At 42.5% G+C, this 144179-nt stretch overlaps 7 protein-coding genes, 1 long non-coding RNA gene and 1 other non-coding gene across 10 annotated transcripts; 4 read left to right on the top strand and 5 right to left on the bottom strand.

The window, feature by feature from the left end:
- The first annotated feature begins 75033 nt into the window (after positions 1 to 75033).
- LOC147855639 (cullin-3A-like) lies at positions 75034 to 79560 on the top strand. Of its 2 annotated transcripts, none has more exons than XM_087330188.1 (2): positions 75034 to 75229; positions 76717 to 79560. In XM_087330188.1, exons 1-2 carry the CDS (start codon positions 75069 to 75071, stop codon positions 78758 to 78760), a joined length of 2205 nt encoding a protein of 734 aa, XP_087186314.1. In that variant the 5' UTR covers positions 75034 to 75068; the 3' UTR covers positions 78761 to 79560. The 2 variants fall into 2 exon arrangements, with proteins under 2 accessions (XP_087186314.1, XP_087186313.1); XM_087330187.1 differs by lacking the exon at positions 75034 to 75229 and having other exon boundaries at positions 76693 to 78768; positions 78911 to 79560.
- Positions 79561 to 82369: 2809 nt separating this feature from the next.
- LOC147855638 (putative glycosyltransferase At5g03795) lies at positions 82370 to 84343 on the bottom strand. The gene is made up of 3 exons (XM_087330371.1): positions 84117 to 84343; positions 83288 to 83636; positions 82370 to 83166 (listed from the first exon to the last, which is right to left on the bottom strand). Exons 1-3 carry the CDS (start codon positions 84200 to 84202, stop codon positions 82483 to 82485), a joined length of 1119 nt encoding a protein of 372 aa, XP_087186497.1. The 5' UTR covers positions 84203 to 84343; the 3' UTR covers positions 82370 to 82482.
- A 2934-nt stretch (positions 84344 to 87277) lies between these two features.
- LOC147855637 (putative E3 ubiquitin-protein ligase LUL2) lies at positions 87278 to 89708 on the bottom strand. The gene is made up of 3 exons (XM_087330676.1): positions 88855 to 89708; positions 87736 to 88264; positions 87278 to 87617 (listed from the first exon to the last, which is right to left on the bottom strand). The coding sequence occupies exons 1-3, from the start codon at positions 89481 to 89483 to the stop codon at positions 87471 to 87473; spliced, it is 1305 nt and encodes a 434-aa protein (XP_087186802.1). The 5' UTR covers positions 89484 to 89708; the 3' UTR covers positions 87278 to 87470.
- Positions 89709 to 93329: 3621 nt separating this feature from the next.
- Positions 93330 to 93403, bottom strand: TRNAT-AGU (transfer RNA threonine (anticodon AGU)). Its single transcript has one exon. It is a non-coding gene; the product is annotated as a tRNA-Thr (tRNA).
- Positions 93404 to 95636: 2233 nt separating this feature from the next.
- On the top strand, positions 95637 to 97376 carry LOC147855635 (peroxidase 19-like). The gene is made up of 4 exons (XM_087330469.1): positions 95637 to 95851; positions 96118 to 96309; positions 96516 to 96681; positions 96792 to 97376. Exons 1-4 carry the CDS (start codon positions 95639 to 95641, stop codon positions 97187 to 97189), a joined length of 969 nt encoding a protein of 322 aa, XP_087186595.1. The 5' UTR covers positions 95637 to 95638; the 3' UTR covers positions 97190 to 97376.
- A 3429-nt stretch (positions 97377 to 100805) lies between these two features.
- On the bottom strand, positions 100806 to 102605 carry LOC147855634 (peroxidase P7-like). The gene is made up of 4 exons (XM_087330570.1): positions 102393 to 102605; positions 102013 to 102204; positions 101654 to 101819; positions 100806 to 101443 (listed from the first exon to the last, which is right to left on the bottom strand). The coding sequence occupies exons 1-4, from the start codon at positions 102603 to 102605 to the stop codon at positions 101046 to 101048; spliced, it is 969 nt and encodes a 322-aa protein (XP_087186696.1). The 3' UTR covers positions 100806 to 101045.
- An 11135-nt stretch (positions 102606 to 113740) lies between these two features.
- Positions 113741 to 117396, top strand: LOC147855633 (uncharacterized). The gene is made up of 7 exons (XM_087330013.1): positions 113741 to 113983; positions 114556 to 114627; positions 114782 to 114855; positions 115884 to 116016; positions 116131 to 116217; positions 116810 to 116899; positions 116995 to 117396. The coding sequence occupies exons 1-7, from the start codon at positions 113768 to 113770 to the stop codon at positions 117106 to 117108; spliced, it is 786 nt and encodes a 261-aa protein (XP_087186139.1). The 5' UTR covers positions 113741 to 113767; the 3' UTR covers positions 117109 to 117396.
- A 12250-nt stretch (positions 117397 to 129646) lies between these two features.
- On the top strand, positions 129647 to 132729 carry LOC147855632 (transcription factor TGA2.2-like). Its single transcript, XM_087330245.1, has 8 exons — positions 129647 to 129782; positions 130296 to 130373; positions 130577 to 130636; positions 130742 to 130819; positions 131060 to 131117; positions 131216 to 131487; positions 131861 to 132097; positions 132308 to 132729. Exons 1-8 carry the CDS (start codon positions 129684 to 129686, stop codon positions 132452 to 132454), a joined length of 1029 nt encoding a protein of 342 aa, XP_087186371.1. The 5' UTR covers positions 129647 to 129683; the 3' UTR covers positions 132455 to 132729.
- LOC147855631 (uncharacterized) lies at positions 132372 to 132901 on the bottom strand. Its single transcript, XR_015530801.1, has 2 exons — positions 132851 to 132901; positions 132372 to 132789 (listed from the first exon to the last, which is right to left on the bottom strand). It is a non-coding gene; the product is annotated as an uncharacterized LOC147855631 (long non-coding RNA).
- Between the last annotated feature and the right edge of the window lie 11278 nt (positions 132902 to 144179).

The following is a 144179-nucleotide window of genomic DNA, read 5'->3' as shown; positions in this document are numbered from 1 at the left end:
TGTTCTTGGCCTAGAAGTCTGTGCATGCCTTAAGTCCTTTTAATAGCGTTGCTATCTTCTCTCTTTTCTTTCTTTTCTTTTTTTCATAACGGTTACATACAATATTCTTTTTACACTATACTACAAATGGAGCCGGGCCATACTTACTCCGCGAATTTCCCGGCTTTGACCTGTGCGGCGGGGAACGGGTTAGGTGGCGTAGGTCCCATATAAGGTTTAAGGTGAAACCCATTCACTTTTTGTTGTAACACTTCCCCGGCCAACGTGCCAAGTTGAAATGTACCTTGTTCCGCTCCCACAGTCCAGTACGGGCCTGTCTAGTGGAATCTTAATTTTCCTGGCATATGCCCCATGCGTGTTTGGAAAACTAATACCACTTTCCCAACTATAAAACCTTTTTCCCGCGCATGCCGGTGTCGGTCCACGAATGCTTTGCGCCTCCCTTGTTCCTGGTCCAATATGGCCATACTGCGTAACCGTGTTTCTGTTGGGAGACAGGTCCCTCCGGATGGGAAGGGAGAAGAACAGTGCCGAAGAACCAACTCGGCCGAGGCCGAATCAGTATGAACCGGATAGGGAGTACCCGACTGCGGAGAGCCGGATGGTGTAGGCTCGGTATGAACCGGATAGGGAGTACCGGACTGCTGAGAGCCGGATGGTGTAGGCCCGGTATGAACCGGATGGGGAGTACCCGACTGCGGAGAGCCGGATGGTGTAGGCCCGGTATGAACCGGATGGGGAGTACCCGACTGCGGAGAGCCGGATGGTGTAGGCCTGGTATGAACCGGATGGGGAGTACCCGACTGCGGAGAGCCGGATGGTGCAGGCCCGGTATGAACCGGAGGCTGCCCATCGAGGCTACATTTGTAATATCCGAAAAGTCATATTAGTATAAATATGACTTAGGGCAAACCTTTTTTGTGTGTGGTTGTTTTTGTTGTTGTAATTCTTCCTTGTTGGTGCAAGAAGAATAGAGAGCGCGCAACTGTACAGAGAGAGAGAGAGAGAGAGACGAGGTCGTTGCCTCTGTTGTAACCGCCGCCTGTGGCAAAGATCTGTGAGCACGAGGTCGTTGCCTCAGTGAACTCACTGTTGTATATTTCTACATAGTGACAGTTTGTAGCCTGTGGGCTGCCGTGGTTTTTCCCCTATTTTGGGGCTTTCCACGTAAACCTCCTGTGTACCATTTCTCCCCTTTGTGTCGCGTTTCATTACCTGTTTTTCTGTGTATGAAAAGAATCTCGGTTGTGGCCGAGTGTCGGACATAAGGAACGTCGAATTTTCAACAGTTTCGCCTAGCTCCAACAGTTGTTGTAGCCGTATTTGCTCAAATTTACCCTCTGGTAGCCAGGCTCATACTTGAATCTGCAGACTGGGTACCTGGAATTCGACTAGCATCACGGCCTCTAGCCCAAATGCTAGCCTGAAAGGCGTTGATTGTATGATGGTCTTATAGCTGGTACAGTATGCCCATAATGCGCTGTGCAATTTGGTATCCCAATCCGTTCTGTTCTCATTGACTATCTTTTTGAGGATAGTTTGTAGGGTTTTGTTCGTGGATTCTGCCAAGCCATTTGCCTGTGGGTAATACGGCATACTGTTTTTGTGAACCACAGCGTAATATTGGGTCAGTTCACTAATGACCGTATTCGCTCAATAGGGCACCTGAAACGACACCAGATGTGTTCATAAAGGAATTTCACCATGACTGCCGCGGTATTCTCGCGTAGTGGTTTCGCTTCTACCCACTTGGTACAGTAATCCGTGGTCACCGGGATATACTTATTGCCTGTTCGAGTGGTCGCCGGGGTAAAGGGTCCCACAAAATCTTGCCCCCACTTCTGGAAAGGATTTAGTGGTAACACTGGTTGGTGTGGCATTCTCACGACTTCCGTGGGCTGGCCCAATCGTTGACATAAATCGCACTGTTTGCAATATTCATAAGCATCCTTTTGCGTAGTCGGCCACCAAAGTCCCACTTGCCAGATTTTCCAGGCCGTAACATCGCTCGCGTAATGTCCTCCCGTCGTACCACAGTGGGCTTCGCGTAAAACCATGGCCTTCTCATCCTGCCGTATTCCATGCCTCCAGATGTCGTCATTGCCTTTGTGGTATAGGATGTCCTCTACTAAACAGAAATTTTGACTCCGTACGACCAACCGTTTTTTCTCGTTCGTCCATAATTGGGGTGGTGGTAACCCCGTGGTATGGAAGTAGGTCATTTCCATCAGCCACCGATCTGGAAAAGTCTTTTCCGTTCGTTCCGCTAGAGTGGCTACACGCAGAATGTCTACATCCGGAAAGTCGTCGTCATCCGTTTGCGTCGTTTCTCCATTATCAAGTCTGCTCAAGAAATCTGCCACCATGTGTTGCGTACCCAGTCGATGATGAATTTCAAAGTCGAATTCTTGAAGCAACAGCATCCATCTAGCCAATTTCCTCGTCAACGCTTGTTTCCCTACCAAATATAGCAATGTCGAATGATCCACGTGAAACGTGAATTTCCGCCCTAGCAGATTGTTAGGAAACAGGTCCCTCCGGATGGGAAGTGAGAAGAACAGTGTTGATGAGCAAACTCGGCCGAGGTTGAAACCAGATGTGGAGTACTCGGCAACGGAAGACCCGGTGAGAACCGGATGAGGAGTACCCGGCAACGGAAGACCCGGTGAGAACCGGATGAGGAGTACCCGGCAATGGAAGACCCGGTGAGAACCGGATGAGGAGTACCCGGAAACGGAAGACCCGGTGAGAACCGGACGATGAGTTCCCAGCAAGCGTCGGATGATGCATGCCCGGTGAGGAGTGCTCACCGGATGAAGGGACATATTCATAAATATGTTTCTGAGAGTCCATCAGGGCTATATTTGTAAATAGCCAAAAAGTCATTCTAGTATAAATATGACTTAGGGCAAACTTTGTGAAATAAGGTTGTCATTGTCGTTGTCGCGATTGTGAGAGAGCAACCGTGTACAGAGAGAGAGAGTGAGAGTGAGCTTGAGATATAGAGAGGTTGTTGCCTCTGTTGTAACCGCCGCATGTGGCGAAGATCGTGAGCACGAGGTCGTTGCCTCCATGAGCTCACTGTTGTAATCATTGTGATATAGTGATAGTTTGGAGTCTGTGGACTCCCGTGGTTTTTCCTTCTCAGGGTTTTCCATGTTAATATCGTGTGTATTCTCTTTTTTTTCTTTTCTGTTTGTGCACTTACCTCCATTATTCATTTCTTCTGTGTTCAACTGTACAAAGTGATTCACTCTTCGGTTGTTGCCGGAGACTATTCCGCGTATTCCTCGACAAAGTGGTATCAAAGAAAAATGACATAGCGACACAGAAAATGGACGAATCGTTGGGAGACATGTTCAAGCTTACCGGCTCCAACTATTCTGTGTGGAAGTCGAAGATGAGGGACATGCTCTTGGTTAAAGATCTTTGGTTGCCGGTTCAGTTCGGGGACAAGAGACCGGACAAAATCGACGCCACGATATGGAAGGTGATGCACATGAAGACAATGGCATACATATGGTGCTTCATCGACATGAGCCTATAAAACAACTTCAATGAAGAGAGCAAGGCTCATGAGCTCTGGGAGAAGATCAGCATTATGTTTCAGAACAAAAATGTTGTTAACCAGGTTTCGGTATTCCGGAGGCTAGTAAGCCTCCGGTACCAAGATGGCTCCAGCATGGCGGAGCACATGAATGCCTTCCAGGGGCTGATACACCAGGCAACATCATTGGAAGTACCTCTCGCTGATGAGGTACTAGCGCTACTCTTGCTTGGTTCCCTCCCGGATAGCTGGGAGACGTTGGTTGTCACTTTGGGCAATGTCGGGCCGGAAGGGAAACGGTTATCCCTAGCACAAGTGAAGTCGAGCTTGCTAGATGAGGAGGCGTGTCAGAAAGATAAGGATACGAGCTCCGACTCCAAAGCGCTCCTTACCGAATTGGAACGCGGAAGACAAAGGAACCGTAGTCCCCAGAACCGGGAGAAGTCGGGGACACGGTCAAAGTCAAGGGGGAGGCCTACCTGCTTCTATTGCGGCAAGCCGGGACACTTCCAGAAGAACTGTCAGCACTTCCGAAAAGACAAGGAAACCGATGGTACCAATTCGAAGTAGACACCGGACCGAAACGGTAAAGACTAGAGGGGGCCGGACCGGAAGGGAATGACGGAAATCGCGGCAAGTGAAGAAGAGTTGATGCTCATCACCGAGGAGAGTGAGCTAAACCTTGCCGGCGACGAGATGACCTGGGTGGTCGACTCCGGAGCGTCGTTCCACCTTACCCTGGACCGGAAATACTTCTCATCCTAGACAGTCGGTGATCACGGCTGTGTCCGGATGGGGAATGAAGGTACATGCTGAATTGTCGGCATAGGAGACGTGTGGTTGACAACACCAACCGGATGCAAGTTGCTGCTAAAGGATGTCCGACACGTTCCGGAGGTTCGTCTGAACCTGATATCAGCCGGTCGGCTAGATGATGAAGGCTACACGGGTAGCATCCGGAACGGTGTTATGAAGTTCAGCAAAGGGAGCCTGATTGTGGCTCGGGCCCGGAAGGTAAACATGTTGTACCTGATGAATGCCCGGTTATGCCCGGAAGAAGTGAACGTAGCATCCGACACTACCGGTGAGTTGTGGCACAGGAGGCTGTGTCACATGAGCGAGAAGGGGATGAAGAAACTTGCAGACGACAACCTTATTCCAATGAAGAACGTGCACTTGGAGAAGTGCACTGATTTTCTGGCCGGTAAACAAAACCGGACCTCCTTCCGATCGAGGCCACCGATGAGAGGTAATGCACCACTGGAGTTGGTGCATACTGATGTATGTCAAGTGGACACGAAGTCACATGCCGAATCGCAGTACTTCGTGACGTTCATAGATGATCACAGCTGGAAGCTGTGGGCCACACCGTTGAAGACGAAGGATCAGGTGTTATCCGTCTTCAAAGAGCTCCACCCGAGAGTGGAAAAAGAAACCGGCTGGAAGTTGAAGGCGGTTCAAGCAGATAACGGAGGTGAATACCGGGGGCAGTTCGAGGAGTATTGTCGCTCGAAGGGAATCCGGCTCGAATTTACTATGCCTAAGATGACGGAACTAAACGGGCTGGCCGAGAGGATGAACCGGACCATAATGGAAAGGGTCCGGAGTATGCTGGCGCATGCAAAACTACCCAAGAAGTTTTGGGTTGAGGCACTGTCGACGGCGACATATGTGATAAACAGATCACCATCAGTACCCTTGGACGGAGACACACCACAGAGAGTCTGGACCGGTAAGGAAGTGTCCTACCGGCATCAGAAGGTATTCGGGTGTCTTGCGTATGTGCATGTAGCTAAGGACCGGAGAGGAAAACTAGATCCGAAGACCCGGCCATGCATATTCCTCGGTTACGGCGACGATGAGTTCGGCTACCGAGTGTGAGACCTGGTCAACAAGAAGGTATTCCGGAGTCGAGATATTATCTTCATGGAGGACAAGACGCTCGTCGACTGGGAGTCGAAGAAAAAGATAATGAACTCTGAGTCGACTAGTAAGGATCGATTCTACGATGAGCAGACCTAATCGGCAAGAGACCGGTTAGCACTCGAGGAACCAGCCGGTTACGGTGAGGATACCGAACCGGCAGAAGAAGAAGTAGAGGAAGTTGTAACCGGAACCGGCCAAGACCCCGAATCGGATTCGGATGAAGAGCAAATGGAGGAGCCGGTTACCGAAGCCCAAAGACGGAGATATCCTCTCAGAGAGAGAAGGCCCCCCCGGAGATTTCCAAATGTAGAGCATGTGCTGCTAACCGATGAGGGGGAGCCAGAAAGCTTTGAAGAAGCGAAGGATGACACCCACAACCAAAAATGGTTAAGTACCATGCAAGATGAGATGGATTCCCTGCATGAGAACCATGCGTACGAATTGGTGGAGTTGCCGAAAGGAAAGCGGGCACTCCGAAACAAGTGGGTGTACAAGTTGAAACCGGGAGATGTCGGCAACCCCCCGAGATACAAAGCCAAGATCGTGGTGAAGGGGTTCCAGCAAAAGAAGGGTGCGGACTTCGACGAGATATTTGCCCCGGTAGTAAAGATGACCTCCATCCGGACGGTGCTAAGTATAGCGGCAAGCATGGACCTCGAGGTAGAGCAACTTGACGTGAAGACGACATTCCTTCACAGTGACCTCGAAGAGGAGATCTACATGCAGCAACCAGAAGGATTCATGGAGAAAGGGAAGGAGCTATTGGTTTGCCAGTTGAAGAAGAGCCTATACAGATTGAAGCAGGCTCCCCGACAATGGTACCGGAAGTTCGACTCCTTCATGACCGATCAAGGGTACCACAAGACGCAGGCGGATCATTGTGTGTTTGTGAAGAAGTTCGAAGGAGGCGACTTCTTGATAATCCTTCTGTACGTGGACAACATGTTGATTGTCGGACGGGACCAAGCCAAAATACGGATGCTGAAGAAGGCTCTCAACCGGACCTTCTCAATGAAAGACTTGGGTTCGGCAAGAGAGATGTTGGGGATGCATATTATCTGGAACCGGTCAATGAAGCAATTTTGGCTGTGACAGGAGAAGTACGTAACAAAGGTGCGACATGTCAGATGCGAAACCGGTCGGATCGACACTTCCGGCAAACTGCAGGTTATCTGGACGAAAGCAGAGAAGGCGGATATGATGAAGGTTCCATATGCCTCTGCCGTCGGGAGCTTAATGTACGCAATGGTGTGTACCCGACCGGATATAGGATACGCAGTCGGAGTGGTGAGCTGGTTTATGAGCAATCCCGAAAAGGAGCACTGGAACGCAGTCAAATGGATACTCCGGTACTTAAAGGGCACTTCGAACATGTGTCTCTGATTCGGCCCCGGTAAACCTCAACTAGACGGTTTTACCGATTCGGACATGTTGGCTGATGTGGATACCAGCCGATCTACATCCCGGTATGTAATGACATATGCAGGGGGAGCTGTTTCGTTGCAGTCGAGGCTGTAGAAGACGGTTGCGTTGTCAACCACGGAGGCGGAGTACATGGCGGTTGTGGAAGCCGGCAAGGAAATATTATGGATGAAGGACTTCATCGGAGAGCTCGGTATCCGGCAAGATAAATATCGGCTCTATTGCGACAGTCAAAGTGTCATCCACCTTGCTAAGAATGCGGCCTACCATTCCCGGACGAAGCATATCCAACGTAGGTATCACTGGATCCGAGAAAGAGTAGATGACCAGGAGTTCGCGTTGACAAAGATCCACACGGTCGAGAACAGGTCAGATATGCTCACCAAAGTACTGACACCTGACAAGCTGGATGCATGTCGGAAGCAAGTCGGACTAGTAAGACATCCCATGCCGGAGTGAAGGGGGAGTTTGTTAGGAAACGGGTCCCTTCGGATGGGAAGTGAGAAGAACAGTGTTGATGAGCAAACTCGGCAACAGAAGACCCGGTGAGAACCGGATGAGGAGTACCCGGAAACGGAAGACCCGGTGAGGAGTGCTCACCGGATGAAGGGACATATTCGTAAATATGTTTTTGAGAGTCCATCGGAGCTACATTTGTGAATAGCCGAAAAGTCATTCTAGTATAAATATGACTTAGGGCAAACTTAGTGAAATAAGGTTGTCATTGTCGTTGTCGCGATTGTGAGAGAGCAACCGTGTATAGAGAGAGAGAGTGAGAGTGAGCTCGAGATATAGAGAGCTCGTTGCCTCTGTTGTAACCACCGCTTGTGGCGAAGATCGTGAGTACGAGGTCATTGCCTCCATGAGCTCACTGTTGTAATCATTTTGATATAGTGATAGTTTGGAGTCTGTGGAATCGCGTGGTTTTTCCCTCTCAGGGTTTTCCATGTTAATATCCTGTGTATTCTCTTTTTTTTCTTTTCTGTTTGTGCACTTACCTCCATTCTTCATTTATTCTGTGTTCGACTGTACAAGGTGATTCACTCCTCGGTTGTTGCCGGAGACTATTCCGCGTATTCCTCGACACAGATAATGCCGAAACTTAATAATGTTGTAGATCATACCCAACACCTCAGGTTCCTTTGTGGAATAGTTACACCTCAGCCGTTGATAATTTCTGACTAGCGTTGTCGTGACGATTTTTGGCTACGGTGTGAAACCGAGTGAGACGAATAAACCAAGGATGTGCAACATTGCACATACACTTAGCAAATAAGCCTAAGGCCTAGTGGCACTTGAGTTCATATAGAGGGGTGCAAGCAAGGTTTGAACCTTGCACCTCTAAGATACAAGATGTTTGCCTTACCACTAGGACAACTATCATATAGTGTAGATTTTATTTATTTCCTTTTCATATACAAATTATAGACGAAACAACCATAGAAAACCATGTGCACAAAACCATGGTTCTAAACCCATGGTTTCTGCATGACATAAGCAAAACCGTGTGCACAAAACCATGGTTTTAGCCCATGGTTTTGTGCATGTCACAAGCATCGAAAGACCTATAAAAGCCTCTAGTTGGGCTTGTGTAAGGGGGGCTCAATATGTGATATCACCAACACCATTATCATCAATATAATTATATTTGTCTTTATCTTCTTTATATTTTTCTACTTCTCAAGTGTACAATTTTTCTTCTTCTCAAGTGAACAAATTTCATCTAATCTTACATTGATCGTCATCTCTTCGATAATTCTGTGAACATCCTCCCTAGTCCAAGACCCCGATGGTCGCTCGAGTAGCACACGCACATGTGAATCTTCGCGACAACATAGTACACTGGCCGGTACCAATTCGGCTCTGTGGCCTGCATTAGTGCACTAGCTATTGCTATGTCTAAGGCATCTACGAACACGTGGAAAGCCTTCGCCCAACGACGGGTGCCTACGTTAGCATTATCTTTAGCGCATCATACGCCTTCTCTTCCGTTGTCGTCCATTTGAAAGGAGTCTGATGAACGGCGGCATGTAATGACATGGCGAAGTCCGCCAAATAGCGTACCATCGGATTGTGCCATCGTATTTGTCCCAGAAACCGGTTGAGTGCTTTTGCGTTTGTCGGTGTTTTCACGTGAGTAATCACGGAGATTTTGTTCATATCGACCGCTATACCTTCCTTACTGACTATGTGGCTGAGGACAGCCCCGCTGGTAACGCGGAAGGCGCATTTGACGGGATTCAAGCTTAAGCGCGCGGTTCGGCAACGTTCCAGGCAAAGCTATAGATGCATAAAATGGTCGGTTGTTGTCCCATATACCGCAAAATCTTCTAAAAAAACTTGCATGAAGGCCGGAATATATTCCCCAAAAATCTTTGTGATTGTGCATTGAAATGTAGCCGGCGCCGTCTTTTGCCTGAACATCATGACGACTGCAACATAGACTCCCCAGTCCGTGACAAACGCCGTCTTCTCTTGGTCGTCGAGGTGCATATGTAGTAGATTGTACCCATTGAAGCCATCTAAAATGTTGTACATGTCATGCCCTACAACGACGTCCAGTATGTTGTCGGTGAACGGTAAAGGGAATGCGTCGATAATGGTTACGACGTTCAATTTCCGGAAGTCCACGCATACACGTATTTTGCCATTTTTCTTTGGTATGACTACTTTGACTGTGATCCACCATTGTTGGTCCGGCGCTGATGTCCGTAAAATTTGCGGAGATGCTTACTCCAAGTCTGCCCGTTATACGATCCTCCACGACCTAGCGGAACCGTGGGACTAGTTGAAGTACCTTCTCCATGGTTAGCGTTATCTCACAGCCTGCCAGTGCTTGGCATATGGGATCCGGAGATATTACATCTTCCTCCGACAGCTCCACCGTTTTTGCGGACTCCTTCTGCATGCGTTCCGTATTTGCCGCATTTGTTGTCTAACGTATCTCATCTTGCGTGGCCCAATCAAGATTTTTCATTTGATGTCGTGTCATGACTTGCTGCACTTTCGTCGTAATCGTATTGACGGCGGGCCCCTTGCCCTTGCGTAATGGGCATTGCCTGGCATAATGTCCGGGCTGTTGGCAAACAAAACAATGGACGCTAGATTCGCCTTTCTCAGCAATTGGTGGTGTGTGCCGATCCCCAGGTGTGACTTGCTCCTCCCGGTCCTGGTTCGTTCTTTGGAGCGTATGCAATGGTTGTTGTTGGTCCCAGCGCGGTTCCTGGTGCCGGTCCTCGTCTGAACTTTCGTCGTACCGCCGTTGGTCCCGATACTGACGATGTTTCCCGCAAGGCCCATTGAAGCCACCACGTTTGTTCGTCGGACAGTAATTCTCATAGCGTCGGCTCCCTTTATTATTTCTGTGGTTGCCACGGTAGTCTTCATCCTCCAGCTCGTCTTCCTCAGAATCGTTGTTATTCCGGCGATTCCGATAGTGTCGGTCATCGCGTGGGTTCCACTCCATATACTAGGGTCGTTCTTCTTGGCGCCTTTGCTCATTACGGCGAGGGGGCGTTGTGTTTCCACGCTTCGTTTTGTGGGCATGGCTCTGTTCAACATATTGTACTCACACTGCTCGACCGTGTGTGCTTCGAGTGACAGATTGGGCAGTGGATTCGCATGTTCCAGTCGACTGCGGAATGCCCAAACCAAAATTCAAGCAAATCGTGCACTGGATTGCCTGGCGGAAGTGTTGTTCTTCATCCTGAGGTAACGCTTTTCGTAATAAGGACATGGAAAACCTTTCTTCTTCTTCGTCCAGCTCGAGTTGTAGCACTCATTCTATGACCATGTCGTCCGTTTCACCTTTCACACTACTATTGTTGAGCGTTGTCCGTATCAGTCCTTGTAGAGCTGCTAGGAATGTCTCCCGAGCCTCATCCTCCGTCAGGCCCCGTTCTAATTTCCATCGGAGATTTTGGAAGCGTAAACTGAAATCCGCTACAGTGTCGGCCGGCAACTGTTTAATTGTATAAAACTTCCCGAGGATTTCGCGTTACGACACCTTCTGATGAAAGAAACACAAAAAGGCCGACCCCGGTTGGTCGAAGGTCTTGATTGCTGGCAGATCCATCTGCAAATGCCAAAACGCCGCTCTCCCATCCAGAGTTAATCCGAACTCTGTCATTTTGGACTTGTGCGCAACTTCCTCGGGAAGGCTCTACGCCATGTGATTTGCATTCCAGACATTTAGGAACAGGCGAATGTGGGTTGCGGTGTCGGTTTCGCCGTTGAAGTGGGGATACGAGAAGGCCATGCTGGCAGTGGCGGCGGCAAGGGGGGCAACCAAGACGACAATAAGGAGATCGAGGAAGAGGAGGCGGCAAGCGTAATCGAGGCTTCCGCGATCGGAGACGGGATAGCCACAGACAACGACGTCTGGATAGAGGTGGCTACGGACATAACGAGCAGCGGTGCCGGGATCTTACACACACCGGCCCTAGAGGCTCCGGCGGTCGGCCCGAGTGCCGCCGTGAGACCTAGAGCGACGGGCGGTGGCGGCGGCAAGGCGGGCAACCGGGATGAGGACGAGGACGAGGAGGTAGCAAGCATAACCGAGGCTTCCGTAACCGGGGACGAGATAGCCACGGACAACGGCGTCCGAACGAAGGTGGCTACAAACATGACATCGGCGAGTGATGGTATCGAGACTTTCTCCCCACCTATTCTAGAGACTTCGGCGGTCGGCCCCGAGAGCCCATGTGAGACCGGAGAGACGGAAGGTGGTGGCGGCAAAGCAGACGATCAAAACGACAACGAGGAAGGTCATCGTGGATGGAGGAGACACCCCTCGACACCGGAGCCGGAGACCATGGCGGTTGCGCTCGAATGCCAACATAAGACCGGAGAGAAGGGCGGTGGCCGTGAGGAGGCGTGGCCCAGAGCGAACACGTAGGAAGATCAGGATGTGAGGCCCGAAACGGGCATGTACAAGAGGACCGACGGAGAGGTTGGGAGTGGCAAAGAGGAGAGAGTTGGGAACCGACCCGACCGGAAGATGAACCGGTCGATAATCCGACACGAACAGAAGACGACGCGGAAGAAGATTGGAGCGGGGTCCGGTCAACCGGTCCCGAACCGAAGAAGAGCCGGCAAGGCCAGATTTGTTCGGACAAAATGTACCGGCTGGTTACGATTACGGAAGGGAGCCGACCAAACCGGAACTCGATCGGCCGAGACCGATCTGGGCGAAGGCTAAGTCGGCATGATTGGAGGTCGAGGTGAACGAGCCACAACACCCGGTGGGAGCCGGTGAGCGCGAGAAGGAGGCCAAGCATGCACGAGGAGTACGACTCAGTGGGAGGCCAAGAGCGAGAGGAGCCCTCCACATCTATCCTTGAGACTTCGGCGGTTGCGGATCAACATAAGACCGGAGAGACGACGGGTGGCGGCAAGGAGTCGGAGACCGGAATGGACGAGGCTACCGGAACGGGTACCCGGTGCATGAAGACGGACGAGCAGGGCCAAGAGGGCCAAACGGAGACGGAAGAGTGTACGACAACGAAGGACGAAGAGACCGACGCGGAGGTCGGGTCTACGGTGGATGAGGCGCATAATACGAAGTATGCACTACGGCGTAAAACGGAGGATGCACTACAGCCGGCGAAGGGCCAAGAAGCAAGCATGCACCCGGAAGAGCGACAACGAGTGACCGGCAACGACGGACAGGTCGAGCCTTTGAGAGGTAAGCACGTGGCAAGAGACGGAGCAGTGAGTTTCCGGGATCGGTGGATGAACGACGAGAGCAAAGGATGGTGCGCGGAGAACAACGGGGTACACACCGGGAAGAGAAGACGCGGCGGCTTCCCGGAGGGCATGCAAGGCCAAGCGGGCCAAGAGGGCGCAAGTCGAGGCGAGGCAGTAACGAGAGCCTCAAGGGACACTGACACAAAGGTTGGGATGACGGTACGCACTACGGCGAGAGAGCATGGCGGGCAAAGGAGAAGCAAGGAACGCGGAATGGGGTCGCCTAAGGGCCAAAGAATGAGCGCATATTCGGCGGACAACATCGGTGCACGGGAAGAGCCTACGGAAGGCAAGCGCAGAGCGGGAAGAGTCGACACAATGAGGTGTTCGGCATGTGGAGACGATAAAACCGAAGGAGCAGCATGCAAAGGGCGGAAACTGGAGTGCGATCGGAGAGATCCGGAGCGCATCCGGAGGACATACGAGGCGGACCAAGAGGGTGTACCTTGGGGCGAAGCGGCAACTTCAGAGGTTGCGGGGGACACCGAAGATGAGAGCACCGACACGGATGTCGGGGAAGCAACGTACCTTTTCGAAAGGGTACACGGTGTCGTGACGTGGTTCGCCTAGAAGCGTAGCGTTGCGTAGACAAAAGATATCGTGAAAGTGAGGAAGGAATCACTGGGATTATGGACGGAAGAGACGAAAGAGTAGAGATAGATAAATAGTGATCAACAAGATATGACAAGATAGGATATAGAATGATATTTGAAGCAATAAAAGAGATTTATAATTATTTGATGAAAGAGTTACAAAAGTGGTTGTACACGTCGTTGAACCTCCGAACTTTGTCTTGCAAGGTAATCGCTCTTCTCTTTCTTGATCGTAGACCACTACAATCTTCACTTCAATATTTTGATGAAGATAAGGCTCGAACCGCCTCCCTCTTGTTGAGAGTTGAACACCACGACCGCCAAGCTAGAGCTCCACCTTTATCTTGAACTTCTTCCTTTCTTTCTCTATTTTATGGTATCTCTTATGTAATATATATTTGATTGATATCTCATCCATATCTCCCTTTGATCTTCTCTTTCACCATTTAAATAGGTGCCCCCATGCATATGATGCATTGGAGGGTACAAGTCATGCATGTAGTGCATGAAATGCATGTGATGCATGATAAACATCTCGCTCATTTGAGCTTTTATGTATGAAACAATATATGCAATAACAATAAACATGAAAACATAATCTTAAAGAGAAAGGGCCTAGCCTAATGGTAGGTGTGTCAACTTTGGTGTATGAGGTTGTGGGTTCGAGTCTCAAAATGCTATTGAATACAACATACAACTTTATTTTTATATCATGAAGCAAATCCTTTATGTAATATAAAGTATATATAAAGTATGCTTTATTTTATATATATTACTAGTATAGAGTAAATGGTAAGATTTGAGAGTCATAGGGTGGGGTTATTGGTTCAAGTCCTCTCTTGTTCATGTAATATAATATATTTATTTATATATATATTATTTTTCTTTATATATATATAATATTATCATATGTGTTGTTAATATTATCTTTATATATAAAACATTATCAAATGTTATTTTCATTACGTATTTATCTTATTGTAGACTTTTAATGTAAAGCTTTCGTACTTCACGACATCCACCCTCTCTAGACCTGCACATCCTCCGGCATGTGCCACTATCTTTCATCTTCATGTTGATCTATTGGAGGAGGTTCAAGCTCAAACCTTTTCTTAAATATTTTTATCCTCTTTCCAGGTACCACGTTTAGGATTAGTGTCCCATCCAATTCACTAAGCTTATAAGTAAAGTTATCATATACTTTTCTTACTATATAAGGCCCAAACCATCTTTCAGCAAACTTGCGGACGGTGCTATGTTGATTATCTAAACTGCTATCATACACGAGCACCCAATCTCCTTCTTCTATTTTCTTAGGTCGAATTCTATGACTTTTATCAAAACGGATTTTATTCTTTAGTCGAGCCTCCTTCAATCGTTGGGCTGCTATTTCTATATCTTCAAGTCGACGCTCTAATTGTTGAATTCGCAAAGCGAGCAATTCTTCTCTGCTCACCTCTTCTCTCCATGGAATAGATATCCATGACATAATTGATTCTTCTATCGGCATGATGGGCTTTTGGCCAAGTATCAATTTAGATGGCATGTATCCTGTTACTGAACTATGAGTTGTTCGATCCGCCCATAGTGCATAAGGTAGCATGCGTGGCCAATCTCTTATTTTGCCTTTACAGCTTTTCACGATTGCCTTAACTATTGGGCTATGTCCTCTTTCAATCTTTCCATTGGACTCTGGATTATACGCAGTTGTAAGTGATAATTTGACCCCTATTCGGCTGAAGAATTCTCTAGCTTCATCAGAGTCGAGTTCTCCTCTATCTGCAATTATTTTACCAACACACCCGTAACGACATATTACATCTTCTAACAAAATTTAGATACAGCTCTAGTTGTTTTTTGTCGTAGTGGTCTTCCTTCTACTTGGTTTGTAAGGTCTTCTCTTGCTAGTACTAAATATCGCATTTGACCTTCCCCAAGTGGCATTGTCACTAGATCGACCATCCATTTATAATGCATTGATGATGAATATGTTGGTTTTAGCTCATCTCGATACCGGATAGTTGAATACCTCTGGCAAACCTCACAAGTTTCCACAAATTTCGTTACATCTTTATACAGATGTGGCCACCAATACTTTTCTTTCAACTTCATAAATGTCGCCCATATGCCTCTATGTCCTGCCCACAAACTATCATGGAATTCATTAATTAATTTTCTCTTAATGTCATCCTTACAAATGACTCGAAGAGGATTTTCGGTTGACCTTTTTGGACGCCTCCATAAATGCCCTTCATGTAAAAAAAACTTGAATGCTCGTCTTCGAAATTCATTTAATTGTTTCTTCGACCATGATGGGTTGGCTTCTTGAGTCTTTAGAAAATTTCCTATTTCGAACCATTGACCTTCATACTCTGTGTCTTTGAACATTATACTTACATTAAACTCATCATGAGGCGTAATAGATTCTTGATGAGCAAATTGATGGCTTGTAGTTGCCCAGTTCTTATATTCAGTTTGCATCACCTTTTCATTTATGAACCTTGCCCTTGACAGCATATCTGCAACTGGGTTGTCTTTTCCCTTTATATGCCGCAATTCTGGGTTCATGGTTCTGATGTATGCAATCCACCGAAGCATTGCAATATCTGGTGTCGTGCAACTTGCTATCATTCCAATGAGTGGCAAACAATCTGTTTGAACCACTACATCTGCTCCGATCAAGTAATCTCTATCTGTTTTTAATGCAATAAACAAACCCCACAATTCTCGTTTAACTTGTGCATAGTTTCTTTGTCTTTCATTTAATATCTTTGCTCCAAATCTGATAGCATATCGATGTTGGTCTTCATCTTCTTGGTTGATAACCCAACCAATCCCGATTGGGCTAGTATCAACTGTTACTATAATTGGTCTTTCACCTTTGTAGTCTGGTTGACGAAGAACTGGTGCTTTCAGTAATGCTTCTTTCAGCTGTTGAACAACTTGTGTGTTCATCAATCCAAATAAACTTCTTTCCTTTTCTTAAAAGTTGGTAGAGAGGATCTGAGACATGTGCAAAGTGTGGTAACCAAATATGATAAAACACACATGCACCCAAAAATCTTCTCACCTCTGTTACCGAGTCGCAAACTTCCTTCATATTTTGTATTGCGTTAATTTTGATCGGTGAAGGCTTCCTCCCATACCACCCACACATATGACCAACTATTAGAACTTCGTTTTGCCCAAAGCAAGACTTTGTTCCTGATAATGTCAAATGTACCTGCTCAAGCTTATTTAAAATACTTTCACAGTCATTAATGTGATCCATCACAAACTTTCTGCAACCATTTCCAACCATAGTCTCATCTTTCTCTCTTTCTAAGCATCCCTTAATAGGAATATCATCTAAAAATGGCATAGTTACCTTTGGGATGTATTCATGTAGAACTTTGTTCATTGCATTCATCATATGAGCAACCGAATTTGTCGCACCTTGAGGTAGAGTGCACATTCGAACCAACCCAATTGGTGTTTTCATTGTTGTGATGTTGTGACTATCAATTGCTAGTTGAAATTGGTCGTATCCTGAATATAGGTCTCCCATAGAGTAAATTGCTCTTCCAGCAAACGCTTCCGCAAATTCATCAACGATCGGTCCAATTCCCACATTTCGGATTGTGACTTTGTTGACTGGTTGTAGATCTTGAATGAATCTTAGAGAACCATCTTTCTTTGGAACTGTGAACCATCTATTGGAGTATGGTGCATTTGAAGGCTCTAAAATCTTCATCTTGACTTTATCCTTCAGCAACTCCAACAATTGAGGTAATCGAGCTCTCGGTACTACAATAGGTTTAAAATTCCAAGGAATATGAGGGATAGTAAATATTACCATTGGCGTCACCACCTTTGGATTTACACAACCAATCTCCTCAGCTTTGAATGCGAACACTTTCCCATGCCTAAAGATCATTTCTTTGAAAGTCACGATCTCTGATTACAGAAGAAATTCACCCCTTCCGATTCTCAAGTTATTTATTGTCTCCGAAGTGAAGTGATGTCCGATCTTCTCTATTGGTCGAAGCATAGGCTCGGTTGCTGCTGCCTCCATCTTCTCTTCACTACCAATAGGTAATGGTATTGTAGCAGGTTTGACCTTTTTATCTATTGTTTTGTATTTTGTATTACATAAAATTTCTACTTCTTCATATTTACAATTATACCTATCAATCTCATAGTACATATCAATTGAGTTTACATGTATCTTTCTAACATTCTCATCATCTTCTTTCAAATACATTTCTAACTCTTCTAAAGTATTTGCAAAAGAAATTTCTTCCATAACACTTTCAATTTGCTCTTCCATTTCAAGTACTGCATTATCCTTCAATGCCTGCTGAAACAGATTAGCATTCTTTTTCAAGTTCCTCTTGCATTCATACATCCTAGTCACACATATAGCACCACTTTCAGAAACATGAAATGACTTATTCATATGTTGTAATGCCCTATATGAGGGTCTTTTAATAATGGGACTATTGCAACCCTCACTCACAACAGTCCTAGTCAAAAACCTGATTATCAAAATCATCACAGTCTTTTGGTATTGAATGATCACGAAGCTCTTGCTTGTTCCTCTCATGATTTGGGCGAACTGTCATAAATTGTACAGTTCGTCGTCCATCTTGGCTACGGATTTTTGCATAGGCAGAACCATTGTCGAGGACTTTGGTCTCCATTCATACCGCTGTAATGTATGGTTGCCCCAGGATTATTGGATAGGTAGATCCTTCCTGCACAAAGAAATGTTGATCTACCTCTATATCACCAATAGTAACCTTTACATTTGGGCATGCACCAAATAAATCTTTCGTGACTGATGTGGCAGCTTTTACTCGCCAACCATGTTGAGTATCAATTGGCCATCTACCTTTCCTGTAAAAATCAGCACTCATTATATTTATTTCAGAACCATGATCAATAAGTGCCATCACGGGGTCTGGAATATTTCCAATCTTCACATGATGCTCAGTAGTGGCTCTTGCCCAACATTTGCGAGAGTAATGGCTTCTTAGATCTCTTGAATTTATCATTGAGGTTGATGCATGTTGAGAGTCAACAATGATATTGTTTGACTCGTTGCTCACCACTTCATATGCCACCTTCGGATTTGTCTCTTTAACCTGCTCATTTACTTGCTTCTTTCTTCGCACAATATCAATTATTTCATCATGAAATTCCTTTTTTGCAATACCTAACACTTCTCTTAGTGTAAATTCTACTCGACTGTCTAGTATTCTTGTTTCTAAAACTTTCTTTAAATCTGTATCCTTTTCAATATCAGACATTAATTTGAATGAAGGACCAGATTTACCTTTTTCAACTTTTGCGTCCATCTCTTTTCTTTTGCTTTCTCTTGTTTCATGCTTTTTGGTTGAGCCAATCTCATCATCCGATCTTTTCCTTTTTTCTTCCACTATCACCTCATGCTCTTGGTGTTCTGCCATCTGAGCATAGACCGTCATAGCATCTACTGGAACATCCCATCCAGTGTTTTTCCTTACAGAATCTCCGGCAACACGAAGGTCTTCCATCTTCATCTTTTGCTTTTGTGTGGTACTTACAACCTTCTCCCAGAATGATGATCGGGATGGCATGTCATCGAGGCGCATTCCTGTCGTTGCTGAGTAGTACATTGCGGAAGCCTTCTTTGCTTCAGCTTCTTCAAATTTAACCTTAACACCACCATCACCAAAGTTCTTTGTAAGTGGACTTCTAGTTTCATTTAAATAAATGTTACCATTTTTCCAATACACCAAGTCTCGATTTCCATGTCTTTATATTCCGCACAATCACGTACACGATGGTCGAGACTATCACACCACATGCATCGAGGTCGAAATGGTTCCCTTGACCTCGAAGTCTGACCATTCTCAAGCTTTGCCACTTTAATTGTTAGATCTTTCATACTTTGAACTAAATCATCAAGCAAAAACTCACTTTTAGTTCCCGTCATTTCTCGTGGTTGATGGACCATTTCGTGTGATGGTTCTCGACGAAGTCTTTGAACTTCGATGTTTTGCTCAAGCCGATTTGTGATTCCCACATGTGGTATTTGTAGCATTGCACCATTCCTTTGCATTCTTTTCATAAATTTATTACAAGCATTTGTTACCTCATTCCAATCTGCAGTTATACCATCCTCAGTATTTGGTACTTCAAGCATGAATTCCAATTCTTTTCTATATCTCTTGTCAACTGCCTGCAAAAATAAAGCAACCTTTTGCCAAGACAAAGAATTTCTTTCTTCTGGCTTTAAGTGTCCATACATCCTATCAAACTCTTTTTTTGTGTCAGCCACAGATAACCCTTTATCTTCTTTTAAGATCCATTCATGAAATGAACGCATAGTAACTCGAGAGAAATCCTCACGAGCATATTCAGACACAAGTGCTTCTTTGAATGCATTCCAATCCAAACTATGCAATGCTTGTATTTCATGAATTCTATCTCTTAATTCCATGTCCACTAATTTATAAAATTTTGCTATCATATTGACATCATTTATACCAGACATTTCCATTTCATCATAATATATATTCACATACTTCGAAATATTTGTGCCATCAAACATACCAATCTTCTCTCGGACTTCTCGTAAGGCATGAAATAATCGATCTTGATTCAACTTTTCAATAAACAACATTACCGGATCCATTGTACTCGTACTTGCGAGTTGATGTTGATCTTTACTTTAGATGTCTCTTCTACTTCCCCGTTTCACGTCGGGTTCACCAAATTGTGTCGTGACGTGGTTCGCCTAGAAGCGTAGCGTTGCGTAGACAAAAGATATCGTGAAAGTGAGGAAGGAATCACTGGGATTATGGACGGAAGAGACGAAAGAGTAGAGATAGATAAATAGTGATCAACAAGACATGACAAGATAGGATATAGAATGATATTTGAAGCAATAAAAGAGATTTATAATTATTTGATGAAAGAGTTACAAAAGTGGTTGTACACGTCGTTGAACCTCCGAACTTTGTCTTGCAAGGTAATCGCTCTTCTCTTTCTTGATCGTAGACCACTACAATCTTCACTTCAATATTTTGATGAAGATAAGGCTCGAACCGCCTCCCTCTTGTTGAGAGTTGAACACCACGACCGCCAAGCTAGAGCTCCACCTTTATCTTGAACTTCTTCCTTTCTTTCTCTATTTTATGGTATCTCTTATGTAATATATATTTGATTGATATCTCATCCATATCTCCCTTTGATCTTCTCTTTCACCATTTAAATAGGTGCCCCCATGCATATGATGCATTGGAGGGTACAAGTCATGCATGTAGTGCATGAAATGCATGTGATGCATGATAAACATCTCGCTCATTTGAGCTTTTATGTATGAAACAATATATGCAATAACAATAAACATGAAAACATAATCTTAAAGAGAAAGGGCCTAGCCTAATGGTAGGTGTGTCAACTTTGGTGTATGAGGTTGTGGGTTCGAGTCTCAAAATGCTATTGAATACAACATACAACTTTATTTTTATATCATGAAGCAAATCCTTTATGTAATATAAAGTATATATAAAGTATGCTTTATTTTATGTATATTACTAGTATAGAGTAAATGGTAAGATTTGAGAGTCATAGGGTGGGGTTATTGGTTCAAGTCCTCTCTTGTTCATGTAATATAATATATTTATCTATATATATATTATTTTTCTTTATATATATATAATATTATCATATGTGTTGTTAATATTATCTTTATATATAAAACATTATCAAATGTTATTTTCATTACGTATTTATCTTATTGTAGACTTTTAATGTAAAGCTTTCGTACTTCACGACAACGGAGTGAAGCGGAGTGCGAGACGTGCAATGTGGCCGCATAAGGGCCAAGCGACGAGCACGAGGATGAGCGACGACGAAGTTCGGCGCGTGACAGTGCTAAGTCGAGGAAGCGGCCGAGGCAAGACATGCGTGGACGAAGAGAACACGGTGCGATATTCGGCAAACAGTCGGGAAGAACGAGGATTCGGTCCAAGGTCGCGCATGGAAAATAGAGGAAGGTAAAGAGAGGTTTGCGAAGACCGGGTCTGGCGGACCGGGCGGAGACAGTGGTTCGACGAACTCCGTCGAGTATGGTGGATCAGATGGAGCCAACGGTTCGAGAGCAAACGACGGATATGGCGGACCGGGAGGCTACGATGGTCCATGTGGGACGGATGGGCTTGCTCGAAGTGGAAGACGAAGTCGGGCAAAGCTGACAAAGACGTTAAGGACTCGGTTGACCGCCATGGCCGACAACCTCTTTCCCCTTCTTGGCACATACCGGTGGATGTGCGGTTTGGTGGGGGTGGATGTCGTGAAGATTTTCGTCCATAGGCGGAAACCGAGGTGGAAAGGGCAAGTCGGTGGTGTGCAACATGTGCACATGTATACTAGGATATGGTATATAGAAAGAGAGGGGAAATTTTTTATCCCACATTGTAAGGTCCCTCCCTCCTTGGGCTATAAAAGGAAGGGAGGGGTCACTTATGAAGGGTTGCCTATTTTGCGTATGAGAGGTATACCACTTAGTCTAGAGTTCTTAACGTTTTAGGGTTAGGGTTTCGTTTAGGGTTTTGTTATTCATCTTCGGTTAGGGTTTTCTCATAGTTGTTTGGTGCGGCCCATGCGGCCACGATTGTTGTAATTATTCGTTTGTTTAATAGAACTTGTTGAGTATCTTGCCTCCGCCGATCTCTCCCTCTATGCCATGGTCTTTTTCTTTCCTCTTCTCCTCTTGAGCTAAGCCTCCATATCATATCTTATTCCTTCTCCTCTACTCCCTAGTCCGAGACCCCCGTGGTCCCGCCCCTTCTACACGCACGCGCGTAACAACGCGACAACGGGATCATGGCGAATGACCTATCGACAGGTCGAACGAGCCTGCGGGAGGCAAACGCGGAGAAGGAACCGGAGCCGACGGTTCGGACCGGCAAGGCCAACGCGCAACCGGAATGCGGATTACGGAAGACCGGTTCCTCACTGGCCGGAATCTCTCACCCTTCTCCGAACTTGGCACGTACCGGTGGACATGCGGTTTGGTGGGGGCAGATGTCATGAAGATTCTGGGCCATAGTGAGAAATCGGGGAATATCGGAAGAATCGGCGGAGTGCACCATGTGCACTTACCCTTGTAAAAACATGTGAATATTAGGAGTTATGTCGGGACAGAGAATCCCATATAAGTCGGGATTTATCCCGCATTGTAATGCATCCCTCTCCTCATTCTATAAAAGGAAGGGATGGTCCCTTGTAGAGGGGTTGCTCATTTTGAGTTAGGAGGGTATACCGTTAGATTTAGGGTTAGGTAGTTTCTTTCTTCTTCTTCTTCTTCTTCTTCTTCTTCTTCTTCTTCGTGTGGGTAGAGAGTTCGTGTCTGTTTAGGGTTTGTTTCTGCTCGGTCTTCTATGCAAGACCCTGCTCGGCGCCACGAGCCCGAGAGCTCCCCCGATCTGCGGCTTGGCAACAGACTGCTGTTGTAACCTAACCTACCTTGGTCCCTAGTAATATACATACTCGTATCTGTTTGTGCATATAGGTGTATTTGGTGGTGTCAGGAGCACAACCCCTTGCTTCCTGTGCATAAAAGTCGGTGTCGCGCGCACACTCTCCCTCTCCTTTGTCTCTCTCTCTCTCTCGTGTTCGGTTGCATCCAGGTCATGTCCGGTGTCGGTTTTCTTGGCATCCCTTTTCTCCCTCGTCTAAGACCCCCGTGGTCCTGCCCCTTCTACACGCACGTGCGTAATAGCGCAATAACGTGCTCTCAAGTCTCTGTAGCACCTTCTCGCAGTCGTTGATGTGGTCTGTGATGAATTTTCGGCATCCGTCTGACCTGACTGATTCGTCTGTATTCCCTATTGGACATCCCTTGATCGGGATGTCGTCCAAGAATGGCATGGTGATGTCCGGGACGCAGTCCCTCAGTACCTTGTTCATCGCATTCAGCATGTGCGCTACCGAGTTGGTCCTTCATTGCGGTAGGGTACACATCCGCACTAGGCCGAGAGGAGTTCGCATCGTCGTGATATCCCTGCTCTCTACGGCTAGTTGGAACTGGTCATACCCCGAATATAGATCACCGATTGAATAGATTGACCTTCCGACGAAGGCCTTTGTGAACTCGTCGATTGTCCGTCTGATACCTGCGTTTCGAATGGTCACCTTGTTGACCAGCTGCAGGTCCTGTATGAAGCGCAGCGTGCTATTCTTTCTTGGCACGGTGAACCACTGATTCGAATACGGGGCAATCAACGGCTCGAGGATGCCCATCTCCACTTTTTGTTTCAGCAGCTCCATCAACTTCAGGACGTGAGCTCTGGGTACCGGAATCGGTTTGAGATTCCACAGCACATGCGACACCGTGAATATCACCATCGGTTCTACGATCGTCGGGTCTACTCACCCGATCTCCTCCGGTGAGAATATGAAGGCCTTCCCGTGCCTTTCAAGCATCCTCCGAAACTGGTCCTCCTCCGTCGGCAGTAGAAAGCCACCCCCACCAACCTTGAGCTCCCGTAGCGTTATGTCAGGGAACCGGTGTCCTATGCCGGCCGGATTCCGCAAACTTGGGTTGGACGCGACCCTTTTCATCCGCTCCTTGTTGTCCTCCGGCAAAGGAGCCGCGACTGGCCTCACCTTCCGATCCACAATCTTGTACCTTGTATCCACGCGAGCCGTTCAGTCTGACTCGACCCTTTCTCCGAAGTCAGCAATGACTTCGTACATCTCCACCGAGCTAACCGGAATCGTCCGGTCTTCACTAAGGCCTTGTTTGAATCAATGTTGGAACGGTACACGGGAAGAGCCTACGGAAGGCGAGCACGGAGCGGAGAGAGTCGGCACGCGGAGGTGTCCAAGACGTGGAGACAATCGAACCGACGGAGGGACATACGCGGCACGCAAGGCGCGGAATCTGGCGTACAACCGAAGTGACCGGGGGCCCAATCAAAGGGCATACATGGTGGACAAAGTCGGAGTGGCCGGGTCGACAACGGCGTCCGGGAGGACCGATTAGGGAGGAAGGTACAAACGTCGGATATGGTGGATCAGATGGAGCCGACAGATCGGGGCTGGAAGGAGCCGGCAAGGCGGTCAAGTTCCAGGACGACAGAGGACCCGGTTGATCACCGTCACCAAAATCTCTCACCTTTTCCCTCTTGGCACATACCGGTGGATGTGCAGTTTGGTGGGGGCGGATGTCATGAAGATTTCCGGCTATGGTGAGAAAATCGGGAGGGACAAATAAAATGGAGATGTGCAACATTGCACATGCACTTGTAAATTTGTGTAATAAGAATAAGTAAACAAAATGTAATGGGAAGGGTAATAATCTAAGGTGCTAAAGGTGCTACACAGAGTTTGTAGAGGCATAAATGTGATGTGCACTTTGTAGAGTACGAGGTGAGTAACGGGCATAGTAGTATGTGTGAGGAGTGGGAGCTAAGGCCCATCAATCCCTCCTCCTAGAATCTACGCAAATATCCCCATTGAATAAAGGGGATATTTAGTCTCTCCTTTTTGTAACGGCTTTCTCTCCTTATGCTATAAAAGGAGAGGAAGGGGCACTATTGAGGGGGTTGCCTATTTTGAGTGAGAGAGGTATACCACTTAGGTCGAGGGTCTCTATGTCGAGAAATCGTTGCGGAATATAAATCACAATAAATAGATTACGCGCTGAAATATGAATTACACTCAAATAACAGAATAGACAAGATAAACAATGGTGCACAGATATTTACGTGGACACCCTAAAACGGGGAAAACCACGGGTGAACAAATTCTTCACTATAGTATAGTAGATATACAATACAGAGATGATTACAACACTCTGACGAGTGTATCAGCTGCACAGGGCTCTTCGTGTCTGTTGTTACACACACAGCTATGGCGCAGCTCACACTCTCTCTCTCTCTCTCTCTCTCTCACAATCTCCTCTTTTGTTCATCACACTCTGCACACAGTTCTGTACATACAAACTTCTGTTCACAATTACACACAGTTAAAGTTTGCCCTAGTTACATATATACTTACGCAACTTTTCTGGCTATTTACATACGTAACCCTCATGGGGAGCACACTTAGACTATTTACGAATATAGTCTCCCGAGTTGGCTATTTACACGATTCCGTTTTCGACCTTGGCCGAGTTCCTCATCAACCCGACTCTTCGACTGTCGGCTTTCCAAATAGTCGGATCTTCCTCCCATTGAAGGGACTCAAATTTCTTGTACCATTGGCGTGGAGCTTCTTTCAGTCTGTACAAGCTTTTCCTCGGTCGACACACCAGATTCTCTTTCTCTTTTTCCTCAAAGCCTTCGGCTTCCTGCATGTAGATTTCTTCCTCTAGCTCCCCGTGCATAAATGTGGTTTTTACATCCAACTGTTCTATCTCCAGATCCATGTTGGCCGCTATGATCAGAATAGTTCATATGGATTTCATCTTCACGATTGGTGCGAATATTTCATCAAAGTCGACACCCTTCCTCTGTTGGAAACCCTTCACCACTATGCGGGCTTTATACCTGGGCTCGTTGTCGACTTCTCCAGTCTTCACCTTGTAGACCCACTTATTCCTTAGTGCTCTCTTACCTTTCGGTAGCTCTACTAGGTCGTAGGTGTAATTCGCGTGCAAGGATTCCATCTTCTCTTGCATCGCGTTCAGTCATTTTTCTCTGCTCTCGTCGGCAATGGCTTCTTCATAGCACTCCGGTTCACCATCATCAGTCAAGAGGATGTATTGATTGGCATATGTAGTTGGTGCCTTCCTTTCTCTGAGTGGGTGCCTTCGTCCACTCGTTGTTGGCTCTATTTTGGATGTCTCTGCCAACTCTTCTCTTTGCTCGGGATTCTGCTCATCAATCGGCATCTCCAGGTTGGAAAGCTCCAACTCATATTCCTCAATTGATTTTAGCAGATCTGCCGACTCCGACTCATAATCTGTCGGTCTTTCCGAGTCAACCGACTCAGATTCGGCTCTATCGGCCAGCTGTCTCCTTACAGCTGCCGGCGATGACACATTTGGCCTTAAGTCGATGGTGGTCGAGGTTAACTGGGGAGTCGGTTCCGACTTCTGTTGCTTCCAGTCTTCAATTGTCTTGTCTTTTAGAAAGACTACATCTTGACTTCTCACTACCTTCTTGTCGACTAGGTCCCATAGCCTGTAGCCGAACTCATCTTCTGAGTATCCCATGAATATGCATGCTTTTGACTTGTTGTCGAGCTTTGACCTCTGATCCTTTGGTACATGCATATACGCCAAACATCCGAACACCCTCAAGTGTTGGTAGGAGACATCCTTCCCTATCCACACTCTCTGTGGGACATTACCCTTTAGAGGTACTGAGGGAGACCTGTTGATCAGATAAACAACTGTGTACAACGCCTTAGCCCAATAGGATTTCGGCAGTTTCGCATGAGAGAGCATGCTCCTTACTCTCTCCATGATCGTTCGATTCATCCTCTCTGCAAGCCCGTTTAATTCTGGGGTCTTTGGCACTGTGTATTCGATTCGAATACCTTGGCACTTGCAGTACTCCTCGAACTGCCCTTTGTACTCGCCTTCGTTGTCGGTTCAGACAACCTTCAGTTTCCGACCCGACTCTCTTACGGTTCTTGCCTAGAACTCCTTGAAAACCGACAGTACTTGATCCTTCGACTTCAATATGAAGGCCCATGTCTTCCGACTATAGTCGTCAATGAACGTTACAAAGTATTGTCCTCCTCGATGCGATGGAGCATCCACATAGCACACATCCGTGTGCACTAGTTCCAGTGTAGCTTCACTTCTCCTCGGTGGTCTCAAGTGGAATGTCGTCTTGTTCTGCTTTCCGGCTAAGCAGTCGACACACTTCTCTAGGTGAACTCCCATGACTTCTGGTAGAAGTTTCTGGTCGGCTAACAGGTGCATTCCCTTATGACTCATGTGGCCTAGCCTCTTATGTCATATTTCCCCTGCCGAGTCGGCTGCCACATTTACTTCCGATTTGCACAGTCGGCCATGCATCATGTACAATGTGCCTTCTTTCTATGCTCGGGCCACTATGAGATTTCCTCGGCAGAACTTCCACTTGCCATTCCGAAAACTACCACTATAGCCTTCGTCATCAAGCCTTCCAGTTGATATCAGATTCAATCTGATATCAGGGACGTGTCGAACATCCTTCAACGTCAGTCGACACCCTGTCGACGTCGTTAAGCATACACTTCCGACTCCGGTTTTCTTGCATTCTCCACTATCACCCATCTTTACATAGCCATGATCCCCGGCTATTTAAGTCGAGAAATACTCTCTCGATGGAGTAATATGGAAAGATGCTCCGGAATCAATCACCCAAGTGCACTCTTCTCTTGCAAGGTTTGCAAGTCTTGTCTGTTCACAGATGAACAGGAGTTCCTCATTGCTCGTAGCAATAGCCGAAGTGTTCTTTTCATTCGGAATTCTCCGGAGTTTGACATTATTTCCTGCAAGCTTATCTTTCTTCATGTGTCGGAAGTCCTTCTGGAAGTGTCCAGGTTTTCCGCAATAGAAGTACACAGGCTTACCTCTGGACTTTGATCTGGTGTGGGATTTGTCCGTTCGCTGCAGACTTCTTCTTCGTCAGTCTCTTCCTCTGTCCCTGTGTTGAGTCAGATTCGACTCCATTTGGGACAGGACTCCTTTGTCTTTCCTCCTTCCCTCCTCGTTTAGGATGCTTGTCTTCACCGTCTGTAAAGACAAGTTCTCTTCTTGACAGGAGGTAGTGAGAGTAACCACCAGGTTCTCCCAGCTTTCCAGTAGTGTGCACATCAGCAAGATGGCCTACATTGCATCATCCAAGGGAAACTTGGTCACAGCAAGTTGATTCACATACCCCATGAATGTGCTGATGTGTTCGACAATGCTCTCACCATCTCTGTATTTCAGCCGTACAATTTTTCTCATTAGCAAGGTTCTGTTTAGCACGTTCTTCCTCTCATATAGACCCGACAGCTTCTGCCCACATCTTGTGGGCATTCGTGTCGTTCGCCACATGCTGAAGGACGCTTACATTGACACATTGTTGGATTGTGGCCACCACCTTCCTATTCAGAAGCTTCCAGTCCGACTCCAATACCCCCCTGGGTATTTCTGCTCTGTCGACTGGCTCGTATAGGTGTTTGACTATGAGAAGGTCTTCCATCTTTATCTTCCAGTCTGCATAGTTTTGTGAGTTCAGAACTTTCATACCTGGGAAACCGCTAACACCTCCTTCCATGCTTGCACCTCAAGCTCTAATACTAGTTTGTTGAGAAATCGTTGCGGAATATAAATCACAATAAACAGATTACATGCTGAAATATGAATCACTCGAATAACAGAATAGACAAGATAAACAATGGTGCACAGAGATTTATGTGGAAACACTAAAACGGGGAAAACCACGGGTGAACAAATTCTTCACTGTAGTATAGTGGATATACAATACAGAGATGATTACAACACTTTGACGAGTGTATCAGCCACACAGGGCTCTTCACGTCTACTGTTACACACACAGCTATGGCGCAACTCACACACACTCTCTCTCTCTCACGCTCTCCTCTTCTATTCATCACACTCTGCACACAGTTCTGTACATACAAACTTCTGTTCATAATTACACACAGTTAAATTTTGCCCTAGTTACATATATACTTACGCAACTTTTCTGGCTATTTACATATGTAGTCCTCATGGGGCGCACACTTAGACTATTTACGAATATAGTCTTCCGAGTTGGCTATTTACACGATTCCGATTTCGGCCTCGGCTGAGTCCCTCATCAACCCGAATCTTCGATTGTCGGCTTTCCGAACAATAGGATCTTCCTCCCACTGGAGGGACATATTCCCAACAGAGCTCACATCCCGAAGCTGATGGAGCTACTAAGGCAGAAGGTGGAGATGGGCAACCTCGAACCGTGTGTAAGGGCCAGTTCACGCACACTACCCACCGATTCCTCCTAGGGACGGTTTTCTCCACGACATCCGCCCGGACCTAACCATGCATCCTCCGGTATGCGCCAGAATAGACTTCTGCTAGAGAAGACCGGCCTGCGATTATCTTTCGCTCTCCGGTTCGCCACCTTCTCCGAACCGGTCATCATCGTCATCCTCAATCCCCGGGTCCGCCTTGTCCTCGTGCCGCTTCTTGAACGCTTTGATACGCTTCCCAGCCACTGGCACAACTATTCTCGTTCCGTCGAGCTCCGCGAGATGGTAGGTGCCGTTGTCATTGGCGCTTGTCACAGCGTAAGGCCCGAACCACCTCCTCGCAAACTTCCGCATTGCCTTGTGCTAGTTGTCAAGGTTGCTGTCGTAGACCAGACCTAGTCGCCTTCCTCGATTTTCTTTGGTCATAGTTGGTGATTCCGGTCGAATCGCCCCCTATTCTTTGTCCTTGTCGCACGCAACTTCGTCGTTGCTTGTTCTACGTCCTCCGGTCTTCGCTCGAGCTATTGGATTTGCGCGGCTAACAGCTCCTCCCGGCTCATCTCATCTCTCCAATCCACCACGGCTCACGATGAGATCATTCGCTCCATCAGCATAATCGGCTTCTGCCCATACATCAGCTCTGCCGGCATGAACCTAGTCACCGAATTGTGCGTAGTTCGGTCCGCCCACAATGCATAGGGTAGGAGCCGCGACCAATTCCCGACTTGGCCTTCGCAGGCCCATACCAATGCCTTTACGATTGGCCCGTGACCGCATTCCACCTTCCCGTTTGCCTGTAGATTGTACGCCGTAGTGAGCGAGAGTTTAACCCCTAACCGTTCAAACAACTCTTTAGCCTCTTGTCACATCCAGTTCTCCACGTCTCCTACGATCTTCCCTACGCACCCGTACCGACACACCACCTCCTCGATTAGGAACCGGCACACTGATGCGGTCGTCTTGTTTGGTAATGCTCGACCCTCCACCTGGTTCGGCAGGTCTTCTCGTGCTAGCACCAGGTATCACATCTGCCCTACCTCCATCGGCATTGTCACCAGATCCACCATCCACTTGAAGTGGACGGTCGACGGGTAAGTCGGGTGCAACTCGTCCCAATGTCGGACTACGGAATGCATCTAATAGCTTTCGCAAGTCGTCACGAACCGATGCACATCATGGTACAGTCCCGGCCACCAGTACTTCTCCTTCAGCTTTTCGAACGTGGCCCATGTCCCCTGATGTCCGGCCTAAGGACTCTCGTGGTACGCCGTCAACAATGCTTCCTGCTCCTCCTTCCTTGCCAACACCCCAAGTGGGACGCCGTCTCACTTCTTTGGGTGCTTCCATATGCTTCCGTCCTGTAGGAAGAATCGTTATGCTTTCTTCCAAATCCGGTTAGCCTCTTCCCTTGTCCACGCTACTCCCAGCGTCATCGTTTTTAGGAACCCACCGATCTGGAGCCACTCCCCATCGTACTTTCTCTCGTCAAACTCGTCCCCAGCCCTCGCCGCTATGCGAGCCGACTCGAAGAAGTCCTCACCAACTCGTCTTCATCGTCGAACCGTTTTCTCTCTCACTCTCTCTGTCTCTCCCGCGTATACTGCGTAAGCTCAAGCTCTCCATTAAACCTGAGTTTTCTTCCTTCTGTTCGGTCTTCACACTTGCTTCCGCACGCTACTTTTTACATGGTATCAGAGCGCGAGGGTTGAGAACCTCTCTGCAGCCGACACAGCTTGACGAAGAAGAACAAGAAGAACGATGGATAGAGGCATGGCGAGCTCGCTTCCAACAGAGAAGCTCGACAGAACCAACTGCGCGTCTTGGTCCTACAAGATGCACCAGTACCTGCTCAAGCACGGCTACTGGAGTTATGTCGAAGGAGCTAATGACGCGGCACCCGAATCGACATACAGAGACTTCCCGTCGTGGGAGCAATCGGCGAGCAGGGTATTATACTGCTTTGCGTCGTGTGTGAGCGAACAGCTATTGAGCTATGTTCGGGATGCAAAGATGCCGAAGGGTGCGTGGGAAAATCTGAAGAAGATTTTCGCCGCGAGCACCACCTCCAGGAAGCTTCAGCTCCGACAGGAGTTGAGCAACCTACGACAACGCGACATGTCGGTGGCAGACTATACCTCGAAGATCAAGGATATCTGCGACTCCCTCGCCTCCATAGAGGTGAACATCGAGGAGAGCGAGATGGTCCAGATCTGTCTCGGAGGTTTGGCGTCGAAGTTCGGAGCGTTCCGAACGGTTGTGCGTACCCGGGAGAATACGTTGTCCTTTTTCGACTTACAGTCAATGCTCCTGGTAGAGGAGAACCACACGGGTGCGTCTACAAGCACGCACACCGACAACATAATGTTGTACACAGAGGGAGATAGGCCCCGTGGACGTGGAGGACGAGGCGATTCGGCGCGCAATGGAGGCGGCCGACAAGATCAAGAAAGAAGACACCGAAGTGATGCCGACAGCAACTCCGGACCCTCCGGAAATAGGGGGAGTCGAAGCGATGAGAACCGGCAAGGGAAGGCCATCGCGGAGTGCTGGTATTGTGGCAAGAAAGGCCACAGGGAAAGTGAGTGCTGGAAGAAGCGCGCTGATTCGGAGAGAACCGGTTCCGGAAACGGTTCCGGACATACCGACAAGGGAAATCGGCAGCGATTGCACTACGCCGAAGACTCCGGGAGAGCCGGAGAAGGGTCTGCCTTTGTGACGAGACACGAAGCAAAGTCAATGAAACGGACCACCCTGAGATCGGACGAGGTGTGGTACGTAGACTCCGGCGCGTCAAACCACATGACGAGCCATAAGGAGTGGTTCTCGTACCTTGAAAAACCGATACAACCTAGAGTAGTCGCAACTGGAGACGACACTCCGCATCCGATCGCGAATGTCGGAGAAGTTCCCCTTAGCCATATCGGGCAGAAAGGGAAACTCATGAACGTGTTGCACGTTCCGACAATCACGAAGAACTTGGTCTCGGTCGGACAGATCGTCGACCAAGGGATGGAGGTTCGGTTTACACACCTCGGGTGCTTCATTGAGGAAGAAGGTCGTGTGATTGCACAAGGGCGCAGAGACGGGAGGATGTTCATCCTCGACTCCACTGACGGCGGCACCGCAATGTTCGCGAAGGGAAGAAAAACCGAGTCGGACATCGACTTGTGGCACAAGCGGATAGGCCACGTCAACTACTAGCGGCTTCAAGATCTGCAATTGAAAAAGGTAGTGTTCGGATTGCCCAAATTTAGTGGCCGAAAGGCACAAATTTGTGAAGCCTACCAGCTCGGGAAGCAACACCGACTTCCTTTCCCAAACGAGCGAAACCGGAGCCGGAATAAGCTCGACCTTATACACTCTGATGTGTGGGGGCCAGCACAAAACGTTAATCTTGGCGGGAGCCGATATTTCGTCTCCTTCATCGACGACCACACGCGGCACACGTGGATCTACCTCATTGAGAGGAAGAGCGAAGTCTTCGACTGTTTCCGAAACCTCAAAGGGTTCGTGGAAATGGAAACAGGACGGAAGATCAAGTGCCTGCGGTCGGATGGCGGGAAAGAGTACTTTTCCGGTCAATTCAACGGTTATCTACAACAAATGGGAATTCGGCGCAAATTCAGTTGTAGATACACGCCGGAGTAGAACGGCATGGCCGAGAGGAAGAATCGGACAGTTGTGGAAGCAGCACGGGCAATGTTGGAGGAGAAGAGCTTGCCCAAGTTCTACTGGGCCGAGGCGGTAAGGACCACGGTATACTTCCAGAACCGGATCGGAGACAAAGTGTTGGCGCACGAGCTGTATTTCGGAACGAAGCCCAACTTGCGACACTTGAGGGTGTTCGGTAGCATTGCGTATGTGCATGTACCGAAGGAGAAAAGGAGGAAGTTGGACGCAAAGGCCGAGAAATGCATCTTGGTCGGTTACTCGGACGAGCAGAAGGGTTATAAGTGGTATAACCCTCGCACCAAACAAGCGCGTGTTAGCCGCGACGTTGTGTTTGACGAGTCTGCGTCCTGGTACCAGCCCCCAACTCCGAACCCCGACTCCAATCTAAGCTCTGACGATGAGGTTAGCGAGGCCGAGATGCCTCCGGATGAGCCCGAAATCAAGACCCGCGAAGAGAGTTCGATTTCACTCCATTTAAGTGGACCGATTGGACGACTGAGTCGGTATGACCAGTCCGATGAAGAGCCAGCGAGTAGTGGAGACTCGGTCGTGCATTCCCCACGCAAGAAGCCGAGGAGACGGCTTACGTGCAAAGAGAAAGGGAAGAAGAAGGTGTCGGATTCCGGCACGGATATGAACGAGTCAGACCGATGCGAGTTCGACTCCGAGGGAACCGGTGACGGGTCTTTAAACGTGAAGTCCGCGTCGACCGAGAAGGCCTTGACATCGGCTAATGTGAGATTACGTCGATCTACCCGCCAGAAGAATCCTGTTTTGCGGTTCGGATACAATTAGTACATGGTGCATCATTATGCGTACATGACCCGTGTAGCGGAAGTGCGTGAGCCAGAGAGCTACGCAGAAGCGGCTAAAGACGCGAATTGGCGTGTCGCGATGGAGGAAGAGATGCACACATTGGCGGAGAACAAGACCTGGGACCTGGTTGACGCACCGAAGGGTGTGAAGCCGATCGGGTGTAGGTGGCTGTACAAAGTCAAGTACAACACCGATGGCTCGGTCAACTGGTACAAGGCTCGGCTAGTGGCAAAGGGCTACGCGCAGAAACACGGCATCGACTACGATGAGACGTTTGCGCCGGTCGCGAAAATGATGACCGTCGTGTTTTGCTCGCAGTAGCTGCGGTGAAGGGGTGGCACTAACATCAGATGGATGTAAAGAATGCATTCCTGCAAGGTGACCTTTAGGAACAGGTGTACATGGTACAGCCCCCCGGATTTCACTCTTGACGAACTCCTCGGCAGTATGCCGACTTAAGAAGTCCCTTTATGGACTGAAGCAAGCCCCGCGTGCCTGGAACGCAAAGATCACACAACAACTGCGTCGGATGGGCTTCGTCACGTCAAAATCAAACTCTTCCCTGTTCATCCGGAAAGGTCGACTCGGACCGGTTAGTATTTTACTATATGTTGATGACTTGGTCATCACCAGCGCCGACCTACGTGAAATCGACCGCGTGAAGCTCCAGCTTGCGGCATCGTTCGACATGAAGGTCTGGGGGACCTTCATTACTTCCTCGGGATCGAAGTGATCCGTACCCCCGAAGGCATATTGATCAGCCAACGTCACTACGTGCTGAGTATGCTCTTCAAATTCGGGATGGCTGATTTTAAGTCAGTCTCGACTCCTCTGGACAAAACCGTCAAGCTTCGTCCCGATACGAGAACAGTATGCGACCCGACGAGGTTCCGACAAATTGTCAGAAGCCTCATATACTTGACCATCACCTGACCCGACCTCAGTTATCCGGTCGGAGTGATCAGTCAGTTCATGGCGCAACCTACCGAGGAGCAACTTCAGTGTGCGCAACGCATACTTCGGTATGTCAACGGCACTAAGGACCGAGGACTGCTATATCGGACCGGTCCAGCCGCGCAATTAGTCGGCGACACCGATGCTGATTGGGCCGGCAACGCCGCCGATCGCCGATCCACGTCCGGATACGCGTTCTCCCTCGAGAGTGCCGCGATCAGTCAGTTCATGGCGCAACCTACCGAGGAGCAACTTCAGTGTGCGCAACGCATACTTCGGTATGTCAACGGCACTAAGGACCGAGGACTGCTATATCGGACCGGTCCAGCCGCGCAATTAGTCGGCGACACCGATGCTGATTGGGCCGGCAACGCCGCCGATCGCCGATCCACGTCCGGATACGCGTTCTCCCTCGAGAGTGCCGCGATCGCGTGGAGCAGTAAGAAGCAGCCGACAGTTGCACTGTCGAGCACCGAAGCTGAGTACCGAGGAGCGGCTGCCGCGACATGCGAAGCCATATGGTTGAAGCGGCTACTTAAGGACTTGCAAGAGGAGGTGTCCGATCCAACGACGATCTATTGCGACAACCTTAGCAGCATCCAACTCGCGAAGAACCCCGTCTTCCACACCCGGACCAAGCACATTGAGGTGCACTACCATTTCGTCTGTGAGCGTGTCCTTTCCGGTGAAGTCGAACTTCAGTACGTGCCGACGGATCGGCAGACTGCCGACATCTTCACAAAGCCTCTTGGTCTGGAAGGGTTGCGGCAATTCTCTGGTGCGCTCGGATTGCGTCACCTCAACGTGCCAAACTTGAGGGGGAGAACAATCCTGAACGACCAAGCAAAGCAGCAGGAAAGGAGCGGAGGCCACGACACCGAGTCGGTTGACTCGGTTGTTAACTCGGTTGTCGAGTTCGACTTCGGATCGGCTGAAGAAGCCGAGGGCGGACCCGCGGAAAAGTCCGAAAGCGGACAGAAGGGGAGCAGCCGAAGGAGAGAGCCGAAGCCAACCACGCATGGGGAAGATAACGCCACCGAGGGCGAGAAGTCCGAAGACGAGTTGGAGACAGCCAACTCGGACGAGAGCGAAAACCGATCGGAGGTAGCCGAGTCGGTTCGGTTGTTTCATTCAGATACGCTGAATCAACCGAGGCCCAAGCCGAAGAAAAGGCAGCAGGAGTTGATAAGGGCCGCATGAGTATACAAGCCGACCGGAAGGGTCGAAGCGCGCGGAGTCGAACAGGTTGAGGAGCGCGAACGAGGCGTGAAGCCAGGAGGAACCGGAGCTATGAGCCCGAGGATCCCGAAGAGCCTCGAGTTGAGCTTGAGGGGGAGTGTTGAGAGACAAGCTCAACATCGGCCGGATCGGCTGAAGAAGCCGAGGACCGGATCGGTTGGGACCGATCGGTTAGGCCGAGTTCGTAAACCGGGAGGCCGTTAGGAAAGATATTCCGTGAGGAATATATTTGGGAGTTAGTATAGGAGCTCTTAAAGAGCATTGAAGTACGGTCAGTACTTCAGTCAGTCCTTCGAGGACTTGTATAAAAGTGTTCATGGAACACACATATGTATAGAGAGTAGTGAATCGAGATTTTTTGTTGAATATAGCTCTTGTGTTTTCTCTCACTCTCTCTGTCTCTCCCGCGTATACTGCGTAAGCTCAAGCTCTCCATTAAACCTGAGTTTTCTTCCTTCTGTTCGGTCTTCATACTTGCTTCCGCACGTTACCTTTTACAGTCAATTTGACGGAAGGAACATTACGAAGTTCCTTGATGCATAAAAGGGAGATGAATCAGAGGGACGTGTTTGAAGCACGTCAAATCACAAGTTTCAAGAGAGTGGTCGCCAACAACACCCAAAGGAGCGTCATCGAGCTTCAAGAAGGGAAGACAACGTGGTCGGAGTTCGAGAAAGCGATATTAGTAGAGTTTATGACGGAAGATTTGTCGAGGATGACTCGACATGCCTTGATGAAGTGCATAGAAAAGAAGAATAAGAAGATGAGCACCTCGAGGGTGTACGACGAGTTTGACAAAATGTTTAGTCATCTCCCCAACATGGACCAAGTGTTGTTGGAGGAGGACAAGACTTTGTACTTCTTAAAAGCCGTGGACATGAAGGATAGACGAGAGTTGGGGACTCTCCTCGAAGATGATACCCAAGCAAACGACCTTGTGGCGGACTGGGTTGCGATGAGGCAAGCATACAACAAGATCGACAGGCATCATCAATGGCTTGATGGTATTGACTTGGTAAGGCCGATCATAGAGAAAACGAGACCATCTAAAGAAGTCGAGCCGTCTAAACAAAACAACCTAAATGAAAAGAAGATTGATGATAACTTGAGGACGACGACGGCCATTTCAGAGGTTGAATGTTTCAAAACATGCGTCGTGTTTGAAACAACGGATGATGGAGCAAGCCAAATCGAAACTTGCATTAAGGGAGATAAAGAGTGTGAGATCAACATGATGAAGGATCTTGCCACTGAAATCAAGATCGAGGAGGCGGCTATGAACAAGACAATAAGCGTCGACAACGATCACGACCGGATTTTCTCCACACATGCTCCGGAGACTTGCGCAGTTGTGTCAAAGAACCAACGTGAGACCCAAGAGATGGAAGGTGTCGGCGAGGAGCCGGAGGTTGAAACGAATACATGCGACGAAGAGAGAAGCATGATCGAAGCTTGTTCGATCAAGAGGGTCAATGGGTGTGAGGCCCATGAGATTGAAGAAATAGCCACAAAAAACAACATTGAGTCGGAGATGGCTATGAATTAGGAATCGGCAACGGCTCGGTTTAGGCTTAGCCGGTTTGGCCTTATCCAAGCCAAACCGGCTAAGCCTAAACCGTTTAATGGTTCTCAAACTTGAACCAAACCGAACCGAACCAGTCCCTAAACTGGTTTAGGCTAAACCGGTTTAGTCTAAACTGGTTTAGGAAACGGTTTGGAAAGCGGTTTGGGAAGCGGTTTGGATTATTGTAACTTGACAAATTGAAATATATGTTAAATCCTCCTAACCCTAAACAAGTAAAACACTGAACAATTAGTGAACAAGTAAAACACTAAAGACTTGATGAAGACCGATAAAAACAAGTAAAACACTGAACAATTAGTGAATTTAAGGACGATTGAAACAGTTTGCAAGGATCAAAATGTCTCTTTAGTACCAACAATAGCATGAAAACAAAATCAATGAAAAAGAATTTAAAGAAAAACAAGACAAATGTCTCATAGTTTAAAAAAGACTAGAAAACTTACAATGAGAAAATGTAAATGTTTACTATTCAAAAAGTGTAAGAAATCATTAGTTGTTCGAGTTGGTTATATTCCAACCATTTTCACTTGTCCAAATACAAGTATTCAATAACATCATCCTCTGCAATTAAGTACAAATTGTTAAGTACCATTATGTTGATCATTCTCTTCAAGTCAAATCCTCCACCACTACAACGATGTTGTCTCATAGTTCTAGCAATTTACAAGCTAGACCACTGCCAAAGCTTTATTGTGAGTAATGAATGTCCCATAATTCCCTTTCCCACGAGGACCCGAGCATAGGATTTGATATGGTACCAGTCATTGAATGACTGTCATACACCATGCGCATGTCATATTGGCACACTATTGGAGAACAATGTTGGCAATGTTGAGAACAAGAAGTAGTACATTTTGTGGTTTCTTCCCAGGATGGATATTAAACAAAATTAGTGGGCTTCACAGTATTTTATCCATTTTTAAGACAATTACAGATATCATTGCCTATCAGCATAGCACTTTTGTATGCCAAATAGGGTAGTTTGTTTCACACAGTTTGGCAGAATCTGATAACAAGGTGCTAAAGGTATTGTGGCATCCAGAAAAAGTGGATATGGATGGATCGCAGAAAGGAACCAAGAAGGAAACGAATATTAATTTGAAGTTTTGGCCTCTCTCTCTCTGATCTCTGTAGACTGTAGATTGTGAGTCGTAGTGTAAGACTTAAGTCTTAAGACTGTAGACTTTAACCTTTTTAAGTGTTTTAACTTTTTAAGTGTTTTAACTTTTACTGTGACCTAATTTTAATAATCGGCTTAGCCGGTTTGAGCCGGTTTAGCACAACTTGAGCCGAGCCGAGCCGAGCTCAAACCGTTTAACCCGACTCAAACCTAAGCCGAGTCGAGCCGAGCCGCCAAACCGCCAAACCGGTCTAAACCGGTTTATCTAAACGGTTTAGGCTTGAGCCGAGCCGTTGCCGATTCCTACTATGAATGAGTCGATGGTGGATGGTCATGTGGAGACTTTCCTAACACTTCATCTAGAGACTTGGGCAGTTGCGTCTGGGAACCAACGTGAGACCCAAGAGATGGATGGTGGCGAAAAGAAAGAGAAGGACCAAGATAATACAAACAATGACGACGGCCAAATTTTCTCCACACTTGTTCCAAAGACTTGGGCAATTGCGTCTGAGAACCGATGTAAGACCCAAGAGACGGGAGGTGATAGTGAAGAACGGAAGGTCGAAACTAATACATGCGACGAAGACATACTATTCCGGCGGACAACATTTTCCCATTGAATTGCCCGTTCCCTTGCACGAGCCGCTCTACTGCCGTTGCAATCTCCGACATCGCGCTGTCGTGCCTTTCGGCTCCGGATCGTTTGCGTGAGTCGGGTGGGAACCACTGGGGTTTTGGACTAGGAAGAAGAGAGTTTTAAGGCTAATAAGAATATAAATATGTTGTAAGAAAGAGTTATAGCAAACTCGTGAATCCCACGAGTGTATTGTATTAGATTAATCAATATGAATATAAGAATATAAACTTCGGTTGAAAGAGAATGATATAGAATTCTCGTGAATCCCACGAGTATAGTTTATTAATTGGTGTTTTTTAGAAACATATCTAGTTTCCAAATATTTTTCACACACAATTACATTGTGCTCCCCATCCTTATGTAGTGATGAGGAAGTCTTAGTAATCCATGCTTTTTCTCTAACTATAGACCCCATGCTTTTCCTATAGATAGACTATATGCTTTATCTAAAGTGATCATGCTTTTTTCTAACTTGTGCGTTTTTTATCATGCACGCTAGATGTGTATGTGTAGCTTTTTCTTTTGTTATGCGTTTTTCTAATGTTTATCCTAGCGTGAATTTACCTTTCTATGTGGGACATCTATGCTTTAACACTAATGAAATGCTAGTGTAATGGTAAGACATTACATTATTAACATGGAGGTGCAAGGTTTGAATCTTGCCCTATGCATGTTCCATTTATTTTGCTATTTTCTTCTATTTCTTCATTTTTTATTGAATCTAATACTATATACGTTTTTCACGTAGTGTACAAAATACACTACGACAGCGCGTTGGTCTTGTAGCATCCGCTCGAACATCACCATCATGTTGTTAGCCTCTGGTTGAATTTCCATCTCCTTGCCACCCGGTTTCACGTCGGGTTCACCACTTGTGTCGTGCCTTTCGGCTCTAGATCGTTGCGTGAGTCCGGTGGGAACCACTGAGGTTTTGGACTAGGAGAAAGCAGAATACAATATAAGGCTAGTTATGAATAGGTAGAGAGAGAAGTAAGAAATAAAACTTATGAATCCCACGTTTTTAGTGTATTTTATCAATATTTAGATTGTAAGAAAGAGAATTTTTATGATAAACTCGTGAATCCCACGAATATATTAGATTGATCAATCCTTGTAAAAATAATCAACAACCTCATACATCTTTCTCTCCTCCTTATATAAGGATGGAAAAGGCTAAGCATAGCTTCATGCTTTTTCTAAAGTGTTCATGCACACTAAATGTGCATGAGTTGCTTTTTACACTATGCTTTTATTTCCTAAATATAGTGCTCATGCTCGCTAGATGTGCATGAGTAATTTTTTATTGGTGTACATTCTTCTTATAAATAAAGTATTCACGCATTCTAAAAATGCATGACTTACCTTTTAATAAAGGTAGGCGTAAAGAAAGGTCGTATACGTATTAAATCTATATTTAGAACACTTAGGATAAGTTAGTACAATGGTAAGGTTGGGGTTTGTCTACGTGGAGGTACAGGGTTTGAATCTTGCCCTATGCATGTAACAATCTTTTCTTCTATTTATAAATTTGTCTCTTCATCCGGTGAGAGACCGGCCTTCTTTATCCGGCTCTTGCCGGTTCTCCTTTATCTGGTTCTTACCGGGCCCTCCTTGCGGGTTCCTCCATCCGGTTTTGACCGGTTCTCCTTACTGGGTCTTCCTTGCCGGTTCCTCCTTCATCCGGTTCCTCCTTGTCCCATCCGGAGAAACCACAATGCAATTTTCACGTAGTGTGCGAATTACACTACGATAGCGCGTGTGCACGTTTTTGGACGTACGCGCGTGTGCAAGTTTAAGGCGTACGCGTGCATGGCCGTGTGGACGATTTAGACAAACGGGCAAATGCGTACATTGCGCGGTTAGGATGCACGTTGTCTTGGAGAAAACCGTCCCTAGGAGGAATTGGTGGGTAGTGTGCGTGAACCGGCCCTTACACACGGGCACATGTTTTGATATATTTACATTGTTAAGTACGGGTCAGCGATGTAATTATCCTAGGTAGCACGAATTCATTAGGTAGGGAATCAAGGAAGATCTTTGTCCAAAAGGTGATGTAACAAGTCTGTAACGGCTCTCTCTCCTTGTGCTATAAAAGGAGAGGAAAAGGGGATGAGTGGGGATCACGCGTTGTCGAACTAAGTGTTGTCGGACTAAACGCATGCTCTTCTCCTCTGTCTTTGATCATTATCTGCAAGTTGAGAGGTTGCCTCTGTTTTCGTGGAAAGCCCGAGCGCTTCCAACAGAGGCCCAATCTCTTGTTGTCGCGTTGTCGTGTGGTTCCGCTCATGCAGGAGAAACTTAGGCGGGACCGTGAGGGCCTTGGACTGAGGGGTTTACGAAACCAAAAGTGAGAGAGAGATATACGCGAGCCTATCGCCGGCTAGGCCTGCTCGTTGCGGACAGTGTTACTGGCCGAATATGACCTGAACGCGTATAGTCTCCGAACCTGATACACGCTCACTGGACAAGGTAGAGGAAACTCGCGAGAACACCAAAGAGAGAAAACAGAAGTTTGAATTCAATAACTAGCAAGGTTACAATGTATGCAAGATTACAACCAGCAAGTCGGCAATAGACCCGACACAGAGAACCCACGCGCACACACACGACACAGAGAATGCACGATGGAGCCTTTGCTGGAAGCACCCGGGCTTATGCGCAGCAGAGGCAACCGACGCAAAAACAGAGTAGAGAGCAACGATAGAGGAGGAGAGAGCTCGATACCCAGTCTGACAGCACCTCGTCCTCGCCAAAACGCGATCCCTTCTTCTTCTTCTCCCCTCCCTTTTATAGGTCGCAGAGGAGGTCGTTACATCAAACACATCAACTTTATTCTCTGTCCTTTAGAACAGAGATACGCGTCGATTTCCTAGTTAATAAATATGTCATACCTAGTATATTTACATCAGCCGTCCTATTCCTAGTTATCTACAATGTATCAATTTGCGCACACTCATGCAAGGGCGGGTTCACGCCTTTAATTCCTTGATTCCTCTTAGGGCCGGTTTTCTTCACGACATCCACCCCCACCAAACCGCACATCCACTGGTATGCGCCAAACACTAACAATCGCCGGAGAAGACCGGCCCGTAATCATCCGTCACTTCCCGAATCCTCGTCTACTCTGAACCGGTCGTCATCGTTGGTCATGCTTCCCGGGTCCAGCTCATCCTCATGCCACTTCTTGAACGCCTTGATCTGCTTCCCGGCTACCGGCACTGTTAATCGTGTCCCATCGAGCTCCGCAAGATGATACGTCCCGTTGTCATTCGCGCTCGTTACGGTGTAGGGCCCGAACCACCTCCTCGTGAATTTGTGCATTGCCTTGTGCTGGTTGTCGAGGCTGTTGTCGTACACCAACACCTAGTCGCCTTCCTCGATCTTCTTTGGCCGCAGCCGGTGCGTCCGGTCGAACCGGTCTTTGTTCTTCTCCCTCGCCGCATGTAGCTTCGCCTTTGCACGCTCCACGTCCTCCGGTCTTCGCTCGAGCTGTCAAATCCGCACCGCCAACAGCTCCTCCCGGCTCATCTTGTCTCTCCAATCTATCACTGCCTAGGAGGAAATCGTCTGGTCCACCAACATGATAGGCTTCTGCCCGTACATCAGCTTCGCTGGCATGAACCCTATTACTGAATTGTGCGTAGTCTGGTCCGCCCACAACGTGTAAGGAAGGAGTTGCGGCCAATTCCCGACCTGTCCATCGCACGCATGTACCAACACCTTCACGATCGGCCCGTGCCCGCGTTCTACCTTCTCGTTGGCCTTTGGATTGTATGTCGTGGTGAGACAGAGCTTGACCCCTAGCCGATCGAATAACTTCTCAGCTTCTTGCGCGTTTAGCTCTCCTCGGTCCACCATGATCTTCCCTATGCACCTGTACCGGCACACCACCGCAGTCGTCTATTTCTGCAATGCGCGGCCCTCCACCTGGTTCGTCAAATCCTCCCGCACAAGCACTAGGTGACGCATCTGCCCTACCCCCATTGGCATCGCCACTGGGTCTACCATCCACTTGAAATGGACGGTTGGCGGGTAGGTCGGGTGTAGCTCATCTCGATGTCGGACTGTGGAGTGCAACTGACAGCTTTCACACGTCGTCACGAACTGGTACACATCCCGGTACAGCCCCGGCCACCAGTATTTCTCTTTCAGTTTCTCGAACGTGGCCCATGTCTTCTTCTTCTTCTTCTTCTTCTTCTTCTTCTTCGTCGTCGTGTGGGTTGAGATGCAAAGTAACATTGGGAAGGGGGATCAACAAAGAGCTCGATATAAGTTACATTTTTTCCCTGTAATTTGTTTTTTCTTCTTCTTCTTCTCTCTCTCATTCCTTGGGGGAAGAAATCTCTCTCATATTGATATCGAACCACTCCTTACATGGTTGTTGGCTCCTTCCTTTCAAGAATAATCTCTCATATTCATATTGGACCACTCCTTATATGGATGTTGGCTCCTTTCTTTAAAAGATTTATCTCTCATTTTCATATCCAATCCATTGTAACATGATTCTAAGTTTATAAAGAATCGATTTCTTTTGCAATAAAAGAATGTTTCCTCTCATCTACTTATCTTATATGTGAATCTTGCTTGTGTTGTGCGTGTGTGTACTAATTCGTTCTGGTCCATAACCCCGGAGGTTCCGTCTCACGATCCACACATAATGACGGATTCTCACGACATAATTAAGTGGTGAACCCAACGTGAAGAGGCGGTAGGGAGGATGTCAAGTACAACGATTGCTTCGACAAGTAGAACTCAAGGAGAGGAATTAATGAAAGGTATGTTGTCCGTAGTGGAATACATGCTGAAGGTGAGAGATCGAGAAGCTTTAATTGACAAAGTTGTTGATCGTACAGTCGAGATAGCTTGACGATTTGGTGGCAAGAACATCACGAATTTTCTTGCTACCTATCGGAACGAGATGTAGTAGAGGGATGTCAACGATCTCAAACAAATTACTAGCTTCAAACATGTGGTGGAACCAGGGATCCGCGAGCATGTCATGGAGATCCAAAACGAGCACACAACTTGGGTGGAGTTCGAAAAGGTGCTTCTCACTGAATACATGCTTGAAGACGCATCACGGATGACTCGACATACACTAATGACGTGGATCGAGAAGAAAAGCAAGAATATGTGTGCGTCTGGAGTATATGCCGAATTCGACCAGAAGTACAATCGACTTCTGAATGTTAATCAACGAGTTCTCGATGGAGATAAAGTCCTACAATTCCTAAAGGTAATGGATGCAAAAGATTGACGAGAATTGGGCAACTTTTTGGAGGACAAAACACAACCAAATGGTTTGGTAGCGGACTGGGCGGCGGTGAAGAAGGCTTGTAGCCATCTTGATAAGCATCGACAATGGCAAGAGGAAACTAATATGGAGAATCCACAATCATGGAGGAGGAAAGCGCCTATGACGATCAAGCCTAGCAAGCTGATCAACAATTTCGACAAGAAAGCGATGGAAGAATCCATAATCGAAGAGCTCTCCAAGAAATTTGAAGCGGTATCGTTCGCCAACTTAGGTCGACGCGGGCCCAAGGTAAAAGAAGCGTATAGATGTGTGTGGTGCAACAGTTTCGAGCACTCGCGAAGGGAGTGCACTGACTTGCAAGACGCGATTCGCAAGAACGTCGTCTATTTGGATGGCAACATGATTCATTCGAGCGAGACCCGGAAGCCACTACGAGTGAACTTTGGAAGAGGCGGGCTGAATAAGATCATAGAAGAGGAAGATGCAAGGCATGTAGAAGCCATGCACTATGCCGCATTGGCCGGGATACGAGTTGGAAGAGAGAACCTAAAGATGATCAAGCCGGGAGCTGGGTTTTGGCCAACGGTATTTGAGTGCGAAAAGAAAGGCAAAATCGATTTGGAGGATCTACAACTTGCTGATCGGAATGTGCGACGAGTTACCGGATGGTCGGATCCAGTCGACGATAACACGAGCTTTGCGGAGGTTGTGTGTGACAACTATGAAGCTCTTGTCGAAGAGAAGAGGAAAAGAACCGGTGAAGAAGATGGCACATCAAAGCGTCACAATACGAGGAATGCAAGGAAAGAAGGACAAGCCCAACCTACGCCACGAAAAGAGATAGGAGAAACAAGCATGAAGCCCGGTGGATCGAACCAACCTTCTCGAATGGAAGTTGATGAACTTGTGAAGAAAGGAAAAGAGATTTCGTGAAGAAAACCGGCCATGGGCGGAATCGGAGAAAAGGGCGCATGAACCGGCTCTTACACGGGTGGACGCGAGAATTGATATTTTGTACATAATTCGTAATTAGGTCGGCTGATGCAAATACTAGGTAGTACACATTTATTAGGGGATTTGTGCGTATCTCTGTCGAAGGGGACAAGGAAAAAAGCAATTGGACTAAGGAAGAAGGGTCTCCCTTTTTGCGAACTATTTAAGGAGGGAGAGAAGGAAGAAAAGGTATCGCGCGATAGGGAGGACGAAGTGTTGCAGGACCAAGTGTCGAGCTCTCTCTCCTCCTCCGATCGTCATTCTCTGTGGGTGCTGGGAGTTCGACGCCTCTGCTTCATGGGTAGCCCGTGCGCTGCCAACAGAGACGCTCCCTTCTACGCTTCTTGTTTTAGGGGTCCAGTGTGTTCTGTCTGTGTGCATGAGTAGGATCCCCGTGTCAGGTCCATCACCGCCTTGCCGGTTGTAATCGTCAGAGTTTGTAATCTCTTGATATTGTAATCGACTGATACTGTAATTAAGTGTTCCGTTTCTTTCTCTTTCCTTCTCCCTTCTGCGTATCTGCAAATCTCTTCTCCTCTCCTCTTCTCTCTCTCTCTCTCTCTCTCTCTCTCTCTCTCTCTTGCTCCTCGGTTCAAGGCCCCCGTGGTCCCGCCTCTTTCTACAACAAGCACGTAACAACGCGACATCTTTGGTGAACCCGACATGAAAAGGCGGCAAAGGAGTCGAAAGATGAGGGGATCGGAGCTAGCAGAGGTAATGGTGGTAGCCGTCGACTGGCTGGTAAGCGCTCATGAGGGGACAGGTACCCTCGACAGAGCCATTGAATCGATCGTCGGCACTATAGGCTGGTTCGGAGGGAAAGACGCCACAAGTTATTTGGAGGCTTACCAGGCCGAAATGATCATGAGGGATATCCCGATGGACAGGCGGTTGTCCGGATTCCCTCGGGTGGTGACGCCAAGCATCCACGCGGAGGTGCTCGAGGTGATGGCCGGATGCTAGACTTGGGAGGAGTTCGAGCTGCAGCTCCTCGAGAAGTACGGGTTTGACGACTCGCTTCGGCTGTCGAGGCGGGACTTCATGGCGTGGGTGGAAAGCCCCGGAAAAGGGAGGAACACGTCGGCGCTCCTAAAGGAGTTCGAAAAACGGTTCGCGCGGTTGTCGACGCTAGACCGGACCGTGCTCAAAACGAGTCGAGTACTACTGTTTGTCAAGTCGGTGGACGCACTCGACAGGGAAAAGGTGGGTCCCCTATTGGAAACGGACGAAGGGCTCACGGTAGACTAGGTCGTGGTAAAACGGGTCTGCAGCCGTTTCGACAAACGGCGCGATTGGAGCGACGAAAGCTCGTCGAGGTCAAGGCCGGTTCCGCTAAGGAGGCTCGAGGAGCCGGTATCGGTGCCAGCTGGTAGGAAGGAAGAGACCCGAATTTGGCTGGAGTCGGGGTCGGCATCGAATGACGTGGTCAGAGGCCCATCCGGAGGAGCTGACAAAGATGGTGCGCGACCCGCAGATCGCATAGGCACGGAGAGACAACGGCAAACAACCTCGCGACCGGAGGTCGGCGGCTGGGCAGCGGTGCATATGGTGTGACGCGATCGGTCACATTCGAAAGGATTGCATGGATTTCGCCGACGCGCTCAGGACCAACGTGGTGTACCTCTGGAACGGGCGGGTCCACGCGAGCGACACCCGGAGAGCCCTAGAACTAAATACGGGGCGGGGCGGAATGAAGAGGTTGATGGAAGAGGCCGCGGCACGGCATGTAGAAGTCGTTAACTACTCAGTGTAGGCGGGAATTCGTGTCGGGGGTGATGAGACCCGAAAGGTGAAGGACTTCGGATTCTGGCCGCTAGTGCTAGAAGGCCTCTCCGGAGTTCGGCTGAAGAAGGAAGAGGCGGACCGCGCGGAGCAGCAGGTTCAGGAGGTCACCGGATGGGACGATCCGGTCGAAGAGAAAATAGGCTTCGTAGAAGCCGCTTGCCAGAACTACGAGGTTCTGGTGGAAGACAAAAGGGCAGGAAAGGCCGGGGGGGTCGGTCCCCCTCAGAGGTACGAGACCCGATTCAGACCGAAACCGACCGGTGCCGGCAACCCAGGCGCGCTGGACGGAAAGAAGCAGGCGGGGTTTCGGTTGAGCACCGAAATTGAGAGAGCAACAGACCTACAGAAGGTCCTTGAAGAGCAGATGCTCGATAGTAAAGTGGAGTTGTCGTTGCGGGAGGTGCTGGGAATCACCAAGAGGGAGTTCCACGACTCCATCGTAGACTTGGTGAAGCGGAAGAGGCTATCGACGGAGCCAGAACCGGAGAAGCCGGTGGAGGTGCGGACTATGCACTTAGAAGAAACGGCCCTAGAAGACGAGTTGGCGGAAAGCCACTATGCAAAGCCGCATTGGACCAGGGCAACTACGGAAACCCCTGTGTGGATCGGTGAAGTTCCGGAACCGGTGGTGGCCTTGGTAGACCATGGATCTGAAATCAACCTGATGTCCATGGATTTCTACAAGAGGGGTAAATGGCCGATCAACACCAAGCATGGGTGGAAGATACGCGCGGCGACGCATGCTACGGAGGAGCTGCATGGTGCATGCTTGAACATACGCGTAAAGGTCGGTGACGTTGAGATAGATAAACATTTCTTCGTGCAGGAAACATCCTCACGCCCGGTGATTCTCGGCGAACCATACATTATAGCAACACGCATGGAGACGAAGGTGCTGGACAACGGTTCGGCGTACGCGCGCATCAAGAGCCAGGACGGTCGGCATTCCGTCAAATTCATGACCGTACGTCTGAACCATGAGAGGAATCGCGAGACCCTCGACGGCAACAACTGAGGGGATTTTTAGAGAGGGCTATCAAGGCGTGGGGCCGCAGTAGTCTGGACGTATCGGAAGAACCCCACACATGTTCAGTAGGTAGGAAGTTTTGGTTCTCCGAAAACGGAGGTTGTACTATAGCCGGCGTCAGCGGCCAGGAGAGGAAGCGAGCGGAGGAGCGGCTCAGGGGATGCGGAGTCCTCTCCCCCGACGAAGAAATCAGCGGCGCCATGGAGGCGGTCTCTTTTTATGACACCTTGGGCGAGTTACGAAAGGTGATCGGTGAAGACCTTAGAGAAGACCGGACCATTCCGATTAGTTCGATGGGAATGTACGAAGTCATCACGGACTTCAGGGAAAGGATCGGGTCGGATCGGATGGCCCGCGTGGATACAAAGTACAAGACTGTGGACCGGAAGGTGAGGCCAAACGCGGCACCCTTGCCGAAGGGCAGCGAGGAGCGAATAAAAGGGGTCGCGTCAAACCCAAGTTTACGGAATCCGGCTGGCATAGGGCACCGGTTCACCGACATAATGCTACGGTCAGTGGGGGTGGCTTTCTACTGCGGCGGAGGAGGACAGGTTTCGGAGAATGCTCGGAAGGCATGGGAAAGCCTTTGCGTTCTCGCCGGAGGAGATTGGGTGCGTGGACCCGACGATTGTCGAACCGATGGTGATCTTCACGGTACCGCATGTACCGTGGAATCTCAAACCGATTCCGGTGCCGAGAGCTCACATCCCGAAGTTGATGGAGCTTTTGAAGCAAAAGGTGGAGATGGGCATCCTTGAACCGTCGAGTGCCCCGTATTCGAATCGTTGGTTTACGATGCTGAAGAAGAACGGCACGCTACGCTTCATTCAGAACCTGCAACCGGTCAACAGGGTGACCATCCGTAATGCAGAAATCGGACCGACCATAGACGAGTTCGCGGAGGCCTTCGCTGGAAGGTCGATCTATTCGGTTGGTGACTTATACTCGGGGTACGACCAGTTCCAGCTAGCCGTGGAGAGTAGGGATATCACGACGATGTGAACCCCTCTCGGCCTAGTACGGATGTGTACCCTACCACAAGGGGGGACGAATTCGGTGGCGCATATGGTGAACGCAATGAACAAGGTGCTGAGGGACTGCATCTCGGACATCACCATGCCATTCTTGGACGACATCCTGATAAAGGGGTGTCCGGTGGATGATGCGGACGAGACTGTCGGGCCAAACAGATGCCAGAGGTTCGTCGTGAACCACATCACCGACTGCGAGAAGGTGCTGCAAAGGCTCAAAAACGCACGACTCACCTTCTCCGGAGAAAAATTGGCGTTCGGGCAGTCGGAGATCTTGGTGGTCAGACACCTGTGCGGGCCTTACGGTAGGAAACCGTCTCCGGCAAAGGTAGAGGTCATCTCCGCGATGAGGAACGATTGCAGGTCGGTCACGGAGGTCCGCAGATTCTTGGGAGCATGCGCGTTCTACCACATCTGGATCCCGCACTACGCACATGTCGCGGAACCCCTCTACGGGCTATTGAAAAAGGGGCGTAGCTTTGAGTGGAGGACGGAGCATACGGAGTCGGTCCGGAGACTAAAGGAGGCGCTTATGGTAGCGCCAGCTCTCTGTAAAGCGGTTTACGGTAAGGGAGTCCCCATCTATGTGACGGTGGACACGAGCCCGACCGAGATCGGGTGGGTGATCAACCAGGAGGACGAGGATGGCGCACAGTTCCCGATCCAGTTCGGGGCGAAGGTATTGAGTGAGCGACAGCGAGGATACGCCCAAGTCAAGCACGAACTATGGGGTATCGTTTTGGCAATCAAGGCCGACAGGGACTACCTGATCGGGACGGAGCTACCAATCGAGATGGACTGCCTGCCAATACTCGGCATGGTTTTCGGATGCGCGACGTTGGACCTAGCAATGCTCCGGTGGATAGCGTACATTAAGTCCCTGAACCCGGAGATACGGCACATCTCCGGAAAGGATAACGCCACGGCCGACATGCTTTCGAGAGCAAGGTTCAACGACGAAGACGGCATGGTTTCGGATGACGAAGAAGTCGGCGAGGACTTCTTTGGGTCGGCTAATGTGACGACGAGGAAAGGGGACACTCCGGCGCTTAACGAATTTGACAAAAGCAGGTACGATGGGGAGTGGCTCCAAATCGGGAGGTTCCTACGGGCGATGACGTCGAACGCATCGTGGACAAGAGAAGAGGCGAGCCAGGTATAGAAGAAGGCGTACCGATTCTTCCTACGGGACGGGTGCATATGGAGGCACCCAAAGAAAAGAAACGGCATCCCGCTCCGAGTAGTGGCAAAGAAAGAAGAATAGGAGGAACTATTGGCGGCATTTCACGAGAGTCCCTGGGCCGGGCACTGCAAAACGTGGGCCACGTTCGAGAAGCTGAAGGAGAAGTACTGGTGGCCGGGGCTGTACCAGGACGTGCATCGATTCGTAACGACTTGCGAAAGCTGTCAGATGCACTCCATAGTTTGACATCGGGACGAGCTACACCCGACTTACCCGCCTGCAGTCCATTTCAAGTGGATGGTGGACTTGGTGACGATGTCGATGAGAGTAGGACAGATGCGATACCTGGTGCTTGCACGGGAAGACTTAACGAACCAGGTGGAAGGCCGTGCACTGCAGAACAAGACAACTGTGGCGGTATGCCGGTTCCTGATCGAAGAGGTAGTGTGTCGGTACGGGTGCGTCGGGAGGATCGTGGCGGACAAGGGAGAGCTGGATGCGCGGGAAGCTGAGGAGTTGTTCGACCAACTAGGGGTCAAACTCTCCCTCACTACGGCGTACAATCCGGAGGCGAACGGGAAGGTAGAATGTGGGCACGGGCCGATCGTAAAGGCGTTGGTGCGTGCATGCGGAGGGCAGGTCGGGAATTGGCCACGGCTCCTTCCTTACGCGCTATGGGTGGACCGAACTACGCACAGTTCGGTGACAGGGTTTATGCCGGCAGAGCTGATGTATGGACAAAAGCCGATCATGCCGGTTGAACGAATGGTTTCTTTATGGGCGGCGGTAGATTGGAAGGACGAGATGAGCCGGGAGGAGGTGCTGGCGGTGCGGATTCGGCAACTCGAGCGGAGGCCGGAGGACGTGAAACGGGAGAAGGAAAATTTGCGGGCGACAAGGGAGCAGAACAAGACCCGGTTCAACCGGACGCACTGGTTGCGACCAAAGAAGATCGAGGAAGGCGACTGGGTCTTGGTATACAACAACAGCCTCGACAATCAGCACAAGGCGGTGCGAAAGTTCGCTAGGAGATGGTTCGGGCCCTACACGGTGACGAGCGTGAACGACAACGGCACGTACCACCTAGCGGAACTCGACGAGACACGGTTAGCGGTACTGGTGGCCGGAAAGCAGATCAAAGCGTTCAAGAATCGGTTCGAAGACGAGCCGGAGCTAGCGAGCGATAGCGACGACGACGATCGGTTCGAGCCCGGCAAGAATCGGAGAGCGACAAGTGAAGCCGGTTTTCTTCGGTATCTACCCGTCTCTGGTGCATGCCGGTGGATGCGCGGTTTGGTGGGGGTGGATGTCGTGAAGAAAACCGGCCATGGGTGGAATCGGAGAAAAGGGCGCATGAACCGGCTCTTACACGGGTGGACGCGAGAATTGATATTTTGTACATAATTCGTAATTAGGTCGGCTGATGCAAATACTAGGTAGTACACATTTATTAGGGGATTTGTGCGTATCTCTGTCGAAGGGGACAGGGAAAAAAGCAATTGGACTAAGGAAGAAGGGTCTCCCTTTTTGCGAACTATTTAAGGAGGGAGAGAAGGAAGAAAAGGTATCGCGCGATAGGGAGGACGAAGTGTTGCAGGACCGAGTGTTGAGCTCTCTCTCCTCCTCCGATCGTCATTCTTTGTGAGTGCTGGGAGTTTGACGCCTCTGCTTCGTGGGTAGCCCGTGTGCTGCCAGCAGAGGCACTCCCTTCTACGCTTCTTGTTTTAGGGGTCTAGTGTGTTCTGTCTGTGTGCGTGAGTAGGATCCCCGTGTCGGGTCCATCGCCGCCTTGCCGGTTGTAATCGTCAGAGTTTGTAATCTCTTGATATTGTAATCGACTGTTACTGTAATTAAGTGTTCCGTTTCTTTCTCTTTCCTTCTCCATTCTGCGTATCTGCAAATCTCTTCTCCTCTCCTCTTCTCTCTCTCTCTCTCTCTCTTGCTCCTCGGTTCAAGGCCCCCGCGGTCCCGCCTCTTTCTACATGCACGCGCGTAACAACGCGACAACGAGCAATGCCGACTTACAAGGTAAGGTCGGACATAGAACAAACAACCGACTTGTGGAAGGTCCTTGAGGATAATGTTTTAGACAATCATGTCGACCTTACTTTGAGAGAGCTACTTGGGATCGCTAAGAAGGAGTTCCACGATACTATCGTGGACTTGATTAAGCCGAAGCAGCAACAAGCGGATGAAGAGGAGGTGAAAACAAGAGTCATAACTATGGCAAGATCAAAAGAGGAGAAAGAGCGACAACGAAAACGTTGGTGACGATCGGGGAGAAGAAAGAGACTATGGTAGCTTTGATTAACCATGGTTCGGAGATTAACCTCATGTTGACCGAGTTCTACAAAAAGGGAAGATGGCCGATTAATACAAACCACGGATGGAAGATTCGAGCGGCAACGAAGGGCACAGAAGACTTGTACGGAGCTTGCCCCAATGTTAAAGTCACGATTGGAGATGTGGAGATGGATCAACACTTCTTCGTGCAAGACTCAGCTTCACATCCTATCATCCTAGGACAACTGTATATCACATCGTCCCGGATGGAGACCAAGGTGTTCGATAATGGAGCATCTTTTGCGCGAGTCAAGAGCCTTGACAACGAAAGATCTGTTCAATTCCTAATGGTGCGAGCCAATCACGAAAGGAACCGAGATAACCTTGGAGGCGAATCTTCAGATTTTTAGAACGGACTATTGAAGCATGGGGCACAAATAGTCCAAGAAATCATAAGTCCCCACAAGGAAGTAGAGCACGTGGATTGCAAGGAGAAGCAACATGTGTCACACCTAGTGGCGCATGTAAACTAACACTACTCAACAAGAAGTACAAGCGTCGGACACAAGACTTCGAGAAGGCGCTGAAAGAAGAAAGCATAATAGGAGAAGAAGAATTCGTACCTCATATTCTAGAGGAAGCCTCATTTAACGACACCATCGGCGAAATCGAGGAAGTCGTGGACTTGAGTTATCCTCACAATCGACATGAGATTTCGGTTAACTCCGTCAACATGTACGCTATCATCGATGAATATCACCGAGGCATCTTGATGGAGGAAGCTGAAGTCAACACAAAATATAAAACAGTGGATAGAAAGATCAAGCCAGTTGCGGTTCCGCTACCGGAAGATAGCTAGCAAAAGATGAAGGAAGTTTCTAATGATCCAAGCTTAAGGGATCCAAAGGCAATAGGTCATGTCTTTACTAAAGAGACAAAAGGGAAGCTACAAGTTGGAAAGGAGAATTTCCTCCTCCCTAAAGAGGAGCAAATGTTCCGCGGAATGCTTGAGAGACATGGGAAAGCCTTCGCCTTCTCCCCACAAGAGATTGGATGTGCTGACCCGAAGATGATAGAGTCGATGGTGATATTTATGGTGCCGCATGTACCTTGGAACCTCAAGCCGATACCGGTTCCAAGAGCTCACATTCCGAAGTTTATTGAGCTTCTAAAGGAAAAGGTTAGGATGGGAATTCTTGAGTCATCCAATGCTCCCTACTCTAATAGATGGTTTACGGTGCCAAAGAAGAATGGGTCCTTATGCTTTATTCAAGATCTCCAACCCGTCAACAAGGTGACGATCCAAAATGCCGGAATTGGTTCAAGCGTGGATGAATTTGCCGAAGCCTTCGCGGGAAGATCGATCTATTCCATTGGTGATCTCTACTCAAGCTATGATCAGTTTCAATTGGTTGTCGATAGTAGAGACATAACGACAATGAGGACGCCAATTGGGTTGGTAAGGATGTGCACCTTGGGGCGACAAATTCTATAGCCCACATGGTCAATGCCATGAATAAAGTGTTGAGGTATTGTATCCTTGATATCACAATGCCCTTCTTAGATGACATTCCAATCAAAGGATTCTTGGTGGAAGAGAAAGATGAATCGAAAGATGAAGATGGTTGCTGAAGATTCGTCATCGATCATATAAAGGATAGCGAGAAGGTGTTGCAAAAGCTTGAGGATGCAAATCTCATGTTTTCGGGAGAGAAGTCTGCATTCGGTCAACCAGAAATATTGGTAGTAGGACACTTATGTGGGTCTTATGGCCGGAAGCCATCTCCATCCAAGGTGAACGCTATTCAAGAGATGAAAGAAGAATGTGTGTCTCAAACATAGGTGCGAAGATTCTTGGGAGCATGTCATTCTATCACATATGGATTCCACATTATGCTCATGTTGCTTAACCATTGTATGGATTACTAAAGAAAAGGACGAAGTTCGAATGGGAAGATGAGCATACCTACGCGGTTCAAAAGCTAAAGAAACTATTATTGGAAGCTCCGGCACTGCGAAAAGACAACTACACCGAAGGTACCCCGATATATGTGACAGTGGATACAAGCCCGATTGGAATTGGATGGGTGATAAACCAAGAAGACAAAGAAAAGAATCGGTATGCAATCCGATTTGGTGCAAAGTTGTTGACCGAAAGACAAAGAAAGTATGCCCAAATGTTGAGAGATCAAGCTCAATTTAGTTTAGTTAGTTAGTCAACAATGTAACTTCGTAGTTACCTAGATAGAATCTAGTCAAAAGTGTTGACTATAACGCCTTAAATAGGACCTTGTACTTAAGTGGGATATTCTAGATCCTCCACTCCTAAGTACATTTAATATAGGACTTACACATTAGTACCTATATTCTACTCACACATGTGCACCTTTGCACATGAGATGTATATATACCTCATTGTGGGTATTTTTGTATTTGATGATGATAATGCTAATTTAATATACTTACTCATCTCCCATCTTGTGTTGTATCTCTCTCTCTCTCTTCCTCTCTCAAACATACACACATACACACACATATCACTTAATCTTCCGCTTATCAACTAATCACATAATTAGGTACTAATTAATCCTTGCTTAATTAATCTCCTAATTCTTAACATGGTATCAGAGCATGTGGTTTAGAAAATCCACTAAGCCCACCCGACTCTGTGATTGTGTGTTCGAGACGCCGACGACAAAATCTGGCTATCGGCTACCGTAGTGCCGCTATGTAGCACGTGTACGTGATCGAACGAAGAAAAGTAAAAGAAGAGAAGACACTAATCAACATGAACACACAAATGGGTAGTATGCTCCCTAGTGAAAAGCTAGACTGGAGCAATTATTCATCTTGGGAGTACAAGATGACCCAATACCTCGTCGGCCGAGGGTATTGGAGCTACATCAACGACGCTCAAGAAAATCGACCCGACTCAAAGAATGCCGACTACGCAACATGGGAGCAAGCGGCGAGTCGAGTCATGTATTGTTTGGCAACATGTGTCCACGACCACATGCTTAGCCACATTCGAGATGCCAACACGCCTAAAGAAGCGTGGGCGAACTTAAAGAAAATATTCGCCGCCAACACGACTGCACAAAAGCTTCAACTCCGACAAGAGTTGAACAACATTCAGCAAAAAGACATGTATGTGTCGGACTACACCGCCAAGATCAAGAGCATTTGCAACTCGCTTGGCTCCATCAAAATAAACGTCGACGAAGACGAGATGGTTCAAGTATGCTTGGGTAGCCTCGCACAACGATTCGATCCATTACGGACAGCAATCTTGGCGAGAGAAAAACCTCCTTCATTCTTCGACCTCTAATCAATGCTATTGGTCGAAGAGAACCACGTCCGAACCAAAAGCAAGACGTCGGAAGGACAAATGTTCTTCTCGAATTCAGACGGTGGCTGAGGAGGAGGTCACGGCGGTAGAAGAGGCCAATTCGACCCATCACATGAAGGGAACTCAAACCTTCACGGAAGCCATCGAGGAACCTTTGGAAGAAGGGGGAGCTTCCACGCTGAACATGGTCGGCAAACGAGGCCCGCAACTTGCAATTATTGCGGCAAAATCGACCATCGCGAGGAGTGCCGAAAAAGAAGAAACGCGTCGGCTTCCACAAGTCGACAACTCACGAATTACGCCGTCAACTCCGAATACGATGATTATGGTGGACTATTTGTAATGAGGCATAGAGCGAACTCTATGTCGGCCTCCAACTCCACAAGCACCTCCAACTCGGAAGACATGTGGTTCATCGATTCTAGCGCCTCACATCACATGACATCTCACGAAGAGTGGTTTCGTGATTTACGAACGCCGGATCGACCCGGCTTCATAGAGACGGGAGATGACACCACGCACCCCATTCGGCACATCCGCAATGTCCCATTCGGGAAAGAAGGCGAGCAAACTTGCATCAAGAATGTCTTGCACGTGCCCACAATAACGAAGAATTTGGTCTCAGTCGGCCAAATCGTGGAGCAAGGCATGCAAGTCCGCTTCAACAATGAAGGTTGTTTCATTGAGAAAGATGGTCGACTCATAGCTAAGGGGCGGAGAGACGGCCAAATGTTCATCCTCGATTCGAACGAGGTGAAATCAGCAATGTATGCCAAAGGTCTCAAAACCGAGACAAGCATTGAGTTGTGGCACAAGAGAATCGGCCACATAAACCTCCAACGGCTACGAGTGATGCAAACCAAGGGAGTCGTCATCGGACTTCCGACATTCGAGTCGAAATGAGTCGACCCAGTATGCGAAGCGTGTCAACTCAGAAAACAACATCGACTCCCATTCCTGAAGGAGAGCTCCACAAGCAAAGGCCTCCTCAATTTCATACACTCGGATGTATGGGGACCGGCTCCAACGCCGATGATTGGCGAATGCAGATACTACGTAACATTCATCGACGACTACTCGCGCTACGCGTGGATTTACCCGATGAAGAAGAAAAGCGAAGTGCTCTCCCACTTCCAAAAGCTCAAGGGGCAAGTCGAAAAAGAAACTGGTCGGCACACTTGATGCCTACGATCGGATGGAGGCAAGGAGTACTTCTCCGATGAATTCACCTCCTACCTCCAAAGTGAAGGCATTCGAAGAGAATTCTCGTGCCGACACAAGCCCCCAACAAAATGGAGTCGCCGAAAGGAAAAATCGGCAAATACTCAAGGTAGCACGCGCCATGATGCATGAGAAGCACATGCTGAATTTCTATTGGGCCGAAGCGGCATCCACGGCCGTCTATCTCATGAATCGGTGTACCACCAATGGAGTCCATGAGCTAACTCCCTACGAGCTCCACGTCGGACGGAAGTGTTGTAAGCAATGTCGTCAGTGCGGAAGATCAAGAAGCACTCGATTCCTGTTTATTCCCTGCGTATGACAGAATGTAGGTCGTTGCACAGAGAGAGAGAGAGAGAGAGAGGCACAAAAGAGTCTTTATTTCATAAAGCAAATAATACAACAACCAACCTTACAAAAAGGTTACAAGGTCACTATATATAGTGACCGACTTAGGGCAACTACCCTTTATGCTAATTACATAAATGGCCAAAACGGGATAGTGTGAATACGTCCATTATACACATGTATTCGACACTCCCCCGTAATGGGCGTATACATGGGTTATCTTAGATTACAGGTATAGACTTAGGTTCTCGGACATATCAGCTTTGTTCGAGTCGGCAGGGTCCGAAGGCAGAAGACCGAACTGGTCGGGTCGGAACAGTTGAAGCCGATCATTAAGCAACTGATGTCGGTTGTCGGGAACCATCCTGCTCTGTGTCCGGCTCTAACCGGACTGGTTTGTCGTTACGCCCATCTGATGCCGAAGAGACCGAAAACGGTCTGCCGAAAGACACTTGGTCATTCCATCTGCGACATTGTCGGTTGTGGATATTTTCTCTAGACCGATTTTCCCTGAAATGACGCAGTCCCGAACGAAGTGATATCGGACATCGATATGTTTGGAGGCGTTGTGGTGAACCGGATTTTTCGACAAGGCAACAGCACCTTGACTGTCGCTGTAGACAACTGGAGCCGAGTCATGGTCGACTTGTCGAAACGTGTGCGCCAGCCGACCGAGCCACAAAGCTTCTTTTGCTGCGTCGGACGCAGCTACATATTCAGCTTCGGTCGTTGAGGTCGCTGTGCACTCCTGAAGTTTCGACTTCCACGAGATTGCTCCATTGCCGAATTTGAAGCAGTATCCGGTTGTTGATTTCCGACTGTCTATACAGCCGGCGAAGTCCGAGTCGGTGTAACCGACTACGCCTGAGGTTCGGTTCGGACCGAAAAGAATGCCGTGATCTTTTGTGCCAGCCAGATATCTGAACACATGCTTGACTGCGTTCCAATGCGATCGGCCAGGATTGTGCATAAATCTGCTAACGACTCCTACGGCATGAGAGATGTCAGGCCGTGTCGCGACCATCAGGTACATAAGGGAGCCGACTGCCGGTGCATACGGTACCGACTTCATATCTTCCCCCTCCGGGCCGGATGTCGGGCAGTCTCGCTGAGAGAGCCGAAGATTCATTGGGAGCGGGGTTGAAGCAGATTTGGCTGATTGCATGTTGAAGCGTTCCAAGACACGTCCGATATAGTCAGTCTGAGACAAAAAGAGATGTCGTTTATCGCGATGCCGACTAATCTTCATGCCAAGGATGTGTCGTGCCGGACCGAGGTCCTTCATGGCAAACTTCAACCGCAGTTGCCGAATGAGATCGGCAAGTTCGCGTGCGTGGCGTCCAGAAATTAGCATGTCGTCCACGTAAATGATGAGGAAGATGGGTGATCCATCTTGAGCTGTGTTGGTGAAGAGACAATGGTCCTCATCGCTTTTGGAGAAGCCGATCGATTGGATGAAGTCGTCGAACTTCTTGTACCATTGTCGCGGTGCCTGTTTGAGGCCGTATAGACTCTTCCTGAGTCGGCAGACTAGATGTTCTTGGCCAGTTGCCACGAAGCCTTTTGGCTGCTCCATATAAATTTCCTCCTCGAGATCACCATGGAGGAAGGCTGTTTTGACATCTAGCTGAATCAGCTCCAAGTTGTCGGCTGCCACGACGCCGAGCAGAAAACGAAGGGTTGTCATTTTCACCACTGGTGAAAAAATCTCGTCGAAGTCGACGCCATATTCTTGTCGGAAGCCCTTCGCAACTAATCTGGCCTTGTACTTTGGGGTGGTCGAATCAGACGTCTCTTTTAGTCGATAAACCCACTTGCAAGGAAGAGCACGTCGGTTCCTAGGTAATTCGACCAGATCCCAAGTCTTGTTTGCCCGAATGGAGTGCATTTCCGACTCCATCGCCAGATGCCAGGTGGCCGAATCGACAGATGTCGATGCTTCTTCGTAAGACGTCGGTTCGCCGGCGTCGGTGAAGAAAATTCCAGGAGAATACCTCTCCGGAGGTTGCGACAGTCTCCCGGATCGTCGAGGTATGATTGGACTGGTCGCATCGGGTATCGAGGTCGGATGGTCCGAAACCGAATCATTCGGCTGTGCCGAGTCAGAGTTGTCCGAGTCGGTAGTATAAGGTTCAGCTACCCGTGAAGCTGACCGTGTGTTGAGAGCGGGGCCTTCTTGAAGGGTCGGCACATCGGAGAATGTTACCCTTCGGACTTCGATCGGTTTTTCGACTGATGGATTCATAGCCGACTCGTTGAACACAACGTCCGAACTTCGAACGATTTGTCTGCGTTCGGGGTCCCAGAGTCGGTATCCCATTTCGCCGTCTGATCCATATCCAAGGAAAATGCATTTCCTGGACCGAGGTGCAAGTTTTCGGCGATCATCTTTCGGAATGAGGGCGTACGCCTCGCATCCGAAGGTCCTCAGCTTGTCGTAATTCGGCTTACTGCCGATCCATAGTTCCTGAGGAATTTGAAGTCCTAGAGGTCTACTTGGCGACATATTGATTATGTGTACTGCCGTGAGTAGAGCCTCTGCCCAGAAGCCATCCGACAGTCGGGAGTGTTGGAGCATGGAAACTATCCGTTCTTGGATTGTCCGATTCATTCGTTCTGCAATCCCGTTTTGCTCCGGACTGTGTGGTGCCGTAAATTCACGTCGGATGCCGCGTTGTCGGCAGAATTTGACGAATTCTTCGGATTTGAACTCTCCCCCATTGTCTGTCCGAAGGCATTTCAGCTTTCGGTCGGCTTGATTTTCCACCATAGCGAGCCAATCGGTGAAGATCGAGAAGACACGATCTTTGGTGCGAATTGGATAAGCCCACACCTTTCGAGTCGAATCGTCAATAAAACTGACGAAGTAAGAGGCACCACCTAGAGACTGATGCGGCATTGGGCCACAGACGTCCGAATGGACTAAATCAAGAGGTCTCGTTTCTCTTGGTGCTGATGTCGGGTGTGATGCGGCTACTTGTTTGCCATACTGGCAATGCTCGCAGAATTGATGGTCGGAGAAGGAGAGTTTGGGGATGTATCCGGCTCTAGATAGATGCGTGATGCCGGCCTTGCTGAGGTGTCCTAATCTTCGGTGCCATAGTGATGACACAGGAATATCCACCAAAAACAGGTTACCCTCTCTGAGCGTAACATGTAACGGATACAGGGAGTGTATCTTGGGTCCTCTAGCAAGCAGGAGGTTCCCCCTGTGGAGTGTCCACCCTCCCGAAGAAAAACCGGCACGAATGTCGTCTTCATCTAGTTGTCCGACTGAGATCAATGGCCTTGAGAGCTCGGGTACATGTCGGACATTGTGGAGTACAAGTGTAGAGCCACCTGCAAGGTTGAGCTCTACTGTGCCGATTCCGATGATGTCACAGTGTTGTGAGTTGCCGACCCGAACTGAGTCGGAGTGACGGATCGTATATTGCCGAAATTGGGACCGATGAGGAGTCACATGAAATGACGCGCCCGAATCCAAGAGCCATGTGCTCGATTCTTCAGTCGTGAGCAGAACTTCTGATCCGACTGGATTTTCGATTGATAGTATATTCGGGTCGTCCGGTAGTACATCAGCTGAGGAGCTGACGTAATTGATCTCCTCATGCCGGCCACTCTTCTTGTTGTTCTTGTTCTTGAGTGCGCGGCAGTCGGCTTTGATGTGTCCGGGTTTCTTGCAATAGTTGCAGATTCGGTTATCCCGTGACTGGCTCCGTCTTCGCTGATTGTTCGGCGGTCGTGAGGAATCTCTTCCTCGTATGTTCGATCGGTCTGTCGAACCTTGTACTACATAAGCGTCGTCTGTTGAGTCTTTGGCGAAAGACTTTCTCCGAGCTGCTTCGGTCAGGATTGCGCTCATGACTTCGGAGTATTTAACAGCCGTGGTTGACGCGTTGCACACGGTTGTGACGAAAGTTTCCCATGATGAGGGAAGGCTGCTCATGAGTATCATTGCTCTGAGTTCATCCTCGATTGCCGTCCCCTGTGACGAGATTTGGGAGCTTATGCTTTCGTACTCATTGAGGTGTGCTTGGACCGAATCGGATTCTTTCATCCGCAAGTTGTAGAGGCGCCGGATCAGAAACATCTTCGTTGCGGCGACCTTCTTTTCGTAAGTGTCCGACAGTGTTTTCCACAGTTTGAATGCTGTCGTACACGATTGCACCGTAAAGTATACCGATTCCGATAGGTGCATCCGAGTCGTGGCGCGGACGATTCTGTCCAGCTTCTGCCACTCCATTGGTTTGTATCCTTCTGGAGGTTCTTCATTTTCGATGGGATCGATTTGTCCCTTGACTATGAGATAGTCCTGCATTTGTTCCTTCCAGAAGTTGAAGTTCGATCCATCGAACTTTCGTAGACTCATTTCTGACGAGCCGGATGTTGATGCCATCAAATTCGGTTTTGGTTGACGAAGCTTGGTTCGGAGTTGACTGAGAACCTTGTTGGAGTGCAGCCGGTTGGCTCACCCGATATCGTTCTAGTCGGATTTGAACCCGAGTCGGTTCGGCTTCGGATATATGTATTGTTGAACTTGCTCGAATTGATTCCGGTAACTTGAGGGACAGAACCGACTGGTCTTCCCGAATGTCGCCGAGTCGGAGTGAGCCCGGTTCGCTTCGGATATATATGCCGAATACCGATTATTGAACCCGATTATCTGGACCGATTCTGCTTCGGTTGACTGCAGCAACGAGAAAGACGGATCCAACTGATCCTCCCGAATGTCGATCAGCCAGATGAAGCACGAATTTGGGGTTGTTGTCTTGAGACCGATCTGCACCGAGTGGTTACAACGAGCGGCGAACAGCGTTCAATGACCTTTTCGGATGCCGTTTAACCGAGTGGAGCACGATCGTGTCAATGTTGCACAAGGGGATTTCACCTCGAGCGGTTGCGATCACAAGGAACGGAGTACAACCTGCTGGCTTACTCCAAGCAAGATAATCTAACGCGATGAGATGCAAACCTGGTTTTTCTTCTTCTTCTCTCTTCTTCGAATGACGCAGGAAACCGAATGCAGAGACGACGGCCGACAGCGGATTGAAGAACCGACTACTGTGCAGGCTCTGATACCAGATGTTGTAAGCAATGTCGTCAGTGCGGAAGATCAAGAAGCACTCGATTCCTGTTTATTCCCTGCGTATGACAGAATGTAGGTCGTTGCACAGAGAGAGAGAGAGAGAGAGAGGCACAAAAGAGTCTTTATTTCATAAAGCAAATAATACAACAACCAACCTTACAAAAAGGTTACAAGGTCACTATATATAGTGACCGACTTAGGGCAACTACCCTTTATGCTAATTACATAAATGGCCAAAACGGGATAGTGTGAATACGTCCATTATACACATGTATTCGACAGGAAGCCGATCCTGTCGCATCTCAAGGTGTTCGGAAGCATTGCGAATGTACGCATCCCAAACAAACAACGACAGAAGCCCGACGCGAAGTCGGAGGAATGTATCCTCATAGGATACTCGTCCAAGAAGAAGGCCTACAAGTGCTACAACCCTTCTACCCAAGCGGTTCAGGTAAGTCGAGACATAGTCTTCGACGAGTCCGCATCGTGGTACGCACCAGAGGCAACTTCGACTCCGACTCCGCTCGACCCAGAATACGTCGAACAAGAGGTAGAAGATGGAGATCGCTTCAAACACATGTTCGAAGAAAGTCCAATTATGGCAAAGCCTAGTGGGCCACAAGAGCCCCCACGCGACCCAAGCACGCCGCGGTCAAGTATGAACTTGGACAAAGGCAAAGGTAAGATGCCCGAATACGAAGTCGATCACCCCGACGACAGTGATTCGGATGTTTAGGCTCCCTCACTAGACAGTGAGTTCGGTGTACCCATCATGCGTACACCCGGAGTAAAGAAGGTGCTCACATCGGCGAGCGAAAAACTTTGATGCTCTTCTAGAGAGAAGAATCTCGTCACTCGGCTCGGCTACAACGAGTATATGGCCCATCATTATGCCTTTGCGATGAAGGTAGCGGCCGAACAAGAGCCCAAGAGCTCCACCAAAGCGGCTCGTAACCCACGATGGGTGGAAGTAGTTGACCTTCGCCCACACACTACAAGCCTTCGTCACCGGCTTGAGGGGGAGGAACCGAGATTGCCAAGGCGAAGAAAGCCGAAGGCCGGACGGAAGCACAAGAAGCCGACAAAAGCCAAAGCGGATGTCGGACGCCTCACACTTGAGCTTGAGGGGGCATGTTGAGAGATCAAGCTCAATTTAGTTTAGTTAGTTAGTCAACAATGTAATTTCATAGTTACCTAGATAGAATCTAGTCAGAAGTGTTGACTATAACGCCTTAAAATAGGACCTTGTACTTAAGTGGGATATTCTAAATCCTCCACTCCTAAGTACATTTAATATAGGACTTACACATTAGTACCTATATTCTACTCACACATGTGCACCTTTGCACATGAGATGTATATATACCTCATTGTGGGTATTTTTGTTTTTGATGATGATAATGCTATTTTAATATACTTACTCATCCCCCATCTTGTGTTGTATCTCTCTCTCTCTCTCTCTCTCTCTCTCTTCCTCTCTCAAACATACACACATACACACACATATCACTTAATCTTCCACTTATCAACTAATCACATAATTAGGTACTAATTAATCCTTGCTTAATTACTTACCTAATTCTTAACACCAAGTAAAGAGAGAGCTATGGGGAATAGTATCTACGGTTAAAACCGATCGTGACTACCTTATCGGAACAGAGGTCATAATCAAAACTAATTGTCTACCTATGCTCTGAATGATATCCGGTTGTGCTACACCGGATATTGCTATGTTGCGATGGATTGCCTATATCAAGTCCCTCAACCCCGAGATTCGACATACAAATGGAAAGCATAATGTGGTGGCCGATATGTTGTCAAGGGCAAGGTATGAGGGTGAAGAAGATTTGCACTCCAACGAAGAGGATGTTGGCCTAAACTTCTTTACGGTTTCTTGTGGTCGGGTGCTAGCAGTGTTTAAAGTAGAAGATTATGAGGGAGAATTCATCGAAATTGGCAAGTACTTAAGCTCTCTTACAAAGGATGAATCATGGTCAAAGGAAGACTTCTACCGAATTAGGAAGAAGGCCTACAAGTTCTTCCTCAAAGAAGAACATCTATGAAAGTTTCCAAAGATGAAGAATGGAACTCCACTTCGAGTAGTGTGCAAGAAACAAGATCAACAAACACTAATTGTTGAATTTCATGATAGTGTGTGGGCAGGTCATCGAGGCATATGGGCAACTTTCACAAAGCTCAAGGAGAAGTATTGGTGGTCGGGTGTTTACAAAGATGTGGCAAGCTATGTTGAAACATGTGAGCAATGCCAATTATACTCAAATATTCAACATAGGGATGAACTTCATCCGACATATCCATTATCAATGCATTATAAGTGGTTGGTAGACATATTTGTTATGCCGATGGAATTGGGGCAAATGAAGTATCTCGTGCTAGCAAGAGAGGATCTCACCAACCAAGTAGAAGGACGGGCACTAAGGAATAAAACAACTTCGGTGGTTTGTAAGTTTCTCCTTGAAGATGTCATTTGTCGATACGGATGTGTCAGCAAAATAGTAGCAGATAAGGGAGAGTTAGATGCAAATGAAGCTAAAGAGTTCTTTTCAAGAATAGGCGTCAAACCATTGCTCACCATGGCATACAACTCAGACGCAAATGGGAAGGTGGAACGATGACATAGTCCGATTGTAAAAGCTCTAACAAAGGCTTGCGACGGCAAAATGGGGAATTGGCCACAATTACTACCTTATGCATTCTGGGTTGATAGAACTACACATAGCACGACTACAGGATATATGTCGGCCGAACTCATATTAGGGCAAAAACCAATAATGCCTATTGAGCAAAGTATTGCTTCGTGGACATCTTTGCCATGGCAAGATGAAATAAGTCGAGAAGATTTGCTAGCTATAAGGATTCAACAATTAGAATAGAGGCCTGAAGATGTCGAGTTGGCAATAGAATGGTTGTGCCAGGCTCGATTGAAGAACAAGGAGGATTTTGATAAAAAGCATCATCTTCGACAAAGAAAAATTGAAGGAGATTGGGTTCTTGTCTATGATAGTAGTCTCGATAATCAATATAGCACTGCTCGAAAGTTTGCAAAACGATGGTTTGGCCCGTATATGGTTAAGAAAATTGGAAACAATGCAACCTATTTTTTAGCGGAGTTAGATGGAACTCGACTTGCCTTGCCAATCGCAGGAAAGAGGATCAAGATCTTTAAGAGAAGAGAGGCCCCAAATCTTGAAATCGAAGCTCTAGATGATGTAGCCTCAAACATCGAGGTTGAAAAAGAGTAATTAAAAGAGGAACCTCACCACAATTGGCACATACCGGTGGATGTGCAGGTTTGGTGGGGGTGAATGTCGTGTGGTTTTCCACACACGATATGAAAACTAGTAAAATAATTATTTAAGATTACCTTAATGTATTGATGTGGAAAGATAGATGTCTTCAAGAGCTTCATAACGTATTTTCCTACGCATGAAATGGATAAACAAGCATCACGTTATGTGAGTGAGAAGTTTGAAGAGAAAAGGGGGGGAAAACAAAACTGTAAGATATCCCACATAGATAAGATAACATTGGATTCCCCAATATATATAGAAAGCCAAAACCTATTCATTATATCAATGTGTGGAGCACAGAATGTTCACTATATGGTGTGCACGTTTCGGGCGTACGCGCGTGTGCAAGTTTCGGGCGTACACGTGCATGGCCGCGTGGACGTTTCGGACGGAATTATACGAACGGTCACATGCAACTAAAAGTAAAAGGAATGCAACTAAAAATGGAAGCATGCAACTAAAAGTGGACATGCAAAGTAACATTGGGAAGGGGGATCAACAAAGAGCTCGATATAAGTTCCATTTTTTCCCTCTACTTTTTTTTTCTTCTTCTTCTTCTCTCTCTCAATCCTTGGGGGAAGAAATCTCTCTCATATTGATATCGGACCACTCCTTACATGGTTGTTGGCTCCTTCCTTTCAACAATAATCTCTCATATTCATATTGGACCACTCCTTATATGGATGTTGGCTCCTTTCTTTAAAAGTTTTATCTCTCATTTTCATATCCAATCCATTGTAACATGATTCTAAGTTTATAAAGGATAGATTTCTTTTACAATAAACGAATGTTTCCTCTCATCTACTTATCTTATATGTGAATCTTGCTTGTGTTGTGCGTGTGTGTTACCCATAAGGATATACGGGAGGCATAAGGGGTGGAACACGATAATATGGTTGATGTGTATGTGTAATATGAATGAGTGAATGAGGATTAGTATGTGTATGAACACATGCATATTGGTGTGTATGTGTACAAAGGTGAGAAAGTGGGTAAGAAATGTAACTCCCTACTTGTCTCCTTCTTTCTTTGTAACGGTTACCCCTTGTAGTATATAAACCCCACCCATGGGGCATAATGGAATATAGATTTTTCCCCTCTCATTTTGTGTCACTTCTTATTTTCACTCTCCTTCTTTCTCTCTCTCACGTAACCCCCTTGGGAGGGGGGTGAGGCCATTCTTAGCCCAACAACAGTGTGTGTACTAATTCCTTCCAGTTCATAACCCCAACGGTTCCGTCTCACGATCCACACATAGTGACGGATTCTCACGACATCGCTCCCCATTTGAGTATTCATTGTCGATTAAGCTTCCTTTCTTCTTTTCCTTCTCTCTCGAACACGAGCTATGAGTGGTACTACGATAGCGATGAGCCAGTTCTTCTTGAACGTCGGCGTAGAGCACAACACACGATCACGATGAGGTGAGTGGGCTGGATTGAGCTACCAAATCGCTCTGATACCATGTAAAGAATCGGGTATGATTCTTGTGTAGTGGAAGAGATGTGTGTTATGTGTATGTGTGAGAGGAATTAGAGGAGAGATGAGAGAACACAAGATAGATAGAAAAAGGAATACTCAAGAAGAAGGTGTATATTTCACAAGTAGAATAAGATTTACAAAATGTAGCATAACAAGGAGTGACAACCAACTTAGTACGAAGTATGAGGAGGGTGCTTTATATAGAGTCATCCTCTCTCTTCATTAACTAACTACAACAACCACTCTCTCTCTTGGGGAATGTGAAGACTCATAGTCATGGGGAATATGTAACTCATTAGTTATGTATCATAGAATATGATTCTATGACACATAGTTAATGTGTAGAGAGTAGTGGTGTGACTCTTGACCTTTGAGTAATCATAGATTCTCAAAAGGTGTGTTCACACATTGTGCTATGTTGAGCTTGATTCTCAACATTGATACTAGGTGACCTTTATCGACGACTTCTATAGGCACACTTGGATCTACCCGATGTGGCAAAAGAGCAAAGTGTTCGAACACTTCCAAAAATTCACGAATGGAGTCGAAAAAACTACTAGTTGACACGTATGGTGCCTTCGATCGGATGGAGGCAAAGAATATTTCTCGGATGAGTTTACGACGTATCTTCAAAATGAAGGGATTTGGCGAGAATTTTCGTGTCGACATACGTCACAACAAAACGGAGTAGCCGAACACAAGAATCGGCACATCCTCAAAGTGGCACGAGCTATGTTTAACGAAAAGCACATGCTGAAATAGCATTGGGCGGAAGCAGCTAACATGATCGTCTATCTCATGAATCGGTGTACAACATCCGGCGTGCATGAACTCATGCCGCAAGAGAAGTTTTTCGAAAAGAAGCCAGATCTATCACATGTTCGGATATTCGGCTTGATTGCGTATGTGCACATCCCCGACGAAAAGTGACAAAAGCTTGACCCGAAGTCGAAGAAATGTATCCTCATAGGATACTCACTAGAGCAAAAGGGGTACAAGTGTTATAACCCCTCAACTCGAAAATCTCGAGTAAGTCGAGACGTTGTTTTCGACGAGTCCACATCTTGGTATGCACCAGAGACAACTTCGACTCTGATTTCGCTTGACCCGGAATCTACCGAACAAGAGATAGAAAATGAAGATCACCTTATGCACATGTTTGAAGAAAGTCCAATTACGACAAGGCTTAGTGGGCCACAAGAGCCTCTGAACGATCAAAGCACATCTCGACCGAGTTCGAAGCTGGACAACGGCAAGGCGAAAATGTCGGAGTATGAAGACAATCATTTCAACGGCAATGAATCGACTCACTCCCTCAATAGTGAGTTCGAAGGCCTTGATATCCCAACAAATGGAGCAAAGAAAGCCTTAGTATCCACAAATGAGAAGCTTCGTCGATCCACCCAATTTGGCTACAGCAATTATATGGCGTACCATTACACCTTTATGATGAAGGTGGCGACAGTACCGAAGTCGAAAATGTTTTCCGAAGCCGCGAAGGACCCTAGATGGGTTGAAGCGATGAATGAGGAGATGCAAGCACTCTCCAAGAATGAGACATGGGATCTTGTTCCCCACTCACCGCACAAGAAGGCAATTGGCTACAGATGGATCTACAAGGTGAAGTATAATGTCGATGGCTCCGTAAACCGTTACAAAGCTCGACTCGTAGTGAAAGGATACACTCAGTCACATGGAGTCAACTATGAAGAGACATTTGCCCCGGTGGCAAAGATGACGACTATGCAGACCATAATTGCACTCACAGCGGTGAAAGGGTGGCACCTCCACCAGATGAACGTTAAGAACACTTTCCTCCAAGGTGAATTAGAAGAGGAGGTGTACATGGTACAACCTCCCGGCTTCGAATCGTGCATTCATCCGAAAGTCGTGTACCGACTCAAGAAGCCACTCTACGGCCTCAAGCAAGCAACGCGTGCTTGGCATTCGAAGATTACGCAATATCTTCATCAAATCGGCTTTCAAATGTCAAAATCCGACAACTCCCTCTACGTACAAAATGACTCTAGAAGCTCGATTGTCATCATCCTATATGTGGATGATCTGGTCATTGGAGGTGAGCATTTAGTCGACGTCAACAAGGTGAAGTCCCTCCTCTCCAACAAATTCGAGATGACGGACATGAAGGAGCTTCATTACTTCCTAGGCATCGAGGTAATTCGGACTCTGGTCGGCATTATAATCTCTCAACGGCACTACATTCTCAACTTATTATACAAGTTCGGGATGACAGAGTGCAAATCTATGGCAACCCCTCTCGATCGAAACCTCAAACTAGATGCCGACTCCGGCACAAACGAGTGCGAGCCGAATCAATATCGACAACTTATCGGGAGCCTCATCTATCTCACAATCACGCGACCCGACCTCAACTATCCGGTCGGCCTCCTTAGCCAATTCATGCAAACTCCGCGAGATATCCATTTCAATTGCGTTAAACGAGTATTACGATACGTGAGTGGCACAATGGATTACGACATCCTTTACGCATCGGCCACATCAACTCGACTCGAAGGTACACGGATGCCGACTGGGCCGGCTACAAAGCCGATCGACAATCAACCTCTGGTTTTGTCTTCTCCCTTGGCAGCGGAGCAATTTTGTGGAGTAGCAAGAAACAACCAACCGTAGCTCTTTCGAGTATGGAGGCCGAATACAGGGGCGCAGCCGTAGCTGCATGTGAAGTTGTATGGCTCAAGAGGATTTTGAAGGATCTGGGCATCCCCTTTGACTCCCATTTACTACGACAACATGAGCAGTATATATCTGACTCAGAACCCGGTGTTCCACACACACAAAGCATATCGAAGTGCGCTATCACTTCATTCAAGAGCGCGTACAGGCCGGAGATGTCGACTTTCAACACATCAACACGAATCTTCACACACCTCTTGAGAATCTATGATTACTCAAAGGTCAAGAGTCACACCACTACACTCTACACATTAACTATGTGTCATAGAATCATATTCTATGACACATAGCTAATGAGTTACATATTTCCCATGACTATGAGTCTTCACATTCCCCAAGAGAGAGAGTGGTTGTTGTAGTTAGTTAATGAAGAGAGAGGGTGACTCTATATAAAGCACCCTCCTCATACTTCATACTAAGTTGGTTGTCACTCCTTGTTATGCTACATTTTGTAAATCTTATTCTACTTGTGAAATATACACCTTCTTCTTGAGTATTCCTTTTTCTATCTATCTTGTGTTCTCTCATCTCTCCTCTAATTCCTCTCACACATACACATAACACACATCTCTTCCTTTACACAAGAATCATACCCGATTCTTTACAGCCATGATGCACCCTCAACAGGGCACCCTAGAATACATCTCGCACTCGTTCTTATCTCCACTCAATTCTATTGGCCTAAGATGCGTCTTGACATACATAACTATGTGACTAAATGTCATCAATGTAACTTAACAAAGTCGAGCGACTTAAACCTGTTCGACTTTTACATCCCTTAGAAATTCCCAACGATAAGTCGGAAAGTATATACATGGATTTTATCGTTAACCTTCCTCGCACCCAAAAAGCTCATGATGCCATATGGGTTGTAGTTGATAGACTAACTAAAATGGGCAGATTTATTGTTACTAAAATCATGGTAACAACTCCTGAATTGGCTTACCAATTCATTGATGAATTATTTCCTTTTTATGGGTTACCGATGGATATTGTGAGGGATCGAGATCCAAAGTTTACTAACGGCTTTTGGACGGACCTTTATAAGAAGTTAGAAACTACATTGAGCATGAGCTCCACAAATCATCCTCAATCTAATTGACGGGCAAAATGAACTATAAATCAAATTATTGAGGACATGCTTCAAGCATATGTTGCTACAAAGCCAACAAAATGGGAATGTTATCTCCCAAAATTGGAGTTTGCTTATAATAGCTCCAAACATACATTGACAGGATATAATCCTTTTATGTGTTAGGAATTTGTCCCTCCAATGGGAGAAGTCGACAGTCGAAGTCTAGGAAGAAGTTGGCAATCGAATCGACGGGCCGAATACAGGATGGTCGGTCGGATCGACCAGCGAGTCGACAGGGTCTTCGACTGGTTCTTGGAGGAGATAGAGAGCCAACTATGATAGTCGACTACATTGATGGTGCTCCAAGTGAAGGCAAGGCCGACAAGTTGCGCAGATTAATTACTATATACATTATATATAATAATAATAAGCTACATTTGTAAATAGCCCATACTCTGTATGAGTATAAATACACCTAGGGCAACCATTATGGTGATGATGCAAGTTAGAGCTTTTGTAGTTGAGTGCAAAAGAGAGAGTAATAAAGAGTAGGAAGAGATGCGAGAGTGTGGGTGTGAGAGAGGCAGAGTTTAGTGGAACTTGCCTAAACTCTAAGTGGGTATAATCTGTTTTACAGAGACTTGTAAATCTTCCCTTTGTATCTCTATTCATAGTAAAATTCTGTTGTCTCGTGGTTTTTTTCCCGTTTTAGGGTTTCCACATAAATATTGTGGACTGTGCATTCTCTGTTTTGTTTTTCTGTTTTCTATTTCCACGTTGTGTACTATTTCAGTCTATCTTTCTCATAGATCTAAGGTCCGAACTCATCATTATGTTGATGTATGGCTTTCAGCCACGAGCCTTGATTGATGTTAATATACATCATGATGAGTTGCGAAGTACGCAAAACTTTCTAAGGGATATTCAAGATATGTTGCATATTGCATGAGAAAATAGCTCAAGATAGAGCGTGTTTTTATGTCGACCATAATAAGCAACCTCGTGTATTCAACCCTAGACAAAAGGTATTTCTACGTGTACCTCACAATTCTAAGTCATTGTCTATGGGTAAGTGTTCTAAGTTAGCCCTAGAGTTGTGTAGACCATTTACAATCCTCAAATGCATTGATTCATCAGCTATCATCTAACTCTTCTTGATGGTGTCGAAATCCATCCAGTTTTTCATGTAAGTTGTTTAAAAGAACTTCTTGGTTTTGGCGACAATACAGTTACAATTGAAGCTCAAGTTACTTCTTAAGATTTAACTTCTAAACCACATGTACCATAGAAATTTCTCAATATTAAGACAAAACATTTGTTACGGACACACCAACCCTGGACTACGATAGAGCACGGATGACGAAGCTACGAACGATAAGTTACAAACGTGGAACTCGAAGTATGAGGCTAGAAACTATAGAAGTTGTGAGTGATGAGACTATGAACTTAGGAAGCTAGGATTAACTGGAAAGCATGAAGACAAATATGAAGATCAAGGAGACAATATGGCATGAAACGAGGAAAAACTAGATTAATATGTCAATGATTGGTGTTGAATCCCTTGAAAGGGACTAAGGAGGTTACAAGTATTTATATTGCGAGTTGAAGTACATGCATTAGAATATTTGGGTAAATATTCTAGAACCTTCTAGTTCTAGAACTTTCTAAAAACTCCTAGAACTTGAAATAGATAATCTAGGAATAATATACTAAGATATACATAACATGACCATGTATTTGGATGTATTGGTTAGAACATAACACTTGACTATATATAAGAGGTGAAGAGTTTGAATCTTGACATGACTACAGTCATGTCTGCGACAATATTGGCAGTCTAAAACAATATGAGAATTAAAAATGAAATGGATGGATAAATCTATAAAGGATGCTACATGGGAACGAGAAAACACCATTAAAACTAACTTCCCTAAATTTTCATTGCAAGAGTGCAATGTTTTAAAGAGGGGGGGGAGTATGTTACGGGCATGACCATAAATTATCCCATGGTAAGTTATACTGTAGTATGAATCTACACACGAGGATAAAGTGTGAAGGTTAATCGAGAGTGTAAAGAATGGGGGATTGCTTTTAATCCTAGGAATTGAGACAACCCTACGGGCCAAGTGTGAGTTTGCTTGGGGCCCTTAGGTCCGGCGATAAATATGAGGCCTAGTTACCCTCATTAGACACATCATTCGACTACCTTGAGACTCTGATCTTGTGGTGATTAAACACTTGTAGTGAGTGCGCAAGTACTCGGTATGACTTGATGCCAAGTTGGTGGTATGAGACGCCAATCGAGGCTCGACTCTGTCTCGATCCCTTCACTTAGGGGTGGTCGGGTGGATTGACACCCTTCTTTCTCTCTCTTTTCTTCTCTGTCTATATTACATTTACTTATTTCATGCTTACATTAAGATTAAGCTCTAACAACTTGACTTTCCATTGGAAGGAAAACATTGATAAGTTCCTCATAGTGCTTGAATTTTATGAGCTCTTTAATGGGACACCCATTCTTTGCCAACAAAGTGGATAACTAAATGCATTTTCATTTCATCAACCTCCATCCTGGTCATGGTGCACCCCTTAAGTGTTGGAATCACTTCTCAATGAGATCAATGTCCTCTGATACTTTTTTCCCCACAAAATGCTAGAATTTCCTTACAACACTCGCCATTACTACTAAAACTCAGCAGGCAGAGAGTTTATTGCTGCTTACCAACGTGTATAGAAAAGTCCTTTTGGGGTTGTTTGTGCTCCAAGCAAGTGCACGGTGTTGCCCGCCGTCTTGCACTCAAGCAAAGGGGCTGACGCATCTTTCGGGGGGCAAACTGGTGCCCTGACTATATATTATTATTACCTATTGTTTCAGTCGTTATTGCCCAAGAAGGGGTTGCTTGCGGCAACGGGTGAGAAGGGGATGGAAGGCAGGGGAGGGGGGCCTGCCAAAGGCGAGTTCCCGAATGGCCTAGCCAATGGCCTACAGACAACACACACACACACACACACACACAAATAAGGCTTGCTCATAGAGACAGACCAATGACCAATGGTAGTGACCACCACTCTTGCCTGGGCTTTCTTTCAGACCCCCATAGACTCAATAGAGACATAGCCAGAGACAGAGCCAGAGAGGAGAGAGAGAGAGAGAGAGAGAGAGAGAGAGAGAGAGAAGAGAGATGCAGAGCATCTCATTTAGAGAAGAAGAAGAAGAAGAAGAAGAAGAAGAAGAAGAGAAGAGAAGCAGAAATTTGTAATAGCCTTTTTCTTCTCTCTGTGTTTCGCCATCGCTGTCGCCCCCGTGACACAGCATATTCCAGTTTCTCTCTGCCTTTCTGTCTCTCTCTGTGCAGACAGAGAGATCTCAAGGTACCTTCCTCTCTCTCTCTCTCTCTCTCTCTCTCTCTCTCTCTCTGTGTCTAATACAATCTTCTCCTTCACACTAAATTCCTCCCTGCTTCCCGACGATTTCCGCCCCGCCCTTTCCTCCTCTACGATTTACTACGTTCTTTCTCTGTTTTTTTTTGGCACCATTTCTCTTTTCTTACGATTGTCTCTGCTCTTTTTTCCCTTACGATTTCCTTCTGCTTTTTCTTCGACTACGCTCCTTGTGTTGTTTCTCACAAACAAATACCCCTGGTTTTTTTCTTTGACGAGATTTAGTTGCTATATTTCCCTCCATATTTCAGGGTTTTGTGTCTAAGAAGAAGAAAGATCGAGAAGGATGAGTCTTCCAAAGAAGAAAAGCTTCAAGATCGAGCCATTTAAGCATAAGGTGGAGATTGATCCGAAGTACGCAGAGAGGACATGGAGGATACTTGAGGATGCTATCCATGAAATCTACAACCATAATGCGAGTGGGCTCAGTTTTGAAGAGCTGTACAGGCAAGTTCTTCCATTTTCCTGTGCATCCTTTTTGTCCAAAACAAAATTGCTTTTCTTTTTTGGCATTTCAAAAATACAATGGCTACCCATAGAGATATAGTTATCACTACCATCACCATCCATGTGCTTTTCAGTATATCATCATCATCCATTTGATGGTGAATATTATATCATTATCCATGTAATGGGTGTTGTATTATTGTAATCGGCAGTCTTGTGATCTTTCTGGGTCTTGGATCATATACCAAAGAAGGAAATTTAGATTATTATTGCTCAGAAATGCATATAATTTTATTCTTCTCTGAGTTATTGCATGTACTAGGGTTCTTTACTATGTTACTATTGTTTAGGATTGCTTATAACAGGGTTCCTCATTATGGTTCAGGGATGCATTTGGCATGGTTCATTCACATGGTGCATTTATGTATTGTGATTAAATCATCAATGGCCAACCATCCCATGAGTTTCATTGTCAATCATGTTATGATTGGATCAAATGCAAAAGTGAGGGAATGCTGCTATTATCATTGAGGAATACCTGTAACGTGACACATACTATGTTAAACATTGTTCTTCACTATCTTAATGCATATAATATTGTTCACTATGCAATTGTTCAGAATTGCATCTAACATAGTTCTTCACTATGCTATTGCATATACCAATGTTCTTCACCACATTATTTTTGCTCAAGATTGCGGGTTCACTATGCAATTGTTGTTCAGAATTGCATCTAACATAGTTCATCACTATGCTATTGCATATACCACTGTCTTCACCACATTGTTTTTGCTCAAGATTGCATATTGATAGAACATGGCTTTTCAAGATGTGTATAGGATGGTTTTTAATGTAATATTATCTTGTTACTTGTCCACTCATAGAGATGTGGCCATTTGCCATGTAAAGCAAGGTCAATCATTCCAGAGCATATGCTGAAGCTGGGAATTTATATCAGCATAGTTGAATGCTTATACCATGGTTTCTCACTATATTATTAGACATTACATGTGTTTTACTATATTATTGTATAAAATATGGTTCCTTCTCAATTGCTATTATTGTCCTGGACTGCATGTGACATAGTTCTGTGTAAATTTGCATATAATATTATGTCATTGCTGTTTAGCAATGCCTATATAATATGAGTGTTTTATTATGTGATTGTTGTTGAGGATTGCAACATGGTTCTTGATGAGGTTGTTGTTCAGTAATAAAATACAATTGTCCGACATTATGCTATTTTTATTGAGGAACATATATTATTGTTCTTTAGGAATGGTTACATCACGGCTCCTGTTTATGTTGCTGTTATTCAAGAATGGATATACCATAAATTCTTAATAAGTTCTTGGCCATGAATGCAGTTTACATGGTTCTTCACTGTAGTACTGTTTAGGAAGACGTATGACATATTTCCTCATTATGTTATAAACCGTTGATGAATGCATGTAACCTGGTTTTATTATTATGCTATTGTTCTTCAGGAATGCATATAACATGGTGCTTCATAAGTTTGGAGAGAAGCTCTATGCCGGTTTGGTGAATACTATGAGCCAACACCTTAAAGAAATGGCGAGATCCATCGAGTCTGCTCAGGGTGGGCTTTTTCTTGAGGAATTGAATCGGAATTGGCTGGAACATAACAAGGCTCTTCAGATGATAAGAGACATCTTGATGTATATGGACCGGACCTATGTAACAACTTGTCAGAAGACCCCAGTACATGAGCTTGGGTTGAATTTGTGGAGAGATAATGTGATAAGGTCTGCTAAGATCAAACCACGGCTTCTCGATACTCTTTTAGATCTCGTTCATCGAGAGAGAACAGGTGATGTTATCAATAGGGGACTTATGCGCAATGTTCTAAAGATGCTAATGGATCTCGGTTCTTATGTCTACCAAGAAGATTTTGAGAAACCATTCCTTGATGCTGCATCAGCTTTCTACAAGTTGGAATCCCAAGAGTACATAGAGTCATGCGATTGTGGCGATTACTTGAAGAAGGCTGAAAGAAGGCTGTATGAGGAAATAGAAAGAGTGTCACATTACCTTGATGCTAAGTCAGAGGTGAAAATTACCACTGTTGTGGAGAAGGAAATGATTGCAAATCACGTGGACCGACTAGTGGATATGGAAAATTCAGGACTTGTGTTCATGCTGAGTGATGATAGATATGAAGATCTTGGACGGATGTATAGTCTTTTCAAGCGTGTTTCTAATGGATTAGGTCTTGTAAGAGATGTAATGAATGACCATCTTCGAGAGACTGGTAGACAACTTGTGACGGATCCAGAGAGGCTCAAAGATCCAGTTGAGTTTGTCCAGCGTCTTTTGGATGAGAAAGATAAGTATGATAAAATTATCACAACTTCATTCAACAATGACAAAACTTTTCAGAATGCTCTGAACTCTTCATTTGAGTACTTCATCAATCTCAATCCTAGATCACCAGAATTTATATCCCTGTTTGTTGATGATAAGTTGAGGAAAGGATTGAAAGGTGTTAGTGAGGAAGATATTGAGAGCATATTGGACAAAGTTATGATGCTATTTAGGTACTTGCAAGAAAAGGATGTTTTTGAGAAATACTACAAACAACATCTTGCGAAACGCCTCTTACCAGGCAAAAGTGTCTCAGATGATGCTGAAAGAAGCTTGATAGTGAAGTTAAAGACGGAATGTGGATACCAATTTACTTCCAAATTGGAAGGCATGTTCACAGATATGAAAACTTCAAAAGATACTATGCAAGGTTTTAATGCTTTTATATCAGCCACTGAGAGTGGTGAAAATCCTGCTTTATCAGTGCAAGTTCTCACCACTGGTTCTTGGCCTACCCAAGGAGGAGCTAGTTGCAACTTGCCTGCAGAAATATTGACAATATGTGATAAATTCAAGACTTACTATCTTTCCACACACACTGGTAGAAGACTTACTTGGCAAACTAACATGGGCACAGCTGATCTAAAAGCAGTCTTTGGTAAAGGGCAAAAGCATGAACTGCATGTTTCAACGTACCAAATGTGTACCCTCATGCTATTTAATAATGAAGATAGCATGACTTACAAGGAGATTGAACAACAAACAAATATACCATCTCAAGATTTGAAAAGATGTCTTCAGTCTTTAGCATGCGTTAAAGGAAAAAATGTGCTTCGAAAGGAGCCAATGAGCAAAGACATAAGTGAAGATGACATGTTCATTTTCAATGACAAGTTTAGTAGTAAATTCTTCAAGGTGAAGATAGGAACCGTTGTGGCACAGAAGGAAAGTGAACCTGAGAAACAAGAGACGAGGCAAAAGGTTGAAGAAGATAGAAAACCTCAGATTGAGGCCGCCATTGTAAGGATCATGAAGTCTAGAAGAGTTCTTGATCACAACAACATTGTTAGTGAGGTTACAAAACAACTACAAGCTCGTTTTCTCCCAAACCCTGCTGTTATAAAGAAGCGAATTGAGTCACTGATTGAGCGCGAGTTTCTGGAGAGAGATAAGAGTGACAGGAAGCTTTATCGATACCTTGCCTAGTTTCAATGGTATTCAAAAACTCAAAACCTTCCAGATTCTTCATTTTATATGCCTTTCGAAAAAATATAAAAAGGAATCTCAATATCATTTACAATGGTGTGTTTTTGTTTTTTGAAAAGCAAGTCTGAAAAAATGAATTCGTGTCATCAGGGGGGAATAATACAGAGGCTTTTGCTGAGCTTGAGAAAAATTCTTACGCAATCACCAAGGACAGTTCGCAATCTAAGGTTGCAGAAGAAAATCATTGCCCGCCAAAAGGAGTGGAGTTTTTGGAGCACTAAAAGTATGTATAGCTTTGAGCTTGGGTTTGACTTTGAGCTTTGATCTGTAGATCGCTTTAAGCTCGAGTCACCTCATTTTCACTTTGTATGCAATGTGCACATAGATCATGGGTGGACTATGGTGCATTCATTTAAACTCCACTGTTGTGTATCGGCTTTCTCACTGGTGTATGTATTACAATGCAAGGATGTGGTATCATAATTTTCTCTTATGTTGAATCTAAGCATGTCGAAGTAACATGCTTGTATAGGTTCTGAAAGTTGTGAATCTAGTAGAGTTGGATCATTTCACTCATATATATGCCCTTAATGTCACGAAATGGATGAGTGAATGCTGGATATAACATCTTTATGTTGTCATGTCATTCTACACCATAATCTTATGACCAATCTTTCTGGAGATAGGAACATCATCCTATTAAGAGTTGGCTTGCGCTCTGAAGCCATAAATTGATCTTATTGGATATTTGGTTCATTTGCAATGTGAATTTAAAGCCCGACTAGGATTTATGTTTGTTAGTTATAAATGTGATCTTTTGTTGTATGCACATCTTATAAGTTTACTGATCCACATTGGTAAGTGAAGAGAAAAATATATGTTAGTGTACATCCACTTCAGCTATTTAGCCCTTAGTTGGGAGTGAAACATTTGGTTTTTGTTGATTGGACATTTGTTAGCAACAAATGACATAGTTGCTTTCTGTTAGGTTATTTGTCCTAATTGGATTTTTGATGCAGTTTTATTTCTAACCATAAAAAAACTATAGAGGTTGAGCAAGCGCAATGGAGGTGGTTGATTTATGAGAGAAAGTGAGGTTGATTGGTGAAGGAGTGATAGATGTTGAAATGCAGTACATCTCAGACAAGGTTTTTCATAAGAAAGAAGATCTCAATGGTATAATGAATTGTCTTGATAGCTAAAAGATAGGGTTCATAGTTATGTTGTGGAAGGAGCCACTCACAACCTCAAAACTGCATATAGGCTATGGTTTCTATGATCATTAAATGTCTTGTTGTGAAAGGAGCATATGAGGTATGCATGTAATGAAACGATGGGATTACAAGGTATGTTTAGGATGTAGCCATTCGGAACCTCATTTTCATTATTGTATGCTCTTGAAGATCATAAATATGCCCATTTTTCTTGTTGACAATGTTATGTTCTTTATTGAAGTCAAGAAGTGGAGAATCATGTTGTGAATTCTGTGATACTTTTGTAAACCACCATATCATGCTCCTTAACAGCTAATTAACAAAACGAGAAGCCATGCTTTATATTTCAGAATTGACATCTTCTTTGATGATGTGTTTCTTCATTTCTTTGAACTACACGATAAATGGAAAGATATGGTTACAAAGATTGGCATTTCCTCGGAGCCAACCACTTTGGCAGGGTTGCTGCCCATCAATATGTTTTGCTTGGTTGGATTATATTTAACAAAGTGAACTTAACACTCCCATGGTCAAGATGATGGTTCTTTCTAGATCACATGCAAACCTTTTGGGTTGCTCTTGGCATAAGGAGAAAAACTAGTTAACAGGGTCCTGAGATATTATTTTAGAAAATCCTCTTTCTTTGTTAAAGTTTGCTAATACCACTTTAGGGATGGTACATAACTATTTTCCAACATGGTTGTGAAGGGTAAGTGTTAGGAATGGGCTCATAAGAAAAAAGGACTTTCTTGAAACATTGAATGTAGTCATGGGCATCCCTTAACCTATAGATATTTGGGTGCCATCTTACTGATGATACAAGATTTGCCATGGTAGCAAGGCACTAGTTTGTTGTTGACCTTGTATCACTAAGCCACTAATGAGTGCATAGCTTGGCATAAAGTTGTTATAATGGGTCCTTGGGGTACAACTCCTAATGTGAGATGGGATTGGTTAGTATTTAGCGTGACCTAGATATTTGGCTAGCATGTGACTAATGATAGAAGACAAAATACTAGTTTGTTGCTGACTTAGTATCAGTATGGCAACTATTGAGTGCATATGCATAGTGTGGCATAAAATTGCTATGATGGGTCCTTAGGATTCAACTTAGTGTCTAATGGGACTGGTTTGTATTTAGCAAGAGGTCTTCTCCGTGTTGTTGAGAGCTTTCCTTTTCGAGTAGGTGAGGTGATGGTTCAATTGGTTTTGGAGTGGATAAAACAATGGTGTAGGAATATAATATTTTAGTTATCTTGAACTTTCACCATGGCATTTCTTCATGTTTGCCTCCTCTTTGAGACTACTTCTAATTGTGGCCTTACCCCACCAAAAGTCCCACTTTAAGCAAAAGATGTTAATTTTGAAGCAATCTCCATCACTTGGTTTTGGAGTGGATGGTTCAATTGGTTTTGGAGTGGATAAGACAATGTTGTCGGAATATAACATTTTAATTATCTTGAACTGTCACCATGGCATTTCCTCATGTTTGCCTCCTCTTTGATACTACTTCTAATTGTGGCCTTACCCCACCAAAAGTCCCACTTTAAGCAAAAGATGTTAATTGAAGCAATCTCCATCACTTGGTTTTGGAGTGGATAAGACAAGGGTGTAGGAATATAACATTTTAGTTATCTTGAACTTTCACCATGGCATTTCCTCGTGTTTGCCTCCTCTTCGAGACTACTTCTAATTGTGGCCTTACGCCACCAAAAGTCCCACTTTAAGCAAAAAATGTTAATCGAAGCAATCTCCATCACTTACCTGATCACATACAAAATGTTGTTCGCATAACTTTGTACCACAACGGAAGTAGAGAACTAGGACTTAAGCTCATGAGCTTCTCAACAAGTAGATATAGTTCCATTAGCTCATCAAGTTAGTGAACAATTGACTAGAAATCTCTTTAAGGTTCTAAAAGAAGAAGGATATGCACATTTAATATAGTTGATGGTAGACGGGTCTACTATCTATATAACGAACACCCAAGAAACTTTATAGGTAGATTTTGACCAAAAGAGAAACACATGGTTTTGCATGACAAAGAAACAAGAAGGAAGTTGTTGCCCTAGTTCCAATATTCAAGATATCATATATTGAGATAGAAGAGATAAAAAAATATCAACAATCTGAATTTTTATTTCACAAAAGAAGACAACTCATTAACACTAATATTTGCATGTGTGAAAGATCAACCAAGTTATAGTATCTTCATTTGATTGGTTATGAGATCTAACTTGATATTGGAAAGAAGGATATTAATATCTTTTTTATGTTATCATATGGCACTCTCATTCTCTTTATAAGTAATGTTTAATTTGGCTAACAATATTTACCATTACAAAACTTCTCAATATCATCAAGCGTGACTTGAACAACATTTAGCACCAATTTGTACCATTATGCATGTGACATCATCATATAATGATATATTTTTATGTACAAAAATGTAGTTCATATTTAAGCTAAGAAGATTAAATTTGGTCCTCCTTTTGCACATGCAATAAACTACTTGTATAGTTCATAATTGAGGCGAATATTCAACCTACGAAGCCACACCGAATGCAAAATCATGTGGAAAAGGTCATATCTCATGGGTGGCTTATTAAAGAAGAAATGTCTCTTCACTTCCCTTATCCTACCTTGCAATTCTTCACATTTCACCATAGGGACATCTAATAGTATTTCCTTAAGCCTTGGTATATCTTTCTCCTTCACTTGAATTGAGAAAGCCTCCCAATCCAACACATCACTAAATGGCAAAACAAAGCCATCCGCAATTATAACCGGAATGCAATCGTAGTAAATCGCCTCAATAATCCTTGGGCTATTCACTTCAAACCCCCCAGGGCAAAGACAAAACCTAGTTTTCTTCATAAATCCCTCGTATGATTCATTTACATTGGCATGTGTCAACCTGTGGAAAACCTTCATGTCACTATCTTTTCCTTCCCAGTGTTTGAAGAGTGTAGGTCTAACTGGACCATGTTCTTGGCCGGCAAAGAAAGCTAAATATGTTCTCTCTTTCATTGGAAATCCTCCCAAATGTTTTGGTATATATCCTCCAACCATGTTGATCTCAGGAAGGCTAGCGTCTTTATGTGGTATGAAACCCTCAGAACTATTTGCATTGCATAGCACCCGGATTGCATGCCTCTCAAGGTGTGGATGTGCTCTCGAGACATGTGGACCCTAATCAAGATGACAATGATTAGTAATAACAAGACATTATATGTAAAGCAAACTAAGTTACGACAACATACACAATGTAGTTGTGACCAATATCGATGTTGTGGCAAAAAAGTATACTAACCCAATCATGGCATGATAGCATGAAATGGTCAGCACCTTCACTTCTATTCCAAAATGGATACTTGCCACCAATAACCTCAACATAGTCTTTCACAAAATGTATCAAAGGGCTCATATCCAATGATCCTGGCTTGTAGAGATAGCTAACCATTTTCGAAACACTAAATGGAAAGAAAAACATGTGGGCTTTATATGGATCCGTCGTAACAAATGGGTTGCTCCCTTTAAGCGCATGTATGAAGCGGCCCTCGGTTGAATATATGTCTTTGCATGGCCCATCGTGCACAAGGGGTTGTTTTCCTTCCCGGTACACAAAGATCTTGAATCTCTTCTCCATTTGAGTGTAGCTCCTATGGAAGGATCACAAAAGCAAGGCAAACAAACCGATGCCAAAACATTTAATATGATAAGCCGAGGGTATAAGTAAGAGAAGGTTGGTTAGTGATTGAGAGTCCTTTGGAAAACATTGTTTTTTGGGGGATAGAGGCACATGAAAGAGTGCTCATTACTTTGTATGCATGTGTATGTATGAATGTATGTATGTATGTATGTATGTATGTATGTATGTATGTATGTACATATGTATGTATGTATGTATGTATGTATGTATGTATGTATGTATGTATGTATGTATGTATGTATGTATGTATGTATGTATGTACATATGTATGTATGTATGTATGTATGTATGTATGTACATATGTATGTATGTATGTATGTATGTATGTATGTATGTATGTATGTATGTATGTATGTATGTATGTATGTATGTATGTATGTATGTATGTATGTATGTATGTATGTATGTATGTGAATGGGAAGATCCTTACTCATGAAACAGGGGAGCATTCTTGTAAATGGGACCCTGAGGATAGAAATGATGAGGATCATGCCCATGTGAGTGTGTTGTGTTCATCAGTTTCTGTTCTTCTTCATGTAATGTCCTGCTACTAATGCTGTCATTAATCTTCTTGTTAGACTTCTCCTTCTTCTTGTTGATGGCTTGCAGAGCTACCCTTGCACTCCTTAAACCCTCCTCCAACCTTCTCAGACTCCTCAGCTGCAATCCAAGCCATCCATAGATTTCATATCAAACTCAAAATTAGATGACCATTCAAGAATAAAAGCATTTTGATGGTTGAATGAAAAGAGACACCAACAAGAATGGTGTGCACACCATATGTTTACCTCCTGAGGTATGGAGTAGCTCATATTTGAAATATTAGTATTTGTTTCCCAAACCCTAATTACAGTAGGGGGGATTGTATGGATGGATCCATTCATTTTAGGTTGAATGTCAGTAGTATTAGGCTGAAGAAGATTGATACTGGAATTGTTGTAACTATACCAAGCTGGGATTAATGCTGGCAGGATTTTGTGCCAGCCATAGACTTCTTCATGCTGAGATTGGAACAAGAAGATGATAAGTAGCAGGAAGCCACAGTTAATAGAAATGATCAGAGGCTTAACACAATGATGTTGTTGAGACATGGCACTGGCTTCTTCTTCTTCTTCTTCTTTTTTCCCTTTTGTTGCTCTGTTTTCTTTTAGTTTGGCCTTAGATGTTTTCTATATTACTCTCTCTCTCTCTCCCTTCACAATCCAAAATGAAGCAATGGATTTCTTTAACTAATGATCAGCAACTACAAAATAACACTAAGATTAATGCAAAGATTTAAGATAATTACTCTACACATAACAGTAAGATTAACTCTGAAGATTACATAACTAAAAATTACCTATTGAAATTGCTTGTCATTTCAAGAGAATCTATTAATATATACACACACACACAATACATACATACATACATATATATATAATATTTGGAGAAGAAGATGTATAGTTATTTTGGTCATTGAAAAGCCAGAAAAGAATTAATTAATTATTTATTTATTTTAAAAAACACCAGCATTCTATAAGATATGAAATAAATAAATACATAAAAATAATGCAAAATCAAACCAATAGAACCAAAATTTTGCGTAATTCATGACATAAATAAATAAACCAAATTATTGTATTGAGAAAATAGTCTATATGTATATATATTTATAGGTATGAAGTTGTTGAGATTTAAATTTGTTTCATTTCTTTTCCTTTTCTCAGTTTCAAAAACAGAAAAAATAGATATAATTTCTCAGTTTCCATTTTGTTTTTGGATAATACATTTTAATTGGATTAGAAATAAATAAATACATAAATAAAGATTCGATCTTGAATTCAGTTAAAAACTTTAGGTTTTTAGTTTTTAGTTTTTAAAAGAAAAAAGGGGGAATTTGTAATTAATTCTATTTTGTTTTACAAGAACTTTATGGAATTTAATTTGTTCAGTTATGTAAATAAATACAACATACAAATGTAACTCCAACTGGATTTTCTCATAATTTATTCTTCTAGCCTTGGCTTTTCCTTATTTTCTCAAATGCCCCCCTATATTTCTCCTTATTTCTACCCACTCCGATATTGTGTTATGGTCTTCTTCTCCTATTATTATCCATGGCTACCTTTGGTTCCATGTGCCTTTGTTTCGTACTAGCAAATGATCGCTCGTGATCTCCATGTTCATTTGCCGCATTCTATTCTGTGTCACGTGAATAGAAAAATTTCACTCTGAAAGTGGAAATACCACAACTGATCATCGTGCCTCAATAGAAGCCCAAAGAATCTCCGAGATCAAACTATGCACACTTTGCCCTAAACAAGGTTCGGAAATATGTGTATCAATCACACTTTGATACAGTTCTCTCTTTGCCTCTGATCAAATCCGACTTATGCTTTCCACGCATCTTCGACCAAACCCAATCCTTGGACAAACTTCTCTCACAGTCACAGTGTGCACCCTCCATTGCGATATTCATTAGCAAAGTTCTTGAACATTGAGAATCGCAACTCCCTTTCACATTTACTATATGACAATGATATATTTTTGGTCTCATATGACATTTGACTTTTGAAGACGATAATGAAATCTATTCTCTCTCTCTCTCTCTCTCTCTCTCTCTCTCTCTCTCTCTAAAATTATGCATAATTATATTAATTGCAGGCACCAAACACTTCAAAGTTATTGCAATTAACTTAATGGGACATGTTGATGCACCAATATGCAAGGGGAACAACTCACTTGCTCTAATATACACAACTATCATATCAATACTCCCTTCATCTTTTGTGAAATATACATTAACTCCATCTCTCTCATCAAACATGAAAACATTGTGCACATCCTAACTAGTGGTAATCCTCGATGATTTAAAAAGTGAAATGTCTAAATTATTACAAATTGATGAAAGTATTCCTTTTATTTATTCAAGTCTGATGTGGAACACCCAACAATGGTTATGTGGAATAATTAGGAGTATGTAATAGAGGAAATAGTGAAAGGGCAACCTAGAAATATCCTAATTCAAGTGTATAAGAAAACAAGTGTTTTTGTATTAGTAATTGTCTAGTTCAGGAGCTATGTGCTGAAGATTTCATATATAAGATTCCTTGAAGAATTTTCCAAATGCCATGGTTATATATTGATTGTTGAATTTGTTGTAAATTGTACAAAATGATTTCAGGCAAAGCATTCTACAATTACCACTATGTGCTATAGTCCTAAACATTTCAAACGCGATAAAAAGTATGCCTTTTTATTTCTAGAACATCAAGTTTCATCACCAATATCTAACATTTCCATCCTCTTATAGAAATCAATTCTAGTAGAAGGTTGGTGGTTTTGTGCACAAAAAACAAGCCAACTTTGGTAGCATAAGGGCATTAGCTAAAGAAGGAACTGGATTTTGAAGAATCATCTGATCTACTTACAAGGCTCTTCCTTATTTGGGCTGTCTTGACAAAATGTTGGAGGCGCAAAGTTTAAGAGTTTTTATTGTTACATAATGTTTGTGAAATATCAATCACCATTCTAGCAGAAGAGATACTAGATACTTTAATCCAGTCATCATCGTAGATACATAAGTTCTACTGATGATATATGTGCCTCTACATGAATATCCATTTTCATGGTGTATCTTGAAAGTCATGTTTACCATTACATATTTGGTTTTCTATAATTTGTTCCAAGTTATATATGCTACATGAGAATTTGTTCTGGAAAACTACATAATACAACAAAACCCTCGCTTCGATTTTGAATTACTTAGTGATTCTTCTTCCAAATGCATTTGTTTGAATAGTTACAAGCCTTTTGCTTCATTAACAATGTCATTCTTCTCATCCTTCTTAGAGACTCTGATTTCCAAAAGCCTCTCGACAGGGGTTCGGCAAATGGGGCATCGATTTGATTGAAACCTCAATACTTTAGCACATCCACTACACATACACTACAAAAGCAATAAAAGATGGGGTTGTTCACATGTACAAAAAATTTCACCTAAAAAATATAACGAAACCGAAATGTGGAGGGAATTGAGCCAAATCGATACTAAAAATGATTATTACCATGTGTCTACAAGGAAGTACTGTTGTATCTCGAAGTTCTGATAAGCATATCACACATTCCTTTCCAACATCGGTCCCATCCATGGCTGCACATCCATTCACATTCTCAATTCCATATATCTCTTGGAGCTCATACCTTACCCCTTCTACGTATATGGTTTGCTTGACAACTTTAACAATGTAATTCCCATCCTTTTTCTCTAATACTGCATGTGTCATTTGTGCATTGACCCAATTGGGTAATGGAGAATCAACGGGCTCTCCGTCTCTTGATATCAGTGAAATGTCTGATGGGGGCCCTTTGGGCATTGTCTCAGTCCTTATGATGAGCGGAAAGATTTCCATTGGACCGTCGTCCACAAGGTCCGACTCTGGGAGCGATGACAAGTCCACACCTGTCCCTGGAGCTTGCCTAAAGTGTTGATCCAACCCTTTTGTAAAGGGTATCCGAAGAGGTGCAAATACTTCAGGTTTCATTGCATTCAAGCTACATCCTCGACCTTCTTTTGCATGAAACAAGATGCAAATCCTACACATCTAAAGCCAAATAATGAGAAGCTTGGCCCATAAGCTAATATATTTCACAAATTCTTATGTGATAAATGACATATGCATAAGTAGACATATGCATAAGTATCTCATTAGGAGTTTGTTAAGGGCACTATGTTCAGTAGATATGCATAAGTATGTCATTAGGAGTTTGTTAAGGGCACTATGTTATAATAGATATGCATAACTATGTTATTGGGAGTTTGCATAGCTCCTAATCACATGGTTATGACATATCCATAAGTATGTCATTAGAAGTTTGTTAAGGGCACTATGTTATATGACATATGCATAACTATTATGCATACCTATGTTATTAGGAGTTTGTTATAATATTATATCATATGCCACCAAGTAAACAACAATACATTTCATTTCCTACCATGCCCAACATGGCATAGATAACTTTAAACATATAAGATCCAACAGTAAGTAACTTAAATCATATATGTCACCAAGTTTTAGATCAATTAACTTTATGTAAACAATAAACAAAGCATTAAAAACGGAGAGAGAGAGAGAGAGAGAGAGAGAGAGAGAGAGAGAGCAAAGTGAATAAACATTACTTACCAACCATCTGTTGTGGCATCAAAGGAGAAGGATACAAGATAAAACCCCGGATTCTCGTGATCTTTCTCGAGACGAAGCGTGTCCTTCCTAACATTAACATCATTAATGATTGTATTTGCCTTAGGGCTTTCCACAAAGTGAGGAAGAGGCAAGACACTGGACATGGATACAGGACCAAGGGATGATGAGGATACATGACCAGGGGTTGCTCCATCACTAATCATAAAGGAATGATTTGGTTGAGTTATATTGATGACAAGATGACCATTTGTGTGTAGGTTGTAATGTCCTGGTGGATAGTCAAGGGTAGAGGAAGGGTAGGGGGGTAAAGGTCCTAGGGGATTGGCATGATCAACTAACCCGGGGCTATGGTTTTGTACCTGCGGGTTGTCGCCGCTGACATCATGCCCAAGGCTGTTGGCCGTGACATCATGCCCAAGGTTGTTGTCCGCGACGATATGAGATGGGGCATCGTCGCGCCCGGCAACACGGCTTGTGGCCCCCGAAGAAGTTGTCATCACATGGTGATTAGGGTTGGATGCATTATGAGTGTTAGTGAGAATATCATGGCCATGGTGGTAATCAAGAGCACGCCCTGCTCTTCTTCCTGATATATGGGCATTACCCATAAGAGTTTATGTATGTATGTATGAATGTATGTATGTATGTGTGTATGTATGTATAACACATAAACACAAAGATTATGGAGAGAGACAGAGATGGAGAAGCTTCTTAATAATTACTCTTGTGAGCCTCAGACATCCCCAACTCGATATCAAGCAGAGCAAGCAATGCTCTGTTTCTTGGCTCCATAACAACACAAAAATAAAAAATGCTCTGTTTCTCCTGGGCTCTTAATGCTCTCTCTGCTTTTTGTCTATTTTCTTCTTCTATATATGTATATCATCAATGCTCTGTTTTTATTTTTTTGCAAAAGCCCCTTCCTTTCCTTTTTACTCTTCTTGGTGCCAAAACAAACTAACCCAATTTAAAGAATATTTACAATAATGGGCTCCTATAATTTACTCTAAAACTCCACATACTATTCATTTCACTCATTTCCTTTTGGTCTTGAGTGGATCTCTCTCTCTCTCTCTTTTGCCTTTGCTTTCTATGTACATATATGTATACGGTATAGTATATAGTCTATACCATCACCCCCCACTCACTAAGCTTAAAAACTTCTATTTATTCCTTGAGAGATCATCGAATCACAAACATTATATATGTGCATCTCTTATTGCATCGAACGATCTTCCTTTCGTTCCTGAATCCTCGTACCTCCGAGCTCTCTCAAGACGGATTGCACTATCGATGTTACCTAATAACTAATAATAACCCATCCAAAAGTTGTATCATATGCACCACATTCGATGCCACGCTGGAGTTGAACAGGGAAAATTAATATAGAATATTTGCACTTGTTACTTCGATCCGAAGTTCCTTCTATAATGAAAGGAGCCATTCACATTTCGTTCATTGATTCTACCTTTTGCCCCACTAGTGTTGTGTGTGTTTGTGTACCTACCAAATAAAATTGTTGATTCAAATGTTTAGAAAAAGAGGAAATATGTAAAGATGGGACGGAAAAATAGCTCTTTTTTTATTGTTTTTTCCCTGCATTGATCCATAAGAGGAGAAATGTAAGATAAACATAAGGATGCATCACCAAGTAAGTTATTATAAATAAGCAATGCGCGTGGATTGCTATGATGGTGGAAGACAGGTCAGTGTCCACCAAGAAATGGTAAAGAATAAGTGGAATTTCTTTTGCTAGTGTATGGTAATGTGTTAGTTGGGTACTTGGTGCAATAACACAACTTCGAGAATACACACACCAATTCCTTCAAGTAAGGAATTACGAAAAGTTGCATAATGTTGTTAATCATCTCTCCTTGAGAATATTGTGGTGATGGCTCAAATCACAAGACACCTATAACATTCACTTTAGGGACCTGTATGTATTTGTGACTTCTCAAAATATGTATTGTTATGTTGTCTATGAACATGAGGTTATAATTTGTTGTGGACAAGTTGAGGGGGTATCTTCATTCACAACCCTAATAACGACCACCTCTAGAATCTGGTCCTTGGATATCATTACATCTCGGACAAGTTTTATTTTTATTATCTTAAATTCTTTTAAAAGGTAAAGCATTTGTGGAATAATCATCGATGTAGATCTTATAGTTGCTCAAGCCTCCAAGGAAATAGCAATTGACTCAAGTGTCATAATTGTCTTTAGATTCATGAAAATACGAAAGTTTAATGACACAATAACATAAGAACAAGACCCTTTGAATGCGTGGCAAATAATGTAGGAAGTAATTTGTACTACTTGCAATATAAGGTAATGTGTTTATCTTAGGAGACAATCCCCTTGTCTTGTGTTTGGGTATGGACATGCTCTTTTTGTCATGAAAAGAGAATTTCTTTAGTATACCTTATAGTTCTTTTACTTGTCTTTATTAGAGGAGGATGCACACATAATTTCCACGTTCTTCTTTATAATTAGAGGCCATACGACCAAAACAAAAATTGGCAATTTAGTTCAATCGTATATGTTGATCTTTTGAAAACTCTAAGTCGGACAAGAATTTTCCCTTATGCAAGTCTTCAAAATATCTTTAAACGTTACCTCAAACAACAACATAAAATTACATTGCAAAAAAGAGAGAATAAGTCAAATGATGTGGGGGTACGGACAAAATGTGCAAGGAATTAATTTTTTGTCCAATACTATGCTTCATGAAGAGCGAAAGGAAAGCCAACATGAGATTTATGGCACTCAGAAGAGTGAGGATAATAGGAAAGGACGTTTCGGGGCCGAAATTCTAGAAAGTATATTATGTTCAAAAACTCCTTGTTCATTCATTACATACGGAAAATAAAGCACAACCATATCTTCTTAGTATATATGCATGTGTATATACATATATATCCATACGGATATACTGTATACACACGCACACACACACACACACATATGTGTGTATGTGTATATACATACATATCTTCTTAAGTGTATATATGTACATACACATACACACATATAAATGTATACATATATGGGGTTTAGGGTTTTTAATATATGGTCAAAAACATTTGTTTTGAAATATTCGCATTCGTGGAGCTTGCCCCACGAATCCATACGAATAGGAATACGAATACACGTAAATATATTCTTTTTCTTCTTCTTTTTGAAATAAAATAAAATAAAATAAAATAGTGTTTTATTTACGAGCGAGTGAACAGTGGCCAACAGGAAGTGAGGACGCCTCACCCTACTCCCTCTGTGCGCTACTTACACCCTCGCCTCCCTCTATATCCTGTTCTCGGCCAGAAATTAGGGTATCGACAAAAAACCCTAATTTCTGTCATAATCCTATTTTCGACAAAAAAATTTCTTTTCGGCCTACGTCATCGACTCCCTCTCATGCTCTACCTAATCCTACATCATGTTGTCCGTTGCAAATTCAGAGTTTCACTAAAACCCTAAGTTTTGCCAAAGCCCTAATTCATTAATTATTAATGCATTAATTGATTATTAATTAATTAACTAATATTTTCCAATGAATTAATTAATGTGTTAATGAATTAAGATATGTATTTGTAATTTAATTAATGTATTAGTGAATCAATTAATGTTTAAGTGAATTAATTGTTATGTTAATGAGTTAATTAATTATTGATGTATGTCTGTGTACACATATATGTATGCGTGTGTATATGTATCTATGTATGTGTGTATATATGTATCCATAGTATGTAAAATTTGTGTTCGTCTAGCATAACATTCGTTTTCCTACGTTGGAAAACGAATGCGAATGTTATTCAAACATTCTTGTGTTTTTTTTTTTGTTTTTTCCCTTTTTTTTAATGTTTTTTTTTGTTTTTTTAGGCTTATTTACCTCATAATAAATAGATAATCCAAAAGTATGGTATTTATCATTCTTTGAAGGTGTTTTTCTTAGTATGGTACGTATGGTTCATACTATGTATGTATCTATGTATGTGTGTGTATATGTATATATATGTTTGTGTATGTGTATATATGTATGTGTATATATATGTGTAAACGAATGGTTTTATAATATTCTTAGGGCCATTTTCTATTCTCGAATACCACGAATATTACGGATGTCGAATCTCAAGAATATTACGCATGGGTCAATCTATTGTTACAAACATTAATAAGCACACAATAACTTCTTAACAAGAGATATTGATAATTTCTTAGACAAAAGGAAGGAATTGGAGATAGATAGATATATATAATATAAAATATGTATGTAATTAATAATAAAAAAATGAAGTAAAGAATATGAGATATTGATAATTGCTTAGACAAGAGGAAGGAATTGGAGATACATAGAAAGATGGATGGATCATGGGATATATATATATAAATTATAATACAAAATATGATGTAATTTTAAAAAGAAGAAAGTGAGGAGAATTTTTTTTAGGCTTTTTGCTTTCATTGAGAGTTGAACTCAAGACCTCCCGCTTACTAAACGGGTGCTCTAACCAACTGAGCTATGAAAGCCGAGTTGTGTTTACTATCTGACATTAAAATTAAAACCACAAAACAGATTAATTGAAAATCTGAGACTTCCTCTCTGTTGTATTAGGTTTAGGTTTAGGGTTTAGTTTAGTTTAGGTTAGGGTTTAGGGTTTAGGGTAGCGCAATCAAAAATCAAATTATCCCATTATGAGGTAAAAAGCTGAAGCTCATCATCTGCTACAAGAGATGATGATTGAGCATTGGTGATTGATGATCATGATAATCATGATCATGAAGATGGCAATGAGGATTTGGAGAAGGTACAAATTTTAATGGAAGTAAGCACAGACATAGCAGCAGCAGCAGCAGACAGGGGTAAAAACCCTAATTAAGAGTGGCTCCAATAAGTATAACCTTTTGCTTTTGCTTTTTTTCTTCTTCTTTTTTTCTGCTTTTCTCTTGTTTTTTTTTTTTTAGAGCCAAGGCATGGGGAGGGGGGGGGGGGGGAGTAGGCCTAAATCTGGAGCAGAAGGTGAATCTGTTTTTAGATCATTTTCTGAAGGGGAAAAAAAAAAGGTTCACCCAGAAATAATTGTGAAAAAGGAAAAAAGAAAAAGAAAAAACCACAGAAAAACAGAGCTTTTTTTTTGTTTTCCTTATCAATAAGGAAGAAGAAGAAGAAGAAGAAGAAGAAGAAGAAGAAGCATGGCCAGGGAGACAGAGAGAAGGGTGGGTGTGGAGCGATTGGTCGTCTGCATCAGAACCTGATTCTGCTCACTCACTCACTCCACATTCATTCATTCATTCATTCCCTCTCAGTCTTCTTATGTTTGATCTCTCTTTACTATAAACAGATGCTCTGTTTCTCTGTCTCAATCTATCCATTCATCCATCTATCAATCTATCAGTCAATCTATCAATCAATCTATCAATCTATCAATCAATCAATCTGTCTGCCTATCTATCAATCTATCAATCTATCAATCAACCTACCTACCTATCTTTACCTTGTCTTACAATTAGTTGTCTACCATTGCTGCACAATATATTTTGAGTCCATCATCACTACTCTTGGTATGTGCAGTATTCATTTCAAACCACTAATTTTACGTTATGATTCTTCCTCTTCTCCTCCTACTAGTTGCATGTCCTTCTTGTTAATCATGTTAAAAGTTTTAAGAGATTAAGAGATTAAGAGTTGTTTAATTCTGTTCTATACATACATACATACATACATGCATGCTAATCATAGTTCTGGGTTTGAGAGAGAGAGAGATTTTATTGTCCTCTTTTGAGCTCAAATATGACCTATGAGACCAATACTAGAGATGCTTGGGAGACCAATAGAGAGGCTCTTTTGACCTATGAGACCAATACTAGAGATGCTTGGGAGACCAATAGAGAGGCTCTTTTGAGCTCAAATATGATCTATGAGACCAATACTAGAGATGCTTGGGAGACCAATAGAGAGGCTCTTTTGAGCTCAAGTATGACCTATGAGACCAATAGTAGAGATGCCTGGGAGACCAATAGAGAGGCTCTTTTGAGCTCAAATATGACCTATCAGACCAATACTAGAGATGCTTGGGAGATCGATAGAGAGGCTGACACAGAAAGGGTTGTATTGTGTTTCATATTCATATATATGTATGTTAATGGTATTGAAAGTTTGAGTTTTATGAGAGATCACACAACACATGTTACTATTCAGGAGACACATTTTCTTATGTAAGTTTAATACATACAACACAATGTTAATGCTATTGAAAGTTCGAGTTTTATAAGAGATCACACAACACATGTTCTAATTAGGGAGACACACTAACATGTAGTATTAATACATACTCTCATGTGTGGCTACATAACTCTTGATTGGTAGTTCACTCGAGCACAATTAGTACTTTTTGAATTCGTTGATACATATATATACATTTCAGTGCATATCTATACAGAGATAGATTGAGATCAATATTTCCCCAGCATATTCATAATCATAACATTTTGGCACTTCAAAGGCTTATAGGCAATTCCCTTTCTTTCACATATTTAATCATGTTAAAACACTTCAAAGGCCTTGTGTGGTGGAATATAGTGTTTTCTTAAAGGGTGTCATGTGTGGAGCACAAACTTGATATAGTTTTATCTAAGAAAGAGTGATTGAGTACATATTACAATTGTTTAAGGTCCCATACCCACCTATATTTATGTTGAGATTTTCTAATTCATTGCCTTTAACATGTCTTTCTAGATTAACAACAACCTCAAGGATATTCAATTATGGACAAAAACGTCATGTTGCTTATCGCTTTGTTGGCGATTGTTCTACAAAATGCAATTGTTTCAAATGGGCAACTCTCTATGGATTTCTACGATACGTCATGTCCAAACTTGTCTTCCATAGTGAGCAGTACATTCCAATCATTGGCAAAAAGAAACAATGTAGTTTCGCCATCAACGTTGAGGCTACTTGCCCATGATTGCTTTATCCAGGTACCGAAGAATCTCAAAATGTAGAGTATCACTTCTTAGTAGTAGAGTAATTATAAAAATTGGATTGCATGTAAAACTCCAATAAGTTTTCCCAAGTTGACAAACAAAGCTCAAAATATTTTTAATTCTAATATTTTGTCCAAATCATAGATGATGATATTACAGAGTTTATTCCTTGAATAATTATGTTTTACCTTGTAATTCATTTCGAAATAAAGAAATTAACATTATGCCCACCCATGGCTCATTTACCTTAACTTTTCTAGGGATGTGATGCCTCTATTTTGATTTCGTCCACACCCGACAATCTTGCTGAGAGGGACTATTTGGATAATGATATTCCACAACAAGCCTTTAATACAATAAATGAGATCAAAGGAGCCCTCGAATCAATTTGCCCCGGAGTAGTTTCTTGTGCAGATATCATTGTTCTTGCAGCACGCGAGGCAATAATATTTGTAAGTTCCCATACCTTACAATATATGTATGTATGTATGTATGTATGTATGTATGAAGATAATATGATAGCTCAATGGTAAGAGATAAGCACAATATCCTTGTTCGTTTTACTTCTCTAATCTATTGCGCACTAGGAAAAGAACTTAGAATATAATGTCTCACACAATGTTTCTAACTTCATTAATGGATTGTATTGAAATTGTAGCTTGGGGGACCATCATGGCAAGTTGCATTAGGACGAAGAGATAGTCGAACGTCTTTTGCAACCAATGGCATCGGAAACATACCACAATCTAACTTGACTGTTGACCAATTGATATCTCTTTTCATATCCAAGGGACTTGATGCCCAAGACCTTGTGTCTCTCTCAGGTATACCTACATCAACATTTTTTAAAACACCTTATTTTGTTTTATTCTTAACTACACAACTCATGTTGTCTATACATTCATGTTGTTAATCATGTTAATCATGTAGATAGGTGCCCATACCATTGGCTTTGCAAAGTGTAGACAATTCACTTTCCGAATGATAGATGGAGATCCATTTTTGAATTCATCCCTTGTGCAAGATATTCGTCAAAGTTGCCCACAATTGAATAACAACGTTTTTGTGCCATTAGATCCTTCCTCTCCTTTTGAATTTGACAACTCCTACTATAAAGGTCTCCAAAATAACATGGGATTATTGTTAACAGACCAAGCTTTATTTGCACATCCCGAGACAAAAGATCTAGTGAACCAATTTGCCTTGTCTAGTAATGATTTCTTTCAATCGTTTGTGGATTCAATCATCAAGATGTCAGCTATTGGCGTGCTAACTGGAGAGGACGGAGAAGGAGAAATACGAAATGTTTGTACACAAATAAACCAAAATTGAGACATTTTTTAGTGTAGCTTTGGTTACATCAATTTTGTTACAGTATGATCCTTAATACTACGATGGGAACAATCCAAAAGATGTCATGGAGTTGGGTGTGAGCTAAAGCTCACGATGATATCTCTATACTTCTAGTGCTAACCAAATTTCATGAGACAAAATTAAGCCAGTGTAGTAGATCATTTGTATGAAATAAGCGACATGATCTTTGAGATTCTCTTTTATATAAAAGAACTATTTGTTGCTTATAATCTTGTTTATATTTTTTGTTATGTTAGTGCATGTAAGAAGGTGAATATGAATATGTACACAAAACATGCGTATATGTTAGAACCCCATGTTCAACAAGAATTAATTTCAAAGGTGCATATTTACATGATCACATTGGGGTTTTCAAAGGTGTTAGGGGTCACATGATCGCCTTTGGGATGTGCCTTAAGTATTCACAAGATTGTAATTTTTGTTTGTCGAGCATATGTGAAACATATGTTGTTTTTCCACGTGGGTTTTTCGGCATGCGTATAATGTGCCCTCAATCAACAATTGGCCTCGAATCTCCTTGAACTAATGTGAGTGGCGTCTGAGAGTGAGAAACACGGGTCACTATATGGCCGAGATCCGTGAGAAGCGGCTCATGGCGGCTCTCAAGAAGATTGTGACCTTGTTGGCTTTTTAGTGATTCTAATGCTTTTTGGAAGTTGCTTTTTTTTATTGTTAACCATGTGTATTTCTAATGGAACATGAGAGACCATTTGGCTTTTTCATTGTATAAATAATGCTGGTATAAGGAGAATGTGTGTGTGAATAGATACTCATAAACCCAACCATAAAAATGTGACAAGACCACAAACATTCACAAAGACAACCATCTCAATATACAAGACCACCTCGAGGACCATAAACAATATGAGAGCATATACAAGAACACCTTGACGACTATATTAAAGTCCATCTCAATAAACAGGATCATCTTTGAAGACCATCTCGAAGGTCATAGATAAGCCCAAACCAATTTACAAGAATATATCAAATATCATATCCAAAATGGCCTAGAAGACCAGAGATAATAATATGCATAACCATGTAATGTACCTCAAGACAAAAGACAAGACTAGACCATCTCCAAGAACATCTTGAAGACCATATTGAAAAGCACCAAACATATAAATATTGTAGAATGTCCCCAAGACCATATAAAAAACCAATGAAAATCATATGCATAACCATATAAACATATGACAAGAACATAATCATACAACTAAACATGAAGACCATACAAAGAATTTCATTAAAAATATATATAAAGTGAAAAATGATAAACATGCACATAATAAACATACATTTAAGCATTTAACAACACCATAAACATAATCATTTAACAATACAAGAACATAGACGAGAATATACCGTGCTTAAAGAGCATCTCAAACACCATAGACGAGAACATACCATAACCATATGGAAGACCATATAGAACATACATTTAAGCATTTAACAACACCATAAACATAATCATTTAACAATACAAGAACATAGACGAGAATATACTGTGCTTAAAGAGCATCTCAAAGACCATAGACGAGAACATACCATAACCATATGGAAGACCATATAGAACATAACCATAAAGAAGACCCTAAACTGCACATGAAGACCATACCATACATACATATGTATGTATGTACGTATGTGTGTATCTATGTACATATGTGCACATGTATATAGGTATGTATGTATGTATGTGCATATGCACACATGCTTGTATGTATGTATTTATGCATTTAGTATGTATATGTGTTTACTATTTGTGAGTACCTCAAAGGCAATAGGAAAGAAAGAGAACCAATTTGAAGAGTATCAAAAACCATCTCGATGCCCATAAACACCATACATGACAACATAAACATCTTACTGAACTAAAACTATATTGAAGACCATACATGCTTATTGGAAATGGCTATGGGCCATGCAAATTCCTAAAAAAATTTATTGTTTGGATGGTTGTTCTGTGAAGTCATGGATGTGGGGCCATTGCCATGATTTAAAATGTGATAGTTGTGGGTTTCCCATTGAATCGGTTCACCATGTTTTATGGGTATGTCCTATTTCTAGAGGAATTTGGAAAAGGATGTTGAGAATTTTGCATCCTATTTATGGTAAACAGGTGTACACATAGGGTTTTGTGAGATGGGGAAGGTTGGCTAAAGAAATACAGAATTATGGAAAGGAGTATATTTATTTTTTGCGCCTCTTCGATGGAAGACATGTATTGGAGGTCTTTTATACTTCCACAATCCGCTGGAAGAGGACAAGGTTTGGTCTACAATATCTTCTTTAGTAGTTTGGGTATTGTGGAAGGCAAGATGTAAATGTGTATTTCAGAAAGTCAAACAGAATGTTGTTGAGTTAGTCAAAGGACATATGGTTGATGCTCCTACGTACTTTAAGAGGTCCATATGAGGCAATAACTGGTGAGCCTGAGGTTGTGTTCCGTAAGCAACAACATTTTCGAGAAATTTGGAAAAGGCAAAGGTCTTCACCTCTTTTGGGGATAGAATAAAGTCGAGATATGCTCCACCAAGGTGATTTTTTCCGCCCCTCGTCTTGGAAGGACCATGCATGAGGGCTTTTGCTACTCGACATGTTGGTTGATGTGGGTATGAGGGTTATATTTTACTCTCTGAGTTCTTTGTAGCCTTTTGGCATCTTTCCATTAATACCAAGGCGAATCTGTATTCACAAAAAAAGAAAAAAGAAGATTCAAAAGACCAACACAAAGACCTTAACCATATACAAGACCATCTTGAAGACCAAACCATATACAAGAACGTCTCAAAGAACACCTTGTAGACCATTGAAAATCATATACATAATCATATAAACATCAGACAAGACCATAACTATACACGTAAACATGAAGACCATTTCAAGATCAAAGCATATAAAAATTACGAATTACACCAAATCATAAACGTATACATAAATATATTTAAACTTGTCACAACAACATAAACATACATGTAGCCATCTCCATATACATGACCATGTCAAAGATGATAGGCAATACAAGAACATATACATGAATATCTCAAAGATCATAACCAAAACCATGTTGAAGTACACCTCAATGTAGAAGACGTCTCCATAAAACTTAGAAGCCTATTGACAAGGCGAGACCATATACAATAACATCTTAAAGACTATATTCAACACTATTTCAAGGGCCATATGCAATCATGTGCTTGATCATATAAACATCTTACAACACCATAACTATATTGAAGACCACCTTGAACACCATTGCCATATATGAGACCATCTCAATATACATACCATTGTGAAGAACATAGATAAAACCAAATTATATATGACCATGTGCCTAACCATATAAACATCTTACAAGACCATGACCAAATCAAAGACCACATTGAAAACCATAAGCATATACAAGATCTCAATATTTATATCCTTGAAAAACATAGATAAGCCCAAACCATATATGAGGACATCTTGAAGATGATATCAAAGACCATATATTTTCCAATATATGCATGTTTTCTATACATATTAATAGTTATTCTTGCATAATAAATTATTAGCAGGAAACATTGTTTTCATATGAACCAAAGTCTCAAAGATCATATCACTTATTTTCGTACAAATGATCTGCTACTCTGATCAAATTTTGTCTCATGAAATTTTGGTTAGCACTACACCTTTGTTTTATTGTAGACATAACTGTACTCATGAGGTCTAGCTCACATCCAACCCCACAACACTATTTAGAGTGTTCCCATTGTATTAAGTATTGTAATGTGCAACAAAATTGATGACAAACCAAATCCACAAAATTGTCTCAATTTTGATTGATTTGTGTGCAAACATTTCGTATTTCTCCTTCACCATCATCTCCAGTTAGCACACCAATAGCTGACATCTTGATGATTGAATCCACAAACGATTGAAAGAAATTGTTACTAGACGATGCAAATTGGTTCACTAGATCTTTTGTCTCTGGATGTGCAAACAGAGCTTGGTCGGTTAACAATAATCCCATGTTATTTTGTAGGCCTTTGTAGTAAGAATTGTCAAATTTAAAAGGTGAGGAAGAATCTAATGGCACAAAAACGTTGCTATTCAATTGTGGGCAACTTTGACGAATGTCTTGGGCAAGAGATGTGTTCAAAAATGGATCTCCATCTACCATCCGGAAAGTGAATTGTCTACACCTTGCAAAGCCAATGGTATGGGCACCTAGATAAAGAAGGCAATAGTGGCATAAGATGATTAACAATATGAGTTATGTGTAGTTATTTGTATGCATTTATCAATATTATGATTATAAGAAATATTTTATGGCCATTTGGGAGGATGAATCAATGGAAAAGAAAACTTCTTGATAAAATGAAGATCTCAAGAATAAAACCAAATAAGGTGCTTTAAAAAATGTTGAAGTAGGTATACCTGAGAGAGACACGAGGTCTTGGGCATCAAGTCCCTTGGACAAGAAAAGAGATATCAGTTGGTCAACAGTCAGGTTAGATTGTGGTATGTTTCCAATGCCATTAGTTGCAAAAGATGTTCGACTATCTCTTCGTCCTAATGCAACTTCCCATGATGGTCCCCCAAGCTACAATTTCAATCCGATCCATCAATGAAGATAGAAACATTGTGTGAGACATTATATTTTCTAAATTCTTTTCTTTGTACCCAATACATTAGTGAAGCAAAATGAACAAGGCCAATTGTGTGTACCTCTTATCATTGAAGTATCATATTATCGTGATACATACATACATATATACAGAGGTATGGGAACTTACAAATGTTATTGCCTCTCGTGCTGCAAGAACAATGATATCTGCACAAGAAACTACTCCGGGGCAAATTGATTCGAGGGCCCCTTTGATCTCATTTATGGTATTAAAGGCTTGTTGTGGAATATCATTATCCACATAGTCCCTCTCAGCAAGATTGTTAGGTGTGGATGAAATCAAAATAGAGGCATCACATCCCTAGAAAAGTTAAGGTAAATGAGCCATGGGTGGGCATAATGTTAATTTCTTCATTTTCAAAAGAGTTACAAGGTAAAACAGGATGATTCAAGTAGCAAAGGGAGTAATATGATAATCTACAATTTGGACAAAATGTAACTAAAAATCTTTTGAGGCCGATGTTTCACATTTTTGAGTTTCTTCGGTACCTGGATGAAGCAATCATGGATAAGAAGCCTCAGAGTTGATGGCGAAACGACATTGTTTCTTTTCGCCAGTGACTGGAATGTACTGCTCACTATGGAAGTCAAGTTCGGACATGATGTATCGTAGAAATCCATAGAGAGTTGCCCATTTGAAACAATTGTATTTCGTAGAACAATTACCAAAAGAGCAATAAGAAGGGCAACATTTTTGTTCATATTGAAGTTCCTTGATCTGGAAAGATGTGCCAAAAATAATCACTTGGAAAATTTCAGCATAAGGAAACTTGAAACTTATTGACAATGTACGATTGCAACACTCACTCAAATCACCTGGTCTCTTTCTCGAAAATCAAAGGATATACATTTGGTATACATACATAACATAGTTTAACGATGCACTCTATTCACCATGCAGGCTTTCTAAACAAAATATCGTGGAGAATATTATACAATTAATTACATACAATTCGGAGAGGGAGAGGGTTCGTGGAAATGCTCGTGGAAAGTGAGGACATGAGATTAAATGTGAAACAAAAGGGATTGCCTTTAAGCCTTCATAGTGCCAACAAATTATCATATGGATACCTAGGACGAACTTACATACAACACTCGTTGTAATGTGTATACATACATATCTGAATGAATTCAAGCAAGTACTAATTGTGCTTGACAAAACTTATACCAATCTAGAGATATATATGCATACATGAGAGCTCATGGGTCATATGATTTGAGCTCAGAATATATCTAACAAACAAAATATATATACATATGATTTGAGCTCATGGGTCATATGATTTGAGCTCAGAATATATCTAACAAACAAAATATATCTAACACACACACACACACACACATATATGCATGCATGCATACATACATACATTATTACATATGTATATGTATTGAACACAATGCATGTCTTTCTCAAAACAAACGTGAACTTTCAACATGATTACTCATATACAAAGAAGATCTCTCTCTCTCTCTCTCTCTCTCTCAAAACACATGCAACAAGGAGGAGGAGGAGAAGAGGAAGAATCATAATGTAAGTTAATAGCTGAAATGGATAATATACATACCCAAGTGTGATGAGGTCAATATATTGCAGGAACGGTGAAGAAAAGCTAATTATAAGACCAGGTAAAGATAGATAGATCAATAGATGTTTGTTGAGAAAGAAGATCACTTAGCTATGAGTTACATATACATTATGTATGGATAGATAGACAGGGATAGAGAGACAGACAGACAGAAACAGAGCATCTAAGGGGTTGTCTTTATAGTAAGAGATCAAACATACCAACAATTGTGAATGGAATGAATATGGAGTGAGGAGCAGAATCATGGTCGTAGAGTGTACTGAGGCGACAGAGCAGAAGACCAAACGCTCATCTCTCTGTCTCCTCCTCCTCTGTCTGTATACACACACAAAGTTGATATGGAGAGGAAAAACAAAAAGCTCTGTTTTTTTTGTTGTTCTGTGTTATTTTTAGCAATGCATACATACAAAAATACACACACACATACATCCATCCATCCATCCATCCATCCATCCATCCATCCATACATACATACATACATACATACATACATACATACATACATACATACATACATACATACATACATACATACATACATACCTACATACATACATACACGCATACATACATACATACATACATTCATTCATACACTCTTTATAATGCAAAGTCAATCCCATGTCATCTAAATTTAGGGTCAAATCTATTAATGTGACTCTTCCAACCACATTAGTTCACATTTTCTCCTCTATAACAAGAAAAGAGCTCAACGTGTGAGAGTGACTAGTGCTGTACTTGTTGAGAAATCGGTCGAGACAGCTAAGATGCGTCTTGCTTAATGTCGATTGAATATACAGATTTCCCTTGATATATTGTTGGCTATCTTTGAATGCCGAACCTCAAAAACGTTAGCAATATATAAGTTTAGCAGTAAGTGAATGTGATCCATTATATATATAGATAGGTTGTTTGATCAATGTCCACTAAATCTCAAAAACATTAGCGAGCAACTCTATCGCCTACTCTTGGTGTTGTTTAGATTGTATGGAAGAAAAAAGGATGATTGGAATATGTCCAGTCAGTAGCTACCATCTTAAATAAGCAACCTATGGTGAAGTAGGTCTCCATTTAAATTTAAAGGAGTATTGGCTCCATCATGAGAATAGAATTGACTTGAGGGCTAAAGAAGCAAACTTAATGAGGCTTAAAGGACAACGATGGGCACTCCACACTAAATAGGAAGCATTGCATGATGCGTGGACAATGTGTTGGTTAATATTACCTAAGGATGTGCACCGAGGTGCATGCCTATTTCATTAGCAAAGTGTGTTGCAAAACTTTTTGATTTATTGTGTCAATATCAAATGTTGGAGAATCTATGACTAAGAAACATGCAAAATCTTATGATGCCTATGTTGATACAAGTAAAATAATCCAACTGTTGAAATGATTCCAGCCTCAACATAGGAAATTCTAGTCACAAACCGTACCTAATATAGGTGAAGATCATCATCTAGGTGGTGAATTCATAACTCTAGATTAATTAAATTAAGATCACGAAAAATATTAAACTTGTTGCAACTCCCATGTCTATAAAGCAAAGGTAAGTAGAGGTGGTCTTATATTAGCATAGTTGGAGGCTTCAATGGCAAATCCAACACATTGACTTCTTCTCATGTTGTTTCATGTTTGTAACATGTGATTTGTAGGAATGATCATTTTCCTCCCTCGAAATATAAATAAAGGCATGGTGCTAAGCATTTCACACTAAAAGGTTATGCATTGGGAATGTTAATTTCAAGATTCTTTCTTCTATCACCAATCTATTATCTGGGGGAATTGTCAATAAGAACTTAGAAGGTTAAAAATCACAGAGGAATAGAATGATGAGTGGGTCTTGGTAAAAGTCTAAAGAGATATTAATGCTTTGACGACTTATTAGAATGTAGAATTTGTATATAAGGTTTTGAATTGTGCAATAAGGCATGACTCAAAGGTTAAAAGAACTAAACCTCTCGATTTGTATGAATTCATGAAAATGGGATCATTAGACTATTTCCTATTAAAACAACGTTTGAAAGGATTTATTTTGTTGTTAAATATATTGCAAAGTTAACTAACACTTTTCTTGAGAGAAACAAATACCTTAATGAGAAGCACATGCCGAAGTCGTACTGAGCAGAAGCCGCCAACACAACCCTCTACCTAATGAACCAGTGTACAACATCCGATGTGCATGAGGTTACCCCGCATGAGAAGTTTTTCGGAAAGGAGCCGAATCTATCACATGTTCGGATATTCGGCTCCATTGCATACATGCACATCCCCGACGAAAAGCGACAAAAGCTCGACCCGAAGTCGGAGAAATGTATCCTCGTAGGATACTCGAGCAAAAGGGCCAGAAGTGCTATAACCCCTTGACTCGGAAGGTTTTTGTTAGCCGGGATGTAGTCTTCGATGAATCGACATCATGGTACGAACCCGAGCCGACTCCTCCCAAATCATTTCTAGTCGACTCGTAATCCGCCGAACAAGAGATAGAAGATGGAGATCGACTCGAACACATGTTCGAAGAAAGCCCGATTAAAAAAAGGCTTAGTGGGCCACAAGAGCCCCCGAATGACCAAAGCACATCTCGGCCTAGTCCGAAGATGGACAAAGGCAAGGCGAAAATGTCGAAATATGAAGACGATCACTTCCATGACAACGAATCGACTCACTCCCTTGACAGTGAGTTTAGTGGCTTCTATGTACCTTTCATGAGGACACCTGGCGTAAAGAAAGCCATTGCCACGTTAAATGAAAAATTCCGACGCTCCACCTATGAGAAGAATCCTGTTAGCCGATTCGGCTACAACGATTATATGGCATACCACTATGCCTTTATGATGAAGGTGGTGACAATTCAAAAACTAGAAAGTTTTTCGGAAGTAGCCAAGGATCCACGATGGGTCGCAACACTGAACGAGGTGATGCAGGCACTATGCAAGAAAGAGACATGGGATCTCGTTCCCCACTCACTGCATAGGAAGGCAATCGGCTGCAAATGGATTGATAAGGTGAAGTATAATGTCAACGGCTCCGTAAACTGCTACAAAGCTCGACTCGTAGCGAAAGGATACGCATAGACACATGGAGTCGACTACGAAGAGACATTTGCCCCGGTGGCAAAGATGACGACAGTGTGGACCGTGATCGCACTCACAACAACGAAAGGGTGGCATCTCCACCAAATGGACGTAAAGAACACCTTTCTTCAAGGGGAATTAGAAGAGGTGTACATGGTACAACCACTTGGCTTCGAATCGAACATCCATTCGAAAGCAATATGCCGATTGAAGAAGCCACTCTACGGCCTTAAGCAAGAACCGCGTGCTTGCCATTCGAAGATTACACAATATCTTCATCAAATCGGCTTTCGAATGTTGAAATTTGACAACTCCCTCTACGTAGGAAACGACTCTAGAAGCCCAATTGTCATCATCCTATACGTGGATGATCTGGTTATTGGAGGTGAACATTTAGTCGACATCAACAAGGTGAAGTCCCTCCTCTCCAACAAATTCGAGATGACGGACAGAAGAAGCTCCATTACTTCTTGGCATCGAGGTAATTCGGATTCCAACTAGCATTATGATCTCTCAACGCCACTACATCCTCAACTTGTTATACAAGTTCGGAATGACTCAATGCAAATATGTGGCAACCCCTCTCGATCGAAACCTCAAACTGGATGCCCACTCCGACACAGACGAGTGTGAGCCGGCTTAGTATCGACAACTGATAGGGAGCCTCATCTATCTCACGATTACTCAACCCGACCTCAATTATCCGGTCGGCCTCCTTAGCCAATTCATGGAAACTCCGTGAGATATTCATTTCGATTGTGCTAGGTGAGTATTACGATACATGAGCGACACAATGGATTGTGGTATTCTCTACGAATCAGCCACACCAATTCGACTTGAAGGGTACACAAATGCTGACTAGGCCGACTACAGAGCAGATCGATGATCGACCTCTGGACTTTTCTTCTCACTTGACAACGAAGCAATATCTTAGAGTAGTAAGAAGCTGCCTAGCGTTGCACTTACAAGCACGGAGGCCGAATACAGGGGCGCGGTTGTGGTTGCATTTGAAGCCGTATGGCTCAAGAGGATTTTGAAGGATCTGGGTTCCCATCAAGGATCCGACTCTCCTTTACTGCAACAACATGAGCAATATATATTTGGCTTGGAACCCGGTGTTCCACACGCACACGAAGCATATCAAAGTGCACTACCACTTCATTCGAGAGCGCGTATAGGCCGTAGATGTCGACCTTCAACACATCAACACGAATCTTCAGACAACCGACATCTTCACCAAGGCCCTAGGATCCGACAAGTTTCGGCAATTCAAACCCTAAACCCTAAACCCTCTCGATCGAAACCTCAAACTGGATGCCCACTCCGACACAGACGACAGTTAGGGGGTTGTCGCATTGTTGAAGAATCTGGTACATCATAATGCCTCGAAAAATATCAAAATTCGATATCACTTTGTTTGTGACTATGTAACTAAAGGTAAGCTCGGCTTGGAGAAGATCTCTACAACCGACAATGTTATTATTAGATGGGTTGATCAAATGTCTTTCGGACGACCGATTTTGGTCACTTCCTCATCAAATGGGAATAGGTGTTTCTGTGCTAGTTGATTTGAGCACAACAATGAATTCGACTTGGTCGAATCGGGCACTGCGGTGATTTTCGGTTCGGTCGATTCAAGAGTAGCATAGGAGTGCAGACTTTGATCGACAATAAATCATCATCTCTTTGTTATATCTATAATTTTAGTTTATTCTTTTATAGATTTGGTTTGTAATACACTCATTACGGGGGAGTGTTGAATACGATAATATAATGGATGTATTCACATTACCCCATTGGACAAACAAGATTAGGTTGTTTATGTAAATAGCATAAAGGACAATTGCCCTGGATCAGTTAGTATATAATTGACTTGCAACCTACTTTGTAGGATGATGTTAATTGTCTTTCTTGAATGTACGGTTTGTATTCTTTCTCTTTCTCTTTCTCTCTCTCTCTCTCTCTCTCTCTTGTTTAACGTAATTACCTTACCCTATTGGTAAGTTCTTAGCACTACAAGCATTGCGTTGTGGGTTCGAAATCCAACTTCCTCACCTCTCTATTATATACTTCTTATATATCTCTTAATTCACTAGATGCCACTATGGAATGTAGGGGTTAAACACATGACCACTTGGTCTCCATTGGGTAACCTTACCAGCTGAGCTACATCTATCTAGGCCTTCTTTCTTTCTTTCTTGGTAAATCGATAACACTGCAAGCATTGTGTCTTGGGTTCAAAACCCAATTTCCTCACCTCTCTATTATATACTTCATATATATCTCTATTTTACTAGATGCCATTGTGGAATGTGGGGGTTGAACCCATGACCATCTGGTCTCCATTGGGCAACTTTACCAACTGAGCTCTCTCTCTCTCTCTCTCTCTCTCTCAATTTTCTACTTTGTTTCATCATGTACATAATGTGTACTATTGTCTTAGACAAGATCATCATACCATACTCCAACGACAATCCCAAGAATAACTTTGTTTGAAGACATCTTGACCATTGGTGAGAATATTTCCTCAAAATCAACATCCTTTTTCTCATCAAATCCCTTTACAACCAATCTTGACTTTTATCTTGGTTATGGGCAATGTTCCTCAATCTCAACCTCTAAACCTATTTGTTTGTCAAAACTCTCTTGCCCTTAGCCAACTTTACAAAGTCATAGACTTGATTACCTTGCAAGGACTTCATGTGATCAATCATGGCCTCAAACGTTTTTTATTTCTAATCATGTACCATAGGTTCACTGAAGATCTTTAGCTCTCCTTCCCCTGTGAACATCACATAATCGCATGGATTATACCTAGTAGAAGGTTTTCTTTGTCTAGAAGACCTTCTAACCTCTTCCTCTTGCAGTGGAACTACATGAACGTCATAAATCTAGTGACATGTGAAATATGATGATCATCAATTTTCTCATCATCAAAAACTACATTACTAATTCCATTATCATACTCCCCCACATCACCCAAGTGACCCTGATTTTCTGGGGTAGGAGCTGAATGTATGGTATTTCACTTTGCTCCGGATCTTGTAAAGTTTAATCCTCAAGAAATACTACATCCTTGCTTTTGATAACCTTTTTATTCATGGCCATATCCCAAGAAAGCACATGGTTTGCAATTGTCACGAAGCTTAAATCTTTCATCTTTTGGGGTGTGAACATAAAGCCTTCCCGCAAAACACTCTTAAGTGCTTGTATGGAACATCTTTCACAGTCCAAACTCTCTTTGGAACATCACCATCCAAAGGAACTTCTTTCAAGCCCAATGTCATGATAACGACAATATTGCTCAAATGGAACTTGGCATTCATTAGAATTGTTATCTACATGAATACATATCGACTTCCTTGAAATTTCTCTTTCACGCATGCATTTCCTATGGCAATAACCTTTGCTCAAAACATACCATGGTTGGCCATTTTAACTCCACCAAACATACCATCAACATTTGATATGAACATCTCCCGATATGGGGTAATATGAAATGAGTCTCCTAAATCAATAATCTAATAAGGTTTTTGGCATGCTAAACTAATGCAAACATTATCACAAACTAAAACCATCACATGTGGCTATTGAGTTGTCAACTATTCCATTTTTTTCTTCTCTTTTCCTTCTACAGTCTCTCTCATAGTGATATGGACTACCACAATGCTTTTTTGTCCCTAATGCGTTATCCTCAAAGTTGGAATCACGCTCCTTTCATATAGCTTCTTCATTAAGAAGACTATACTTAAGCGTGTTCAATGTCAAATTTCCTTGTGGTGTTGAATTCCCAAGTGTCACCACAAGTGTGTACTCTATGTCTCAAAGAGAGCCTACCAAAGGATAGGGCAAGTATGACAAGAAGGACAAAAAACAAGATGAAGTCAAAGATAACAAAAAGAAATAACACAATTGCCAAGAGCTTACACTAGGATCAGGTCTACGGTTTAGTTTTCATATGAACAACAAGAGATCACGCAAATGTCATTGGGATGAATGAGAGGAATGCGGATGGATGGATATGGAGATCAACAATTGGCAATCTAGCTTACCCTAGGATCAAGTCTACGGTTGAGTTTTGATCACAACAACAACAAGAGATCATGTGGATGATAATGGGATGAACGAGATCAGCATTTTGCTTACGCCAGGTGCTCAAGGAATATAATTGAAGGTGGATGCGAAGGTGATGAAGGAGGTGGATGTTAAAAGGAGATATAATGCTTTTATTTGCACGAAGAGCTCATGTGGCCTTTAAAAGGGAGATGAGAGTTCATTCTTGCGGGTTGAATTTTGTATGACGTGGAAGCACTAGTAAATAAATTTATGTGGGAGCTAAAGACTGAGAATCAAGAGGGCATTCAAGACTACAACGACAAAAAACGAGACCATCTCTCTTATCCACTGAACCAAAACTTGAGGATTGCTTCCTAAACTCCACTTAAGCCTATAATATCTCTATCTTCTTAATTAATTTGCCAACAAGACACTCCATGTAAGGGAGTCGAGTAATCTCATTTTATATGTACTCAATTCATCAACTTTAATATAATATGTTATTGTGATATCTCTATTCAAGTATTTCTTGTAAATCTTTTGTCTGAAATTATTCATGATTGATCGAGGAATGTGTCATGGCAATCATGTTACCTCGTCCAAAGTACTAGTCATCCTAATATTTGTTGCTATGGAACATTATTGGTAGGTTATTTATCTCTTGTTTATAGCTCAAGGGTGGTCGGGAGGATCGAGATATTCTATCCAATCTATTCATCGAGTTATGTTGTCCAATCTATTCATCTTTCTTTTACTTTTATTTGGTCTATTGGTTAGCAATAGATTCTTAACAAAAGTGATAACTAGTTTTAAGCTAATGAATATTAGAAGTAAAATGACAATGAGATTGAGCAAGTCTTCTCTACGTGTGCAAAACAAGACCAACCTAGCCTATGTGATGGGAATGTTGAAGAGCTCTCAACAAATCTAGAAAAGGTTAATTGACAAGTGAAGATATGTATTATTAGAATTTATATCAAGTTTTGCCAAGGGACAAAGCTTAATAGATATTGCAATTCTAATTGGGCTAGAGAACTAGAGGATCAGATGTCCATCTCTAGGGTTCAAGATGTTTTCTTGGACCTATCAAGAAGTAATTGAAAATCTCGTAGTCCTTAGTGGTAACGAAGTAGGTGGCACAAACTAATTAAGAAATCACTTATTAGAAATTGAGGTGTTGATTTAGTAGACGTCAACGTAGATAGCATGTGTAAACCAAAGTGGATGCATGTTTTGGTGACATTATTCCAATTTACCCTATTAGTGTTTGCCTTTAAACTGCATTTTCACCCCTTGTCTTGTGGTTCAAGCATCCTATCACTGTTTATAAGTTTAGGAGTACACAATTGGTGTGCATGATCTTAAACAAAAATAGACACACAAAAAATTATGAATAATGAACACATTGCTCGAGACTTGAAAGCATGGCCTTAATGTTGCAAAGCACGAGAACACCATGCTTATACATTCAAAATTTGAATATCATGAAGCTCGTGAGTGTAGAAGCAGTAATTAGTGGGGACACCAATAATCTCGTATGTGATGCATTAGGTTACGCTTTCACATTTTGCTACTGTGCATGTTATCTATTTGTCATAGAAAATAGTATAATTTTCTAATGTTGTAGCAGGACTTTGGATTTGTTAGGATTTTATAGAATTTTGAATTCCTAGAACTAATACAGTGTCATGATAGCATTAAGTTTTAAAATAATGGAGATGTTGAGCTATGATCCTGTCATTGGTAGAGCGAGCATTTGGAAATGGGGTTCCTACCTTTTCATTGGATTGAGTCCAATAAAATCTTGAAAACTGCTAACATACACCTCGAGGTTTACATTATTTCATAGATTGCTTGGTTGGATCGATGATGAAGGCTGAAACTCCCAAAGATTTTCTTATACATATATAAATTTATCATGGTAATTTTCTCAAGCCATATGGCTTTCATTCCTGACCCTTCAAAACATGAGCCTTGACAAACTATACACTAATTGATTCAAAATCTATGGAACGAGACTCAATTCATGTTTTTTATTTATTTCTCTCGTAGTAGTAAAAAGCAATCGAGCAACGCATTATGGGATATGGCGGCCCCATCATCCCCTATTTCTCTAAAGCAAGTGGGGTGTAAAAGAAGAGCCAATGTACGGAAAAGAAACTCGACTGCACATTATGTGCAAATCACACTACTATATATTGATGATGGTTATCATAAAAAACGTGCATGAAAACACTTCGAAGTTAAAGACTTTAAGAAAACCCGAAATCCTAACGACTTTAAAAACAAACACCCTAAAACATTAAAATCTAACGCGCTAAAACCCTAAAGACATTAAGAAAACCCTAAATCCTAACAACTTTAACAACAAAACACCCTAAAATATTAAAATCTAACGCACTGGAACCCTAAAGACTTTAAGAAAACCCTAAATCCTAACAACTTTAACAACAAAATACCCTAAAACATTACAACCTAATGTGCTAAAACCCTAAAGACTTTAAGAAAACCCTAAATCCTAACAACTTTAACAACAAAACACCCTAAAACATTACAACCTAATGTGCTAAAACCCTAAAGAATTTAAGAAAACCCTAAATCCTAACAACTTTAACAACAAAACACCCTAAAACATTAAAACCTAACGTGTTGAAACCCTAAAATCCTTAAACCCAAAAGGCCCTAAATCTCAAAACCCTAAAATATACACACACTTGAGAAAAATTAGAAAACAAAAGACATGTAAAGCTAATACTTAGCAGACAAGACACACACACACACACATTTTAGAAAACACTTGGGAATTAAAGAGCTTAAGCAAACCCTAAAGCATAAAGCCTTAAATTCCCTAAAATAAAAAAGGCCCTAAAACCCAAAACCCTAAAAAGTTTCACACACTTTTTTGAGAAACATTAGAAAAAAACATGAAAGACATAAAGACATGTAAAGCTAAATTCTAAATCCACACGCATTTACATTTTCATTATTTTCTGTGCCTCTCATAGTAGCAATAAGATATGGCCGTTGGAGCCTCCCCTGTTCCCTTTTTCAAATCTTATATCTCGCAAATTCCTTCAAATTCTCTCTGTGCTCTGATTATTCCCTAAGACATACAGATCCATACCTATCGATCTATCTATTGTAACTAATGTTATCTGGATCTATGAAGACTTTTACTACTTCTGCTCCTCCTCCTACTGATTATAGTAGCGAGATTTCAATATCTCTTCTCCCCTGTTCTTCTTCTTCTTCCTCATCCTCTTCTTCTTGCAATTCTTTCCTCTCTGCAGAATGCAGGATTTGTCAGGAAGAAGACATCATCCAAGACCTTGAAAAGCCATGTGCTTGCTCAGGAAGCATCAAGGTAACTATTTTAATTCAATAAATGCCAACTATATAAGCATTGATTAGCTTCTTAATGAGATGGATAAAGAGAAATCAAAGGTACTTTAATTCGGTAAAGGAAGTGTAATCCCTTTATTCTCTATGATGTTCTTATGAATAATAATTTCCATTTATGGATCTGATAGATTTTCGGGGTTTAGGATTTATCCCTAAACACTGATATACTTTCTGATTCTGATTATTCCCTATGGTTTAGGAATTCCAAACCCTAATCCATTTATGGATCTGATTGGCTTTTTGGGTTTAGGGTTTAGGGATAAATCTATTAGTGGATTTTCGGGGTTTAGGATTTATCCCTAAACACTGATATACTTTCTGATTCTGATTATTCCCTATGGTTTAGGAATTCCAAACCCTAATCCATTTATGGATCTGATTGGCTTTTTGGGTTTAGGGTTTAGGGATAAATCTATTAGTGGATTTGATTAATTTCTAGGGTTGAGAGTTTAATAAGCCCTTTTTAATGGTTTTGCTTTTTTCTTTTAATGCTTTTGTTCACCACATTTTGTTTTTTTGTGTGATTTTTCTTAGTATGCTCATCGAGCTTGTGTTCAAAGATGGTGCAATGAGAAAGGAAACACCATTTGCGAGATTTGCAAGCAGGTGCCTTTTTTTTTCTTCATTTTGTCTTCATTTTCTACATATGTATGTGTGTCTAATACATAATGTGTGTAATTTATATTTTCTCTTTTCTGTTTGGTGTATTGTAATCTAATGTTGTATAAAGTACTTAGTTTGCTCCATTATTCAAATTTAGCCGTATACGAATGGATATACGTCACTTCCTTCTCCAATTGCTGCCCCCACCGATGATATCTCCATTGATCTCAGGTATTCATTCATCACATCACACCAGCCTTTGGATTTTCATTCAAATGTATGTGATTCTATTTCTCCTCACTACACATTTTGATTGTTCAAATTGAAACAAGTGATAAATTTTGATGGATCAAATCCAAAAGCAAATGTTGCATTCTGATGGTTCAAATCAGAACCAAACAAACCAAATGGTGAGGTTTAATCATTCAATCGGAATAAATGGTGCCAATGATGGATCACTTACCTCCAATTTGCGGAATTTGGATGATTCAAATCAAAACAAGTGAAACATTTAAAACTCTGGAGTTTCAAATTGAAACAAGGATGGATACAAATCAAAGGAAGTGATGCATTTTGATGGCTGAGCTTGAAACTAGAGAACCATTTGGATGGATGGTTCAAAAAATAGAACAAATTGTACATGATTATGGCATTTGTATTTGCTTACTTTCAATATATACTCAATTTAGATGATTCAAATCAAAACAAGTGAAACATTTAAAATTCTGGAGTTTCAAATTGAAACAAGGATGGATACAAATCAAAAGAAATGATGCATTTTGATGGCTGAGCTTGAAACTAGACAACCATTTGGATGGATGGTTCAAAAAACAGAACAAATTGTGCAAGATCATGGCATTTGTATTTGCTTACCTTCAATTTGCTTAATTTGGATGATTCAAATCAAAATAAGTGAAACATTTTAAATTCTGGAGTTTCAAGTTGAAACAAGAATGGATAGAAATCTAGAGAAGTGATGCATTTTGATGGCTGAACTTGAAACTAGACAACCATTTGGATGGATGGTTCGTATGGCAATTCGTATTTATGACAAGAATGGCTAGGGTTTGAGGGGTGACCTTATGTGGTTCACATAACCCCCTTTTGGGACGTGCCTGACATGATGAATCTCACAAAGAGTGTAACACTTGGTCTGTTTTGTGTATCTCTCTCAAGCATGTATATGTCAATGCTAAAAAAACAAATCAACACAAATGATGGTATGTATGTATTGATGGATATAAAAAATGATGAATTAGTAGTGATGATTGGGAGGCCTTGGAGTTCCACGATGCTCATCGACTATTAGCGATACAGCAGCAATTTCTGGATGCTCACTATGAGGAGGCCAACTCCACAAGTGTTGCATGTTGCCGTTCCATAGCTCTCGTCGTGAGTTTTCGGACCAAATCCTCTCAGTAAAACATGTTTTCAAAATGGTGTGTATATCTTTCACATAACACTCAAAAAAACAAACACACATGCTGTTTGGATTTTTTTTGTTAGCTGGTGGCACTTTTGCTTCTTCGCCATGGGATCGCGATGGCATCCGTGAGTGCTAGCAAGCAAGAAGATGCATCCATGTTCTTCACCGTAAGTTCTTTATCTTATTACAAAGTTTTCAATCAGCATTGAATCATTTTCACTCGGAGTGTAGTAATAATATATATGAAATCGTATGTGGATGATTTCACCATACTAATCCATGTTCTTCACTGTAAGTTCTTTATCTTATTACAAAGTTTTCAATCAGCATTGAATCATTTTCACTCGGTAGTGTAGTAATACATATGTGGACGATTAGATTAGTATTCACCATACTAATCCATGTTCACTGTAAGTTCTTATTACAAGTTTCAATCAGCATTGAATCATTTCAGTTGGTAGTAGTACAGATGCGGACAATTACTAATCTATGTATGTTCTTCACTTTAAGCTCTTCTTCTTCTTACAAAGTTTTCAATCAGCATTGAATCGTTGCACTCGGTTACATAATGTAGTATAGTATACATATGTGGATGATTTCACCATTACTAATACATAAATGAAATTGACTTCTTTGGGAAGCTAACAACCCGAACCAACATAGTACATAAGCAGATGACTGACTCACCACCATGCAAATGCATAAAATTATGACTTCTTTGTAAGCTGACAAGCCGAATCGACTTCTTCTTTTATGTAGCTCTTTGTGCTTCGAGCTGTGGGGTTTGTGTTACCTTGCTATATAATGGTCCGAGCCTTGAATATGTTGCAAAGAAGCCGATTGAGACAGGTATAGACCAAGTGTATACAATGGCATTCAAGGATATTTTCGGGGCTTCTTTCCTAGACAGTTTAATTGTAATTTCTCTATTGATATGCCTATAGGAAGAAACAATGGCCGGAGTAGCTTTCATACTTCAAGCGGGTTCTTCTCGGAGATACATTTCTTTGAATCATCTCCCTCAACCTCAACAATCAAGATCTCTTTCAGAACTATGACAAACAGATCTTACAAGATGTGTGTGTGTGTCTCTCTCTCTCTCATATACTTACTGCATACATTCTCTCTTTCTTTTGTACAAGCACTATTCATACAACCAGAAAACCAAATGGATCTCTTATGTCCCATGAGAGACATGCCATGGTTCACAACCAAACTGAAACACTTAAAAAAGCAAAAATCTAAAAAAAACCACTTGTAAAAAGGAAACAACTAGCATATAGTTGTTTCACATATGCTTGGGAAAGAAAAAAAAAACAGCACAAGAGTTACAATCTTGTGATTAATCACTTCAGCAAGCCATATCACCAAAATTGGTCATGTAAATCATATGACCATGCATCTTTTCATGTATACCTTTCAAACTTGTTCTTATTTTATGGTCATTCATTATACATTCCTGACTAGCTGAGATAAATTCTCGTGTCTTGGGAATGTGCAAATAGAGCTTGGTCGGTTTAGTTATATTATTTCGTAGACCCTTGTAGTAAGAATTGTTAAATTCGAAAGGAGAGGAAGGATCTCACTTGTTATTCAATTGTGGCCAACTTTGATAAATGTCTTGTAGTAAGAATTGTTAAATTCGAAAGGAGAGGAAGGATCTCACTTGTTATTCAATTGTGGCCAACTTTGATAAATGTCTTGTGCAAGGGATGAATTCAGAAATAGGTCTCCATCTATCATTCGAAAAGTGATTTGTTTGACACTTTGCTTACTAGTAGTAAAGTAATGAATGGTATGGGCAATCTATCTAGTTAAAAGAATGAAATGATGGTAATATAAAATTAACAACATGAGTTTTGCACAATTACGATCATATGAAATAATCTTTTATGCCCATTCTCGTTGATGAACTAATAGAAACTATCAGATAGTGGTGTGAATTGACTTGCCTCAACTTCAATGTTTCTAATAGAACCAAATTGTCCACATATGATACATTGAGTACTATTTAAATGCTTTTCGAGTTGACATAGATGACTGACCACATTTGTAGGTTGTCTAATTGGCCTTTGATAAGGAATCCATCTATTCACTCATGTGTCAAGGTCTTTGTGTCAATTTCAACCCATGGAAAGTTGTTTGCAACTCTAAACTTGTTTTTTTTTCCAAAAAAAAACTACTTCCATTAGTTAAGGCAATGTACATAGGACAACTCTAAACTTGTTCAAGAAGAAATCTTGTCTTTGATGGATATTCACCTTGAGGTGAAAAATCCATATCCACCATTTCATTGGCCCTTTGGGGAAATATATGCATGGTCCTACTCTATCATCTACAATTAGGAAGTGTGTGCTTGTTCACAACTCTCATGTAAAGTGCTCAAATGTTTTCTCTCTCCCCCACTTTAATCTTTTTCTTTTTTTCCAAAAAAAACTCCTTCCATTAGTTATAAAATTTTTCCTCCCCCACTTTAATCTGATCTTCTCCTGTTGTTTGTACATCAATGTATCTCTCATCTAATGTTTGTGACAATATATGTAATTGATGTTGACAAGGACCAAGTTCTACAAGTAGCAATGGGCACGGTTTCGGCTCAAACCAAACCGAACAGTTAAGCTGTGCTTTAACGGTGTATTGGTTTCAAAAAAATTTAATGGTTTGGTTTGGTTTGGATTTTTAAATGGTTTCAGTTCGGTTTGGTTCTATAACTCGAGTTTATTGGTTTAAATGCTTTGGTTTTATTGGCTTTTGGTTAACATTTTTTGCCTTAATAGTTTATTAATTTAATGATTTTTTATTGATTTAACTTAAATGTTTATTTAATTTAATTAAAGTTTATTTTATTGATTTAATACATTTAACTTAAATGTATTTTTGTTTATTTAGATTTTTAATTAGTTTGACTTAAATAATTAGGTTAAATTTTTTTTGTTAAATGGTTCAGTTTGGTTTCCATTTTTCCCTAGACGCTTTTGGTTTAAATGGTTTGGTTTACCTTTTCTTAAATGGTTTGGTTTAAATAGCTTAAGAGTTCAAAAATGGTTTGGTTTGGTTTTTGTTTTATATAAATGGTTTATTCGGTTTGGTTCAGTTTCAAAGCAAAGAAACTGAACCGAACCGAACCATGGCCATTACTATCTACAAGTAGAGAAATGTTGGGAAAAAATTATCAGCATCAAGATGTTATGGATATAGAATTCAACTAAAACATTAGTAAGAAGCATTGGAAGGCGGAATTCACCAAAGAATGTGTAATTTTGGTCTCCCATACTAGATCTAGTATAATGCTAAGTCATAGTTTATGGCCGCACATGAATTTAGACACCATAGTCATTGAATAATAACGAAAGGGGGTTAATGCCCCTGCTAAAAAGCAAGAGGTTGCATGCAAAAGAAAAAGTACATGTACACATTAGAGCTCAAAAGAAAACTCATGTGTGTGAAGCTTATGATAACCAATTTACAAAAGCAATCAATCATAAACTTGCCACTCTCCACGTGTATGTGTTTAATGTTGGCTATGCTTGATTATATGAGGTTGTACATTAATGTCTAAACTTGTTTGCGTGAATGTATGTGTGTATGTGTGTGTGTGCACCATTGTATCTGCGAGATTGGTGTATGTATGTGTATGTGCTTGTGAACATAAAATAAAAGCTGAATGATATTTAGGATTACTTTTAAGAATATTTTGGAAAATTATTTTTTAAGGGTTTTAAGGAAAGTAATGGGGAAGCGTATTAGGAAAGTTGAACGGAAAAGATACTTAGGAAATAAAGGGGAATTGATATAAAGGGGAAGGGTATTTAGGAAAATGAAAGGGAGATCCCTGCAATTGCCTTTGTTAAGTACTTCTCTATGATAGTTGTGTCTGCTCAGGTGATCTCACTAAACGCATGACATCTTTGTGTGGGTATAGTTTTCTCTCTACATTGAGATTGTAGCTCGTTGTTTGGACCACCATATACCCTATTGATAAGAGTCAGTCAAAAGTGGTCGTCAATTACTTTGAGCCATTAATCTTGCAAACTCTCACTCACCTCTCTCACATAGATAACTTGAACAAAAAGTTAACTATTGCCTTATTAATGCTTATGCATTAGTCGTATTAAGGTGAGTAAACAAACGCTAATAGAAACAGGCTAGCCACACTTTGATTATCAGGTCACGAATAAGAAAGAAAAGAAAGAAGACCAAATTGGGCCCATGAGACAATTGATTACAATAATGGGATGAATACCTAATCATCAAAAGAAAAAAAGAATAAAAAACATAAATAAAATAGTTTTAGCGTGGTACAAAATGTTATGGGGTATAACATGTTCTATTAAGGAAATGGCCGTGTTACGACTAGTGTCATTTCCATCCACGTCTCTCAAAAAGGAGAGAGAGGTTGAAGGGTTTTGATGCAAGTGTATCTCATGGTCTCAATGCAACTGGTAACCCCACCATAACTTTTAGGCGAGGTAACCCATGTTCTCTAATCTTCTTAATGTAAGTGTATCTCATGGTCTCAATGCAACTGGCTTCTCCATGATGAGTGACTTTGAATCCTAGTGTCTAAGGGCCTTTGGTCGCTCTTTGGTTTTCTACTTAAGTGAGAGAGAGGCCAAGTGTTGCACGTGTGTCCACGTTTATCATCCCCCCTCGTCCGTAAAGGAACCAAGTGGTTGCATGTTGGTGAATGTTAGTGAAGGAGAGACCGAGTGGTGCACGTGTGTCCATGTTTATCGCCCTCCCTTGTCCCTAAATTAATCAAGTGGTTTGGTGTTGGTGAATGTTAGAAAGGTTATGGTTAACATTTTGTAGCTTATTCTCTCTATGCCATTTTAGCTCTAAGATATACCTACTTAATGTCTTTATGTCCAAGGTATCCAATAATTAGGAGAGAGTGGGAGAGGGTGAAAGTATCTCTTGGTATCTTTCACATATTTCGACATAAGCTGGACATTTACATGTAAAATGGTACTCATCCCCTACCTCTATATGACATAATCTGCATATCCTTTCCTCTTTGGGAACTCCATTAGCACAATTAGTTTCAATCTCAAGTTTGTAGAATGATATTCTAAGTTGTCCAATGGCAACCCTTAGTGCATTTGGGAAGAACATATATAAATATTTTGGTCATATAATAAAACCTAACTTAGAGAAATTCATGAAGTGTTCCTTAGAGTGGCTCTAGTGGGTTGATCCATTTATGTCGAGTATAATTTCTCATATGTCTTAGCATGTCACTTTATTACGGTCCTCATGAGAGGTTAAAGTTTTATTGGTCTCTTGGTCATACCTAAGAGGAGGTAGGTTATTAATGTCCATGCCGTTTGTGAAAAGTCAACATACCACAATGTTATACCAAAAGCTAGTATCTCTGAACTCATAAAGTGATCGAGATACCTCAAAAGATGGATAGGATATCCTATATTTTGATTGGCTAAGTATCTTATTAATATAAACTACTACTTAAAAAAGTGTTTTGGCTAGAATAGGGGGGTAAACGAAACTTTACTTTAAAGATTTCATGTGGTAATGTTGATTTCCTTTGAATTTGATGTGTTAGCATTGTGACCAATGGTCTGTCTAATTGCAACCACATGAAAGGTGGTAACCCTAGAGCCCAAACAACCGTTACAAATAAGGAAAGGGGTTATTAATGAGTCAAAGATCCACCCCTTTGTTCGTAGCTCTTGGAAGTATGCCTAGGGGCATTGACTCCAAGATATATATATGATGTGACTACCTCAACTTGTTTATTTGAGAGTGTCAAGTGACCTTTAATCCTATGTATGTGAGTTGTGTAGTAAGATTCTATAAAGGCAAGGAAGAATCAAGAGAGGAGAGATGACCTCAAACACATCAAGAGTAGATGTCAAAGAGCTCGTGTGTGAAATGTATTATAGTGTGATGGCTTGGTTGACTTGAGTTGGTGGCATTCAAGATATTGCTCTATTGCTCAAAATATAGGAAGATATGATCGGCATTAAATAGGGCATCGAGCCACTCAAAAGGAGTTAATAATGTGGATAGCTTCATGGCATCCTATTAGATAGTTGATTGTGCTTTCACCTCCTCCATGTGGGAAACATGTGAGCTCTTCGAAGCTCCCCCACTTTGCTAAACCATAACATATTATCATATGCTGCCTATTTCCACATTCAAGCAGATGATGGCCAAAGCTTGTGGCATTTGCACCTTGGTCTTTCGATGTACTATGTGATGCTTATAGCAAAGGGATCAACACTCACCATTTTTAGGTTTTTATCCATCTGAAAGATTATGCTCTATTGTGATTGGGTTGTTGCATTGAAATCTCCTACAAGGAAGACTTCCCCTTGAGAAGAGTATGAGATCATCTCATCCAATAAAGGTTTGTATCATTACCAATGCATAATGTTCCTCATTTGAAGTAATCATTATCACATGGGGCTGTATTGGCCCATAATGACGTGTCTGGAGATGCAGGATGTCATGAGAACCCTTATTGGTTTTGTGATGAGCGGATATGATATCATATTTGTTAAGAATTCTCTTACTAATCAACCGATCAAATTAAAGTAAGGTAAATAAATTAGATGGAGGAACTTGATCCTCCTAGTCATCCCCCCATTATGATCACGACATAGCCAACATATTGTCAAGAATAGTTAGCGTAGAGTAGAAAGGAGGTCCAATGGAATGTGGTATGATTCTAGTACTAATCAATAGACCAAAAGAAGAAGAAGAAAGGTGAATAGATTGGATAAAAGAACTTATTCCTCTTACCACCCTTGAACTACGATTAAAAGATAGCCAACCATCTCATACCGATGAATACCAGGATGACTAGTACTTTGGAATAGATAACACACATATAGTGTTTTATGAGGTAGCTAAACCTCATATTTATATTTCACCCTTCACCCATTGAATAGATGCACTTTTCTTAAAGACTCTATTCATTGGTTAACACGATCATGATAGTGCATGCACTTGCCTGTCCTTCTATCCAATCACATTAGTCTCTTTCTAACATTAGTGACCATACTCTTCACTTATGTTTTGTAAATATTTGTGACCTACCCTCACCTATGTTATGTGTGCATAAGAGAATGAGACATGACATGTCAACATAAAACAAATTGTACTTGTGATTCTATAACTAGTGATGCTCACCTTCATTGAGATCAAGATGAACAACCATATTTACACATGTTCATGAGCATTGTATGTACATGCATGCACCAAAAGTTTCTAGAACTTTCATAAGATTTCTACAACACATGCTTGGGAAGTTTCTAGAGCATGCATTGTAGAAATTTTCTATCCCAACAAGAGTCGGGGTCTTGTTGATTGGACAACACCCAAATAAGGAAACATTATCGTAATTTGAGGGAAATTTATCCACAAACAATGGGGGAGGAAAAAATCATAAAAAATTAAAACCCTTGAGCCTTTGACTTGAATCCATGAGTTGAAGGTTGAGAGCATTTCACTTGAATCCATGAGTCGAAGGTAGAGCCTTCAACTTCTACCTCGAGTCAAAGGAGGAGACTTTGATGATTCTTCCTATTAATCAATGTTGCGTGGTCCTTCTCATCATCATATGTAGACATCAACATCCCATACCTTTTGTTGTCGGTTGTTGTTTGTAGCCACCGTTGACCTCGACATTGCATCTGCACTTGTTGTGGCCAATTGCCACCACCATTCACTGACCATCATCCGTCGCCACCTCCTCTCTCTCACAACTCTCTCCTCCTCTTTGTCGCTCTACCTTTTTTCCCTTTTAAATTTCCTCCTAAATTGTTTTTGTTTTTTGTTTTATCCCCCCTCTTACTCTTTCTTTTTCCCCTTTCAAAATAATCTATTAGCTTCTACCCATGACTTTAAAAGGGAGAGAACTTAAATTTCCCATATACCCCTCATACACTCCAATCCTATTAAACCTTTATACATTGCACCATTATAAAACATAAAACGTTAACACATAATCATACATTTCTTTATACACACTAATCCACACATACACTACACATATTTAAACATTTACACAACCTTATTTATACCTACACGTTAATATAAACTTTCGCCCACACAACTACCCTACACTTTGGCACCTACATGACAATTTATATAAACACAATTGATGAGTATACATAAACCTTACAAATCTAGACATAAACAATCATTCGATGGAACATAGGCAACCCATGCTCTTCGGTTAAAGTTCTTGGTGGATCTGCTCATGCTTCACATGCACGCACATTACTTCTACACAATGGATGTACGATTAAACTCATATTTCTCTCTATTGGCAAATATTCTATGGTCTCGAAGCTTGGCAATTACCAACCAAACTTGTCGAGTGTGCTCTTCAATGCTAGTTGAGAAGATTAGAATGTTGTAAAGGTACATAACAACAAAATGATCCAGATACTCCGAAATATGTCACTCATAATATGTTGATAAATTGCCGCAATGTTGGTGAGGCCGATTGGCATTACCTTGTATTCAAAATATTCATATATATCATTTTCCATTTATCACGGGGCTTGATACGCGCTATCATGAGAGCCTTACGACAATTGAATGTCAGTGTGATGCAATAAGATAAAACATATGTTCCTGTTGGTCGGAACCTATTCGAAGGACTAAAGGGGTAGTCTCATTCATAATTGCACCCAATGAAAGCATTCACCCATCAATGGTTTCAACTGATATTGGTTTCAACATTTGGAAAACTAGATTTTTATGTTTTCATGTGAAAGCGATGTCAACGAAACAAGTTGTTGTTCTAGAATCTAGTACGGCTAGTGGATTTACGAGGTAGATTCAAAACAAATACCTACCTTGAATGAAAAATCTCCAGATGATTTAGACGAATGGTAGGAGCACAGTAAAGCTGGATACCAAGAGTTGTGCGATTGTGTGGCTCCCACTGTAGCTAGACATTATCATTTTCCCATTGATGGGAGCTTTGAATTGTGTTTGTTTAATATATTTGTCATTAGGGAGCCTTCTTTGGGCATTGGCGATTAAGATGGTTGGATTCATATTGACATTGTGCATCAGTAAGAGGCTTGAATTGACTTTGATTGATCTCCATCAAGAAGATGGCGAGCTCGAAGAGGCAAGTGAGATTAACATTTTGAGAATTGTACCTTATTCTATCTATGTTATTTTAGCTCTAAGATACACCTACCTAGTGTCTTTATATTTGGGGTGTCTAATAGTTTGGAGAGGGTGGGAAAGGGTCCTAGTATGTCTTCGTATTTTGCCCTTATGTCAACATAAGATGGACACTTGCATGTAAAGTGATACTCATCCTCTATCTCTATGTGGCATAATCTACATATCGTTTCCTCTCTAGGGACTCCATTAACACGACCATTTTCAATCTCAAGTTGGTGAGATGATAGTCGAAGTTGTCCAATGGCAACCCTTAGTGCATTGGGTAAGAATGTATTTAGGTATTTTTGTAGTATAATAAAACCTAACTTAGAGAAGTGCATAAAGTGTTCCTTATAGTACAACATTTTAGATGGGCGTGGCTCTTGTGGGTTGATTCATTTATATCGAATGTAAATTTGTCATATATCTTGGCGTATTACTTTATTATGGTCCTCATGAGAGATTAAAGTTTTATTGGTCTTGTTAGGCCGTTTGCAAAAGGCCAACTTACCACAATGTTATGCCAAAAGCTAGTATGACCAGACTCATAGAGTAATCGAGATGCTTCAAAAGCTTGAAGACATATCCTATCTTGTGATTGGCTATGTATCCTATCAATAAAAACTAGTAGTTGAAAAAGTGATTCTACTAGCTTAGATGGTAAAGAGAACTTTGCTCTAATGATGTCATGTGGCACTGTTGATTGGCTTTGGAGTTTACGTGATAGCATCATCACCAATGATCTCTCTAATTGTGTCCACATGAAAGGTGGTGGCGTTGGAGCCCAAACCTTTGTTGTATACATGAGGGAAGGGGTCAATAATGAATCAAAGAGCCACCCAATTAGTTCGTGGCTTTTGAAAGAATGCATATGGCACAAACTTGACAAAAATTATCAGAATGACGTTGGTGTAATAGTCCAATAATAAGGTGCATCTGATTGATAAACTCTTGATAGAGTGTTCTTGTGTCATCGAATTTGTCCAGTAGACTGACCTAAGGTTCTAGAACATTAGGTGTTGGAAAAACCGTCGATGAATTTTCTTGAAGTTTTCGCAATGATTCCCAAAGGCTGTCATTTTCAATTTGGAGTTGTTGCACTGTTGTCATCGTCTGGTGTAGGTTATCAGTGGAGCCATAAATTTTGAGGCTTAGAAACGAGAAGTTGAACAATCTAACACCAATGGATAGAGCGTACCAGTAACGAGACAAGGAATGTGAGACTAGAGAGAAGATATTGAGAGAGGAAGAATGAAATGTGCTTGTGATTCCATAAATACTGTTATTCGCCTTGGTTGGGATCAAGATGAACAATTGTATTTATACATGTTCCTAAGCATTGGATGTGAATGCATGCTCGAGAAGATTCTAGAACTTTCTAGAGATTTTTAGAATGATAAAACTCTAAACGTACAACTATCTTATTATAAAAGTATATTGTCATAATTACACAATATGTGAAAATGCATTGGCTATGACCCTTGGTTATGATATGGAATGTTGGAGGATTGATTCTTGCTTGTGACACATACCACTAATGTCACATATTGATGGATATTAGAATGAGTGGTACCTTGAAAGGGGTAATATGGTTGTCACGACAAAAGCCCAACTTACACCACTAGTGTCTCAAGACTTTAGCTTTCCAATGTGATGTGTTTTATGAGGGTAGCTAGGTATGATATGTATATATCTTCTCGTGTCCCTTGAACAATTGTGCTTCTTTTAAAAGACTCTCAATCTAGGGGTTATCAAGAGCATGATAGTGCATGCACTGATCATTCCCTCTATCCAATCACATCACTCCCTTCCTAGTATTTAGCTATGGGCCTTGGTTCCAAACAAAATCATTAAGCCATGGTTTAACGGTTTATAGGTTTGAAAACAATTTAATAGTTTGGTTTGGTTTCAGTTAAGACTGAATGGTTCAGTCTCAATTTGGTTTGATTCTGAAACCAAGGTTTATCAATTTTAATGGCTCGATTTTAATGGTTTATGGGTTTTTACTTAATTTTTTTAAACTAATTTAACTTAAATGTTTTTATGTTTATTTCTTAGTGAAATAAATGGTTGGTTCAAATAGTTTGGTGTCACCTTTCCTTTAACGGTTTGGTTTAAGTGTCTTGGGTTTAAACATTTTGGTTTAAATTCCGAACATTTGATTCCAATAAGCGCAATGGTTGTTGTGAAGAAGGTAAGTGTATCCACGTTTATGCCTACATCAAACACATAATAAGCTAGAGTAGTAAATCCAAGAACTCGATAGTGCTCACGGACATACTTTTTGAATTCAATCACGACATAATTTGAAGCATCACATGAGGGCGACGTATGCTAAGCTCACATGCGATAATAAAGTTAAATGTTGTATGAATTGAAATTTTCAAACTTTTTGTTGCGATTACGTATAGCTTATTTCAAACCTATCTCCTTCTCTTTAAATGGTTTCTAACAACAAATTCGTCGTTTTCTTTGCAAGAAAAAGGCATTGCATCACATTGTGCTTTGGATGTAATATCTTGTTTGCTTTCATGAATAGAAAGAATCTATAGTGGGGCTTTCCTATGACATTATCTATTCTAATCCAATGTAAGTTTGGACATGGTTTGAATTCCAACCACAATCGTGAATCACCAAACCGAGTTACCTTTACTGGGCTCAAGCGAGTCAAGAATTGATAGAGAGAACCACAAGCGTGAATCACCAAACCGAGTTACCTTTACTGGGCTCAAGCGAGTCAAGAATTGCTAGAGAGAACCACAAGCGTGAATCACCAAACCGAGTTACCTTTACTGGGCTCAAGCGAGTCAAGAATTGCTAGAGAGAACCACAAGCGTGAATCACCAAACCGAGTTACCTTTACTGGGATCAAGTGAGTCAAGAATTGCGAGGGAGAATTCAAACTGGGAGTGACGTCTAAGAACAAGTCTATGTTTCTTGATAAGGAAACTAACACTTTAGGGGGCTTCCAAGTGATGCCATCATTTCGACTTGACAGAAGCTCAACCTAATGGGCGAATGCATCACGCGAGCGCATCATTGGTAAAGAAAGGATGGGTCTACGACGGGGTGGGTCTTCCGATCAACGTCACATGTTTGAATGTGGCACGACCACCGAACCATGAGAAGGAGTATGAATCCATTCCGATCGTTAGAGTAAGACAACGATGACCGGAACTTTTTTCGAGACATCGGGGCGTATATGTATATGTACATATACATATGCATAACAATATATGTAGATGTATCAGTATGTGTGCATGTATTTGTATGTATCCTGTATGTATCCGTATCTATATGTGTACATGTATTTGAATGTATCCTGTATGTATCCTTATTTTTATGTGTACATGTATCTATATGTAGATGTAGATGCATATGTATAGATAGATGTATATGTATATGTATATGTATAGGTAGATGTATATATGTATAAGTAGATGTATATGTATGTGTAGATGTATATGTATATGTATATGTATATGTATATGTACATATATGGATGCTTCATAGCTTTAGAATCATTAAACCATAACTTTAGAACCATTAAACCATAGCTTTAGAACCATTAAACCATTGATGAAGATTATGTTCTCATGGTCAGAGGAGGAGGAGCAGAGATGATACAAAAAGAAAAGAAAGATAAGCTTCTCATGATTTACAGAAAAAGCAAAAGAATCCTTTGTTTTTTTTCTTTTTTTTTCTGTTTTTTTTTCCCCCAAAATTTCTAGATCTTATCTGAGCTGCCATCGTCATCGTCATCGTCTTCGTCATCGTCTATAATCTTTCTTTCTTTCTTTTGTCTTTCCTGCTTTATATGCTTTGCTATCTGTCTTTGACTTCTCTGCTTTCTGTATTCATTTGAGCACGAGAAGAACATTTCTGTTGAGCTTAGAAGAGTTTGCCTTGGCTTTGTATACGCAAGCCTTACCGAATCGCATCCTTTTTTAACCTCTCATCATCATACATCACAGGTACCTACTAAATTATTCCTTTGTTCAGGATCCCCCCCCGCCACGACTTCTAATCCTGCTTAATCCACTCTATATACCCTCTCTTCCTACTTCAATTCTCTTCTTAGCTATAAGTAAGATTTCTTTCTTCTTGTGGGCAATTTGCTTTCAGTCTAATTTCGTGTCTAATTCCGATCTGTCTTTTTGCTTTGTGGGCGATCCTTCCTGTCGTCTGATTTCATGTATATTCAAGTCTTTTGGCTTTGTGGGCGATCCTTCCTGTCGTCTAATTTCATGTATATTCAAGTCTTTTTGCTTTGTGGGCATTTCGCCTCTATCCAAAAATTCCATGTATGTTCAAGTGTTTTTTTCTTTTCGCTTGTAATCTATTTTGTTTTAGTCCTAAGTCTCAGTATTCTGCATGTTTTAGCTACTTATCTTGTTCACAAACATTGATATGCTCTCTTGACACGATTTTGGTTTTATGCAGAGGTTGATTCAGCTGAAATTAAGTAGCAACTAAGCTAATGGGTGCTTTTAAGCCTCCTAATAATCACCATGTCACATGGACCGACAACAATTCTCAACCTGAAACTTCCGGAAGTATGGAAGAACAAAATGACAGGGTATGAATCAAATTACAGATATAAAGACATACATATACTTGTGTATAATACATATTCTGACATGTGTATGCATACTTTGCGGATTTATTGATACATATATACACATGTGTTCATGTATGTTAAACAAAAGAATGATTTTACTCTGAGCTTTGGATATTTTCCCATTAGAATCCCGTGAGAATTTGTGAATTGGAACCTAATATTATGAGCTTCTCGGGCATCCAGGAGCTCATAATCATGAACTTTGTTGGAAAACATGAGAGAATATGGTCTCTTTTCTTCATGGTGTTTTCTCTTAAATCTTCTTGGTGCATCATGTGTTGGATCTTGGATCATTCACTATTGAGATTTAGTATATGGCAAATATGAGCAAACCATTGTCTGATTCCCTTTTATAAAACAAAATAACTGATATATGTTTTGCCTTTTTGGTACAAAAAAGTGATATGTGTTAAGTCTCTCCTCTCTTTTTCCAATAACTTTGAAAGGATTGTGTTTGGTTAATATGTACAGTTTGAAAATGGAAATAGTGGAGAGATATCAAAGTCTTCTGATCAATATGACCGAGGATTAAAGGTCACCGACTCTAAGGTAAGACATTCACAAACATTCAAGTCTGTATAAAAAAATGATGTAGCATTTATAGGGTCTTCTGTATGGCAGCAAATACCATATGTACTTGAATGTTGCTCTGTATTTGAAGAGAAACTATAATATTGTAATCTGATGTTGTCCAATATCTATATTAAGTCATTAATTCATTTTCATCTCTTGATATTGTGTTATTATTGTAGGTGCTTCGACGGCTTGCACAAAATCGTGAAGCTGCTCGCAAGAGTCGTCTTCGAAAGAAGGTGTGAATTTCTATTACGAAATAAGAAGTTTCATTCATTTCAATATAATATTCCTAATGCTAATTCCTGATATACGTATGCATATTTTTTAAAACAAATCCATAGGCATATGTGCAACAATTGGAGTCAAGCCGACTCGAGCTTAACAAACTTGAGCAAGAACTAGAACGGGCACGGCAGCAGGTAAACATTTATAATGAACAAATTAATCTTTATTTTTATAGAGAATCGTACAATATGATAACAAGGGATGCCACACATATTTATTGTCTATAGTGATGATTGCCAGGCTAGGGTTTACATTGTATGGCATTTGTTGATTTCACCCTTCCAGACTATAGTTGTTGCCTCTAGGGCTAGAAGTGAATATGATATCATCATGCCAGCAAATACTTAGCAATTTTCTTTATATTACTCTTGCAGGGGATGTATGTAAGTGGACATTTGATAAGTGGAGATTCTACCAAGCCTGTTAATTCAGGTATATAACTATGAAACATCTATAGATGTGGGGATTTGGTGACCAATGTATTTGTTCTTTCCAGAGAAACTAATTAAGTACATTCATGGAACGTATAGGCACTGCAGCCTTCAATATGGATTATGCTCGATGGGTGGAAGAGCAAAACAGGCAGATCTCAGAGCTAAGGTCAGCATTGGCAAACCCTGTGACCGAGAACGACTTAAAAATGCTAGTGGAAAATGGCTTGGCACATTACGATGAACTTTTCCGAATTAAAGGGATCGCAGTGAAGGCAGATGTTTTCCATATTATTTCCGGAATGTGGAGAACTCATGCAGAGCGATGCTTTATGTGGATGGGTGGTTTTCGTCCCTCTGAGCTCCTCAAGGTCTCTCTCTCTCTCTCTCACACACACACCTTCATGGCACTACCTTATAAGAGAATTTATAGAGAAAGAAATTTATGAGATTTGGCTGGTTTTTTATTTATGCAAAATACTAGGGGGTTATTTTCTGAATTTCTTAAAAAGAGAGGGTTATCCTAATGAATTTCTCTTTATAAAGAATTCATAAGATAATTTATAGAGAAAGAAATTGATGAGATTTGGCTACTTTGGGATTTATGCAAAATACTAGGGGGTTATTTTCTGAATTTCTTAAAAAGAGAGGGTTATCTTAATGAATTTCTCTTTTTATAAATTTAACTTAGATGTAATGATTTTTGCTAAAGCACACTTCTAAATCATGTTTTTCTATGTTCAGATATTTATTCCTCAACTTGAACCTCTTACCGACCCGCAACTAGTATCACTATGCAACTTACAACAATCATCGCAACAAGCCGAAGATGCTCTATCACAAGGCATGGAAGCCCTCCAACAAAACCTTGCAGACACATTAGCAGGGGGGGCTTTGGGCAATGCAAATGTGGCTAATTACATGGGGCAAATGTCTGTGGCCATGGGGAAACTCTCGACCCTCGAGAACTTTGTTCGCCAGGTGAGTGTTATACTTAGCGAAAAATGAGCGTTTTGACTATATAGATCTAAGAAGAGCTTTGGACACTGTATGACAATGCCATCGACTCCTCTAAGTAAAACCAAATGAGGACATGCATCATGTCAGCTCCATACTGCATGAAAATGTTACTCTTTCGGTCTTTATATGGCTGATAACAAAATGTATTTAATCTATTTGTTTTTTTTATAGGCGGACAATCTTCGGCAACAATCGTTACAACAAATGCATCGGGTTCTCACGACTCACCAGGCAGCAAGGGGATTACTTGCAATGGGAGATTACTATTCGCGATTGCGTGCACTAAGCTCTCTTTGGGTAGCGAGACCCCATGATTAAAATGTATAATGCCCCCCCTAACTATGAGAAAATTTGGTCCTCCTTCCTAATAGCATCTATCACAATGATGGATAACTCAGCCATGGATGTACACTAAATCAGCTCTCTTTGGCCCTCGTGTGCAGTTCCCTCTGTATAAGATCCCACATACCTTCATTTATTGGTGACAAATGTACATGTATGGAGCTCGTAGGGACATTAATAGGTATAATCCAGTTAATGTATTAATGTAACCAAGTTGTACTCAAATGTATTACCTATTGCAATTTACTTGACCTCTCTCATGCACAAGCATCTAATACATTGAACATGAATAAGCATGGCATTTGTCCCCTCTAAACTTACATCTGTCCAACAATTATCTAGACAAACTAATTGGAATTATATGTATAAAACCGCCAAACTATTCTCCAAAAAACATAAAGTGATATCACCAAGAAATGCGCATGTTATGTATATATATATATATATATATATATATATATATATATATAGAGAGAGAGAGAGAGAGAGAGAGAGAGAGAGAGAGATTAACATCTTTTAAGACCAAATTTTGCCCATGGGATGTGTACCATCAGATATTGCCCTCATGATATCAGTTTGTCAAGGATTCCAACTTAGCCCATTATTATTTGCTATGGTTACTCATCATTTGTTGGTGATAGTATTGTGGCTTGCAACTAATGGTTATATTATGGTCTACCCCTTCCGTTTGAGGGATAATTGGTAGTGTAGGCTTTTTGGAAAAGGATTCTTTCATGTTTCTATAAGCCGCACTTGAGAATCTTGAGAAGTGGATGCTTGTATGAGACCATGTTGCCTTGGCATCCATAGATTGCATATTAATTGGAGGAAGTCTCGCCTCATCTCATGTATTAAGTGGAATTTGGAATGTTTAGGATGGCAAAGATTCATAGTTGGAAAAGGCTCTAAATTTTTACAATTGGGGTATTCGGCAGGAGTGAACGTTATGAATTGGTAGCCTATAAATCCCTAATTCTTCTTATGACAAAACTCCTAGAATTTTCCAATTAGGAAATTGTAATACCATTATGTCTTTTAATCATTAAGTGCATCTTTCAACCCATGTTGAGCATAAAAAAGAAACGTATCCAATCGTGACACGATTCAAAGTCTTTCAATCCATATTGAGTACACCATTTATCCAATCAGGTGTGATGTTGCAATGAAGATGACAACACTCTGTCATGTTTCAACCTCACACCGTCATGACCAAATCTGAGCGAGACCAAATGGACACACCTAGTGACACTACATGCTTGGTACAACTAACGCTCACGAAAGTTAAATGGCTCACCGAAATCCAAGGGACATTCGATACAGGAAACAAAACTTAATGTCGAAAGAAGGCTCCAAGGGCCACCACAAACACAACATTGCCCCTCCTCAAGCTCCAACACCTCTAGAAGATGTTGATTTCCGTGGGCATTTCAAATTATATGAGCAAGGGACCTGCTATATTGCGTGCCATCAACCACAACATACAACAAACCACCATGCATACCTTGCAATAGTATTTTGTAAATACGTATGTGTGTGCTACTCAAGCGGGACCAACGGGGAACTAGACCAAGGAGAAGGTAATGTCGTACATGAGAAGATTCTTTAGAATGCCTTCTAGATCTTCTTATGAGAATCCCCCTTTATACTCGAAGACCGAGGCATGCACTCAAGAGGTGAACGAAGGAGGTGAAGGCGTGAGGTGACCATAAGTAGGCAAATGTAGGAGGCGAATGTATGGAGGCAACTTCTTACTATTCACATCTACATAATTTTGGAGAGCCCCAACTCTAGTTCAGATAACCCATTGTTGAGATATGAAGCTCAACTAGGCTTAGTTTTTTGTCATATGTGTAACTTAGTAGTTACATATATAGAATCTAGTTACTGTGTTGACTTCAAAACCTTAAATAAGCTTTTATATTTGTACTTAAGAATGGATACATTCTAGATCCTCCACTACCAAGTACATTTAATATAAGACTTACATCTTTGTACCTATATTCCCTCACACATGTGCATCCTTGCACATGAGATGTATATATACCTCATGGTGGATATTTTTGTTTTTTTTTTATGCCTTTTAATATAAGCAAGAGTTCCTTTAGCTATACTTGTGTTAATCATCCCCCATCTTGTCTTAGTGTTTATAAGTGTACTTCCTCTCCTTCTCTCATACATCTACACACACTTATATCACATAATCTTCCGCCACTTAATCATAAACGTGATTAGCTACTCACATAATTAGATAATAATTAACCCTTAGTTAATTACCTAATTATTTAACATGGTATCAAAGCGTGTGGTTTAGCATATCCACTAAGCCCACCCGATTCATAGTGAGTGTGTTTGAGACGCCGACGCCAACTCCCACTATCCGCTACCGTAGTGCCGTTGTATAACAAGTGTACGTGATTGAAGAAGGAAAAGTTGAAAGAGAAGACACTATATCAACATGAACACTCAAATGGGTAGCTCGCTCCCTAGTGAAAACCTAGACCGGAGCAATTTCTCATCTTGGAGCTACATCAACGCCAACTACCCAACATGGGAGCAAAGGAGTGAGTCGGGTAATGTATGCTCTGTCACATTCGAGACACCAAGACACCTAAAGAAGTGTGGGAGAACTTGAAGAAAATATTCGCACAAGCTTCAACTCTGGCAAGAATTGAACAACATCCGACAAAAAGACATGCTCGTGTCAGACTACACATGCAAGATCAAGAGCATCTCTGATTCACTTAGCTCCATCAACATAAACATTGAAGAGGATGAGATGGTGAAAGTGTGCTTGGGCAGCCTTACACAACGGTTTGACCCAATAAGGATGACAATCTTAGCGAGGGAGAACCCTCCTTCATTCTTCAACCTTCAATCCATGTTATTGGTCAAAGAGAATCATGTTAGAACTAAGAGCAAGATGTCAGAAGGACATATGTTCTTCTCGAACTCGGAAGGTGATCGAGGATGTACTCGAGGCGGAAGAGGTCGTTTCGGCCAAGGCAGAGGAGGACAGGTTGGTTGGAATCACGAAAGTAACTCAACCCTTCGGCAAGCAAACGGAAATACTCAAGGAACCTTCGGAAGAACGGGTTCACGCTGAACACAGTCAGAAAATTAGGCTCGTTACTTGTAACTACTGTAGTAAGATTAGCCACTGCGAAGAGGAGTGCCGAAAGAAAAGAAGCGAGTCGGCTTCCACAAGTTGGGAAGTCACCAACTACGCCACAAAATCCAAATTGGAAGACTATAGAGGCATGTTTGTTATGAGGCACAAAGCGAACACCATGTCGGCATCCAGTTCGGCCAACACGTCTACACCATGTCGGCCTCAAATCACATGATGTCACACGCAGAGTGGTTCAGTGACTTGCGTACACCCGATCGACCCGGCTACGTGGAGACGAGAGACGACACCACACACACCATTCGGCATATCGGCAATGTTCGTCTCGGCAAGGGCAACAACAACTGCTTCAAGAATGTCTTGCGCGTTCTAACGATAATGAAGAATTTGGTTTCGGTTGGTCAAATCGTGGAGCAAGGCATGCAGGTTCATTTCAACAACAGAGGATACTTTATAGAAAAGAATGTCCGACTCATCGCCAGAGGAAGGTGAGAAGGCCGAATATTTATTCTCGATTTGGACGAGGTATAATCAACCATGTATGCCAAAGGTCTCAAAGTTGAGACGAATATCAGATTGTGGCACAAGAGAATCGGCCACATCAACCTCCAACAGCTCTGAGCTATGCAATTGAAGGGAGTTGTCAATGGACTTCCGGCCCTTGAGTCGAAACAAGTCGACCGAGTGTGTGAAGCATGTCAACTTGGAAAGCAACATCGACTCCCGTTCACAAAGGAGAGACACGTAAACAACGACCTCCTTAACGTAGTCCACTCGAATGTATAGGGGTCGGCTCAAACACCGATGATCGGCTGATGCCGATGCTACATCACCTTCATCAACGATTACTCTCGATACACTTGGATCTTTCTTGATGAAGAAAAAGAGTGAAGTGCTCTCCCACTTCCAAAGGCTCAAGAATCAAGTTGAAAAGGAAACGTGCCAACATATTCGATGCCTACAATCAGATGGAGGGAAGGAGTACTTCTCTAATGAATTCATCTCCTATATCCAAGGTGAAGGCATATGGAGAGAATTTTCATGCCAACACACACCCCAACAAAATGGTGTAGCCGAAAGAAAGAATCGGCAAATAGTTGAGGTAGCACGCGCCATGTTGCATGAGACGCACATGCCAAAATACTATTGGGCTGAAGCGGCATCCACGAACGTCTACATTATGAATTGATGCACAACTACTGGAGCACACGGACTAAGTCCACACGAGGTATATGCTGGAAGGAAGCCGACCTTGTCGCATCTATGAGTGTTCGGAAGTATTGAGTATGTCCACATCTTGAACGAAAAACGACAAAAGCTCGACCTGAAGTCAGAAAAATACATTCTCGCACTGGGATATTCATCTGAACAAAAGGGATACAAGTGCTTCAACCCTTCTACCCATGTGGTTCGGGTAAGTCAGGATGTTATCCTTGACAAATCGACATCATGTATGAGCCTGATTCGGCTCCATCCGAGGAAGAGTTGGATGTCAACTCAAATGACAACATTCAGTCACAGCCTATACCATGAGAAAGTCCAAGCTCAACCTTGATGAGCGAACCACAGGAGCCTCCAAGAACCAAAAGCATATCTCAACCAGGGGTTGGATCAAACAAGGGTAAAGGTAAGATGCCCGAATATGAAGTCGACCGCCCTAACGAAGACTTTGCTCTTCTTCGTGATTGTGCATACCCACGTGTGCCGAGTGAAGTCGTCGATGAAGGTTACAAAGTAACGGCTTCCACCGAGACTCATGCTTTGTGCCGGTCCCCACACATCCGAATGGATAAAATCCAGCAAACTTTGACTACAATTACGCTCATTGGGGAATGGAAGTCGGTGTTGTTTTCCCATCTGACAAGCTTCGCAGACTTGGCCTTTACAGCCCCGAAATTTCGGCAGGCCAAAAACAATGTTCTTCGACTGCATCTCCCAAAGCCGTGGGAAATATACATGGCCGAACCGCTTGTGCCACAGGTCGATATCTTATTCGACCTTTTGTTCTTTCGCGTACAACACGGTTCCGGCTTTATTAGTGTCGAGGATAAACATCCTCCCTTCACGGCGCCCTTGCTCGATTACTTTGCCTTCCTCTTCTATGAAGCAGCCAAGATGCATGAATCGAACCTACATTCCCTGGTCGACGATCTAACCGACCGACACCAGGTTCTTCGTTATTGTCGGGATGTGCAGCACGTTCATGAGTTTCCCTTTCTACCCGATGTGGCTAAGGGGAACTTCGCCGACATGTTCAATGGTATGCGGAGTGTCGTCTCCCGTTTCGACCACTCCTTGCGATTCTGGTTTCTCCAAGTACGAGAACCATTCCTCGTGACTCGTCATATGATTTGACACTCCAGAATCAACATACCACACCTCACTTGATTTCGAGGTGTTCACGGCCATAGATATGGCCTTATGCTTCATTACGAAGGTTGGGCCCGATTTGTTTCCAGCTTGTTCAGAGCCTTCTGCGTATTGCGATCTCTGACGCCTCTCTACATCTCTTCGGCTTGATCCGGCTTTGTCCGAATCGGCTCTCTTTTTCCAGCACTCGCTCTCCTTGTGGCCTTTCTTGCCATAGTACCAGCATTCCGAAGTGGCCTTCTCTTGCCGGCTTCTGGCGCTACCATGACTCCCCCTGCTTGTGGAGGATCTGGAACTGTTGTCTGCATTTCGATTATGCCGCTTGTTCTGCTCTTGTCGGCCGCCTCCATTGCGCATCAATCCGCCTCATCCACCACGACCACGGGGCCTATCTTCCTCCGTGTACATCTTGTCGTCGGCGTGCGTACTCGTTGATGCACCCGCGTGATTTTCCTCCACGAGCAACATTGAATGAAGCTCGAAGAACGAAGGCATATTCTCCCTCGTATAGACTGCCGTTTGGAAGGCTCTTAACCTGGACGCAATCCCACCAAGGCAAACCTGCACCATTTCATCTTCCTCAACGTTCACGTTGATGGAGGCAAGAGAACTGTAGATTTCCTTGATTCGGGTCGTGTAATCAACCATAGACAGATCTTTCTGCCGAACATTGCTAAGCTCTTGCCTGAGCTGCAACTTCCTAGCCGTTGTGTTTGCAACAAAAATCTTTTTGAGATTCGCCCACGCGTCCTTTGGTGTCTTAGCATCCCGAATATAGCTCAATAGCTCGCTCACACAGGATGCAAAGCAGTAGAGAACTCTACTTGTCGCTTGTTCCCAAGCCGAAAAATCTTTGTGTGTCGAATTGGGTGCTACATCATTAGCTCATTCAACATAATTCCAGTAGTCGTGACCGAGCAGGTACTAGTGCATCTTGTACGACCAAGATGCTTAGTTGCTCCTATCGAGCTTTTCAGTCGGTAGGGAGCTTCCCATACCTCTATCCATATTGCTGTCTTTTTCTTTTCCGAAAAAAAACCGAAGAACAACTTCAACTATGTTTTTTCGCAAGCTTTTCTTGTTGACTGCAGAGGACTTCAACCCTCGCGCTCTAATACCATGTAAAAGAATACTTGTGCAAAAGCATGTGCGTAAACACAGAGTACACAATTCGATAAACGCAGAAAACACAGAGATGGAGATGGAGATGGAGAGACAGAGAGAGAGCAAACAACTCAATTCTATTTCAAAATAATGACGCTCTATACATTCTTCGTGCTCAATGAGCACCTTTTATACAAGCCCTGACTATCGGGCTGACACAAGTACTTACAGTACTTGACTACTCATAAATGAGCCTACTACACTAACTCCCAAAATTATTCCTTACAAGGAATACCATACTATTGGCCTTTCGGTTTACGCATCGATACGACCATGTTAAGCGTACTGTTTTACACGTTGGGTTACGCATTGTATTACGCACCCAATGTTGAGCTTATCACTTAACAAGTCGGAACGACCAGTCGGATGGTGAGTCAACGAGTAGTGGAGACTCGGTCATATTGTCCCCACGTCAGAAGCCAAGGAGACGTCTTACGCGCAAAGGAACGAGGAAGGTGAAAATGTCGGAGTACAGCACCGAGGTCAGTGTATCGGATCGGAGTGAATCCAAAGTGGCCCCGAGTGAAGATGAACCTCCGGAGTTGACATCTAAGTCGGCCAAGAGGGCCTTTAAATCAGCAAACCAGAAGTTGCACTGATCCACCCGTCAAAAGAACCCCGTGATTCGAAACGGGTACAATGATTATATGGTACATCATTATGCATATATGTCGAAAGTGGCGGAAGTGCGTGAGCTAGAGAGCTATGCAGAAGCGACAAAGGATGCGAATTCACCACTTTGGAGGAAGAGATGTGAGGATTAGCAGAAAACAATACATGGGACCTGCTTGACGCCCCCAAGGATGTGAAGCTGATTGGATGTAGCGGCGACAAAGAGGTGGCACTTACATCAGATAGATGTAAAGAATATGTTCTTGCAATGCAAGCTTCAAGAATAGGTATACATGGTACAACCCCCCGAATTTCTATCTGAATGGAAAACATCGGCATTTTGCTGACTGAAGAAGTCTGAACTTAAGCAAGCGCGTGCCTAAAACGCAAAGATCACGTAGAGATTGCATTGGATGGGGTTTGCTCCGTCAAAGTCAAACTCTTCATTGTTCATTGGGTAGAGTCAAACCGGACCGATTAGCATTTTTCTATATGTCAATGATTTAGTCATTGCCGGTGCCGATCTCGAAGAAATCAGCCGAGTCAAATCTCAACTAGCCGAAGATTGCAATATGTCAATTCATGTTGCAGCTGAAGACCAAACACCTTCAGTGCGTGCAAGGGATATTGCAATATGTCAGTGGCACGAAAAGGATAGGGTGTTGCTATATCGGGCAAGTGTAGCTGAACAGCCTGTCGGCTACACGAATGTCGACTGGATTCACATTTTAATTGGGAAGCGTCGTGATCGCTTGGAGTAGCAAGAAGCGTGGGACAGTTACATTGTCAAGCATTGAGGTTCAGTATCGAGGAGCGGTTGTTGCTACATGCAAAGCCATTTGGCTCAAGAGACTATTGAAGGATCTGCATGTGGAGGTGTCCGAGCTAACATTGATACATTGCGACAAACTTAGTAGCATCCAACTTGTGAAGAATCCCGTCTTCCACGCCCAGACAAAGCACATCGAGGTGCACTATCATTTTTTCTATGAGCGAGTCCTCTCCGGTGAAGTGGAACTCGTATATGTTCCGACGGATCAGCAGGTTGCCAATATCTTCACCAAACCTCTCTGCTTAGACAAGTTGCTGAAATTCTCAAGCATGCTTGGTATACAACACCTTGACATGCTGAACTTGAGGGGGAGAAGTGAGAACAAGAATGAGAGGGAGGACAGAGATGAAGTCTGACAAACCAAATCGGGTGAAGAATTCAATTTCGGAACGACTAAAGAAGTCGAAACATCTGGACCAGCTGGAGAAGTTGAGGACGTTTGGACAGATGGAGGAAGATAGGCTAAGCATAGACTAGCTAGATGTAGGGGGAGTGGCCAAAAGAATGAGCCGAAGTCAAGGCCAACCGAACAAGGGGGAGATAGAGCCAAGAAAGGCAAAGCAGGTGGCAAAGCCAAGAAGGGTAGAGCCGACCTAAAGATAAAGGCCAAGACCAGGACATGATAGGATGTGGTCAAGGGCCTATAGGAGAACGAATCGGAGACAACTGATTTAGTCGAAGAGGGTGATTCGGAAGAGCCGAATCACATGAAGGCCAAGCGAACAAGGAGGCAACCAAAGCTGACATCGATACGGAGGAGCCGACGGGTCGAGGGGCGCCAATACCACAACAACAAGGGAGTTGACAAGGGCCTAGGTAACAAACAAGCTGACCGAGTAGGTTGAGGAGCACAGAACCGGAGGGGTTAAGAAACGTTGGCCATAGGGGTCATAAAACGTGGGACCGGACCAGACCGAACAAGGAGCATGGGTGAGGTGTCGGGACACCAAGAAAAGCTGGAATTATGTACCAGTCGGAGCTGACACGGGGGAACCTCAAATTGAGCTTGAGGGGGAGTGTTGAGAGACAAGCTCGACATGGACCGCTTCCTCAGCCGGATCGAATGGAAACCGATCGGCTAGGCTCGAATCAGTTAAATAAGTCGAAAGCCGAATCGGTAGGTAAATTGAATCGATTGGCCATTAGGAGCCTATATTCCTATTTTAGTAAATAGGAATATTATATGCAGAGTTAGTGTCAAACTCATTTATGAGCATTAAAGTATTGATAGTAATTGTGTCAACCTACTTGACAGGGCTTGTATATAAAGTGCATTGTAAGCACTCGTATATGTATAGAGAACATTTAGTAATAGAACGGTGTTGTTGTCTGCTCTCTCTATCTCTCTCACTATGTTTACCTAACTGTCGAATTTCCGAATAACCAATTGTGTACTCTATGTCTTACGCTTACACTTCCGCACACACGTCATTTTACAAATTTGTATCCCCATATAGTTATTCAAGTTCTACAAGGAAAGCATCAAAGTCTTATAGAAGAGGTGACAATCCTAGATGTACAAACCAAGCTTGCATCAAACCTAAGAGAGAAGCACCTACAAGATCAACACAACAAAAATCATTAAAATAGTATTGAGGCTAGTTTCTGCAATGATTCTCGAAAGTTATCATTTTCGATCTAGAGTTCTTGTGATGTTGTCATCATCTTATTTAGGTTATTAGTGGAGTCAAACATTATGAGGTTTAGGAAGGGGAAGGTAAAAAATCAGTCATGAATACTTCGGTTAGAGCATAAATGAGACTAAGAATGTGAGACAAGAGGCGCGATATTGATAGAGAGAGATTGAATTGTACTTGTGATCCCATAACTGATGTTGTTCACCTTCATTGGGATCAAGATGAACAACTCTATTTATACATGTTCCTGAGCACTACATTTGCATGCATGCTGCTAAAGTTTCTAGAACTTTTGAAAGATTTCTACAATGCTTGCTCTGTAAGTTTCTAGAACTTTCCACAAATTTTTAGAATGACAAAAGTATAAGTGTACAAGTATCTAACCATAGAAGCATCTTGTAATAACTACATGATTTGTGGAGATGCATTGGCTATGACCCTTGGTTATAACATGAGAGGTTGGAGTTTTGATTCTTGTCTATAACAACTAGTCCCATATTTACATCTTAAGCCAAAGGTCCCTTAACCGCCACATAGGTACCTACCTACATGTTGTTGACCATGCTACTTTGCCTCAAATCCTAGATAATCATCATTCCTCATTTATTTATTTTATGATAAATTAACATCCCATTTGGATCTAAAGTGATGTCCATAGCACTCATGTTGTCGAACGTCTTAGAAGAAAACATATGTAATTCTAGTGCAATTGTTGTTTACTCATAGGTTTTGAGATATCAAACGAGTATTTTAGGAAATGAGGATAGAAGACATGGGAGTGTCACAAAATCCCTAAACTACGAACTGTCAACTCTATTTGTGGTTATTTTAAGAATGATTGTCATTTTATTGTTGTCAAAGAATTGACATGTTTTTGCTACCATTGTGTACAAGGAAATTGGAAACGATGTCCAAACCACGCAGATATCCACAAATGGGTGTACCATAACTTGGTCAACAAGTAAGGAGCAGACATAGAGCCCGAAATGAACAATGTTATGTTCACATATCATGGTTCTAAGGAAATTTGAAGTGATGTCATATATGTTGGTGATAATTTTGTTGTATACATATATGAAAATTCAGACAATGCAAATTTTTACTTGTTGAAGTGCGTTGTTTCTAAACAATGTTCACTTCAAAATATTGTAGATGCATGGGGAAATTTTATATCAACTGGGACATTCAACATCAAAGGTGTTTTGTTCGAAAGAGTGGATATTTTCAAATTTTTATTAGACTCCAAATAATGTACATGTAATCTCATTAAACAAGTAGAATACACAACAAAGCTATAATGAGCAACAAGAATTTCTAAACAAAACTTAAAAAATAAATGACAATCTAATTGACATGGAATTTGTTGCTAATTGACATGGAATTTGTTAAGATGGTCGAAACACGACTCCTAATTTTCCTAGTGATCGGGCAATTGACGTAATATACTTGCAATTTGCCATTTATTTAACCAAGTTCTAAGATGATGTCCATACTTTGATACACACAACTTGTGGCAAAACATATTTTTTGGCTAGAGCTAGTTTAAGATGCCTTATATGGTAAGTGTTTTTTGGTCAAAAATATCACTCACATATTTGTAGAACCTTTCTAGGTGCTTGGATTCTCCATGGCATAAAACCGAAACAATGTTTCAATTTTGCTGTCTATCCTTTTATATGTCTTAATCACATTATTTTAACATACTTTTCATTAAAATGTTTTGGAGTACAGTGTTAGGTCGGTAAGAGACAAGGAGGTTTTCAGCAGGCAGAGGCGGGAGGGTCAGGCTGGTAACATTAGGTTTAATGGAAGGCTAGTGAAGGTGACCCAGGTGATAAATAAGGCAGTTGATGGATTAGATAAGTTGAACGCAGAAGAGGGAGTTTGGTCAGGTTGGTTTGTAGGTGAGGGTGACACACAGATTATCCACAGCAGGTGCACATCCAACAAGGATTGTTT

Source organism: Azolla caroliniana, unplaced genomic scaffold, assembly GCF_043228905.1.
Source record: "Azolla caroliniana isolate FFs.n. ecotype wild unplaced genomic scaffold, voAzoCaro1.0.p SCAF_14, whole genome shotgun sequence".
NCBI lineage: Eukaryota > Viridiplantae > Streptophyta > Polypodiopsida > Salviniales > Salviniaceae > Azolla > Azolla caroliniana.
The sequence above is the reverse complement of the archived record's forward strand: the minus strand, read 5'-3'. Positions and strand labels throughout refer to the sequence as shown.

Excerpts from the sequence above, each read along its gene's own strand:
- LOC147855639 (XM_087330188.1), top strand. The coding sequence starts at position 75,069 with ATGAGTCTTCCAAAGAAGAAAAGCTTCAAGATCGAGCCATTTAAGCAT. Across the intron at positions 75,230-76,716 it reads AGTTTTGAAGAGCTGTACAG|GAATGCATATAACATGGTGC; the intron begins GCAAGTTCTTCC and ends ATTGTTCTTCAG.
- LOC147855638 (XM_087330371.1), bottom strand. The coding sequence starts at position 84,202 with ATGAACACAACACACTCACATGGGCATGATCCTCATCATTTCTATCCT. Across the intron at positions 83,637-84,116 it reads AATGCTCCCCTGTTTCATGA|GAGCTACACTCAAATGGAGA; the intron begins GTAAGGATCTTC and ends ATCCTTCCATAG. Across the intron at positions 83,167-83,287 it reads TGCTATCATGCCATGATTGG|GGTCCACATGTCTCGAGAGC; the intron begins GTTAGTATACTT and ends CATCTTGATTAG.
- LOC147855637 (XM_087330676.1), bottom strand. The coding sequence starts at position 89,483 with ATGGGTAATGCCCATATATCAGGAAGAAGAGCAGGGCGTGCTCTTGAT. Across the intron at positions 88,265-88,854 it reads GATGCCACAACAGATGGTTG|GATTTGCATCTTGTTTCATG; the intron begins GTAAGTAATGTT and ends TTAGATGTGTAG. Across the intron at positions 87,618-87,735 it reads TACTTCCTTGTAGACACATG|TGTATGTGTAGTGGATGTGC; the intron begins GTAATAATCATT and ends TTGCTTTTGTAG.
- LOC147855635 (XM_087330469.1), top strand. The coding sequence starts at position 95,639 with ATGGACAAAAACGTCATGTTGCTTATCGCTTTGTTGGCGATTGTTCTA. Across the intron at positions 95,852-96,117 it reads CCCATGATTGCTTTATCCAG|GGATGTGATGCCTCTATTTT; the intron begins GTACCGAAGAAT and ends TAACTTTTCTAG. Across the intron at positions 96,682-96,791 it reads AGACCTTGTGTCTCTCTCAG|GTGCCCATACCATTGGCTTT; the intron begins GTATACCTACAT and ends TCATGTAGATAG.
- LOC147855634 (XM_087330570.1), bottom strand. The coding sequence starts at position 102,605 with ATGAACAAAAATGTTGCCCTTCTTATTGCTCTTTTGGTAATTGTTCTA. Across the intron at positions 102,205-102,392 it reads TCCATGATTGCTTCATCCAG|GGATGTGATGCCTCTATTTT; the intron begins GTACCGAAGAAA and ends TAACTTTTCTAG. Across the intron at positions 101,444-101,653 it reads AGACCTCGTGTCTCTCTCAG|GTGCCCATACCATTGGCTTT; the intron begins GTATACCTACTT and ends TTCTTTATCTAG.
- LOC147855633 (XM_087330013.1), top strand. The coding sequence starts at position 113,768 with ATGTTATCTGGATCTATGAAGACTTTTACTACTTCTGCTCCTCCTCCT. Across the intron at positions 116,218-116,809 it reads ATGCATCCATGTTCTTCACC|CTCTTTGTGCTTCGAGCTGT; the intron begins GTAAGTTCTTTA and ends TCTTTTATGTAG. Across the intron at positions 116,900-116,994 it reads AAAGAAGCCGATTGAGACAG|GAAGAAACAATGGCCGGAGT; the intron begins GTATAGACCAAG and ends ATATGCCTATAG.
- LOC147855632 (XM_087330245.1), top strand. The coding sequence starts at position 129,684 with ATGGGTGCTTTTAAGCCTCCTAATAATCACCATGTCACATGGACCGAC. Across the intron at positions 130,637-130,741 it reads AGAGTCGTCTTCGAAAGAAG|GCATATGTGCAACAATTGGA; the intron begins GTGTGAATTTCT and ends ACAAATCCATAG. Across the intron at positions 131,118-131,215 it reads TACCAAGCCTGTTAATTCAG|GCACTGCAGCCTTCAATATG; the intron begins GTATATAACTAT and ends TGGAACGTATAG.